Genomic DNA, 130,315 nt, shown 5'->3' with positions numbered 1-130,315 from the left:
ACCAGTCACACTGTGTGTGTGCTCCATGCATCCCCTCTGAAGAAGCACCAGCACGTGCGAAACGTTAGGGATCTCCCTTGGATCGCACCGGGATGCCTGTCGGGTTCTTAACCCTTTAATTTTTTCCTTTTTTTGAATCTCCGGAGTATTTTCTTTCCGTTTGGATTACTTTGCAATTTTCAAAGATTTTAACCTCAAAAACTTCAAATAAAAGAGACTTTTTAACTATTGAACACCACTAAGCCCTGTTTGCTGTGGGTGCTTTGCCCTGACACCACCCTCCGCACTCACCTGCCCGGTTGGAGGGAAAAAGCCTGCTCTAAACGTCTCTGCTACAGCAATCTGCTTCAAGCCACCCCATAGACTAGGCCTCGGCCACAACCACCTGGACTGACACCTGAGGAACACCGATCGCGTGCAGTATCCAGCGCCATCTTGGTCCGGGCCGTGGTCGTGGGGAATCCAGTCTGTTTGAGGAGCCATGGCATCGTCACGTCAGGTGGGCACACTGCATACACACAAACAGGGCGGGGTTGTTAAGCCGCGGGCATCTCGGCGTGGTCCAGGGGAAGGAGTAGGGTTAGACTCACAACCCAGATTAGCTTTAGGGACAGCTAGGGTTTTCTCTGCAGATCCGGCCGCCCATTTTGTTCACGGGAATCAGTCATTAGATGAGCCCACACGGGGACTAGCAAAATCTATGTTTAAGCTTATCCAAGCTGTACATCATCTTTCCGTGATTGAGAGGGCTATCCAAACTCAGAATCCGCCTAAGGGCATGTTAAAACAGGTCAAAAACGTACCCTTTTCATTCGTCCTTCCTCCCCCACAGAGGAAGTACGTCAAGCGGTGGACAAAAACACCAGGCACTGGCTGTCTGAAAACCTAAACATATTACAGAACCACTACAGTAGGGTTATTTCTACTTACCACACCTTGCCGTTTAACACAAAGCGCTACAAAGGCCGCCTTGACCCAAACACCGCCACTGTGGTTCAATCTCTGTTACAGAACCAGGACGAGCCGTCCCACATTTCAGACACGTTGCCATCGCTTGACCGAAACCTTTCTGTGGAGGATGCAGTACAGTTTCCCTCCCTCTCAGATAGCCGACAATCCGGTACTCGTAGTGACCGTGCTCCTGCCCGTGCGTCTCCAACCTACTCCAGATCTCTGAGTCTGGGGGCGCGGAGTCCCATGGTGGACACGGTCACTGCGCACATGGGCGGTTTACCGGGTCCTGCTGGAGATCCTAGACAAGTTAGGGATAGAACGCTTAGCATAGCTCCTTCTCCCCCACTACCCCCCTTTACCCCAGTCCCACTTACCTCCTCGACTCCTGAGTTGTGTCCTATCCCCTCTCCTTCTGTTCCGTCTCAAGCCGAGCCACTCCCTCCACAGCTTCCGCCACCTGTTCCGTTGTCTCCAGCGGTCCAGGTTGTGAAGCACGGGAACTGTGGCTCGCTACCTAAACATAACAGTAATGGTACAGCTAGTTTACACATCCCCTTCCTCCTCCCCCCTCCCCTACTTACCTTCTCGACTGCACTTCCGGTCGCGTCACAAGCCGTGGTCCAGGAGTTGGGGTCACGTGGTCTCTCTCCTATTCCGGAGCTCCAAGCCCCGCGGCCTCAGTCTGGAGCCGGTACCGTCATCCCCGGTAGCGTACCTGTAAATAGAGACACTTCTCCAAAATTGATTAACAGGTCTGGCCTATTCACCTCAAACTCTTTAATTAGGAATGATAGAGGTACTCACCTCTCTAATGTTGCCATTTTGCAAACGGTTACGGAAGTCCTCTCTGAACATAGCCAATCCTCTAACAATAACGTTCTTACCTCTGTACCTCCCGCAGATCCGGGGTCCCCTCCGCACCGGGCGCCGAGTTGCTTTGGCCTACGGGCTCACCCACTCATGGGAAGGTGGTGATGGGGGCTATGATGACAAGAGAGCCCATCAGGCATAACACTGCCGTACTCTCTAGGGCATCACAAAACCACCCTGAGCCCTCATCGCTTCCCCATGGGGGTGGGCCCTCTCACGACCGGGCACCGGCGCTCTGTGCGGACCTGACGGCTCATTCTGTGAGAGTACCCAGAGTCCACAAAGCTAGACCTACTAGGAAAATATGCGACTGGGAATTCCAGTGCTCCAGACCGATTTACATCCTCGGCGACTCCAATCTGTCCAGAATAGGGAGCTTTCAAAACGACGCAGTCAAAATAGATTGTTTCCCTGGGGCCGCTTTTTACCATTTCAAACAGGTGATGGCTAAGACCAGAATTCATCCGCATGTGAAGGTTGTGGTGCTGTCGGTCGGGCTAAACAACAGAGATCAAGATCCCCATAGAACATCCATAAAACAACTTCGTGTTGTTCACAATTTAGGTCGACAAAAATTCCCCAACGCTCAGATTTACGTAGCACTTATTAATTTTTCAACTCAATTGTCCTGGCCTCAAACCCGTGCGCTTAACACCATTAACGACTTTATTCGTCAACATTACTCCTATTTGACTACATTGCCAAATTCTTCCATTGTCACTACTAACGACCTCATTCATTGGACTCGATCTACTGCACACGCCGTTGTTAGACACTGGTGTGCTCAGCTTCAAATCGACATAAATTTACATTAGCCGTCCAGCCCAATCTGGGACCGGAGGTTGGCGACCCGCCGACGGGGGCTGTCTCTGGTCCGACGGTGGCTGTGATGCAGGAACGTGAGCGGGATTATTCCTTAACTTCTTCTTCAAATATCTTGAACCTATCTACTCTGTTTTGTCCGACCGGGGCCCAGGCGGATCTACTAAACAGGGGGCTTACATTTATTCCTAGGCCGATACGCTTTAACCGTGAAGAACTTAGAAGGGACCTGTATTCTTATCACAGGCGCATTAAATTGGCTGAATATTTCCAAGGCTCCGATAACGACATTGTGAACTTTGTGCGTCCCTCTACCTGGGAACCACAGTGGGAACAACTCGAGGGCGACACTAGGGAATTGATCCAGAGAGATGTGGAATGTTTGAATAACTTTGTTCCTGAATTTACAGCACCTAATGAGCAGGATAAACAATATGCGGTTATCATTAGAACACTTGGAAGTAATCCTAACATAATCATCAAACCAGCCGATAAAGGCTCTAAAATTGTGATTATGGATAAACAACAGTACCTTTTTGAGGCCAATCGGCAGCTGTCAAATCCAACCTATTATAAGCTGATACCGCAGAGCCTGCAGGCTGTAACCTCTCAGAGAGTGAAGTCCATTCTTCTACATCTACATAGTAAAAAATACATATCAGCCAAGCAGAGAGATTTTCTGTTCGGCCCAGCTGATCCGCGCCAAAGACAGTTCTATCTCCTACCTAAAATCCATAAAGATCCTGAGAGCTGGACCATTCCCTCCAGGGTTCCAAACGGTAGGCCGATTGTGTTCGACTGTAGTAGTGTAACCTATAATATTTCCCTGTTCGTGGACTCCTTCCTGGGCCCCATCTCGGTCAAACATGTCAGTTACATCAAAGACACGTATGACTTTTTAGCAAAGCTTCGTCCCCTGAGCCTGCCCGCGTACTCCAAACTCTTTACCATCGATGTCACTAGTTTGTATACCAACATAGAGATTTGTCTTCGTTACAATGACTTTGAATTTAACGGCAAAACTTACCTCCAGGTCCATGGCACCGCTATGGGCCATAGATATGCTCCGTCTTATGCCAACATATATATGAGCGAATGGGAAAGAGAAGCGCTTGACAAATGTCCTATCAAACCCCTGTTCTATTACAGGTTTTTGGATGACATCATCGGTGCGTGGGCGGGCTCAGTGGATGACTTTAAAACGTTTATAGACATTCTGAACAACCATCACGCAACTATCAAAGTACAATACGAATTACATGAGCAAATGGTTAACTTTCTAGACACTACCGTGTATTTTGAGACCGACACACGCGCTACAGAGACTAAAAAGTTCTCCACTAAAGTTTACTTTAAAAGCACTGATACTCATGCGCTTCTGCATAAAGGCAGTTATCACCCTAAACACACGTTTAAGGGTATTGTCAAGTCACAAATTATTAGATTCTATCGTATTTGTTCTAATCCCACTCACCTGCACGAAGCCATTGGGGTCCTTTTTTCCAGCCTCCGTCGGCGGGGCTACTCGCGTCGCTTCCTCCGTTCAATCAAAAGCAGCACCTTGCGCTCATTGGCTGCGCAGGGTGGGGCTTCCGGCCAATCAGCGAGAGCTCCTCACTCCAATCAATTAGACCTAGCACAAAGTACATTGCGTCCTGTGAGAGGGGAGAACAAAATTATTCCTTTTGTTTTCACTCACTCCGCCCCATATTTGCCACTGCAAAAACGCATTAAAAATAATTTCCAACAAAAGTTCGGCCCTGAAACCTACCTGGGTGGTTGCAGACAGATTGCAGCCTATAGAAAAAACAAAAACTTGCGTGACTTGCTGGTCAGGTCCAAATTCCCGGACGTGAATCCCACAGACCACTCTACCAAACATTGGGCTTACAGACAGGCGCAGTTTGTTTTTAACCCACTAGGTGCGGTAGGTGCACCAGTTTATTTCCATGCTTCACTCCAGTGTAGGAATGTGGTATATGCGGTCCAGTGTAGACGCTGCAGCATACTCTACGTGCGGGAAACGGGTCAAACTTTACTGACTAGGCTTAAACAGCATTTGTACAATATCAGCAATAGAAAAAATATCACTTTACTTGTTTCTCATTACCTTACACATCCGCTGGAGGGGTTCTCTATGTTTGGTCTGGAGTCCTGCGCTGCGTGGTCGGAGGCACAGAGAAGGAGACAGGAGAAACTGTGGATAGAGAAGTTGAAAACTAGAAAACCAACGGGTTTAAACTGGGTTTAATCTGGGTTCCTCGGGGACATGTGGGATCGTGGTTTGGGTCTTTGGGGATTCCAGGCTTTATGCCGACTCTTCCGCTGCTTCAGCCCACCCGAATGGTGTCATTTACTTTATTTTTATCTGTTTCAATAAAATTTGACATATATTTCCACTGTTTCCTCTTTTTTTTTTATATAAAATTTTATTTACATTGTTTACTCATATATGACTGGTTTACTTTAGCTTGTCTTATCTATTTTTAGCAACACCTAGTTTTTGTGCTAGCCTAACCCTGTCATTTATGCTAACCCTAATGATAGTGCTACTTTTGCCTAAACTTAATGATGATTCTGCTTTTGCCTAAACTTAAAGATAGTGATGGTGTTGCCTAATCTTCTCAACGAGGGTTTATTCACCTAAATTTAACAATAGTGGAGTTGCGCCTAACCTTAAGTTGGTGCAGAGTTGTTTTTCTTAATCAAAGGGTACGTGGTCGGGGCTTCATCTTGTGTCTTTCTACAAAAAACTTTTTTCAAATTCTATTTTTTCAACATTTTTTTCCAAATTCTTAAACTACAGTTGGCTTCCAGCCTCCTCTACAACATGGGCACTGATTTGGCTTGGTTCCAATTGCCCTAATACTTCATAACTTCTCCAAATTTATTGACATTACTTGATTGTAATTGGCCAAAGTAGTGTCACTCAGGACGCAGTTTGAGGCTGTCGACCCGTGCTCTGTTTGAAGGCCTCCAGCGTGTGTCTTGTTTGCACAGGAGACACGCTGGAGGCCTTACGGCCAGAGGAGCTCTCCAAGGTGCTAGTCTACGGGTCCTGGTTATTTGGGGGAGAGAATGATCGGCCTTATGTTTGGGTTTACGTTGCATGATTTGCACTTTAAAGTTACTCTTATTTGGATGGTGGTTTCCCAATCTAGTTTTCCTATTCCACAAGTATACAACTTTAGTAGGATTTAGATGGTTTTCTACTGCAAAGCTACTGGTGAGCGGATTCTCTCTCGCATTTCGCTGGACTCCCTGGACTGCTCTGAGGTTTTCTCCCTGGCACTTTAGGACCGAAATAGAGGTGAGCTTTGGGTCCGGGGCAAAAGGCATCATTATTGGAACATCTTTAAATTGGGGCTAAATACAATCAATACTATTTTCACACATTCGGGTGGGCTGGGGCAGTGGATTGGGCAACCTGGGATCTTCTGGGGATAAGTTTGCAGTGTAAAAACATTGCGCTTAAACCCTATGGAATTAATGAGTAGTAATGAAAACAAAATGTTTCTGCTGGTTCTGTGGGCCCTGAATGTCGGGTTATATGGACTGACCTGTTGCCAGTGCACTAAAAGCCTATTGGGCAATATTTTAATAACTTTCTAAAACCTAACCCTGCCAGTTGCCAGGTCAGATCCTGACCCGGGTGACGGTGTCCCAAACTTGTACCATGCAGATTTCTAAACCCAATTGGGGATAAAAATTAGTCTCTGCCTTTCCACGTGTCTCTGGGGAAATCCTTTCCGGTTTTGTTTTGCTTTTGGAGCCACCTAGTGGGCTGTGACCCTTATTTTCGGTCGAAATCATATTAAGATTTCTAGTAAGATCTATTCGATAAAAAAAGTGGGGGGAATTGCTATGTTCTCTTTTGTGATGGGTTTATGGACTGGTCTGTTGCCAGTGCAACCAAAGCCTATAGGGCCTATTTTAGTATTATTTCTCCAAACCTAACCCTAACCCCTAACCTTAAATTACCTGAATTACCTTTTAATACTAAAAAATATCAGAATCTTGAAAAGGCCTAGTTGATTACGCAAAAATAACAATACATTTAAAAGTTAGCATAGATTTAAAAACCACAAATCCATATGTTTATTTTTATTTTTCTCATCCAGCCTCTTCAAAGTGTTGCATTTGTCCAGTATTGTCCATCAACTCACACTTCTGTTTTCTATCAACTATTTAGCTATCGGAGGTGGTTTAAATCAACATCATGAACTGAATCTTGATATGTCACAACAAAATGCAAATGTAATCGACAATAACACAAGACATAGTTATATCCCGGGATCTATCATACGACGCTCTTGGCTGTGACCGGACTTTTAGGCGATGACAAAAGACTCGAGCTTGTAGTGACGACCTGCGGGCTGGACTTCCCCCCCAAGTCGCTCAGGACCTCCCACATCTTGATGCGAAAGAGTTCCCCCACGATCACGTACAGAATGGGGTTGAGATCGCTGTTGAAGAACCCAAGGTAGAGAAAAAAGTGCCCACAGACTGTGATAAATCTGGCCAATTCGCAAGTGTTTCCAATGAGTTCGAATCTGATCGCGAGTTCCATCACTTTCAGCACTCGAAATGGCAGCCAGCAGATCAGGAACGCCAGCAGCACTGCCAAAACTAGGACGGTCACTTTAGGCTCTGTTTTCTGATACCTCGTGCCATTCACAAGCCTCTTCCTCAGCACGTGGAGGATTCTGACGGTGCAAAAGGAAATAATCACAAGCGGGATGACGAACATAAGTACGGTTTGGACGATTTCGTTGGCCTGGTACACTTCTGACGAACAGGTTAATCGACACGTGTACGTGTTGTCTGGTTTATGCTCTACAACATCTCTGCACAGGAGAGTCGGGATGTTGATCAGCAAACCAAAGCACCACACAACCACGCAGCTCATCTTGGCGTATTTGCGTCTGCGCAGTTTGTATTGTGACAGTGGGTGTGCCAGCGCCAAAAAACGATCCACGCAGACCAGAATGAGGAAATATATACTGCTGTTGTAGTTGAGTACAATCAGAAGACCCACGATCTTACACATAGGTCCACCGAAAGTCCAACTGTATTCATTGGATACGTATTTGCCCCAAAAAGGCAAAAACAGGACGAGGAAGAGGTCGGCGGTGGCCATGTTGATCAGGTAGATCTCGGTGGAGGTGCAGGCTTTCTTGTGGAGGAGGAAGACCAGCAGCACCAGTAGGTTGAGGGGGATGCCCAGTGCGGAGATGGTGTATATGTAGACTGGGACTACTTTGTGGATCCAGTATGGGTTTAAGTAATCCTCCCCGCAGTCCAGAGGAGGCGTCAGGGTGGAGTTCACTAGCGAGCTGGAAGTACAAAGCAAAAGAACAAGTCAGGATCTAGTAGTGTACAGCTGTACACTGTTCAGTTGTTAAATTCATCATGATTTCAACGAGCTTCTAAACATGATGAATTGCTCTCTTCAGACGGTCTTCCCTGCTGCGTTTAAAGGGGCGTTGGTGAGGCCCCTGGTGAAGAAGAGCAATTTGGGCTGTAATGATTTTAACAATTTCAGACCAGTATCCAACTTGCCGTTTTTAAGCAAAATCTTTGAAAAACTTGTCTTTATCCAACTATGATTTCATTACTGCACATAATGTCCTTGAGAAATTCCAGTCTGGCTTTGGGGTAAACCACAGCACCGAGACCGCCCTCTTAAAGATTTATGACTCACAGAAGGTCACAGTGTTGGTTCTCCTAGTTCTGAGCGCCGCCTTTGATACAGTCGACCACACTATTCTTTTAACTTGTTTAAAACACATCGGCCTGTGGTGCTGGACACAAATGGTTTACTTCCTACCTCACAGACAGGACGTTCATGGTGAGTGTGGATACCTTCTCCTCTAAGGTCCATGAAATTACATGTGGTGTGCCCCAGGGTTCAATTTTAGGCCCAGTGCTTTATAACCTGTACATGCTCCCTCTTGGTGATGTCATCAGTGGTCGACTTTCACAGTTATGCTGATGATACACAGTTATACATCTCCATGTCTCCTGATGACACCAGGCCAATAGATGCACTTTTTAACTGCATTATAGAAAATGCAAAGTGGTCTCCGGAATCAGAGACCACTTCAGCCATGGGGTCTGGAGCGGTTTGCAAACTAGACCAGTTTGGGGGAGGGGGGCACGTCACCGCTCTGATTGGTCAGGCCTTTGAGAGTTAATCGTCGACTTGCACTTGCATATTCAAAGTTAGCTTTCTCTTCACAAATTTAAACCAGGCTCTATGACTTCGTCACATAAAATAAGGTTCAAATAAAATCCACAAACTATAGACAATTAACGCAAATTGTATATAGTTTAAAGCACAAAATTGATCAGGACGCACATCTTAAAGGTGCAGACAAATAGTATGAAAATACATTTTAGATCCAATTCTCGCTGTAAGTGTTTCCATGTCAAGGTAAAAGCTTATTCCCACAGTTAAAACATACTTAATGATCCAGTCATGAATGCAAAATTCTAATATCTTGCCGCTCCTGCATCTTTGGCCTGACCGTCTAAAAGTGAAAGTGCACATACTTTCACTTCTGTGTGGATTGAGCCTAGAGGCCGATCAGAGCTAGGCAGGTTCTATTAAAGTCTGTTATACATTAGTTTTGGAAAACATTTGCATATGATTTTTCCTATTGCTAATCGGTGTAAAAGACATATAGAATAATTGTATATGTATTTTTTGTGGATGAGCGCTCTGCCCCACCTAATGGTCAAAGTTTGCATTTACAAAGGTGTTTTGATGCAGGACTAAAGCTCAGTGATATCAGACTGTGGTTATTGCCACATGAATATTAATGTCCTTGGCCACTCCCATAACGACCCAGACCACTTTACCCTGAAGTCACTTCAAACACAAACTTTTGGGGGCTGCCCCTCCGTAAATGAACCGACCTCAAGTGAACTGAACTGGTCTGGTCCTGTCAAAATCACTCTATATTGTTGACAAAAAAACTGTCTCACTCAGTAGATTGCAGCTTTCCTATGTATAAGCTGACCTGTTAGGTTGGTCAGTAGTGTCTTTTCTGTTCACATTTTTAACTTTGCATAAATTGCATGTATACTGTTACACAGTAAAGGAAAATGTATTGATTTATCATTTATTTTGTTTTAATGTTGTTTAATGAAAGCACTGAATTCATGCACATGTTCTTCTGCTGCTGAACGTTAATAAAAGTACCTCTATGACATTTGTCACCTTTGGTTTAGACCAAGAACATATGACTTATTGGTATTAATTCACTGGAACAAATATCGAGATATATTGTATATCGCTATTCAGCCCGAAAATATTGAGAGATTACTTCATTTTTGATAAACACCATCGCAGCCCTGATATACCAAATATACACATGTGTACAAGCTCTGTATAATCATATAGAAATACAAACTGTCTATAGTCATATACTTAAGTTTGACGGGACAATACTACATATGCATTTGTACAATATATATACGTATATATGTACATTGGAAATATGTGTTTTTGTTTATCGTGATGAATAATGAGAATATATAAACTGACATGGTCATACAAACAGAATTCAAAACGCACTGATTTTACTCTATGACACATGGGTCAGAGTTGGCACAGATGTGTGCAGTTGTGCTTCTGTCAGTCTATCCAGGGTGAACTGTGGCTTCACACCACCATGTGAGGAGTAAATCAAGTACAAATCATCTAAAACTGTGTGAAGTGCTTTAGGAGACGCTGAGGTGTGAGTCACAAACCGGTCGCTAAAACTAATTTGGAAATGACAACTCATTCATGGAAACAACAACATATTTCTGGAGTTGCTGGAGGACACAGCTGGCAGATATTGGCCACAGCAGCGAGGGAATAATAACTATAGCGACTATGGCATGTCGTAATGTTGAAATGAAATGCAACACGGAAATGTCCCATGTAACTCTATAAGGCAAAGTCTGTAAAGAAAGGGATGAACGAGGCATTCAGCAGGCCAGCAGCAAAGTGAAGCCCTAAAATCCACATGTTTACAGCAGTTTACTATTTTAACCTGCTACCTGCCACCTTAAGGTTAGGGTTAGCAGTCATTTATATGAAAAATCAGTGTCCGGCTCGAGTCAGGCATTACGGCGCATCTGCTGTGGTGAGCAACAGCGTTAACATCTGTATCTGTACGGGCTAAGGGGAGAACTGAGAGTGGAACATCATTCCACCATGGGCATAGGAAGAGCAAACTTGTTTCATACATTATGAATACTACATCATTACTACAAGCACACTACATAACAATACAACCACACACTTCATACTTTTCACTTTCTAGCCTTTATAGAAGCATAGTGGAGTGGACAGTATTATATTGATCTTTCAAATGTAGTGGAGTGAAAATAAGTTCACAAACAAATGCACTTAATTACAGTACAGTAAATGTACTTTATTACAGACCACTTCAGTGTGAGACTGTGACATTACTGAAAACAGATGTCACCCTCTCTCTCTCTCTCCCCATTTTCTCTCTGAGAGTTGATGCCTCTCAGTCTTTGGAGTGCGCTCATTAAGTTATAAAAACCTGTATGCTGGAATTATAATTATTTTCAGATGCACACATCACAATGCCAAATGCGTATTATTTCTAAACTGTAGCTAAAGAACTAAACCAGGTCAGAACCAGCTCTAAATCAGGACTTAACATTCAAATTGGTTGCATCTCTAAGGAAGAAGCCAAAAGGTTGCAGACCCCAGCTCTAAAACCAATCATACATCAGCCTGTAGCGTCTTCCTTCCTTCTCGTAATCATTAAAAGCTATTCTCAGATGTGAACATACCTCACGTTCGGTTCCATGTTGTTCTGCTGAAGCTCGTGCGTCCCTGCCTTCCTGTCCGCCTGTTCTCCTCCTTTTATGCTCTTATCCATATATTCTCTGGAATTGTCAGAGAGTTCCCTGTAACTCCACACCCTGTCATACCTCTGGGCTCTGCTCCGACTCGCTCACTAATGCACAGCTCTTAGTGTTCCTACGGGGTTGGAAAAACTCTTGTTGGCAGTTCGCGTTGAGCGCCTTCCTGTTTTACCTGCCTAACAAGGCTGTCATCAGGCAGCCTACATTTTGCACTCTTGAAACCCTAATATTTGTGTAATACTTATTACATTAATCATTTCAGATCATATCTTTGCGGCTTTTCACTTTTCATGCAACTTTGAATTTCTGGTGTAAGTTGGCAGTGACGTGCAGAGACATTTTGAGGGGCAGATGCTCAAGCACGAACAAAGGACACGCCCCTCCTCCTCCTGTCGGAAAAAAATGTTTTTTTGTTTCTGTAACTGTAACACTGCCACTGACTTCGAAATGTAATATAACATCCACAATGTGATGTTCCATGATGTGGACCTAATACTATACTAGATTTTCCAACCTTGTCCTAGAAAGTCAATCACAAGGCTCTGCACTTACAATTAACAGAAATATTAATAAATAATGATACACTTGAAACACACATCTGGTTTGTCCAACATCATTGTTTTGTCTATATCAAAATGTGCGTACATAATAATAATGATCCACTGGGCTGTTCATGGTCCTTTGCCATCCAGGGTTACACGGCCTCATCAGTGAACAAGACTGTTTGAAAATTAGGCCTCATGTATTTCTGAGCCACTGCAGCCGTTTCTGTTCATCAGCTTCAATGAACAGTTCAGGGGAGGCCGGATAGAAGGTTTATGCACAAATGCAGCCTCTGGAGGGTCCGACACCTTGATGCTCGGGAGACTCCAGAGGCACCAGCAGCTTCAAATACCTGTATGCTGCTTTGTAGCATCTGTTCTCTTAATCTGATGTGTTTGTCTGGCAGAAACCGGCCTCATTTTGCCTTTCTCTGCACAAACCTGTGTGTGCTCTGAATCAGCCACAAATCTCTTATCAGTATGGTGATTATGCTTAATCTTTTATGAAATATTGAAGGTTTTCATACCTAGACCAAGGCATTGAACTATTTCACACTATTCATCAGCACAGATCCTTTCTCTTTCCTATATTGATTGAAAATGATGATCTGCTTAATAATGTTGAATGTCCTTTTTCTGTAGTTTTTTCGTTGACTGGGCTTAACCTGAAAATTAATCATCCCAGACATCTGAGATTAATGTCAGTGATTCAAAGAGCCCTGAGACACAAAACCATCCATGAGTTTCATTGAAAAACTTTTTTTTTTTTTTACCTTTTTGACACTGAAATACAATTTGCATGATAATTTGGAACGCAGTGTAGTCAATTACATTCTATACTGGGCCAGATTTCTCTGAGGTCATTGGCCACTGGGCCGGTCATTTGGCGAGCCTCCAACCACCACCAAACATACAGTATCTATATTTTTAGGATTTCACTATCATCATTGCTCAAAAAGAAAGAGGCGTATACTAGGCCTAAAAGCTTATTTCTTTTCCAGCATTTATTTCAAGTCAAACCACCAAAGCAGCAGCAGATTAACATAATATAAAAAACAATATTGGAATTTCAAAATAATAATTTTATCATTGAAAATAAGTTTGGAGTTTGGATTTCTTAAGGTTAAAGTGAATATGATGACACATTATGTAACAAGTCCAACAAATAACTAAAGCATCAAGACCAATGAAGGTATAATAAAGCGTCAAAAATCAACGTACGTTGTACGTACAGATGTGTACTTGTAATTGACTTTGTACGAGTTCATTCACAAGACAAGGCTGTATCACGTGAGTCTGATGAAGGACATGTCGTGTTTGCATGAACATGAAGGGAACGCCTCTAAAATGGAATCATCGTTTCAACTTGCTCCGTTTCTTCCCACTCCTGTTCAGACTTGATCATGAGGCAGGAAGTGTCTTTTGATTCTTTTGTGTGTGTGTAGCATAAACAAGACGCTGATTTACTGACATGGTTTTTTTTTTACTTTATCTGTAAAAGCAAAGCACAATTATTAAAAACCTCATTTTCTCCACTTCAGCTTTCCCCAAATCCATCAGGTCACAGCCAATAGGCCAGTTTCACGCCTCATTGAAAGCCAAGACCTACTAAATGAATCTAAATGCACTCTTGCGTCACATTGATGCTGTGTTGTCGTCACTTGTTTTCCATCTCTTTTTTTTGGGTTTCCGCTACATTTTAGTCACAAAAGCAATGAAAGCGTGACTAAAACATGACCAGAAAAAGGGTCAAAAATTGGACAAAAAATGCAACAAAATGAATGAATGAATTCTTATTTCAAACAATATGCTTTTTACATTTGCCAAACAAAGTGAAAACTGAAGTTATTTCTATGTTAAAATTCAGTCGATCCGAGTTTTTAACGACACATCCGGGTCTCTGTGATGCTGTTAGTCCGACTGGAAGGTTCTTTGTTGAAATATCACTAATGTTTCAGCGTGACAGTAGCAGTAGAAGTTACCTAGGGTTACCTTTTTAGGTTTGTTTTTAGCACTTGTGGCTAGTGCTAACTAGAGTGGCACAAAAGTCAGCCAGAGATATTTGAGATTAGTGGTTTCTGTATTGTGCTTTATCAGAGAAAGCATACACAAAGTCATTCTCTGAGTGTAGAGACAGTTGCTCATGACAAGAAAATCAGAAATACTGATTACATGTGGACGGGCTGGGCTCTAAGCTGCTGCCTGGAGGATTCGCTATCAGGACAGTGCATCTCGCTGCAAAAAATGGGCCTAAGCAGCAACTTCAACGCAGGGGCAGTCGTGAATGTGTTTGCAAAGCGGATAAAATAGTGCATCACTTCCTCTCCCACAGACTCAGTTTGAAGGGGAGTGCAGAGGTGTTTTCTGTGCGATATGAGAAGTTTACGAGGATAAGAAGTTTAATGGCCTAAATAATGATGCACACATGTGCACACTTCCCAGCGGAGTGTCACTGTCATTTACCACTCAGTTTTTAATTGTTTTTTTTGTTTTTTTTCATAAAGTCTGTACACTGTGTTCCAAATTATTATGCAAATTGGATTTTTGTGTCAAAAAGGTAAAAAAAAAAAAACAATAATAATGAAACTCATGGATGGTGTCGTGTCTTGGGGCTCTATGAATCACTGACATTAATCTCAGACACCTGGGATGATTAGTTTTCAGGTTGAGCCCAGTAAAGGGTAAAAACTACTGAAAAAGGGTGTTCCACTTTATTAAGCAGATTATCATTTTCAAGCAATATGGGAAAGAAAAAGGATCTCTCTGCTGATGAAAAGTGTGAAATAGTTGAATGCCTTGGTCATCTGTGGATGATTCAGACACACTCCGGTTTGTGCAGATAAAGGCACAATATGGACGGTTTCTGCCAGACAAACACATCAGATTAAGAGAACAGATGCTACAAAGCAGCACACAGGTATTTGAAGCTGCTGGTGCCTCTGGAGTCTCCCGAACATCAAGGTGTCGGACCCTCCAGAGGCTGCAGTTGTGCATAAACCTTCTATCCGGGCCTCCCCTAAACTGTTCATTGAAGCTCATGAACAGAAAAGGCTGCAGTGGCTCAGAAATACATGAGGACTCATTTTCAAGCAGTCTTGTTCACTGATGAGGCCGTGTGACCCTGGATGGTCAAATCAATGGAGTAGTGGATGGTTGGTGAATGGCCACAATGTCCCAACAAGGCTGTGACGTCAGTAAGGAGGTGGCAGAGTCATGTTTTGGGCCAGAGTCATGGTGAGAGAACTGGTCGGCCCCTTTAGGCCCTTTTAGTCTTCTATGCTACAAAAAGAAGAGCTGTGTTTTCTCTAACAAGATCATCTTCATCATGACAACGCACCATGTCCTGCAGTAAAGAAAACCTCTGCATCACTGGCTGCTATGGGCATAAAAGGAGAGAAACCCATGATGTGGACCCCCTCCTCCCCTGACCTCAGCCCTATTGAGAACCTTTGGAGCCTCAACATAAAAAACTTCTGTGAGGGTGGGAGGCAGTTTTCATCCAAACAGCAGCTCTGGGAGGTTATTCTAACATCCTGCAAAGAAATCCAAGCAGAAACTGTCCAAAAACTCACAAGTTTAATGGATTTAAGATTGTTTTAGCTGCTATCACAGAAGGGCTCCTATGTTAAAATCTAACTTGACCTATTGAGATGTTTTTGATTGAAATATCTTTTGATTTCAGTAAATATGACCTCCTAATGCTGCAAATTCAACAAATGACCATTTTCAGTTGATTACAAGCTTTAAAATGTGTTGAAACGATGAGTTGCATAATAATTTGGAACAGTGGATTTTGAGGTTTTTACTATATTTATTTTTGAAAAAAATACTGTTTTCACTGGGAGGTTTTTCCACCACATTTAAATGATCCTCGACCAGTTAAAGACTTGAAAATTATGCTGACTCTCATTTGAGTTGACAATTTAGAAAACCTTAGAAAAATGTAATTTGCATAATAATTTGTAACGCAGTGTAGTTCACCTGTGTGAAGTTAGCTCCCCATAGTGTCTGATTAACTCCCGAGTGGTGGTAACTCCATCAGACCTCTGGGCCCCAATCTTGAGGGTAAAGGCAAACGTGGTAGACTAGAGTAAAGGTGCAGACACAAGCGCTCTCTGCACTCTTGCCAGCGGTGTATGTGAGCTGGGCCAGCGGCATTTGAAGGGCCCATCGCGGGCAGGGATTTGGCACATTGTGTAGACTCAGTATGAAAATACTGTCAACATAGATGGCACATAGGCCTAAAATCCATCCATCCATCTTCTCCCACTTGTCCTTTGCCGGGTCGTGGGGGCAGCTGTACGAGTAGCCCAAATCACATTGCACCAGCCCCTATGGCTCCTCCTGCAGGTGGTGGGTCCACAGAAGGACGGCCTCATGGTTCTAACTGGGCCTGTTGGTCTCTCATTAGGGGCTTCTGAACCGCTCTTTGTCTGACCTGTTATCTATCTATCTATATATATATATTAGTCATAGTATAATAAAAAAAAAAATACACTATGACTCGCGTGTGTTTGAAGACTGGCATTACATGCATGTCACATTAATGGGGAAATGAGATGGCACTATGTGTCATGTGTTATTTTGTCACTTGTATATTTCCCATGTTGCCAACGTATCTGTAAATTGGTGCACAGGTAACCAGGGCTTGGCTCCACTTCGCTAATGTTTACAGCCTCAAAGTATTTTGGATAGTAAAATGGTCACTCAGTGCACTCACTTGTCTTTTAACATCCATACACAAAAACAGTGTGCACTCGCGGGAGTCGAACCACTGACCCTTTGCTCACTAGACCACCCACTCAACACTCTAGGCCACAATTACTGTTTTATACAACAGTGGCAGTTAAGTGAATAGCCATAGTTCTAGAGTTGACTAAGAGTTGTAAAGCTCCATTCAGACATGGCTACATGTTTTGGATCGGTGATAGTCTACCTATGTCGATGGGAATCAGTGTTCTACGTTTGACCTTTAACTAGGATAGTCCCACTAAGATTAAGAACATCTTCTGACATGGAGAACAAGCTAACTCCACACACAGAAAGCAGGCGGGACTCGAACTCGGACCTTCTAGCTGCAAGGTACGCGCGCTAAACGGTGCCACCGCACCTCCATAAGTGATATATGGATTCAAAATATTACTAGATTGATTTGACATTATCTCGCCATCAAAAATTAAGACGCTCAAATGTGGCAAAAGCTACATTATTTACATCCGTGTGTTGATACTTCACGACGTGAAGTCACGCCTACCTCCTGCGCAGCTGTCAGTGATTGCGTTTGACAATCAGGTGTCGAGGAGAAACAGCTGGCTGTCAAGCTAGCTGTCAGTAAGTTGATCTGCCAGTAAGATAAACTCGGACACCGGCCACCCCATAGACTAGACCTCGGCCACAACCATCTGGACTGACACCTGAGGAACACCGATCGCGTGCAGTATCCAGCGCCATGTGGGTCCGGGCCGTGGTCGTGGGGAATCCAGTCTGTTTGAGGAGCCATGGCATCGTCACGTCAGGTGGGCACACTGTATACACACAAACAGGGCGGGGTTGGTAGGCGTCTCGGCGTGGTCCAGGGAACGGAGTAGGGTTAGACTCACAACCCAGATTAGCTTTAGGGACAGATAAGGTTTTCTCTGCAGATCCAAATGCCCATTTTGTTCACGGGAATCAGTCATTAGATGAGCCCACACGGGGACTAGCAAAAGCTATGTTTAACCTTATCCAAGCTGTACATCATCTTTCCGTGATTGAGAGGGCTATCCAAACTCAGAATCCGCCTAAGGGCATGTTAAAACAGGTCAAAAACGTACCCTTTTCATTCGTCCTTCCTCCCCCACAGAGGAAGCGGTGGACAAAAACACCAGGCACTGGTTGTCTGAAAACCTAAACATATTACAGAACCATTACAGTAGGGTTATTTCTACTTACCACAATTTGCAGTTTAACACAACGGCCTTTGGGGTAGCCTTGGGCTGGGCCAAAAAGCGCTACAAAGGCCGCCTTGACCCAAACACCGCCACTGTGGTTCAATCACTGTTACAGAACCAGGACGAGTCGTCCCACATTGCCACATTCCCACATTCCCACATACTTTTGCCTAAACTTAAAGATAGTGATTGTGTTGCCTAATCTTTACATGGTTTATTCAACTAAATTTTAAAATAGTGGAGTTGCGCCTAACCTTAGGCTAGTGTAGGTTTATTTTTCCAAATTAAACATTGAATTGAACATTTTTTTCTAATTCTTAAATTACAGTTGGCTTCCAGCCTCCTCTACAACATGGGCACTGATTTGGCTTGGTTCCAAGTGCCCTAACACTTAATACATTCTCCAATTTTATTGACATTACTTGATTGTAATTGGCCAAAGTAGTGTCACTCAGGACACAGTTTGAGGCTCTGTCGACCCGTGCTCTGTTTGAAGGCCTCCAGCGTGTGTCTTGTTTGCACAGGAGACACGCTGGGGGCCTTACGGCCAGAGGAGCTCTCCAAGGTGCTAGTCTACGGGTCCTGGTTATTTGGGGGAGAGAATGATCGGTCTTGTGTTTGGGTTCACGTTGCATGATTTGCACTTTAAAGGTACTCCTATTTGGATGGTAGTTTTCCAATCTTGTTTTCCTATTCGATAAGTATACAACTTTAGTAGGATTTTGATGGTTTTCTACTGCAAAGCCACTGGTGAGCGGATATGTATTCTCTCTCGCATTTCGCTGGACTCCCTGGACTGCTCTGAGGTTATCTCCCTGGCACTTTCTTTAGGACCGAAATAGAGGTGAGCTTTGGGTTCGGGGCAAAAGGCATCATTATTTTTTAAATCATAATGAAAGAAGAAAGTCCCAAAAATGACCCTGATCAAAAAGGTAATGATCAAGAGGAACGAGGCCGCTTTACCATCAGATCATACACAGAACCTCCACCATACACAGCTTCTAACTTCACCTCGTTGGGAGCTGAGGAAAACACTGGAGAGGCCAAATGCAAAGACCAGACAGGTACACATCAAGCTCAGGTAAGAACATGTCTCAGTGAGGAGAAACTGTGGCCTGTTCCTTTAAGGGAGCTTTGACACAAACATGTGCTTGACACTTTAGAGAGCTATGACTCAAATGTTTATTGACTCTCCTCCTGTCATTGTCCGTCATGGCGACGGGTAAACCGGAAGCCCCTCCCCTTCTCGGCACAGACACTTTTGAACGTCTTTGCCGTGTTTTTGTGGAGGTTCAGTGGAATTTTTTAGTCCATAATGGTTTGTCGCCATCGTGTGGTGGAAGAGCAGCGGTACACCTTCATTTCCACAGTTCACTCACTGACTTCTCTAAACTCTCAGACTGGATTAAACTGGAATAGGAAGTTTGTTTCCATTCATTTAGGTTAAAGGATAACTTTAGTGTGACACTATTATTGTAACAAACTGTTGTTGATAGAAGTTTATGTTTCCGAACTCCACAGGAGGCCACAAAGCTGAGCTTCTGTATTTACTCATTTATTTAGTCATTTCTATATTTACTTTTAAAGTTGATCGTATTATCTTGGACTCGACCGATATGGATGTTTGGTCTGATACCGATATCAGATAGCCGATATTTTAAGTAATTTAATTTGATGTAATTTGTTTTAAAGCTCTCCAATAGCCTATAGTTAAACATGTGTTATTATGGGGTAGGCACCTATAAGCTTTCTTGCTTCAGCCGACTCCCTTTGACAATGTAATGTAAATAATGTAAAAATAATCACTCAAATCAATCAAATCAATCAATCATAGTAAAGGTTTCAATCATTGAAATATCTAGAAATATTAACAGAAGTCGACTGATGTGGGTTTCATATTTTTGGCCATTTTTTTTTATCACCCATTGACTCTCATTCACACACCAGTGTATGCAGACGCTGGAGGCGAGGAGGGTGAAGTGTCTTGCCCAAGGACACACCGGCAGCATGTCCATGGGAGCTTCCAATGAGACGACCCGCTCTACCAGTAACATGTGCAATCACCCCTTTGCAGAATAATATGTAATCCCTGTATTTAAATCACTTTATCTGCGTCACTTTATCAAACACTTGCTCTGTGATTAAACCTGCGCTGCTCACACAGACTATTATGGTCTGTTTACTTCATTATTTACTGCTCATACTTTTGTCCCCACAAAGTCGTCATTGTACATAAGAACCCATTATTTATATATTTCAACACTTTTTCACACCAGGCTAAAAAATGGCTTATTTTAAAACAAACTTGTTCCCATAAATGGAGTCAATATTTATTGACTAGGTTCGGGAGCAGGACTACACCTCAACCTATCACACTTTGCACACCAACCACTCTTGCTTTCACCTAACCACGCCTCTAATTACTCACGAGCCAATATATGCCAAGCAAAGCCTCGTCATCTCAGTTTGTTTGAAACTGTCGACCCCGCCCTCCCTCCCTTCATGTCTGATCCATTTCAGCAATGATTCTCCTGCTTAGAAGGGGGGTCCCGAATAGCTGGGTTCATCTGAGACGGAGCCCCCACCCACAGTCTCGCCCAGTTTCACTCCACACTATAACCTTGTGAATAAAATCTTGATTGCACTTTGTTGTGGCGTGGTCCTTGCTAGTGAATGTCCTATGATTGGTGTGTATGCAAGAGTGTGCGAATTAATGCTTTGGAATGAATGAAGAATGTGTTGATTTTAATGCTGTTTTGGGAAAATGTATTATTCTGTATTAATATTTCTATGACTTTGTCTGTTGACATCAGTCTGCCCAGGGACTGCAGGTGGGAATTAGCACAAGGGCTACAACCTGGTACAAAGCATCTCTCCCTTTTGAGGTTAATGTATGTACACTGTCCCTGTTCAAATAAAAAAAATAACTAAACTAAACTATTTACTATTTAAAGAGGGGGTGTTCTGCTTTTCTCAGTCCCATAGCACCAGTCTATATCACACTACAATGATGACAAACCTTCTGTTGGTCTGTAAATGCAGTAAATTAGAATAACTGCCTTGTATAAAATGTCTCTCTCAAAATGGCTGTAGTGAATGTCTTGAAATAGGCCTCTGTCTCTTTAAGAACCTCTGAGCCTTTAGACACGCCCCCTCCACACGCTGTCTGTGGCATCAGTGGGGAGGGGGTTCTGCTGAGGAGCAGCGGTTGGTTACTCGGCTGGTGACGAAAGCTCGGAGGCGTCTCCAGGAGGTGGGGGCGTTCCTAGGAGGACTCAGGCAAACCTATCCCTAAAATGGCCGCCATCAGAGTTTTTACAGATTACTCAAAAATATGTGAATGTGCCAAGGCAACACTTCAGGCATGTTTTTAATGAGGGAGTGACAGAATAACATGATGTAAAGCTAGAAAAAGTCCATTTTGCAGAATACCCCCCTTTAATTGATTTTGTTTCCTGCTTGTTTACACACCGAGTGTTTCTGAGGCTGAACGTAACAAGTACATGTCTCCATTGTGAGATCAATAAAGACTTATCTGCATCATTGTTATATAGCGCTTTTCTGGACACTCAAAGACGCTTTACATTGCACTATTCATTCACTCCATACTCTATTGTAGCCACAGCTGCCCTGGGACTGCCTGTTACGACCCGGCTCTGCTAGTAAAGGAAGTAACAAAAACCAAGATGTAAAAATGGATAAATAAAGTTGTAGTTTAATAAAAGGAGTGTACAAGATAAATTTAACAAAGGAGTGGCAAAAATAACCAAACAAAGGCTATTTTATGTACAGAAGGTTAACCAAACACAAGGTACTAAAATGAAAAAACAAAACCAATTTGACAAAAGCTAACGAGCGTCTCCAAAACTAGTCACCAAAGGCCTGATAACAAAACGAGTGACAAACAAAATGAGAAACAATCTAACGTAACTAAAACCGAGTGTTCCTAGAAAATACAAAATGGCGTCCTGGCCACACGGACCAGCAGCCTGGTATGAGCCACGGTGGAGTCCTTTTATAGGAGTGGCTGCACAGGTGGCTTTAACGAGCTCCCCAGGTGTTGAGCTGCTCCCCCAATCAGGCGGCAGCAAAGCCAGAGACCCAATCAGCAGCCAGGACCCCAATGCACTCCACCAATCGCAGCCCAGGACCACAGCAGCAAATTTACATGGGGGAAAAACCGGCTTAGGCCACACAAACAAAAATATACAAAAAGGAGGGAACCTGGAGGCCTGGGGCCGTAACACTGCCGGAAGCGAGGCAACCAGTCTGCGCCATCGGCCCCTCCAACCACTGACTCACTACATTCACGAGGCTTCCTGGTGTTTCCCAAACGGTCTCCTGCCAGGCCCTTCCTGCTGAGCTCCCCAGGTCTGACGGGGATCGGGGATCGGGCAGAGCAAAGGCGGGATCTTCCTCCTCAGACCTGACTCCACCCCACACTCGGTGAGAGAGAGGCTGCTTCCGAAACGGTCAGATTGCTAAGAGCTCTTACGCCAAACCGGATGTGCGTCAGCGTCCGCCATGGCAAGTTGCTTCCGAATTGGTTAGTCAGTTAGGAAGTGGTTAGGAAAAGGAGCCTTGATGCTAACTATCATGGCCACTTTAGCATAGGGACCTCTGATGCTAACTAACCGGTGATTAGGAGCTATGTGCCATCCCACAAGCCACTGCGCCAATCGCCCCACCCCCCTCGCCCCCTCCCTCGAGTGATTCATGCGCAACCACTGTTGATTGACAGGAGCACATTTAATAATGAAAATAATAATAATTAAAAAGTAAGATTCTGCACAAGCCAAACTTTATAAAAGTGATAAATCCATGTTGTCGTCCCCACAGCTCAGTCACATGTCAGTGTTAAAGAGGAAACTCAGGAAACGGATTAAATGCTTTTGTTTTCATTTAGTAGAAACTTAAGCCACATGGATCATTTACTGCTGTAGCTTTATGAAACAGCTGTTGAAATAAAATAACACTAAAGGGAAATGTTTGGATCATTTGGATTTATTTGTCTCCTTAAATGTCTTTGTTTGGACACTATGTTGTTGTTGGACACTGTACAGTAGGGGGCGACATGCACTTTTGTTTGGCCTGCACTCCACCAATAACTTTAAAGAAGAAGAAAAGCAGCTGTTGGTGATGTCACTTCCCTTTCCCCTGTTTAAGGATGGACGGATTGTGCAAATTCTGCCAAAGGTTTAGTTCCCTAACTGCATAGAGGTCTAACAGTCGACCCATGAAAGGTTAAGGAGTTAGTTGCTAGTGTTAGTGCTTAGAGGCTACAATTTGATGGTTTCGGATTGAGCCAGACTGACATCTGTTCCTCTGCAGAATCTGAGAGTGGTTCCTGTGCAGAGTGCGCCCCCTGGTGGTGATGCTCGGCTGTAATCCCTTAAACCTCATTATCTGTTTGGTAAACGGGATCACCGCCTCTGCTAATCAGCGGAAACCCTCCAGCGTAAGCTCATTATTACAGCAGCAGGACTTATTCTTTTATATCAAAACCAGAGCCGGACTGGGACTGAAGAACAGCCCCGGAATCTGAACAAACTGTCCCAAATTAGTGTAGGCTTCCACAAACACATGTTTTAACCTCTTACCCCCGGGAAAAGAGTGCATTATCTTCAGTTCGGCTTTACCCAAATCGATAAGCTTCTCGACTGGAGAGCAACAGTGGAACGCCTCATTTGAGCACTTACAAAAGTGATTCTAACTTTTTCTCATGTTGTTGCCGTGTTTTTGTCACATTTTTGTTGCTTTTTCAGTTCATGTTTTGTGGCTTGATGTGTTTTTTGTCACGTTTTTAACCTCTTAACTCCCGCCTGAACCGAGAGGATCTTTTTCCATCTTTTTTGGGGGTATTTAACTCATTTTTGTAACATTTTTGTATTTTTTTTTTTTTCATTTTTTTTTTGTCTATGTTTTCTCACTTTTTTGTCACATTTCCATCATTGTTTTCGTCTCAGTTTTGTTGCTATTTTCACAGCTTTTTTCCAGAAGCTTTTGGATTGGGGTAAAGCCAAACTGGAGAAAATGTGCTCGGTTCAGGTGGGAGTTAAGGGGTTAGGTCACTTTTTGTGTCTTTTTTGTTGCTTTTGTCATTGCTTTGTTGTTGTGTTTGACATGTTTTTTTGGGTCACTTTTTCGTTCTTTAATGTCATGTTTTTGTCATGTTTTTTGGTCACTTTTTGTTCCAGCACATTTTTTTTTTCCATTTGCCTCCACTGTTTTCATGCTTTTCATGTAAGCTTTTAGATTTGGGTAAAGCTTAGTTAAGGTGGAGGGTAAGAGGAGACTGGTGGCCCTAGAGCCAGTGGCCCTTCTGTGCTCTTCCAGAATGGACATATGGCCAGTCCGCCCCTGATCAAAACCTTTACGTTTCTACAGGAGGCAGCGTCAAATACTACTGTATCACATTTTATACTTTTAACCTCTCACCACCCGCCTAAACCGAATGCCTTCTGTCCTCTTTCGCTATAGGCCTGTGTTACACCTCATTTGAAAGCTAAGACCCACAAAACTGATCTTTTTCCTCGCGTTGTTGCTGTGTTGTGTCACCTTTTTTATGTTTTTTCTTTTCTTTTTTTCAATTTTTGTTGAGTTTTTGTCACATTTTTGTCTCTTTTTTGGTTGAATTTTTGTCACTTTTTGGTTGAATTTTTGTCTCATTTTTGTCACTTTTTGGTGAATTTTCGTCACTTTTTGGTTGAGTTTTTGTCACATTTTTGTTGCGTTTACATCCTTGTTTTCTTTCCTATTTTGTGTGGCTGTTTTGGTGCTTTTTCCCCAAAAGCTGTTTGATTAGGGTAGGAGAAAATGGGATCCGTTCAGGTGGGAGTTAAGAGGTTAAAGCTTGTTTTCTGTTTCTCAAAAAGAACAGTATAAAGACTTTGTTTTGCTGAAGTTTATCAAGGCCTGAGTTTCTTCACTGTACAAAGACCGACGGCCAAAGCAAAGCACGGCTCTGGAAACACGACCGTCTAAAATCTGACTGAAAATTGCTCGAATAAAAAGTGATTTATGTTAAATTTGAGTTGGTTTGAACTAATCTGATATAAAATATAAAATGCCGACTTCAAAGGAAGAAACAGAAATCAGACAAATGAACTTGAAATGATACAAAAGAAGCAGTTTTATCTGTTCAGGCCAAACCTCAAACTTCACATTTGATCTTTTCATTTGAGCAGATTTATGTCACTAATCCCCCTCAACTGAGCGCATTCTCTCCACGGCTTTACCCAAATCTAGAAACATAAAAGACGCGGGGTGAGACGTGCCTAAAAAGCAACAATAACACAACACACAAGTGGCATAAAAGTGACAGAAGAGCGACAAAAAAACTATGAAAACCAGTGTTCATTTTGACAACATATTTTAATGTAGTCTTTGTCTTTTGAAGAAAATGTAATTCAATTTTAGTTTAGTTTTAGTCGACTAAATTTAAGACAAATTTAGTCGACTTTGCATTAATAATATTCATTATAATCATATTTAATCTTGTTCCTCAGACGGTCAATAGAAGTTTGATGGTTTTAGTCTCTCCTTTTCATTTTTATTTAGTCTTATTTTAGTTGACTCAAATATCTGGACATTTGAGTCACAGTTTTAGTCTCATGAAAAGCTTTTAATTTAGTTTTAGTCACAGAAATATCACTTTGACTAAAATTAAGACTAAATATTTTAGTCGACGAAATGAACACTGATGAAAACACGTCAAAAACACAGAGGGGCCACTGGCTATAGGGCCACCAGTCCCTCCTCAACCAAGCTTTACCCAAATCTAAAAGCTAAAGACAAAAAAACACAACAAAAAATGATAGAATTTTTTTTTTTAAAAACAACAAAAATATGACAAAAATGTGGCGATGTGACGAAAAGTTTCCATCACTTTTGTAGGTCTTAGCTTTTAAATGAGGCGTTACATTGTTGATCTCCAGTCGAGAAGCTTTTAGATTTGGGTAAAGCCCCGTATAAAAAAACATGAATCTAAGAGGAATTCCGTGGAGTATGGTGCACCACAAGGTTCCATTTTGGGACCATTATTATTTATTATTTATATGAATGATTTTGCTTCTGTTTCTACGACCACCTTTCCCGCTCTTTTTGCTGATGATGCCGATCAAAAAAATAATAATAAAAAGCCGAACTGGGGAAAATGCACTGGTCGCACAAATTATATAATTACGGTGTCAGAGGTGTGGCACACCAATGGGTTACCAGCTACTTAAAAAACAGAAGTCAATTCGTGGAAATTAACAACATAAAGTCTAAAAATTGTAACATAACTTGCGGGGTACCACAAGGATTGGTCCTAGGACCTGTACTTTCTTCTATATGTAAATGATATTGGGCCAGATCTTGTGGCGGCGCACGGGGCGGCGCAGGCTCTTGGCGAATTATTTTCCGAGTGGCGGCGCTATATGTGCCATTGGCCTCCGCCACCTGCAGGGGGCGTCACAAGAGGAGGTGATGCACTGATGGAAACACGGCTGACATTCACTTCCTCGTTTACATTGCGCTGTCTTGCGTTCTTTCTTAAGCCTTAGGCTCTCACAGGTCGAACTAAAAACTTTATTTACCCCATCGTGAGCTAAACCATCGTGAGCTAAACCATCGTGAGCTAAACCATGGTGAGCTAAACCATCGTGAGCTAAACCATCGTGAGCTAAACCATGGTGAGCTAAACCATGTTCACATCTCGAGAGAAAAAGAGCTACAGCGTCCGCTGTGTTGCGGATCTGCCGCGCTTGGCGTGAACGCGAAGCAAAACAAAAGCACATGTTCACCTCCCACAACCACTCTCCTGGACGCGGAGTCGATCTGGTTGGAGGAAAATGTGTGTGTCTCCACCCACGTAAATGCGCTAAGTCTGGAGTGGCAAGATCACAAAGTGTCTCCTACTGAGCGCAAAATGTCACGCTATCGTCTCCGTTTTGATGCACAAGATCGGGCCCACAGTGTCTGTGTCTCCGTTACTTAGGTGCATTCTATTAGCTGATGACACCACTTTATTCTATTGCAAATCGTAGAGAATGAATTCCAGAAAATTATGCGGTGGTTCAAGATCAATAAATTGTCCCTAAATATTAGCAAAACCAAGATTATGATCTTTTGTAGTAAAAGGAAATATGTCGAAGCGTCATTGTTTATCAACGGATCAGAAATTGAAAGGGCTCATGAGATGAAGTTTCTCGGCATCATGATTGATGAACACGTGACATGGAAATCTCATATTGATAATGTCAAAGTAAAGGGATCCCAGATAACAGCTGTGCTGTATAAAGTCAAAGATTCTCTCAATAAGAATGCATTGTTTTTGTTGTATCACTCATTGATTGTTCCATATCTGACCTATTGCATTGAAGTGTGGGGAAGTGCCTGCAAAACATACATTAATCCAATTTTTCGGTTACAGAAAAGAGCGATTAGAGTCGCCAGTGGAAGTGGATACAGAGACCAGACCAATCCTTTATTCATACAACTAAAAACACTGACATTTTGTGAATTAGTAGAGTTTAGCCTTTTAAAAACATGTATAAAGCTCATCTGGAAAGTTTACCAAATCATTTACAAAGCAGATTCAATAAGAGAAAAAGCAGATATGAACTAAAAGGTACTGAGGTTTTTACAAAACCCAGGTTTCCATCGGCAGCAAAGGAAAGATGTTTCTCGCTCTGTGGAACAGTCTCGATTGTAAAGTTAAAACTTGTTACACCATTGATGTGTTTAAGAAATATGTAAAATTATCAATGTTACAAAAATATGACACTGCGGAGGAGCAGATCAACTTTATTTATGTATTTTGTATTTTGTGTTTTGATGTCTTGGACAAGAAAAAAAAGAAAGACGGCTGCATGAGACAGTTTAACATTTAAATGAACTGGAACTGTAAGTGATTTTGTGTTGATTAGGGGCAGACCTTATAAGTTCTTACTTCTTTCTGCTCCTTTTCATTCATGCTAAATGCTGTTGTTGCATTTTTAAATGAATGAAATAAATAAAAAAATGAAATGAAAAATGAAATGGTTAATGTTAAGGCGGGGGGTAAGAGGTTAACCTTTTAACTCCCACCTGAACGGATCCCATTTTCTCCAGTTTGGCTTTACCCTAATCTAAAAGATTCTTGGGAAAAAAGCACCAAAAATGTGACAAAAATTCAACAAAAATGTGACAAAAACAAAAATGGAAAGAAAGAAAAAAAGACATACAAAGGGTGACACAACACAGCAACAACGCGAGGAAAAAGGTCAGTTTTGTGGGTCTTAGCTTTCAAATTAGGTGTTACAAAGCCAAAAGAGGACAGAATGCATTTGGTTTAGGCGGGGGGTAAGAGGTTAAAATATGTATTTGTGGAAGTGTCACAATTACAGTAATTTGGTCCAGGCTGGTCAGAGTCCAGGGCTGTTTTTCATTCCCAGTCCGGCCCTGCCTCTAAGTGACAAAAAACTGGCAACAAAAAAGTTAGGATCAGTTTTGTAGGTCTACAGCGTAAATGAGCCTCTACTCTGAGCTTTTAGATTTGGATAAAGCCGAAACTTTTTCTAGAGCACTTTCTAAATGCCAGTGTTATAATAGTTGCCGTGTGTGTTCTGTTGGGAAATGTTCATAAACAGCATTTCTCCCATTTTAGTTTAACTCTGAACATGTTGAAGCACTTTCTGATTTGTGTAATAATGTTTCTGAAGAGGCCGATGTTCCCCTTGGAGACGATGGTCATCATTCTCTGCTGGTCAGGAGCTGGACGCCCACAGAGCGGCCCCCGCCTGGGACCTACTCGCTGTGAGGGGACACCTGCCCCCCCACATCGCCCCAGGTTCACAGCTTTTCCAGATCCAGCAGAGGCTCGTGCAGCAGCCTGCCGTTAATCCAGGCCGCTGACTTGTTTCTGGCTCCCCCTGGTGGACAGACGGAGAGGAGCAGAGTTCCCTCCGGCTAATCACGCACTCAGAGGGATTTACCTGAGGTCAGAGGAGCCTCTGACCCTCTCAGACCTCACCAGAGCATCCTGAGACCTGTGGAGCCTCTGACCCTCTCAGACCTCACCAGAGCATCCTGAGGTCAGAGGAGCCTCTGACCCTCTCAGACCTCACTGGAGCATCCTGAGGTCAGAGGAGCCTCTGACCCTCTCAGACTTCACTGGAGCATCCTGAGGTCAGAGGAGCCTCTGACCCTCTCAGACTTCACTGGAGCATCCTGAGGTCAGAGGAGCCTCTGACCCTCTCAGACTTCACCAGAGCATCCTGAGGTCAGAGGAGCCTCTGACCCTCTCAGACCTCACTGGAGCATCCTGAGGTCAGAGGAGCCTCTGACCCTCTCAGACTTCACTGGAGCATCCTGAGGTCAGAGGAGCCTCTGACCCTCTCAGACTTCACTGGAGCATCCTGAGGTCAGAGGAGCCTCTGACCCTCTCAGACTTCACCAGAGCATCCTGAGACCTGTGGAGCCTCTGACCCTCTCGGACTTCACCAGAGCATCCTGAGGTCAGAGGAGCCTCTGACCCTCTCAGACTTCACCAGAGCATCCTGAGGTCAGAGGAGCCTCTGACCCTCTCAGACTTCACCAGAGCATCCTGAGACCTGTGGAGCCTCTGACCCTCTCGGACTTCACCGGAGCATCCTGAGGTCAGAGGAGCCTCTGACCCTCTCAGACCTCACTGGATCATCCTGAGACCTGTGGAGCTTCTGACCACCAATAACCTGATAAAATAACCCTGTGCATGAATATGTCAAGAGGCGTTTTAGATTGTTTACATATATTTGTGTTTGTGTTTTATTCCTAAAACTGCTTCTTCATTTTGTTTTCTGTTGTTCAGCTGAGGCACTTTTGTTGGAAAAACAATGTTAGAAATAGGGATGAGCTACAATGGAAACATTTCATCACATTTCTACCGGTTTTGTTCTGTCGACCCAGAAAGTGGGTTGGATTTTTTTTCCCCCTAAAATCAAAAGTCGTGCAGTAAAGGGTTAAGTGGCATCAGGCACAAACTTTTGATCATGATGTCAATGCTTTTTATTTCATATAAATGATGATTATTCTGTGTGTGTGCACAGCCTACGTATCTATTTATATATAGAATATTGATAATTTATGTAATTTATCCGTAAATGATTTGTTCTATTGTGCAGACGCTGAAGGATTTAGAGACATTAACCATAAAAGACTAAATAAAATTAAAACTAAACTTAAAACTTTTATCGAATCTTGTGCCGTCACGTCGTCGTCCTCGAAGAAAAATGACACAATAATCTGTGTTTAACATTAAACATTAGAACCTCCTGAAGGACGAGGCCTGTGCAGTAAATAAAAACACACATGAGGCTTTTTGTTTTATTATATTTTGTTTTATTGAAGCAAAGAAAACAAGACAATGGCATGAAAAATAAAGTCATATTAAACTGATTAATAAATTGATAAATAATAGTCTTTTATGTGCTGACCATCACACAATATATGTATAGAAATAAGTGCAGTCTGTTTTATAAGTTTCAAATATTGTATTTTGCTGATATATTAAAGGGAAATGAATCGAGTATAAACATTAGATGAAACTATGGGTCGAACTGATTGACATATTTTATATAATTTTTCAAATAAAGTCAAAATACTTCTGTCAAATATCAACATCTTTAAAACATATTTAATATTCTCTCTTTTTAAATGTGTCCACATGGTCATCTTCACCGAGCACAGTGTCTCAGTTTCTTAAAGCTTCTGTGTAAAGAGTGTAACGCCTCATTTGAAAGCTAAGAACTACAAAACTGATGGTAACTTATGTGTCGCGTTGTGGTGTTTTCCTTTATATTTTCCATCTCCTTTTGATTGTGTTGTTGTTGTGTTTTCCCCACTCTGTTGTTTCTTTATTGCCTTCATGTTTTTGTCACTTATTGTTATTGTCTTAATGTTTTGTCTATATTTTAACTCTATTTTCTTCTTCGTCTGTGTCGTTCTTTTGCTGCATTTCCATCCTCGTTTTGTCTATTTATTTTGCTATTTTGACGCTTTTTTAGATTTGGGTAAAGCCAAAGTGGAGAAAACGTGCCTGGTTCAGATGGTGAATAAACTGCTCTTCAATAGAAACTCTTCATCTGCTCTTACGTAACACTGACTTTATTGCGCAAACGAGCGGTGAGCGCGAAACGTCTCCAAAACTCCCTGAAACGCTCGCCACGCGCCGGAATGACAATATCGATGTAAACTTAAGGCAACAAGCAAAACCAAACTTCATCTGAAAACCCCACCCAGTTGTATAATGTTCTCCATTGGCCTGAGCGCGAGCGGCTCTCCCATTGGGCGGCGGTGACGACAATCCCGAGCCTTGCGCCCGCCCACCGAGCGGATCAAGTTTGAATGAACAACAGCAGAGTCTGATCCGAGCTGCTGCTGGTGCTTTTTGTGTGTGTGTGCAGGAATATACAAGTCAAAGTGTGTGTTTCGCATCGGGGCACGACCTCCAGGATGGACATGAAGAAGAGAATCCACCTCGAGTTACGGAACCGCACTCCGTCAGACGTAAGTTCACCCCCAAACGCCTGGTTCTCCTTCTTCTGCTGCTCCCCGTTACTCTCTCCCCGCTAATGGAGATCCCTCCGTCCGTGCGTCCGTCCGTGCGGTGCCTCGGCGTGTGGACAAAGTTTCCTCAGAGTGAAAAGGTGATGGAGACGTGTGTTCGCGGTGTGTGCGGGTAGTACAGGTGGTGTGAACGGAACTTTAGTGCGACCCTCACCCGCGTCTTTTATCGGCACTTTGCAGCATACGAGCTTTTTTTTTTTTTTCTCTCACGCCAGCGATATAAACACGGCCATATTTGCAACTTTTCCCCCCCACGAACGTGCCCTTCATCGTGCACGCTTCACCCCCGCTGCCCCCGCTGCATTTCGGGCTCCGTGAATGCGTGTGCGCCTGGAGAGGATGCGCTCTCAAAGTCATGAAATCACCATACGCTGATTCTGGAGCCTAAGTCTGACTCCTGAGGCAGACAGAGACCCCCCCGCCGTGTGCCCCGGTGGTGTGGCTCGTTTGTGCGCGAGGCGGGTTTTGGAGGAGAAAGGGGGGGTAGAGCCTGCGCCGGAGTCCCGGAGAACACGGTGCCCTACGCCCGCAGAGGCCCGGAGGAAGCACCGCTAACGGGAGCCCCGGCCCTGGCTGGGACTCGGCTCCGTTAGGCTCCCGCGTGTGTGCGCCCCCGTATTCACCCGCCGCGCGGTTATTACAACCTAATAACCCACGTCCCAGGTTTTCCGTGGTGTTTTATCGGCTCGTGCGCTGCGCCGTTCGTAGCGATAAACAACCCGCCGCCGCCGCTGTTGTTGTTCTAGTTTTCCATAACTAGGACACGCCGCCATTTTACTGAGAAACAAAGGCAGCCGCGGAAACGCATCGAAACCCGCCGTTTATTCGACACAAGTGACGAAGGATTCCTCATACCTTTGGTACAAAGAGAAGTCTATACGCGCCATCAATCCATTCGTCAAGTGTTTAGCGCGAGCAACAATGAAAGGTTTGCCTGGCAGCTATATCTAATCGGCTTTACCGCCCCTCCTACTCCAAGTGACCCTGTGCACGACGCGTAGCTCTGTTTGGCTCGCACTTGTTTTCACTAATGTGCATCTGCGCCGTGGAGCCGTCCGTCCTCACCGCGGGCTCCTGCCGCGCGCGGGGGAGGACCGGCCGTTCTCTGGGCAATACGCGTAACAAGGACACCTTTATGAAGTGTGGCGTAACCTCTTCCCCCCCGCCGTAACCGAGCGCGTTTTCTACCGATGCATAAGATCCTAAAGGCCAGAGTGAAGGCTCATTTGAAAGCTAAGACCGACACAAGTCATTTCAATGGAGCTTTTTCCTCGCGCCAGTGAAATATGACTTTTTTGTCATATTTTTTTTTGCTTTTTCATTGTGTTTTCGTCACATTTTTCTCACTTTTTTTTTTTGGTCACATTTTATTTTATTTTTGTCACATTTTTGTAGTTGTTTCGTCACATTCATTCTCGCGGTTTACTGTGTGTCGTCTTCCCAAATGTTATGCCTGTATTTAATAGTTCTGTTTCTGGCTCCTGATTGGCCAGAACGAGCTCACGCCGACTTCCACAACATAATGCAAAGTAATAAAACAAGTGTGACTCTGTAGGATAAAAGGATAAAATAACCAGGTGAAACGAGTGTTCTGATTTGTTCTTAAAGGAATAGGCCACCGTTTTTACATACTGAGATATGCTCTTACCTAACCTTAGTGGAGTTAATATATCCCCGTCTGGTCTTTGTCCGTGCGCTCACACATACGCAGCCTCTCCCACATGTCACATAGCTCCAAAAAAGCTCACGATAGAAGCTACCAAGCTCTTCCACGTGTTCCCTATTTAAATAAAGTTACGTGAAGTGTTTTCATGCGAAGTATATTTACACAGAAATGTAACATGTGGATTTTATAAGCAGATAAAAAGGGGGACTATATTGTGAGGCGTAATGATACGAGGAGCAAAACGTCCGCGCAGTAACTCCTAAAGACTTCCCCGCTCACTTCCGTCAATAACCTTTAGGAGTTACTGCGCGGACGCTGTGCTCCTCGTATCATTACGCCTCACAATATAGTCCCCCTTTTTATCTGCTTATAAAATCCACATGTTACATTTCTGTGTAAATATACTTTGCATGAAAACACTTCACGTAACTTTATTTAAATAGGGAACACGTGGAAGAGCTTGGTAGCTTCTATCGTGAGCTTTTTTGGAGCTATGTGACATGTGGGAGAGGCTGCGTATGTGTGAGCGCACGGACAAAGACCAGACGGGGATATATTAACACGACTAAAGTGAGGTAAGAGCATATCTCAGTATGTAAAAACGGTGGCCTATTCCTTTAACGCAAAACACGCAGGAAATATTTCACTATTATTCATGAAAACACAAAACACTCTTCTATATTTACATTTCTATATTTACAAAAGCTTTTATCTTAAGGGGCTGATATATTTCAAATCTCTAAGTAGCTCCTTCAAATATATGCATTTTAGAAAGTATAAATATTGTAAAACACTACAGAAATAAACTTTGCGATACACGATATTACTCAAGGCCTTTTAATGCCACAGGAAGTAACTTTAAAGCTTCAAAGTGACAGTAAAGCTTTGTCCGAAAAGGACTTAGTCTTAAAATATCCCACAATAATAAAACACATCTTACTTTGGGTAAAACATAAAGTATTACGTTTGAAAAATGGGGAAAAATGCAATGGGAAATGGGAGAAAGTTTAGTTTTTTCTCTTTGTTTTCCCTCTGACTGCTTCGAACATGACCATAAACGGGCATCCTCCCCTTTTTCATTGTTTGTAATCATTTTTTTTAAGTTATTCTGACTCTTGTGTGTGTCCCGTCCACAGGTCAAAGAACTGGTCCTGGACAACTGTCGCTCAAACGAAGGGAAGATCGAGGGTCTGACGGACGAGTTCGAGGAGCTGGAGTTTCTAAGCACAATCAACGTCGGGCTGACGACGGTCGCCCACCTGCCCAAGTTAAACAAACTCAAAAAGGTTTGTCTTCGGTCTGATGGTTCAGCCAAAACAAAGGCACTAATATGATCAAATACATGTTAAATCTGTATTCATCTTTTCTTCAGTGTTGTTTTTTATGTTAGTGTTTAGAACATCCTGCTCTCTCACAGATGTTTTCCTGGTGAATAACCGCCTGATGTTCTGGTTTTCCAGCTTGAACTCAGTGATAACCGGATCTCAGGAGGGTTGGAAGTCCTGGCAGACAAATGCCCCAACCTCACGCACCTCAACCTCAGCGGCAACAAGATCAAAGACCTCAGCACAATAGAGCCATTGGTGAGTCTGCAGCGGACTGGGCCGGGACTGGACCAGGACTGGACCAGGACTGACACGTGACTGGACCTGGACTGAACTGGGACTGAACCAGGACTGGGCCGAGACTGGACCGGGACTGGACCTGGACTGAACCGAGACTGGACCGGGACTGAACCGAGACTGAACCAGGACTGGGCCGGGACTGGACCAGGACTGAACCGAGGCTGAACCTTATAGTTTAGTTTATGAAATGCTGTGAAAGGGACTAGATGCAAGTTTGCCATTTTATACTCACTACTGCCACCTCAGGTCATACGTGTAACTGCAGCTTCTATATTAAGCTCGTGCATGACGACTTCATGAGGCAGCTGTGGTGAACAGGTCTGAGCTCATTCTACGGGAGGAAAGTATTTTTACGTGTTAACATTTTTAAGCTCCGTATATTCCCTTTAAAGAATAATAGCTATAAAATATTTGTTATGCACAAGTTCTAATGATCAGATCAGTTTACGAGAGTTGTTTACATTAATACAACCTAAAAGCTTGTCATAAACTCAAGGATGCTTTGTGAAAAAAGTCATTGTTTCATATTTACATTTGTTTATTAATCGATATAATTGATCTGTTACAAGAGAAAAGATACGACTTTGTTGATCTCACACTGGAGAACTGAACTCTAACTATGCTACAGTGTGGTCCTAAACTGTGGTCCTAAACTTGGTCCTATACTGTGGTCCTATACTGTGGTCCTATACTGTGGTCCTAAACTGTGGTCCTATACTGTGGTCCTAAACTGTGGTCCTAACCTTGGTCCTATACTGTGGTCCTATACTGTGGTCCTAAACGTGGTCCTATACTCCTATACTGTGGTCCTAAACGTGGTCCTATACTGTGGTCCTAAACTTGGTCCTATACTGTGGTCCTATACTGTGGTCCTAAACGTGGTCCTATACTGTGGTCCTATACTGTGGTCCTAAACTTGGTCCTATACTCTTATACTGTGGTCCTAAACTTGGTCCTATACTGTGGTCCTATACTGTGGTCCTAAACGTGGTCCTATACTCCTATACTGTGGTCCTAAACGTGGTCCTATACTGTGGTCCTAAACTTGGTCCTATACTGTGGTCCTATACTGTGGTCCTATACTGTGGTCCTATACTGTGGTCCTAAACGTGGTCCTATACTGTGGTCCTAAACTTGGTCCTAAACTGTGGTCCTAAACGTGGTCCTATACTGTGGTCCTATACTGTGGTCCTATACTGTGGTCCTAAACTTGGTCCTATACTCCTATACTGTGGTCCTAAACATGGTCCTATACTGTGGTCCTATACTGTGGTCCTATACTGTGGTCCTATACTGTGGTCCTATACTGTGGTCCTATACTGTGGTCCTATACTGTGGTCCTAAACTTGGTCCTATACTCCTATACTGTGGTCCTAAACATGGTCCTATACTGTGGTCCTATACTGTGGTCCTATACTGTGGTCCTATACTGTGGTCCTATACTGTGGTCCTATACTGTGGTCCTATACTGTGGTCCTAAACTTGGTCCTATACTCCTATACTGTGGTCCTAAACTGTGGTCCTAAACTTGGTCCTATACTGTGGTCCTATACTGTGGTCCTATACTGTGGTCCTATACTGTGGTCCTATACTGTGGTCCTAAACGTGGTCCTATACTGTGGTCCTAAACTTGGTCCTATACTGTGGTCCTAAACTTGGTCCTAAACTGTGGTCCTATACTGTGGTCCTATACTGTGGTCCTAAACTTGGTCCTATACTGTGGTCCTAAACTTGGTCCTAAACTGTGGTCCTAAACGTGGTCCTATACTCCTATACTGTGGTCCTATACTGTGGTCCTATACTGTGGTCCTAAACTTGGTCCTATACTCCTATACTGTGGTCCTATACTGTGGTCCTATACTGTGGTCCTATACTGTGGTCCTAAACGTGGTCCTATACTGTGGTCCTATACTGTGGTCCTATACTGTGGTCCTATACTGTGGTCCTAAACGTGGTCCTATACTGTGGTCCTATACTGTGGTCCTATACTGTGGTCCTAAACGTGGTCCTATACTGTGGTCCTATACTGTGGTCCTATACTGTGGTCCTATACTGTGGTCCTATACTGTGGTCCTAAACGTGGTCCTATACTGTGGTCCTATACTGTGGTCCTATACTGTGGTCCTATACTGTGGTCCTAAACTGTGGTCCTATACTGTGGTCCTAAACTGTGGTCCTAAACTGTGGTCCTATACTGTGGTCCTATACTGTGGTCCTAAACGTGGTCCTATACTGTGGTCCTATACTGTGGTCCTAAACTGTGGTCCTATACTGTGGTCCTAAACTGTGGTCCTATACTGTGGTCCTATACTGTGGTCCTAAACTGTGGTCCTATACTGTGGTCCTAAACGTGGTCCTATACTGTGGTCCTAAACGTGGTCCTATACTGTGGTCCTATACTGTGGTCCTAAACTCCTATACTGTGGTCCTATACTGTGGTCCTAAACTGTGGTCCTAAACTGTGGTCCTAAACGTGGTCCTATACTGTGGTCCTATACTGTGGTCCTATACTGTGGTCCTAAACGTGGTCCTATACTGTGGTCCTATACTGTGGTCCTATACTGTGGTCCTAAACGTGGTCCTATACTGTGGTCCTATACTGTGGTCCTAAACGTGGTCCTATACTGTGGTCCTATACTGTGGTCCTAAACGTGGTCCTATACTGTGGTCCTATACTGTGGTCCTATACTGTGGTCCTATACTGTGGTCCTATACTGTGGTCCTATACTGTGGTCCTATACTGTGGTCCTATACTGTGGTCCTAAACGTGGTCCTATACTGTGGTCCTATACTGTGGTCCTATACTGTGGTCCTATACTGTGGTCCTATACTGTGGTCCTATACTGTGGTCCTATACTGTGGTCCTATACTGTGGTCCTATACTGTGGTCCTATACTGTGGTCCTAAACGTGGTCCTATACTGTGGTCCTAAACGCGGTCCTATACTGTGGTCCTATACTGTGGTCCTAAACGTGGTCCTATACTGTGGTCCTATACTGTGGTCCTAAACGTGGTCCTATACTGTGGTCCTATACGTGGTCCTAAACCTGCTGACTGACTCACTGCCTTCACAGAAAGAGCTGAAGACCCTGAAGAGCTTAGATCTGTTCAACTGTGAAGTGACCAACCTGAACGAGTACAAGGACAACGTGTTCAAGCTGCTGCCTCAGCTCACCTACCTGGACGGCTACGACAAGGACGACAAGGAGGCGCCCGACTCGGACGCAGAGGTTTACGCCGAGGGGCTGGACGACGACGAGGACGACGAGGACGGTACGAAAACCAGGGCCGGATTCAAAACGAGGGTTAGGTGCAAGGGATCGAAAGCTGGAACCCAAAAGAAATGTAAAATCTTTATATTCAAGTTTTGATAGATACAGACGGCATCGCGTCATAGAAGGGGGCGTGGCTTCGCCGAGGGGGAAAACAGAATCTTTTGGGAAACACATTTTTCACTCTTTTTAGCCATTTTCTGCTGAAATATGAACTTATTTATCACATATAAATAAAGTCAAGTCTAAATCAGGTCTATATGGATGTTTAATCACAGCAGATTGTTCAGTAGGAGTGTAAAAACAGCAGTCGTAGGTAGCGCTAGCTAGCGTTAGCATTAGCACGATGCTAACATGAAGCAGCATTCTTCGTTATTTTTGGATTCATGGGCTGTTGAGCCACTTTGCTCCTCTCCATGTCTTTGTATATTTATTTAGTAGAATAATTATTCAGCATTTACATTTTTCTCCAAATTGTTTTCCCCCTTAACTGTTTTCAAACATGACCATATATGGACGATTAGGGGGGAAACAATTTGGAGAAAAATGTAAACTTTCTCTAATTATTCAAAAAACAGTTTAACAAATGCTGAATTATGAATATAGTTTCTACTAAATTAAGATACAAAGACATGGGGAGGAGCAAAGTGGTTCAACAGCCCATAAATACATAAATAACAGAAAATGCTAACTTGATGCTTCATGTTAGCATCGTGCTAATGCTAATGCTAGCTACGACCGCCTTGTTCGCTTCTACTGAACAATCCACTGAGAATAAACATCCATTTGGACCCGATTTACACTTGACTTTATTTGTGTGTGAAAAATAAGTTCAGTCTAAAAAGAAGGAAATATTGTTTTTCCCAAAAGATTCTATATTCCCCCTTCTATGACGCGATGCCGTCTGTGTCTATGGGTTGGTCATCAAAATAAAAAAAAGTGAAACACAAAAATAATTAGGAAAATTTGGGGCAAAATGGGGAAAATTGTGATTAAAAAAAATATGTACAATTTTGTTGTTTAACCTCAAACAAATGATGCAATGATGCTGGTTCTATATGACACATATTTTAGTATCGGTATCAAAAACCAAAAATCGTTGAAGTACCGGTAACGGTGTCCAGGCACAAAGAGGTTTCAGCCGTCTCTGATTTATATCAAACATGTGCCTGTGTTTATCTGTAAAGCGTCTTTGTGTCTCCTGAAAAGCGCTATATAAGACCTATGTATTATTATTATTATTATTATTATTATTATTATTATTATTATTATTATTATTATTATTATTATTATTATTATTATTATTATTATTAATTAAAGGTCTCATGTGAATACTGTATTTGCTGTAGTTATGCTGTGATTTTCTGACTGACTCTCGGACGTGGGTTTGAGTGATTGTTGAGTCTTTCTCCTGTTGCTGTGCAGATGTAGACGAGGAGGAGTATGATGAAGACGCGGCTCCGGGAGATGAAGAAGAGGAGGAGGGAGAGGAGGACGAGGAGGAGAACGAGGAGGAAGACGACGATGACCTCAGTGGAGAGGTCAGTGCGTCCTACACACACACAGCGTAACCGCGGGGCCTTCAGGGCCGGGCACGAGGGTGGGCACGAGGGCGGGCAGGACGCCTGCGGGCATCACCTGGAAACCACTACACCATGGGCGCCATGGCGACCAGTGCCACGATGATGTCACACTCTGAGACTTACATCCCACTGAATGATGAGGGTCTGATATGACACAGATCACTGAGTTGTCTTTAAAGCGGTGAGAGCCTAAACTGGTATCGGTTCAGTATCGGATGTTTGTAGCCGATATCGTATTTTTTCTGGCATCGGCTCCGATATCGGATAGATACATCTAGGGCTGGGAATCAATTCAGTTAATTCATGCTCTTGAAAACAGACGATTTGGAAAATTGCTAAATGATAAAATGGATTTAGCCATTCGATAGTAATAGGATAGGATTACATTAACAGAATGTTCAGATGAAAAGCTGTCGAGCCACACAAACCTTTTGTATAGAGACCTAATCTAAAGGGTCCATGTCCCCCCAACGACGACTGATTTCTAGAAGTGCTGACGTCATCATATTAACAGCGGAGAAATAACGCCTAATTAACAACAAGTACAATATGTTCACGTCCAAATCCGTCATGTAATAATGTAGGCTCAGGTGTATTTTCTGAGTTAATATATAACAAAGTATTACCATTTCTTAGGTTTTAACTTATTTTTAGCTAAAGCTCAGTGTTTCCCTGCGCCTCCAGAATAGATCCGCGTCCTCTCCCCTCTCGTTTGTCTCGCTCTCCTCCTGGCCTCATCTGGCCTCATCTGGCCTCTCATCTGGCCTCTCATCTGGCCTCATCTGGCCTCTCATCTGGCCTCTCATCTGGCCTCATCTGGCCTCATCTGGCCTCATCTGGCCTCATCTGGCCTCATCTTGCCTCATCTGGCCTCATCTGGCCTCATCTGGCCTCATCTGGCCTCATCTGGCCTCATCTGGCCTCTCATCTTCCTTGTAAATCTAAGGTCTGAAGTAAACAAGCTTTTGGGTGAAACTCTATGTAGACACTAAAACGTGACCACTAACCATAATGACGCTAACCGGTGAAAACAACTAACCACTGGTCTGCTTTGGTGTAACGTTGTTCATTGTCCCACTGAAACATGGAACTAAAACACTCTCTAAAACGAGGGCGACTCTGGCTGCAGAAGTCGTTCATGCCCTGCTCTGTAGTGAAATGACACAAAGGAGAAGCAGAGACTTCCTGACCATCTGCTGCTTCACAAAGGTCAAAGTGTTTTAAGAGTTTCTGCTCCTGTGTCTTTCTCTCACTCTGCTCTGAGCCGACCATTTAACTCCGCCCCTTTCCCTCGAGTGTCCATGGAGACGGTCGTCAATAGATACAGACATAGATACACTTTGCACTAGCACTTTGAGGTTTCGCTGAAATGTAAAGTGCAATATAAATAAAATTATTATTATTATTATTATATACAGACAACTCGTCATAGAAGAGGGCGTGGCTTTACCGAGGGGGAAAATAGAATCTTTAGAGAAACACATTCTTTTTTTTTGTGCCATTTTCTGGTGTAATATAAACTTATTTATCATATAAATAAAGTCAAGTGTAAATCAGGCCCATGTGGATATTTTCTCACAGCAGATTGTTCAGTAGAAGTGAAAAAAGGGCAGTTGTAGCTAGTGCTAGCTAACTGTTTGCATTAGCCCGATGCTAACATCAGGTTAGCATTCTCTGTTATTTCTGTATTTATGGGCTGTTGAACCACTTTGCTCTTCTCCATGTCTTTGTATCTTTATTTAGATACAAAGACTATATTCATAATTCTGCATTTGCTAAAGTAGTTTTTGAATAATTAGAGAAAGTTTAGATTTTTATCCATGTTGTTTTCCCCCTTAACTGTTTTCAAACATGACCATATATGGGCGATTTCAGAGATGCCTCTGTATCTATCACAGCAGAGGCATGAAGACGATAAAACTAAAACACTTTTGAAAACTCCATAACTTATTAAGAAGTTTTAGTTTTGAGCAGACGAGGAATATTTAAAACAGAAATAACTATTTTAAATAAAGGTTATGTTTTCTTTATCTGCCTAACTGTATGAATATTAATGAGCAGGACTCTGGGAAGTTTTCTTCGTATGAAAGGATCAGGAGACTCTTTAATGTTTATATCAAATAAAAACGATTTTCCAAACTGAGCAAAAAAAATGTAGATTTTATTTTTTGGCTGCATCGCCAGCCCTAAGGTACATCCCTAATTAAATCTACGTTTCTTGAAAAATGTACATCGCTCGACAATGTTTGCTGTTCAAGTTCGTTTATTTAGGGCTGGGCTTTCAGTGCGAATGCCAGACACAATAATAAAAACTATTCATTCATTTATTCATTCATATAAAACCAAAATGATCCAGAACATCATTTCTAGATAATTTTGGTCTAGAAATAAGACCAAAATGAACAGGGGTTCCCAGAGCTCCTCCGAGTTACTCCGTGTAACCCCCTCCCTCAAGGTTATTGATTATTTAGAACTCTAACATGACTCAGTAAAAAGGTAAAAAGACACTGTTGGGTGTTCAAAATAAAGCTACAATCCTAAGATTCCTCGCACCCCTGGTTGGGAAACACTGGTTTAGAACATATTCCGATGCAAAGCTTTACATTTGTATAAACCCTGAGTCTCACTGAATATTTGAGCAAAGTTATGAAGCTACTTCTGCGCCATCTTGTGGTTAAAGTGCAGATTACCGTCGTCACCAACTCTTACCTTTCGGCCACATAATAATATCCTCATTAATGATCTTTTCTTGAGGAGAAACATAAACAGTTCATCAGCTTGTTTTCGTTGCTTCTCAGGAGGAGGAAGAGGAGGACCTGAACGACAAAGAGGTTGACGACGAGGACGAGGACGGTAAGTGTGGTCACATCTGGCCGTGAGGAGGCGGGGCTTCAGTCTAACGCTGTGGTTTGTCTCAGAAGAAGAGCGAGGCCAGAAGAGGAAACGGGACCTGGACGAGGAGGGCGAGGAGGGCGAGGACGACGACGACGACTGAGCTGTTTGTGTTTCCTTTTGAACTGTTTTCTTCTTCTCCCCGTCACGCCCCAGCAGCCCCCCTGTAACCCCCCCATATCGCAGTAGGAGCGCGGGTCCACCTCTTGTTACTATTATTATATTATTATCATTATTATTATTGGCCAGTCCGGGTGGGTGGGGTTGCCTGCACTGCAAACCGGATCTACATGCGGTAAAATGACGGCTCTATTGTCATTGTTACGATTGGATTTGTGGTTTTAATATCTTATGTTTAGCCTTTGTTTTATTTTTGAAGCATCGAGCAACATTTCAGCTTAATCGGCAACAAGACACAAATCTGTAAAAGGCAAAGCGGCGTTTATGGAGTCGTCAGAAAAACATCCTTAGTTTTGATCTTCTCTAATTAACGCGACGCTCTTTCACTCTTTCTCTGGAGAGGATCCAGCTTTTCTGCTTCCGATACCGATACTGGGGTAGGAGTATCTGCCGATATCCGATATTTACCGATACCAAGAGACTTTTTTGAGAGTCAGAGCCCCATGGCATCATGAACGACGCCAAAGGTAAAGTTTTAATAACCTGCTGAAATCTTCTGATCCATAAACGATAGAAACAAGCTCTTCTTTGATGATTTCCGGGATATCCCTGTACGTCAGCGCGATGACCTCAGTTCTCCAATAGTAGCGCCCCCTTCTGTCACATGGTGGGGTGGCGTGTTCCGCAAAGATGGCTTCTCTCCGTTTGTGCGTGGAGGCATCTGGAAAAAGCCGTCAGATACAACTTCCGGTGCTGTGGAAATGAAATGATTGATCTCAAGGAGCTAAAGCATTTGTTTGGTTTATTCTTTTTAGCAATCAGAATTTGTGAAAAAAAACAAAAAAAAGGTTCAGGTCGTCCCGAACACTTGAAGGGTACATCGAAAGGGGATGTTTTTAATGGCATTAAAGTTTGACAAACTACTCCAGGTAAAAATCACCTAAAATACCTTTCTGGGCTCTGAGGGTTAAAAGAGGCTTTCTCTACGTTAATTAGATTTTCTCCATTTTAAGATCAATAAAGTCAGATTTCCTGGTCATGAAGATACAGATCAATTGAACTTTCTGCTCTAAATATCCTCGGGTATAAGACAGGCTTTAGGTCACATTAACATGCAGCTAATGTTATTGTCTTGCTTTCATCATCATTTCAGTCCCAGCTTTGATGAGTTGACGTTAGCATAATGTTGCCATGCTCCAACATACATTTGTGGAGGTTAAAGGTTAAAACTAAGTCAGCGACTGAATTCTTCAGGTTCTTCAAAATGACAAACAGCAGGTCCATATTCACCGAGTTTGTCTTTTTAAAGCGGTTGGATCCAAAGCTGGTATCGGTTCATTATCCGATGTTTGTAGCCGATACCCAATATTGTATTGTTTTCAGTATCGGCTCCGATATCCAATACCAGTATCAGGTCGGTGCATCCCGAGTTAAAACCGATGTAAAATGTAAATCTCTCTCCTCTGTGCTGTGATCAGACGTTCCCACACTGACTCCGCCCTGACCCCTGACCCCTCTGGGACGATGGTTCATTTACCGCGTGCAGATCCTCCGTCAGTGCAGAGTTTAAATTCACGTTCTCTCCCGTCTCTCCACCGTTCGACGCTTTCGTGCGACGCCAGTTTTGTAACGTCAAACACTAGCGAGACTTTTTAAAGATTTGGATTTTGTTTTGTTTCTCACATATTGTTGTGTAAGAGCAGTTTCCGATGTATTTTAAAGCTTCCCTTCGAAAAAGAGAAAACTGAAAAAAAAGGGTGCATGTCTATTACATTTCAAAGTCAAAAACTGGATTCATGTGCGGCTGTCTCCTCGTCTTAAGGTTATTTTTGAGTTGAATGTGTTTCTTTTTAAAATGTAACTTATGTGTGTAGTGTCACCAGTATGCCGACGCCGCGGGGACGGGGAGCCACGCCGGGCGAAGCGGCCGAGGAAGGTTCTAGATCTGAGGACTTGCTTTATTATAACTAAAAACATTTCACTTATTCTGAGGTGTTTCTGACATGTACAAGGTGAACTGAACCAACAAAAGCCGAACCAGGGATCAGTTACGTCCATAAATCTGAAAGAAACCTGGGGTGGTTTCTTCTTCTACTTCCTGGATTATGTTGTGGAACCGAAATCGAAAGTCCCCTCCACATTTTTTAGCTCTAATGACGATAAGCACGCTGCCGTTAATTTGTTAGTGTGCCGTCGGGTGAAAAAAAGTGGAGGCTCGCATGCTGGTTTTTGTTTAATCCCCCTTGCTGCCAGTGGAGGGCGCTCCGACCTAGGGCTCTGTACTGTTACTTCTGTCCGATAATCAACAGTACTTTTATTGATACATATACTGAAATAAGGGCCCGACAATGTATGTTCGGAGAAACTCTTAGATTGTAGATACTTATTCAGAGCCATCTGCTCATCAGTATTAAAGGTGCATTATGGAACTTTTGTGTGGACCAATGGGTGAGGAACGCGCTTCTGTATGGTCCTTATGGTGGGGAGCTGACATTGCTGTAATACCACCCCCTGGTGGCCAGGGGCGACCCCAAGAGACACTTGGAAGCATTGATTCTAATGGGACTTCAAACGTCCCGAGAGCGGCTTTAAAGCCTGGCCCCAAAGAGTTTTTGTTTTTCTAAAAATCGCTCTGACCCATGTGACCCATGTGACCCATGTGACCACGTGACCACGCTGGGGGAGGTGAAATATTTTTAACCACAGTGGTTTTTGTTTAAAAGCCTGAAATTTGGAAGCATTTCCAGTGCATTGACTGGCTCCAGAACCTGTCAATCAAGCTCTGGAGCTCTGTGGAGGCTCCGCCCACTTGAGTGCAGGGCTTCCCGCTTTTTTTCCCTTTTAAGGAACAGGCTTCGTAGGAGGAGACAGAGCGGCCATTACGGTTCATACAGGACTCGGGACCTGGGCTGAATGACCCGCTCATCCTTATTATATTATATCTGTGACGTGGACAAAAGCCTTGATATTTGTGCGTGTTTGACCCAGGGGGTGTATGAGTGGTCAGCACTTTACTTTCCATCATGGTGGTCTCTACAACGCTCCAGGAACCAATTGATTTGTAGGTTTTCTGGGGAGAAGCTTTATTTGCTTAAAAAGTTCCATAATGTATCTTTAAAGCTCACATTTCACTGTTACAAATGCAACGAGGAGCTTAATACTTGCATTTCCTCAATTTTAACTTAAAGGGGCCAGATGCAAGTTGGTCATTTTTATACTCACTACTGCCACCTCAGGTCAAACGTATAACTGCAGGTTCTATATTAAGCTCGTGCATGACCTTTCTGAGTGACTGCAGGATTTTAGAGGCAGTTGTGGTGAACAGGTCTGAGCTTCACATGAGGACATGGCTGGAACATGTAGGAAGAAAATACTCAATTTTAACATGTTTAAACTCTGTAGAGTCCCTTTAATGTTTAAGAAACTCGTCTGGCTTGAAATAAGTAAAACAAGACCAATGTTTTTACCAAAGAGAATCAATGTGTCAGAAACATCTCAGAACAAGTGAAATCCTCTGGGGTCTCGTCCTCTCAGAAGTATCTCGTGAAAAGCTCTTCAAATGTGGAGCCTGGTTTCCTCTGAGCGCCGGCGTCCGTCCCCCGTGTCCGCGGCGCCCGCCCTCTGCTGTCCTGGTGTCGATCTTGTACTCAACCCTCACAGGGCGTATTTTTAGAATCCTTTACAGTATAGCTCCACAAAATGTCTGCCCTTATCAAAGCTCCGCCTCGCTCCTTTAAAGACCCTCAGCTTTGATAGTTCGGAAACTACGTGTCCTTGTAAATAAAGACCAAATCTATTTTTTTGTATTCACTTTGATGGCGGCAGACATTCCTTTAAACGCGACAAAACTGAGGTTCAAACTTTTTGGGACAAATTGTAATTATGCTGTTAAATAATGTAAGCTGCTTTATTATCTACAAAACCGCAGTGTGTGGACGTTTCTGGGAATTTGAAGAATAACTTTGTATGCACCGTCGTTCCATGGAAAAGACATGTTCAGCGTTAGGATCAGGTTTTGGTTTTGTTTTGCTTTGTTTGTCGTTTTGTTGTGGTTTTCCCCTGACATACACGCAGAGGTGGGCGGAGCTTCGGCCCGAGCGTTTACTCAGATGAAGGAGCGACGTTACTTTAAAGTGTAAAGTGATTCGGATCATGAGGGAAGAGCTGTGTTTCTGCGAGGCTTTAAGTCTTTGTTCTTAACCCCTCCTGAAACGAGCACATTTTCTCCAGTCTGGCTTTACCCAAATCTAAAAAGCTTCCAAGCGTCAAAGCTGCAACTAAAACGAGATGAAAAGGGCGACGCGGTGGCACAGCGGTTAGCGCTCGTGCTTCACAGCGAGAAGGTCCTGGGTTCGATTCCCTGAAATGAAGGGGCCTTTCTGTGGAGTCTCCCCGTGTCTGTAGGTTTCCCCTACCACTAAAAACATGTACAATAGGTCAGGATGAATGAGAGTGTGTTGGAGAGTTCGCACGGATGGAAATGAGCTCATGGCTACAATCCGGTGTGGCTTGTTTACATGCATGAGACCCATGTATGTTCATTAATATGCACTGTCCCGACCAAATAAACCAGTAAATAAATAAAACAAGGATGAAAAGTCACAAAAGAGCAACAAAAATGCGACAAAACGTGATGAAAAAGTAACAACTCACCATTTAGACGAGTATTGCAGGTCTTAGCTTTCAAATGAGGTGTTACATTGGCCTAGGCTGTAAGCTTGTAGATTTGGGTAAAGCTGAACTGGAGAAAATGCACTTGGTTAAGACGTCATTAAAAAGCATTAAATTGGACTCAAACTGGCATTAAATATAATGTAAAATAAAGCTATTGTTAAACTGTTTTTCCTGCAGAACTTTGTTAGAAAATACTAAAATCCAGGTGTAACTTATTATCAAGTGTCACCAAGTTTCACATTGTGTCCAATTTGCTTCTGGGTGAAAGATTTCCCCTCATTCCTCTTTTTGGAAAATACATGTTTTTTTGTGACATTAAAGCAGCACCAAGTAACTAGTTTACCTTTAATAAACCCTTTAGTCCCTCTGGGGGTAATACAAGTGTTAATGGGATGACTGGGGGGGTCTTTCATCGCCCCCTGGTGTCTCTGGTCAGAAAACGGCACCAATTCACACTAATGAAATCACAAAGAAGAAGCTAACAGGCTAACAGGCAAAGCTAGCTGTGGGCTAGCACCATTTAAACAGTATTTACAGCCAAGTCTGAGTGAAAAAAATGATCTCCATTGTGTAATTGGATGAACAATATCTGTCCCTTTGTCTTTTCTGGCAATGTAGTATTTACTCTCACGGACAATTAATGAGTAAAAAACACAACATGTACGACACCTGCAGTGCCGCTCATGGCCTCTAGGGGCAGGAGTTACTTAGTACTGCTTTAAATGTCATTAAAAGGCACTAAACTGAATTCAAACTGGCATTAAATCTACATTTCTTGGATAATAATGACATAGCTCAATTATTAATTATTAATATGTTAGATTATATTAGATTGTTTTCCCATCCCTAATATCAGTACTTTGGTATCGATCTCTTTTATTGCTCTAAAGTTTCCCGTTTTGTCCAACTCTCTTTCCTCAGTTTGATGAAATGTTTGCAAATGAAATATGCGCCAATTCTTCCTCCGTTTGTAGCATTAAAATAAAGTCTTTGTGCATTAAAGTGGCATTAAAAAGCGAGGTACAGGAAATACAAACTTATTACAGAAATCAGGTCATTGATACTTTGAAGCTGTTACTGCAAAGTGAGTAAAGTTACTGGAGTAAAAGTACCCGAGCCCCGCCCGCCTCTGCGAACACCGTGGCATTGTTGGAGTTTGTGGTAGCGTAGAAGAGACGGAGAAATCACAAAGGCAGCGTTTTAAAAAGTTTATTGTTTTGAAAGTGTAAAATCGTCAGTTATCGGGACATGTTTTCACCGTTCTATGTGAAGGCCAGACAAACATGGCCGACCTCAGTGACTCTTCACTCTGTTCAGTCCACTGTCATCAGCCAAACCATGGTTCTTTTTTCCTCCCATTCACTTCAATAAATCCCTTTTATATATGACCTCCGGTGTCCAGTGCTTTTATCTCGACCTCTGAAGTCCGGTCCAGTCGGGTCCAGTCGGGTCCAGTCGGGTCCAGTCCGGTCCGGTCCAGTCCGGTCCAGTCGGGTCCAGTGCTTCAGAGTCGGGGACGTTTTCAGGGACGCAGAGCGGCGGAAAGATGGAGCTGAAAACGAGTCCAGGTTTACAGAGCGGATTCTTCTTATTCTGCAGCTCTGACCACAGTCTGTGCGAGGGCCGGGCACCGACCACAAAACACAATGTGAGGAAGATTCCCCTCCAGTGACAAGAAATGTGTGAAAAGTGGGGAATAATAAGGGTGAAAATAGGGGAAAAATTTGAGAGAAAAAAAAAGGAGAAAAACTGGGGGAAAACAGGAAAAACAAATTAAATAGAAAAGAAAAAGGAAAAGAAAAAAATGGGAGAAAAATAATGAGGAAAAAACAGGCAAATATTGGGCAAAGAAATAAGGGAAAACATAAAATAAACTGGGCAAAAATGAGAGGAAAATATTGGGAAAATATTAACCTATTTGTGTTACGGGGGTTCATTGTAATCGGGGATGAAAAAAACTATGGCTGAACCAAGATAAAAAAATACAATGTATATTCTAAAAGATCATTCAACAATATTAAACAAACATCGTTCGCCACATGGCATAATTGCCAAACTCATATTTCCACTGTTTTTGGAAAACATGAAAAAAGACGTTTTTTTAGGCAACACATCGGAGTTATTCTTATTGCCATTGTAACAAAAAAAACAATAAAAAATAAATAAATAAATAAAAAAACATGTGCATTAGGGTGACTGCAGTCCGGCGTGGCGTGTTTGCATGCATGGGTCCCTCCCAAATAAACCAATATAATACTGAGTGCACTGAGTGTTGTAATTGACATGAAGGCAATTTATATCATTTATGTCCTTTTTAAAACAGAAAATGTAAACATTTGTAAACAAGACAAACTAAACCTCTTTCCTCATAGTTAGGGGGAAAATGGGTAAAATAAACTGTAAATAATGGGGGAAATGTGGCAAACGTTGGGCAATTTCTTCTTTTTTTTAAATAAATGTAAAAAAAAATCATATTTGAGCTGAAAAAAACAAAGTCTCTTCCTTTAAAGGACCTATACCTGATCTGTTTCTTCTTTTTGTAAAGGTTAAAATATTTTTGCCCTATTAAAGTATGTTGTAAAAAAAAATCAGCTGATGCGTGACCTTCGTGCCATATTATGGTTGGTTGATGTTGTGTACAGTCGACCCAAATAATCAGTATTACTGATTATTTGTGACGAAAAGGGGTTTTACCTTTTTCATCACATATTGACTAAAAAGGTTCAAAATTAGGTCCCTTTAATGCCCTCCCTGGACCAACAGCATCAAAACTTGGAAATAAAGATGAGCATAACCTTTTTCCGGTTCCTGCTTTTGACACTTTCATTGCTTCGATACCGGCAGAACCTAAACAGTTTCATCAACATCATAATGGTGTTGTTTATCGGTGCCCAGCCCTGATCTTCACACACAAAGTCAGTTCATAAACAGAAGGACAGAAGATTGTGTGTGGAATTTAGGTAAGATTTATATTTATTAAAGAAAGTCAAAGCTTTTCTCCTCATTGGGCTGATTCATGACACGCTCTTACTCACCGGTGAGTTCTTAACGCCTGAGGAAGGTTTTAGACTTCCACTAAAGAACTCATTGTTTTTAAGAGTCCTCCTCTATTTTCATAAAGTAAAGCATTTGTGCTTTTGGAGCCGGATTGTTCCACACACAACCTTCGTCCCAACACCAACGTCTCATTTCACATTTCATCCACTTCTCTTGTAAATTCTTCCAAAAAAACATTTCTGCTAAACATGCTCGAGGTGGAGTTCGATCTCAGACTAAATAACGACTTGGCTTTAAGGATAACTGGAAAAACAAAATCCAAAGAACTGCAAAGCACGTTCCATCTTCAACGATCTGTGGGCGACATTCAGCCGGGTGTAAAAGCATCAAAATAGACAAGCTTATATTTCATACAAAAACATCAGGATTAACAAATGTACAAGGTTATCGGCTAAAAAACATGAACGTGAAGAAGAAGAAGAATAAATAAGAAACCAATATTTTACACATCCTGCGTCTTCAGAAGTTTAGCCCTCGGTAAAAGCGGTGACGTCTTCTCTGCATCCACGAGTGAAACTGCACGGTCAGTCGGTCACTGCCTGGTCAAGAGGAGATAAACCTGTTTATTCAGTAATGACAGAGAGGGAGGACTCGTTCTTCCCAGAGACGCCCATGACAAGGCCAGGTTCATCAGACTTTTGTGACGTCGAGGCCACAAACCTGCTGCATATTTAGTCCCATTTACCAGTGTCCCAATAATCAGGGAAATGTCACACACTCGCTCAAGTTCTCCTTTAAAGTCGTCCTAATGAGTTCATGCTCCATCTCTGTCCTGTAAGACATAAGTGGCTCAGAACACAGTAAACTGGGTTCCAATGAAGACTTTGGACCTCGTTTTAACGGCTCAACGGCTCCAAAGGGTTTCTTTTTGTCTAACAATGGTTATGACCCACTGACAACGCTGGGGTAGGTGTACATCAGAAATCAAAAGCTGAATCCTAAAATCTATGATTGACCCTGGATTGGCTCTGGAGCTCTGGAGGCTCGTAGCTGGTCCACCCCCCGCCTTTATGCCCTTTTAAAAGGAACAGGTCACCGTTTCTCCAGACTGAGCTATGTTCTTACCTGAGCTTAGACGAGTTGATGTGTTCCTGTCTGGTCTTTGTGTGTGCGCTCAGTCACGCAAAAAGACCAAAGCTGTTTTTAGCATTTGGCCTCTCCCAGTGTATTCCTATGGCTCCAAACGAGGGTGAGGTTAGAAGCGACCGAGCTCTTCCACGGGCACAAAGACCAGACAGGTACGGATCAACTCGTCTAATCTCAGGTAAGAACATATCTCAGTCTGGAAGAACGGTGGCCTGTTCTTTTAGGCCGATGTCCAGCCCATACACTTGAATAGAGGGACATTACTTGCAGTGTTAATTTCGTCGACTAAAATATTTAGTCTTAATTTTAGTCAAAGTGATATTTTTGACGACTAAAATTGGACTAAAACTAAATTAAAAGTTTTTCATGAGACTGAAAAGGAGAGACTAAAATCATCCAAAATTCTATTGACAGTGTGAAAGACTCTCATATCATGTAAATTCACGGCCAAAGGAACAGCTCTGAGCTTTGTTCATGTAGGAGAAGCTCCATGAAGCAGAGGACCATGGTTATAATAAATATTATAAATGCAAATTTTGTCAACTAAATTTACTTGCAATTTTAGTCGACTATAACTAGACTAAAATTGAAGATATTTTTTTGACTAAAATAAAACATTTTCATACAAAGACTAAAACTAAATTAAAATATGTTGTCAGAAATGAACACTGATTACTTGTGTTAACGCTTGTGGCTAGGTTAGCATGCTGCGGCTCATTGTTGATGAACAGTTTGGAATTAGCTACAAAGCCAACCAGCCGGGCTCAGTGTGTGATCATCTTTAAAGGTCGTTTTATGTAGATGATTTTATTGACATTATTAGTGCATATTTCTGGTCTTCACACAATCGATCAGAGCTAGCAGCTTTAGCTTTCTCCGATGGGAATACTCTGTGCATATTCCAATGGCAAAATCCATCCACTAAAATAAATTGGTTTATGGTATTTGCGTGGTTGAACCTGATGAATCCTGGCACTGTCGTCTTGGAATATCCCTGTGTCATCTCAGAAGAACAAATCCACTGATGGAGTAATTCGGGTACATTCAGTAAAAGTCCCTTCTATCTCCCGATGGCGTCCCTTTGACCAGGCAGTGCGGATAAAGAAGTGAACAACAATGGACCTGATAACGCGGGATATTAGCAGCTAATCCAAAGAAAGTGATCCTAAGTCCGTAAATACGTTCGGTGCAAGCTAATATAGTCAGCCATTTTGCGTAGATACTGCAGCAGAGACTAAGGCAATGGGGCGAGGAAGAACAGGAGCCCGAGTCTCTCTCCTTCAGCGAGGAGGACATTGGTACAGTTCGTTCATGGCTATCGGTATCGCCACATAAACAATAGGAGAAAGGCATGGTGGCGTTTTACAATATCTGGCAAAAAAGTTACAGTAAAATTATGTTCGAAGAAAAGAAAAAATCTCTAAAACATTGCATTAATACGAGAAAATGAATCCACATACAGTGTTCGCCTTTGCCAGCGTTACATGAGGGAGTGGGTTTGGAGTTCTTAAGTGGTTTCATTACTTTTCTGTCAAGTACTTTGGTACTTTCAACTTTGACTGAGCATCTATTACTTTTGTCAGAGGAATATTTGACTCAGAGGATCAGCCCTTTTCATGTTAAGTCTGATTATGTTCTTTGATTGGTACTTCCACTCCTCTTTAAGACGAGTTTTTCAGATAAACTCGCTTGTGCAGCTGATAGTCGAGTGCAGAAGTTCTCAAACTGTGGCACGTGTCCCACTGGTGGTACTTGGGCCACTCCAAGTGCTACTCAGGGTCATCTGCAATTTTAGACATTGGAGGGAAAGATCTCTTGAGGTCGGTGGAAAGTCCTTGCCTCCAGTGGTAGAGTTGGAGCGTGAGATTGACAGACGGATGATGCGGTCGCTTGGAGCCGAGTCTGGGGCAAAGCTCTTTACTGGTTGATCTACATTCCTACTCTCACTTAAGGAGATCTGGGTAATGACTGAAAGGACAAGATCGCGGATAGTGTGAGGAGCTCAGTCACCCGGGAGGAGCTCGGAGTAGAGCTGCTGCTCCTTCACCTCGAAAGGAGCAGCTGAGGTGGTCCCCTCGGGAGATGTTCCAGACATGTCCTATTGGGAGGAGACTGTAAGCGCAGCCCGTCCACGAGGAATGGACCTGCTGTTTACACAAAATCTCTACAAACTTACACTAGTCCATAAATGTAGTCAGCACATCCCGAGCTTTCAGACACTTCTTATTTATTTATTTATATTTTTGGTTTTATGGTTAGATAAAGTTAAGCTGGGTTTGTGGAGGGAAAACAATCACAGAGTCCTGGCTTAAGTTATAACTTCAGTAATGTCTGGAGTCTGTATCCCTTTCTCAGCGCGAGACTCCAGCGCCTCCTGGAGGCGGAGCTGACACAGGCAGCAGAGCATTATTCAGTTGTTTGCTTGCATTGTTGTGTCCTTGTGCAAGACACTTCACCCAATGCCTGTGTGTGAGTGATTGGTGGTGGTCGGAGGGACCGTTGGCGCAGTTGTGAGCAGCCTCGCTTCTGTCAGTCTGCCCCAGGGGAAACTGTGGCTACTAATGCAGCTCACCACCATCAGCATGGAGTGAATGAACCTCCCTTACATGTGTGAAGCGCTTTGGGTGTGACTTGTTGTGAAAATGGATGTTTGTTTGCGCAACAATTCAGAGATGGGGAGCCCGAATATCGACGGGTATTTCGCACACTGCTCATAGTAATATTCTGTGCCTAAATGTGCCTAGTCTTTGTTTATAACTGTAGACCGTTGATTAATTTACTAATTACAGCCCCATTCTTTTGGAGAACAAAAAAAAGAACTAGCGGCTGGCTCCAGAAGTCCCGTGCTGTAATGAGCTACAGGTCATTAGAGCAAGGGACTTCTGGAAAGTCCTTGAGGGCCTTCGGTCATTTTGACCCCAAAGCCACTGGAGATGTTTGTAAAAAGAAGCAGAAAAAAACATGAATGTATGGTTATTTTAAGGCTCTTTTTTGGAGTGTACATTTTTTGACACTAGGGTCTTCAAAGGGAGCAAAATTTAGGGCTTAAAGCGGCAACATTTTTGCCTCTTTAAGTCATTATTGAACTCATTCTGTTGTCCACGTGTTTGACTTAACATGTGCAACATCTTTTTATTTTAACTGGCTCCAAAACCCCGACAAACGAGCTTCGTCAGCCCGCCCCCTCAGTCCAGTCACCTGTCCCGCCCTCCACTCCTGATCTGTGCATCTGTTAAATCAGGACCGTCAGGAACAGCCAATCAAATCTCTAAAAGTTTAATATCGATCCAATCACAGATTATTTAAATGGACTTAACAAGCATGAATTTGCTTCATCTCTCAGTTCCTTCTTGTTCCCGCCCATCGTCCAAACGCACATTGATTGAAACAGCAGTTGCACATTCGTGTTGCTAATGACTCCTCGTTCCTTAAGTTTTTGTGGCAAAAACGACACAGATCGTTCACATTTGTCTCCGCTCTTTGGTCGACGCTTCGTAAAACCACAAACCTCCTCGTTTACGAAATACATCATGTCCGTCTTTTCTCTGATTGGTTCATACGCTTGTCAATCAGACCCACAGTTTAACTCTGCAGGTCGAGTCTGGTGGTGCTTTGTGTGAAAAGTTTGAGAATCACATGATGTATAATTCCTTTTAACATGACCACTTAAGAACTCCATACAGGTTCCAGGGCGGGGGGGTCAGGGGCGTCAGTGCCCATTTTGAACCCTTCAGAGGATTGTGTCATTAACTGGTTCATACCTATAACAGCAGATGTAAACAATGTGCCGAATGTGGGGTTAGAGTTCGCAGATGTCTCTCCGGATTGTGCGGATCTAAAGTGGGCACTGACGGGGCAAAGGGAGGAGTGGGCTCAGAGGGTCACAGGGTCAGGAGGTCACAGGGTCAGACCCCGTTAGGGCTGAGGTTCTTGAGGTTGTTGAGCTCCAGTTCCAGTTGTCGTATCCGCACGTCTTTGGAGGAAAGCTCCTCCTTCAGCCGCCGGAGCTCCTCCTGCTGCCGGAAGAACATACGCAGCATCTGCAAAGGGAAACCACACCATTGGATCAACTGACCGCCAGAGGACTAAGGAAGCCCAACACAAATGATGGCACAAGCATCTGCTGTTCTTAAAGCGACATTTTGAAGGACTTTCTGTGGGAAATCCAGTTGTTTGGTCTGACCTCATTCTCTGTCCGGGGCGGGACGTTCTCCAGCAGGTCGATGCCGTTCACCACCATGCTCTTCTTCTCCTTCTTCACCGGCGCCTTGAACACCAGCTGGTTCGGTCGACTGTAACCTTCTTTGAGGGACATGAGCACGGGGTCTGGGTGAAAACAAACAAAACACTTATATATCATTCATTCCATATAAATAATGAATACAGTTTTACTGCATGTCCGTGATGAGGGAAAGACCCTGTGTTTACTGGGACGTAGTTGTTTCATTTGTGCTAAAGTGTAAAGTCCTGGTTAGTCCGTGTGGTTTCCTGTGGTACCTCAGTTTGGAAACCCCTGTGCTAAAGTGTAAAGTCCTGGTTAGTCCGTGTGGTTTCCTGTGGTACCTCTGTCGATGCCGCTGAGCCACTCCGTCGCGGACAGGGCCGGTTCAGTGCCTGCTGTCATGGGGTAGATGTCCTCCTGGTACGTGTCCGACTGCAACACAACAGGGATGCACTTCTGTTACTGCTCTAATACTTCACATACTCTGGTATTTATGGCCCATCAACCTGCTTTTGGGCACATCAGTGATGGTATTTTATCGATCTTTTACTTTTCTAACTTTAAAACTGTGTGTTTGCAATGGTAGAAGTGGATATTGTCTGTCTTTAATGAAGAATACAAGTTTTAATGTCTAGCCAACAGCAGGCTAAGACATGCAAGGAGCCGTGAACTGAGAACTTAAACAGAAGGAATAATCTTCAACTGGACCTTTTTTTATACATAGTTGCCGACGTTTCGAGAATCATCCACAGCCAATCTCACATCTGATGGGAAGTAACAGCTTTGGCCCTTGAAGAAGCGAAATGTCGGCAACTATTCAAAAAACAAAGGTCCAGTTGAAGATTATCCTTCTGTTTTGTATCTGCCTGGATGTTATCTGTACATAACACATTGAGTGCCAACAATCCAGACCATTTTTCATGATATTTGTAGCACCCCAGTGTATTCTATGTTATAGTTATGGACACACGTTATGGCTCGTTTGAAAGATGAGACTCTAAACTCTCCGCAGGTGAAAACAGTTTAAATCTACGTGTCTCAGTTCCTGAGAAATCTAAGCTAAACAGAGGCGAGTTTGGATCTAAATCACAGATTTCTTTCTAGATTTGGAGATAACGGGGATTTTATGAAAGTCTCTCCTTCCTGATTAACTCCTCTCTCCTCTGACACTAACGTTATGTGAAGAGGCAAATGCCTAAATATCTCAGTTTCAAGGAAATTTTCAACGACAACATTGTTGACATGTTTTGAAACACGCGTGTTTTCGATCTCTTTTTATGGTGTGTGCTTTTAAACAGCCTGGTTCTGGATTGAAGACTTTAACAGGATGTTTCTCAGTCGTCCTTGGACCGATTTGAACCATTTAAAAACTCAGGGAAATGTTAAAATCTTAACTGTTCCTGTTTCTACACAACACCGCGCCCCCTCAGACTAACACCACGCCCCCTCAGACTAACACCACGCCCCCTCAGACTAACACCACGCCCCTCAGACTAACACCACGCCCCTCAGACTAACACCACGCCCCTCAGACTAACACCACGCCCCTCAGACTAACACCACGCCCCTCAGACTAACACCACGCCCCTCAGACTAACACCACGCCCCTCAGACTAACACCACGCCCCTCAGACTAACACCACGCCCCCTCAGACTAACACCGCGCCCCCTCAGACTAACACCGCGCCCCCTCAGACTAACACCACGCCCCCTCAGACTAACACCACGCCCCCTCAGACTAACACCACGCCCCCTCAGACTAACACCACGCCCCCTCAGACTAACACCACGCCCCCTCAGACTAACACCACGCCCCCTCAGACTAACACCACGCCCCCTCAGACTAACACCACGCCCCCTCAGACTAACACCACGCCCCTCAGACTAACACCACGCCCCTCAGACTAACACCACGCCCCCTCAGACTAACACCGCGCCCCCTCAGACTAACACCACGCCCCTCAGACTAACACCACGCCCCTCAGACTAACACCACGCCCCCTCAGACTAACACCACGCCCCCTCAGACTAACACCACGCCCCCTCAGACTAACACCACGCCCCCTCAGACTAACACCACGCCCCCTCAGACTAACACCACGCCCCCTCAGACTAACACCACGCCCCCTCAGACTAACACCACGCCCCCTCAGACTAACACCACGCCCCCTCAGACTAACACCACGCCCCCTCAGACTAACACCACGCCCCCTCAGACTAACACCACGCCCCCTCAGACTAACACCACGCCCCTCAGACTAACACCACGCCCCCTCAGACTAACACCACGCCCCCTCAGACTAACACCACGCCCCCTCAGACTAACACCACGCCCCCTCAGACTAACACCACGCCCCCTCAGACTAACACCACGCCCCCTCAGACTAACACCACGCCCCCTCAGACTAACACCACGCCCCCTCAGACTAACACCACGCCCCCTCAGACTAACACCACGCCCCCTCAGACTAACACCACGCCCCTCAGACTAACACCACGCCCCTCAGACTAACACCACGCCCCCTCAGACTAACACCGCGCCCCCTCAGACTAACACCACGCCCCTCAGACTAACACCACGCCCCTCAGACTAACACCACGCCCCCTCAGACTAACACCACGCCCCTCAGACTAACACCACGCCCCCTCAGACTAACACCACGCCCCCTCAGACTAACACCACGCCCCCTCAGACTAACACCACGCCCCCTCAGACTAACACCACGCCCCCTCAGACTAACACCACGCCCCCTCAGACTAACACCACGCCCCCTCAGACTAACACCACGCCCCCTCAGACTAACACCACGCCCCCTCAGACTAACACCACGCCCCCTCAGACTAACACCACGCCCCTCAGACTAACACCACGCCCCCTCAGACTAACACCACGCCCCCTCAGACTAACACCACGCCCCCTCAGACTAACACCACGCCCCCTCAGACTAACACCACGCCCCCTCAGACTAACACCACGCCCCCTCAGACTAACACCACGCCCCCTCTACTAAAAAAAAAGACAAAAAAAAAAAAGAAAAACTCAATAATATATATAAAATGTCCAGATCTGGACTTTTCATAAGTTTTTAGTCATTTATTTCAGTTCTGTTCATCACAGAGCTGCCAAAACCACACATAAGGATTAGAGTGTCTAGTTTTGTAATAAAAACACAATGGCACTCAATATGTTAACTTTTTGAAGTAACCGGTCTGCATCGGCTGAATCAGGTCTAAAATCGAACTACAGTAAGATTTAACACTAGGACCAGCCCAAAGAGACAAAACCATAAACCAGATGGTCTCTGATACACAAAGGCTGGTCCTACTGAGGAGCTGACCCCTGAAGCCCAGTTTGAGCGCCCCCTGCTGGCTGTAGTGTGCACTGCAGTGTTGGTGCGGGGCCTCACCCTCCGGGGCACGATCATAGAGATGGGCTCGATCAGGCCCTTCAGGGGGATGAGTTTGTAGAAGCGGAAAACCTCACAGGCTCCGACGTCCAGGCCGTGCTTGGGCATCACACCTGCATCCACAGCACACGGGGAACAGGTCAGATCATCACGAGCACTTTACCGTCTGCTGAAACTGCTCCAGTCTCAGAGAGCGCTCATCCTGAAATACTGCTGAAGCCTCGGTCCTCTGTGGAAGTGCAGCGTAAACCAGACTTCAGCCACATGTCAGCCGTACTTCCACACTCACCCAGTCCCTTCTGCGGCGCCGGGGACCGGAACTCCATCAGGTACTGCAGGTACGGCTTCTCCGTGGTCACCTCGAAGTAGCGGATGTTCCCGTCTCCCTGACAGAAGCAGAGCGGAACACAAGTTCAGGCTGAAGCTTCACTAAAGGCATTTTTTCCGGTTGGTTTTGTCCTCCTTGAGAGTGTTGTAAACTCAGACATTTGTGGGGAAAAACACGGTTCAACTAATTAGAAAACATTTGTATCAATTTCACGAAGTCTCAGGCGAGTTTTCTGGCATTTCTGTGACAGTGATCCTGAAAAGTGACCCTGCAAGTTGTGATAAACTCGATAATCTCGTCCCTGTGAAGAACTGGGATATTACAAATGTGTTAGAAAGTTAGGAATGAGTTTGGAGACAAAAACATGTTCATTTAGTGGCTTCCTCTGTCATTGTTTTCTTGTATTAAGTATTGTCAGAGGGTAATACTACAGGCAAATGGGACTTTTATTTAATATTTATTTCCCATGTGGCAGATCCTTATGGTGCATTCACATTGAACGTGACAGAACTGCAAAAATCGCATCAAACGCCGGCTGTTTATGGCTTGAATATGTGGAAAGGGCTGGGTGGAGTTAAAAGATACCAGTCTGGTATCAAAAAAGAAATAAAGATCTTTATATTCAAGTTTTGATGCTGTTGGTCGTCAAAATGTAAAAGACAAAAAGTGAAAGACAAGTTGAATAAAAGGGGAAAATCTGAGAGAAAAAAAAGGGAAAAGAATTGGGGCAAAATTGGGGAAAACACTGAAAAAAAAAAGTGAAAATTTAGGGAATAAATTTGGAAATAATATGAAAAATCTGGGGGGGAAAAGTGAGAAAGAAAAAACATTGTTAAGAATGGGAGGATATTTAAAGTTAGTTTTTGGGTCATTTCATCTCAAACGAATGATACAAAAAATTGGGGAAAACAGATAAATATTAGCAATAAAAATAAGGGAAACTAAGAAAAAGAATTGGGAGAAATGGGGCAAACATTGGGTAAAAAAATGTAACAAAATAAAATTAAATAAATATTGTGGGAAGAAATTGGAGATAAAAAGCTGAAACAACCAAGTAACTTCCTTTAGTGCTTTCCCTGGACCAACAACATCTAAACGTTCGGTTCCTGCTTTCGATACTTTCATTTATCCGATACTGATAGTACTTCCTGATAGTATTTCCTGATAGTATTTCCCGATAACATAACGGTCACAGCCCTAGACATGAACCCAACACATTGTTTGCAGATTGACCCTCCACGTTCTCTGAGAAAGTTCCTTCAAAGCTGTGCAGGCGTGAACATTTCCCATCTCCTGTAGCAGTGGCTGAGATGGTTTCAGAGGAGACGTTCTTTGTATTCAGTTCAAATGAAGTTCCCTGTGGGGGTTGTTGAGGAGAAGAGTGTTCCCTGTGGAAGTTGAGGAGAAGAGTGTTCCCTGTGGGGGTTGAGGAGAAGAGTGTTCCCTGTGGAAGTTGAGGAGAAGAGTGTTCCCTGTGGGGGTTGAGGAGAAGAGTGTTCCCTGTGGAAGTTGAGGAGAAGAGTGTTCCCTGTGGGGGTTGAGGAGAAGAGTGTTCCCTGTGGGGGTTGCTGATGAGAAGAGTGTTCCCTGTGGAGGCTGAGGAGAAGAGTGTTCCCTGTGGGGGTTGAGGAGAAGAGTGTTCCCTGTGGGGGTTGAGGAGAAGAGTGTTCCCTGTGGGGGTTGTTGAGGAGAAGAGTGTTCCCTGTGGGGGTTGAGGAGAAGAGTGTTCCCTGTGGAAGTTGAGGAGAAGAGTGTTCCTTGTGGAGGCTGAGGAGAAGAGTGTTCCCTGTGGGAGATGAGGAGAAGAGTGTTCCCTGTGGAAGTTGAGGAGAAGAGTGTTCCCTGTGGGGGTTGAGGAGAAGAGTGTTCCCTGTGGAAGTTGAGGAGAAGAGTGTTCCCTGTGGGGGTTGAGGAGAAGAGTATTCCCTGTGGGTGTTGAGGAGAAGAGTGTTCCCTGTGGGGGTTGAGGAGAAGAGTGTTTCCTGTGGGGGCTGAGGAGAAGAGTGTTCCCTGTGGGGTTGCTGAGGAGAAGGTAAAACGACTGTGGCTGAGCTCACCTTCCCGGCCAGGTACAGCATGTGCGTGTCTGCGTCGTAGAAGGGGAAGAGCATTCCTGACAGGCCGTCGATGTCCTCCTCCACCATGGGCATGGACAGGTCCTCCTGCAGGCCGGACACAGGGTCACACACAGACTATAAGAACCTATGACGTGAGGGTGAGGGCCGGTGTCTGACCTGGTCCCACAGCGCGATCTGCCTCGTGTTCCAGCGGGAGAAGCCGGTCGTCAGCAGGCGCTTCATGTTGCCCAGGAAGACCACGCGGATCACCCGGTGGTTCTTACAGCTGGCCTGCTGGAACGGGACGAAAACACACACGTGAACGTCAGCTTAGACATGATGCGACTGTCCGACCCTGTCCTGTGGTGAAGCCTGACCTGCAGCACTCGCCCGGACCGCGGCTCGATGACCCGCAGACTCCGGTCCTTGCAGCTCGTGGCCATCAGGCTCCCGTCCGTGTTGAAGGACATGCTGAGGATGACGTCCGTGTGGCAGTCGATCATCTTCACCGGCTCCCCCAGCTCCAGGTTCCAGATCAGGACCTGCACACACAGCCTTTAGTTCCACACGGAGGCCCAGAACAGCCCAGTGTGCTGTGAATGTGACCCGATGGTGCCCAGTATACTGTGAGTGTGACCCGATGGTGCCCAGTGTATTGGGAGTGTGACCCGATGGTGCCCAGTGTATTGTGAGCGTGACCCGATGGTGCCCAGGGTCCTGACCTTGTAGTCGTAGCCGGCGCTGAACAGGATGCCGCTGCTGGTCGGGTGCCACTCGATGAGCCCCACTCGCCTGCTGTGCCCGTACAGCTCCAGCAGGGCGGCGCTCATGTTCCGTCTCAGCCCGCCCTCCGGGATCTCCCACACCCGCACCTGCCGATCACCACACAGTCACGAGACAAACCCGTGCACAGCTACGCTCCAGTTACTCCTGGTCAAAAGTTTAGCTCCAGTTACTCCTGGTCAAAGGTTTAGCTCCAGTTACTCCTGGTCAAGAGTTTAGCTCCAGTTACTCCTGGTCAAGAGTTTAGCTCCAGTTAAAAGATGTGTAATTTTCCGTCAGGTTTTCTCTGTCGTGACTTTGTCCTGATGCAAAGGCAATAAGACATTCTCAGTCAGAACGTGGGGGGTTGTGAGGCAGATGCAGTAACACAGTCAGATCCTGAGGGTTATGGAACAAAAGAGTTAAGAGGACCCAAAAAAACTGTCTCCAGCTCTGAGCCTGATTGGCTGGAGGATCCTGGACCCAAATGTTCCTGGAGCGACTGCAGCCCAATGACCATCAGAGGCTTCATCTGAAGGCCTCGTCTCCTGGAGCCTCAGAACAAACATGAGACACTAAAAGGAGAAGAAAGTTTGATTCTCTGATGATAAAAATGTAACCTTGATGGTCCTGATGGTTTCCGTGGTTACTGATCCACCTGAGATTTTTTTTATGTTTTCTGCTTCAGGTGGAGCAGATGTGCAGATGTTTCTGACTGAGGCCTCGCCTGTGGGAACCTGTGGTTATTGAGCTGCAGTCGCACCAGGAACAGAGGATCCTCCAGCCAATCAGCTCCTCCGGCTCAGAGCTGGGACATTCATTTGGCTCTTGGAACTTTTTTGTTCCATAACCTTCAGGATCTGACTGTGTTACTGCACCTCACCTCAGCAGTGATGGAGAGAGGTTCTGCTCAAGCAACTCAACAACCCAAACACGGTCTAGATGAGAACGTTCATCAGGACGTCATGACAGAGTGAAAACTTGACAGATTTTTGTACAGATTTGGCTTTTTAAAGACATGTGGTCCTAAACCTTTGATCAGCTGCAAAACAAACTATTTTAGTTTCATTGTTTTCAACAAAAGCTTTACTCAGTTTGTTTTTGTCTCTCTCCCATTTCTACTTGTTGCAGATTCATGTACTTTGAACCTTGTTAAGATCCAACTGTGAGAAATGTGTGTTTTTTTGTGCCATTTTTCACTGGTCTTAAGCTTTTGATCGGGGCTGTATCCTTCACTTGTTACTAATCAGGTCCTACTTGGTGCTAGTGCAGCCTCCAGTGGTTAAAGCTCACTGACTGAACTCTGGAGGTTCTCAAAGGCAGGTTGGTACGTTGTGAATCCTCATCTGCAGCTTCAATAGTGATGCCTTTTTAAAGCACTCAGAGCATCTGCAGACATTACCTTTAACATTACCTTTAACTACACCAGCCCAGTATAAGCCTGTGATGTCCATAATAACAGTCAGAGCCAAAATGGCGGCGGCTGCTCTGCGTGACGAGTCCGTGGACGATAATCGTGACGTGCCGAGTCCGACCTAAACGCGGTTATGTAAGAGTTCATGGTAAAGCCCGGCAGAGCGCACGGTCAGAAATACCGCCTCGCCACAGCCCTCTGCCGGGGGATTACCCTGGATTACAGCCCCGCCCAGGCTCGTGCGGGGCAGAGATTATCCTCCACAAGTGAAAGGAGCAAACGACAGCAGCAACAAATGCATATCCTTTCAGATCTGTGTCACTGTTAGAGCAGCGCATGTCTATTCAGGTGCTCTATTATGGACAAAAGGAATTATTTCAGCCATGATTGAGTTAAAAAGGGTGATTTTCACATTGTCACCGATGTTAAAGGTGCACTGTGGAACGCGGTGGCCTCTATGACGCTCCAGGATCAGTTTGTCGGTTTCCTGGTGAGAAGGTCCGTCTGCAGAGAAAACCCACCAGAAACTCTAAAAGATCCTGGAGCGTCATACAGGCCACTGTGATGGAAAGTATAAGTGTCCTGCTGACCACTGGGTCACTAAGGGGCTTTTCCACTGGCAGAAAACATGAAGTCACTTTTGCCTTGTAACCATGGAAACGTCTTGTCCAAGGTTACAAGGAAATAATGCTTATAATATTTTTTTTTTTAAATGTCACAGTTTGTGCAGGACAATCAGGTTCCCCAGAACTTTGTTCTTACACCAAAGTAACTCGACACATGTGCTGCATTTCATTATCATATCATTATATTTTCCTTAATAACAGTATTGTTATTATTGTTATTATCTTTTTGCATTAGCGCCACAGCTCTGTGTGGATATCCCTTGTTTGTTTGTTTGTTTGTTTGTTTGTTTACTTTATTGTCCCCGTAGGGACATTTGTCCTCTGCATTTAACCCAGCCTTCGCTGCCGCTGGGGCGACCCGTCAGGAGCAGTGGTCGACGGCAGTGCCGCGCCCGGGGACCCGTCTCCATGATGTGGAGCCAGGCTGACGGTCAGAATCACCAGGCTGGAGGATTCACCTATTGCACATGTTTTTAGTGGTAGGGGAAACCCGAGTACCCGGAGGAAACCTACGCAGACACGGGGAGAACATGCAAACTCCACCCTTGTGTTTGTGTGTAGCATCTTAGCCAGTCGCCGGCAGCATTTTCATTATTTTTTCTGCAGATAAACTTCGCTCAATAAGGACGTCCTGTATCTCTTTATTTTGCATTTTCTGAGTACTTCTTAGTTGCTGGATTAGTTTTGCAGGTGCAGTAAGTCGTTAGCCAATCGTTAGCTACATTAGCTGCTCGTCTTGAAAACACTGCAGACCCAGGAGGCACAATCAAGACATTTAGCTCTGGTTTAATCCAACACAGGCTCTGATTTAGGGAGTGCAGTCTGTAATGAAGTCAGCTCTATGTGGTTTTCACTCTTAGGAATTCTCCAGTTTGTTGGTCTGCGGGACCACATTACCGACTACATGTGGCATCAGACACTGTGCATCATCATCATCACCATCATCATCATCATCAGCATCATCAGCATCATCATCATCATCATCATCATCAGTAACTCACTGAGGTGTCCTCGGAGCATGACGCGATGATGTTGTTAAAGAAGGGGTTCCACTTGATGTCCAACACGTTCCCCTGGTGTCCACACACTTTGGGGTAGTGCGAGTCCAGACGCCCCGACTGTGAAGGAAAGAGTCACACTTTAGATCAGACACACAGGCAGATGTTACAGTGGAACAATGTCTCTTTAAGGAGAATAAAGTCACGTCCACCACAAATATCAGTGACAAAGTGGAACCAGATAAAACCTAAAATCATGACATCATTTATTGTTCTGTGTTTAGACCATTTGATCATTGACAAACAGTGACACAGAAACACTGAGTGTCCAGGTGCTCTGGGCCATGTGCTCGGGCTGTTGTTGTAGTAGCTCAGACGGTCCACAGGGGGGCAGTGTCTCCTCACTCAGGCCCAGGAGCAGTGAGTGAGTTTAGTTTAATACAGAACATCCTCTCAGACACACAAACAGGAAACGTTTGCGGAAATCACAGTTACAATTTCAGCCAGAGCTGCAGCTGAGAGTTGTGGAACATTTCTGTATTTCTGATGAACTTCTGCAGCAAAATGAGTCGAGCAATGTCGTTATTTTCCAATGAATTTCGATCTGACGCTTGTGTGATTTTTTTAAGGCCTTCATTTCAACAGAAAACCTGGATAAATGTAATGAAATCCTGTTAAAATGCAGTGTTTACAGAAACAGCCCGTCCTCACCTTGTTGAAATGTGAACTGAGCTGCTAATGAAATGCATCAGCACAAAATGTGCGACAAACGGAGCTCTCACACGTGTAGTAACGCTCCAGAATCTACAACCCATTGAGGAGTGGGATTGTTTCTGATGCTGAGTGATTATTAACTTATACGATATCTCCTTCAGCTTTGGTTCTGATGAATAAATAAGTGTCTGAAGTCAAGGTACAGGATCACTCTCTCCTGTTCTCACCAGTGCCTGAGCTCAGCTGCTTCAGAGCTGCCGAGCTGTGAAATGTAATAATAATAATAATGAAAAGTGCCCAGTGAGTCACACATTGATATTCAGTCTCTGCCTCTCACCTCCAACATCAGTCTGACGGCTTTGTAGTTCCTTTGGCAGGTTTTAAACGGGAACTTGTGAATGTTTTCAGATCTGTGAGAGTTTCCGAGCGTCAAAATAAACACTTGACAAGTTTGCAGCAGATTTTAGACACATTTGTTTTCAGAAATGACTGCAGTCTGTGGCCAGTCTGTGGTCAGTCTGTGGTCAGTCTGTGGCCAGTCTGTGGTCAGTCTGTGGTCAGTCTGTGGCCAGTCTGTGGTCAGTCTGTGGTCAGTCTGTGGTCAGTCTGTGGTCAGTCTGTGGTCAGTCTGTGGTCAGTCTGTGGTCAGTCTGTGGTCAGCTTTCAGCCATGCTGTTGTGCTATTTCCTTCAAAAACACCCCCCAGACTGTTTTTTGCTTCATTCACACAGTTCGAACAATCCTCCTGAATCCTCCTCTCTGAGCAGCTCTTCGCCCTCTAAACCACTGAGTTGTGACACTCAGACACACAGAACAGGAAGAGCCCGACGTCTGTGATGTAAATGTTTGGGTGGTGTTAGTTTAAGCTGAGACTGTTTAATCATTCCTGTGCTTTTGATGAAGATCAGACCACATTTAGTGACCAATTTAGACAGAAATGTGAGAAGTTCCAGACTGTACGTTTTCTCTGCACTGTGGAGACGTGTCAGGCCCGTGTGTGCAGCCGCCCATGTGAAAAGACAAAGTGGAACCAATGATTATCAAAGCCAACACCTCACAAGGTGATCCACACCTCAGGGGGAGTTTCCTCGACTGCTCTCAGAAACTCTGATGGGCCTTTAAACATCGGCAGAATTCTTCCTGTTGTCGTGTATTGGATGTGGTTTGTGGAGCAGGTCTGAGTCAGCTGAGCTCACAGAGAGCTCGGGGCGATCAGGAGCACAGAGGAACTTTGTTCAGAAACAGCTTTCAGCTTCTGATCAACAACAATTACCAGCAAACATTCAGAGTCAGTCCATCGAGAAGGAAGCACAACATATAACGGACGTACAGTGATGTTCTGTGCTTCAGTGTGACCTTCAGAGTGACCTTCAGTGTGACCTTCTTCAGTGTGCTCTCCAGAGTGACCTTCATGTGCTCTGCAGGTCAGGGGCAGTAGCAGGTGGTGAACAGCAGGCCTCACTCACAGCTGATATTGTCCACAGTGGAACATGTGGCCGATATCAGCAGTCACTCACTGCTGATATCGGCCTGCTGTTCACCACCTGCCCCTGTCTGCAGCGCCATCGGGCGTCAGACACATATAGAAGCGTTACTGGACTAAGAGCTCTGCACAAAAGCAGAGACACTGCAGAGGAAAGGCCAGTTTCAGATATAGCTTTACAGGATCTCTGTCATTACTGGGACAATCCACATGCAACAAAACACAATGTTCAGTATCTTCTCTGTCTGTCTGTGTGTATAAACTAATGTCCAATTATTATCTGGTAAAGGCATGTGGAGACGATATTCAAAAACATTGTCGTGACATGGTGAGATTTCATATTTTGTGTGGAAAATAGGGGCCATATCGTGAAAGAACAAACAAAGAAGACTTCAAATAGCTGCTGCAGGAGATTCAAAGATTACTCAAACATGCGAGAATGGCATAAGTATTTGATGGAAACCCTCCCCACTCTACAGGTTCAGTATCGTCCTGACGAGGCAGCGGTCGCTCACTGGAGCGACAGCGTTTGACGAACTGACGGCTCTAAATAACCAAAGTGTTGACTCAGCAGAACCGAGGAAACGCTGAGGGGCAGGTTTCAGCGCGAGGCCAAGGCTTCACAACAGATCAGTATGTCAGGTTTGATCACATGGTCCAAAGTTAGTCCTGTTACGGCTCACATGGCACCAGGCCTAAGCAGAACATGGACTCATGTAAAGATCTCGTATCCATATTTTCCTGGTTGGACATGGTTCTCCTTGCTTGACTTCCTCCCTCGGCGAGCGCTGTGTTAAAGTCATGTTCATGTGTAATTGTCGATGTTTGCGAGTGTTTTTCCCATGAGTTTATGAGCTACTGGCTCTGACGTTACGACTCTGGCGTTAGACACAAAGCTGCAGTTTCAGAAGCGGGACGGCTCCAACCAAACGGCAACAAACATCGTTATTAGATTATGGGAGAACAACAAGAGGCTAACTGCAAACACATGGAGACGAAAACACAGAGAGCAAAGGCAGAACTGGAGTCTCTTTTTCAAGAACATTTCTACATCGATGACCTGAGTCTGTTATATTGGCAGTTTTTCTGTTTTTTAATCATTATTTCCACTTTCTAAACGCAGGCTCGAGACTTTGGCGCTGACGAAGGCGCTCAGTGAATCTTCAGCTGTACGGGGATGTTATTGTGTGTCGTCTGCATTTGACCCGTCCTTCTGCCTCTGGGGCGACCCGTAAGGAGCAGTGGGCGGCGGCAGTACTGTGCCCGGGGACCCGTGTCCAGAGTCAGCCTGAAAACACCTGGCTGGAGGATTCACCTATTGTAATAATAATAATAATAATGCATTGGTTTTATATAGCGTTTTCTGGACACTCAAAGACGCTTTACATTGCACTATTCATTCACCCCATGCTTGGTGGTGGTAAGCTACTATTGTAGCCACAGCTGCCCCAGGTTAGGCTGACGGAAGCGAGGCAACCAGTCTGCGCCATCGGCCCCTCCGACCACCCCCACCCACCCTGTAGCACTTGAAAGAAACCTGGCTGCCATCAGTCTCCCATGATCCTCTGAAACGGTGCAGCACCTCCCTGTTTCAGAGCGTGGTGTCCTGCACTGGTCAGCTCCTCCTTCCTCTTCCTCCTGCAGCTCCTCCGCTCCACAATCTTTCATGTCCACATTTGTCCCTTTTTGTTTCCTGTAGCTCCTCTTGTGCTGCCTTCTCTGTCCTGCAGGGGGGGCTCTCGGTGCCTCTTCAGTGTCTCAGAAGAAGAAATGTGAAGGTCTCAAATGGGTTTAGCTGATAGGCTAACATTTTGTTTATCTTTATAAAAAGCTGCTTCTTCAGGGCCGTTTTGGACTCTCAAAATAAACAAATCCACCAAACCTCCACAAAAACACAGATACAAAAGTATCCAGAAAAACAATGTGAAACAGAAACCACAAATGCAGCTCGCAGAAAAAGGTACAAAATTCAGTTGTACCAGGAGAGAGGGAGGTCGCTTCCTGTTTTCACGTCGCCATGACAACATTCTTTAATTAACAATAATTAGTGAGGGAATACTGTCCTTTCCACTTTGTAAAGTGTTGATATGTGGGAACAACACTGACCTGCTCCCCGTCGGCCAAGACCACTTTGAAGACGTTGAGCCTTTTTAACGTTTGTATCTGTTTGATTTAAACTGACTTAGGGCCAAACATAACGTCTGCAGCAGATCTAACTCCTCCCCACAGAAATGCTCAAACCAGTTTTTAGAGCAGATCGGTGGCGGTGCAGGGTTAGGGTTAGAGTGTGCGTTCAGTACCTGGCTGACGGGGATGACGATGAAGGAGCCCCCGCCCGCGCTCTCCGTCACCACGGCCAGGTACTCGGAGTTGACGGCGCAGAAGTGACTGTCGTGGACGTTCTTGGTGATGGGGACGCCGTCGAAGCAGTGCTCTCGGTTGGCCACTTTCCCGTAGACGTTTCGAAACTTGGAGCTTCGGTAGGTCGGCCGCCATGACATCTGACGGGACAAACAAACAACCTCAGATTAAGTCCCCGCAGGTCAGAATGTCCACGATAATACGAAACATTTCAGTTTGAGAGTCACACATTCAGTCCACACTTTACCACAAACTCTCGGTCGAAGATGTCGCGCCGCGTTACAGCAGAGAAACGACTTAGGAGATTCATTTCACTTTACAGACAAAAAACAAAACAAAAAAGGTAAAACTGGAGAAAATGTGCTCGGTTAAGGAGAGGGTTAAGAGGTTAAATAATCCCTGTGACAAAAAACATCTAAATGTAGTTGAATCGGAGCCTGTAAAGTGTGGAGTCTGTGGGAGCGACTAAAGAGATGTGCGAATGAATGAGAGCGGCAAACCGGCCGATGCACCGCGATATTCTCCGGCTCACTGGCGACAAAACTTCAGAAAAAAAACATCTTACTTGTCCTTTTATTAGTCTGACATCAAAACTAAAACGCTAAAGAGACAAAACTAGCAAAAAATCACTGTTTCCGCCTGGCATGTCTCGCCTTAAGTCACGTATGAATGATTGCCCTAAATATACTGTGATACTTTGAGGCTAAACATCATGATAAAAACACACTTAAAGGGATATTTCAGGATGTTTGACATAGGTCCTCATTTCCTAGTTTTCCAGAGTGTTGCTGATTTATGGAGATATTTTTTTTGTAATTCAAGCCGTTTTTATATTTGAAGAGTTTCGTGGCGCTAGGCTATCAGCTAGCCTGCATTATAAACAGTGTGACCCGCTCCACAGAGCACCTGAGGCAAATCACTTATAACACCAGACTAACCATGTAAACGTCTGTGTCCATAGAAATCATTTTGCATTTAAAAGACCTTATATTTGAGCAGTATCAGCTTCGTGGTTGTAAAATGGTGCATTCCAGGCAACTGGTAACTGGTAAATTTACCACTTCCCACTTGGAAAAATGCCTTGGAGCCGCTCGAACTGGTAATTACAACTTGTAAACTCGGAAACCTGAAGACTGCTACGAGTTCGTGTGCGAGATGGAGACAGTAATGGCGCCCCCCAGTGGTGCAGCGCTGCGAATGTTAAACCTGTAACACAGTGACGTGAATGTTCCTTTTGGTCACAGCTTCAGCATAACGTGATGTCGCATGTTTGTAATTAGATCTGGTTTGAAGAAATGTTCACATAACGTTAGCATCGTATGAGCTAACTGTTGTAGCATTAGTGGTTTAATCACCTGGAACGCACTGAAGTCGTAACTGGTAACTTTCAAGTGGGAAAAATACCAGTTACCATTTGCACGGAACGCACCATTAGTTACGCAGCGGTGGAGTGATCTGCGAGAAAATAGTCCCTCAAAATGCGATCATTCATGTGATGCAGGTCAGTTATATTCCAAACATGACTCTATGGACACAGACATTTATATGGTTAGTCTGGTGTTATCAGTGATTTGCCTCAGGTGCTCTGTGGAGCGGGTCACACTGTTTTTAATGCAGGCTAGCTGATACCATAGACATGCACTAGCCTTGCATTAGCCTAGCGCCACGAAACTCTTCAAATATAAGAACTGCATGAATTACAAAGAAAATCCAGAAATCAGCAACACTCTGGATAACGAGGAAATGAGGCCCTATGTTAAAAATCCTGAAATATCCCTTTAACACTCGCACACTGTTTCCTCCCTGAGCTTAGGTTCGTTAACGCCACATGATCCATGTACTCGTCCCGCACTATCATCGGCCGCCTCTCTGACCCCTTTAACTCATCCAAATCAATGCATGTCAATGACTTTACTCAGCTAATCACACAGTCAACGCTTTAGCCAAACCAACATCTCTCTCTTGAACTTGTTCAAACAGACCCAGACCTTCCTCCCGTTGCTCCCCATCAAAAATGAGCTTCCTCTGCTAACTCGATCCTATTTACTGTGTATAATGTTGATTAACGTGCCCAGGCCTTTTTCAAATAAATACACATTTAAAAAAAAAAGGCTGTGCGGTGGAAGAAGAAGCAAATGGAGTTTGAGCAGCAGATTGAAAGTGGACACTGCCAGTCTGTCAGTATTACATATCACATGCACATGACGTTAGCCACTGCAGACACTATTTCCTGTCAGGAAACACTCGGCATTCCTTAAAAATCAATACAAGCAGAGGTTTTCAGGCTATCTCTGACATTTCCTCATCCCGCTCTCTGACAGGAACAACTTTGAGCTGCAAACGTCTAGTCACGTTCACACCAGTTCTTAAATCTCCAAAATCACAAACTACTCTCTCCGTGAAATCACACCGGATCGTTTTCCACTTTCAGCCCTCGTTGATGTTCACATAATCATTTCTTGATCCAAACAAACGTCTCCTCAAACAGAAGCAGGAAGCAGCAGAGCATGACTTCACTCGGACACAGATAGAAGCCATTGTTGTTCAGACGAGCCCGGCTTGTGCTGCTGGAGCTGCCATTGTCTGTGCAGGTCAAAACAAGTGTCCACAGATCAGGCCAGGAAGTGACTCCCCTACAGCCCCCCCTACAGCCCCCCCTGCAGCCCCCCAGTGGAGAGGAAGGGCCGTGGAGCAGAGGAGAGCTCATAACCGAGATGTCACAGTGCATAAGAGTGGAAGTATTGTGCGATGTATCTCTATTGCACTTTACAACAAGGGAGACCAAAGAGCTTCACAGGAAGATGAAACCATTTAAAAACACAGAATGATCACATCCTACAGAGAAGTCAGGTTCTCTGTGTAACCGAGTGGTTATCAGTGTTGCAAATTCCTACCAACGCTGTGTTAGTGAACGCCCCTTGGTTTCTGTCAGTTCCACTGCTGTGATTAGGGGATTCAATAAAGGTGTGAGTGTTTGCATTTGGGGCTCGTGGCTGTTCAGGTGGTCGGCGCTAGTGAGTAAGTTACTTGTTCTCTTGCGTACACTGTTTATGTTTTACATATCTTTGAACTCACTAAGTTGTATTGTTCTCGGCCGAGGTGTTGTTGGGGGCGGAGCTGTTTGTGTTCCCCTCGAGCCGAGGTCTGGAGCTATGTGTTTTCAAAGCTAAGGGAACTTAATCTGTTTGTTAAACTAACCAGCATGTATTTCTGATCTGTGCCCTGACTGCCATGTTTTTATCTATTCAACAGTACCTGTTGCTCCTTATGCTCACTTTTATGATCTAAATTCACCTGTAGGCCCTGTTTATGTCGGGGTGTAGCTCTCCCATCTCAACTTTAGGGGTGGTTTCTAAATATTTTGGGTTATGTACAGGTAAAATTGTAATGTATCCTAACAGTGCAGCTCTTAACTGAACTTTTAAATCCACAGCTCTACTTTTATACCTGTGGAAGCATGAATAAATAAATACATATATTTTATCTACCTCTGCCTTGGTGTTTTAAGAACAGCTTTAAGAACAAACATTAAAATCAATGTGAAAAAGGACCAGGAGCCAGTGCAGGAGTGCATGAGAGTGACGGGCTGCTGCTCCTGCACTAACTGAAACCTCTGGAGGGACGACTGTGGGAGAGGACAGAGCGAGGCAATAGTCCAACCGAGGAACGCATGAATCGCTTCTGCAGGTCTGCAGCTGGAAACATCTGGCTTTGACCACAGCAAAAAGCTGTAGCATCTGCACAACGCGATATTACACTACGTTATTTGGTACGTTGTGTAACACGTGTGACTTTGGCCCATGTCTCTGACGGTCAGTAGACGTGAATATAGCGGTGCTGCGTCCTGTGCTTTTCTTTACTTCTCAGTCAAGTTAAAGTGCGCGGTAGATGCTGGACGTACAGTGGGCGGGACATTTACTCGTTTAAATTTGTTGAAGTGCTCCAGAAACAGATCCCATTTATATTAACCTTTTTACATCTTGTTTTGTAGCCCGGCTGAGGCGGGTTCATAAGGCCTGTTTCCCACACTCAAAGCACATTTTTAATAGTTTTACTCAAGTCAACTCAAAATTAGCAGTACAAGTAATGCAAACTAACTCCTTTCCTTCATTCACATATTCTTGTGTTGAAAGTGGATCTGCTGTATTCACTGATGGAGGAAATGTGCACATGTTGTACACAAAACAAATGAAAACACATTTCGGATACGTTTTCACAGTGATTTTCCGTATAGAAAGTGGCTGTTTAAACCCCCAAAGGCAAAGCCAACAATGAACCTGCCATTGGAGATGGAAACGTTTGTGAAGAGGCAGAAGAAGAAGAAGAACAGCTGAATCTGAGAGTATGTGAAGGTTTCCTGCCTCAGGTCAGTCTCTAAACTCAGTCACTGAGACGTTTCTTTCACTGTCAGTGAACTCGTTACCACACGGTTAAAGGCCGACTGCTGTTTGGAAAGACAAGCACAAAACTAAAGGCTGGTTACACCAGGTCACAGAAAAATAGTGTTTTTGAACTGATTAGGAACAGTTTGGCAACACAGAATCTGAAAATGACTTCCATTTCTGCTCAGGTTTCTGTGCTCAGTGGATTTTTACCAAAGTCCGCGGGGTCAGCCCTATGCTAGAGACCAGCACATAACCTTAAAGGAACAGGCCACCGTTTTTCCACACTGAGATATGTTCTTACCTGAGTTTAGAGGAGTTGATGTGTACCTGTACCATGTTGTTAGCATTCGGCCTCTCCCAATGTATTCCTATGGCTCCAAACGGGGTGAAGTTAGAAGCGACCAAGCTCTTCAACGGACACAAAGACGAATCACGAATCAACTCGTCTAATCTCAGGTAAAGATCTCAGTGTGGAAAAACGGTGGCCTGTTCCTTTAAGGTCAGTGGCTGAGGCAGGGTCAGGGTTAAGCTGATGGATACATGTATGACTTGTTGATCTACCAACTCACCGACGGGGAACATAGGTAACAACCATACACGTATACATACTCACTATAATATGACCAAACGAAAAGAAGAGACTAAACCATCCAAACTTCCAATGACAGTTTGAAAGAGCCTCAGATCATTCAAATCCATGGATAAAAGAACTGCTCTGAGCTTTGTTCATGAGGAGAACCAGAACCAGAACCAGTGATTTTTGGATTCAGCATCAGAACTCACTAAACCAGTATTACAGCGGCACAATCATGACAAATATTGTTACTAACTGTAGCCAAAAAATCACCTCGTGCTGAATGTGACCTGCAAATTCCCCTGGGACTCAGGCAAAACAAGCTCTTCTTACAACACAGAAGTATGTGTATGATGTGTATGATCGTAAATAATACTCACTGCCTCAAACTGTAAACAAGTCCCACAGATCTGGAGCCTGTCCTCTGCAGAAGAATGGAGCTTTTTGTTCGAATAAATCGGAGGAGCCTGAGGGACAGAGAGTGTCCTCACAACACAGCACTCATTCATCCATCAGAGACGAGAGGGACGTCCACGACTCCACCCAAACATGAGGGCTCAAGGTGGAGGGTTCCAGACCAGAGCCAGCAGATCTCAGGAGGTCACATGGGTCAGGAGGTCACATGTCTCCAACACCACCAATCCATCAGGCCACTTTCTGACATGAAAGAGATTTGAGACTGGCACATTTCTTCTTCTGAGACACTGAAGAGGCACCAAGAGCCCCCCCTGCAGGACAGAGGAGGCGTCACGGGAGGAGCTACAGGAAACAAGGAAGGGACAAACGAGGAGGAGCACCATCATTGAGTGTTCCCCAGGGTGACTGTATGAAGACCAGCCTGTGGCCCGACATCTAGGGACATGAAGCTGGAGAGACCGATGGCTCCACACGTGAGGGACGGCGTGGACATCAGGCCCTCGTGGACCAGGGAACATGGAGAATCAGTGCAGACCGTTTGGAGAAGCAGAATGCACACACGCAAAGAAACTGGAACCCAATGCAAAGACCTCAGGCCTGGGGTGATGAGCTGACGTCTGGGAGGGGGGGACTCGACTCCTAAACAAAGGCCGTCACAGTGATTTATTCATGAACTGATCAAAGTTTTCTGTCTTTACTTTAGTTAAAGAAGCAACTGAAAAAAAAAACTAATGCCTGATTAGAATGTGTTCCATCATCTGACCATTTGAGGACAAGTCAAATAAGGACAAGCAAAGACTCTTTTAAAAATGATAAATCAATACATGATTTGAGCAGAAATGTCCAGCTGATGAGCAGATTGAGTCGTATGAGCTGCAGGACCGGACATGAAGTCTCCAGCTCCACGTTAGCCAGGGAGGCAGTGAGGACGAGGTTAAAGACAATAGCTTTGAGCCGTGTTCTGAAACGACCGGATGGATTTTAAAACACACAGACATGCACTTCCTGGAGAATGAGGGCACCACCTCAGCTGCTACTGTTAAAGAAACTCCGACTCCATTTATTCTGTATAATCACCCGGAATATAGCAAAGCAAAGCTGTTCTCCAGACATGCGACAGTGAAACACAAACATTCAGGCTGATGTTTGAATGAGTCGTCATAATTAATAAACAAAACAAAGGAACCTGGAGACATCAGCAGGTGGAACCACTGACGAGGCAAAACAAATCAACCCCTTAACCCCCACCATAACCGTTTTCTCCATTTCAGCTTTACTCAAATCTTAAAGCCTCTTGACCTACAGCCTGCAGGCCCGTGTGACGCCTCATTTGAAAGCTAAGGCCTGAGCTCTTTCCTAGTTTTTGTTGGATTCGTTTGCTTTTTGTAAGTTTTGTCGTCACATTTTTGTCACAATTTAACCTCTTAACTCCGACCTGAACCGAGCACATTTTGTCCAGTTTGGCTTTACCCAAATCTAAAAAGAAAAAAAGCATCAACAGCGACGAAACTGAGGATGAAAATGAAAGGAAAATGTAACAACAAAAGAGCGACGAAACACAACTAAAAAGTGATGAAAAAGCAACAAAAAGGGGCCGGAAAAGCAACAAAAACACAATGAAAAAAGGAATAAAAACACGACTAAAAAGTGACGAAACACGACAAAAACATGACACAAAAAAAACCCCGAAAACCAGATAATACAGAGACAACGCAACAAAAAAGTTACAATCAGTTTTGTGGGTCTTAGCTTTCAAATGAACTGGAGGAAATGCGCTCGGTTAAGGCGGGGGTTAAGAGGTTAATAGCTTTTGACTATAAAGAGCCTCATTTGAATACTGATGCTGTGAGCTCCAGTCGAGAAGCTTTTAGATTTGGGCAAAGCTGAAGTGGAGCTGACGTGCTCGGTTATTAATGTCCTTACCGTAACAGCGGAGCCACAGACGTGACTCCCTCCTCTCCTCACTCCTCCCTCAGCCCAGACTGTCCCGTGTCTGTCTGCTCCTCTCCCCTCTCTCCCTTCAGCCTGTCCCTGCTCTGCCTCCCTCTGACCCCCCCCCCCCCCTTTAAGCTCCTCCCCCCCATTTAAGCTCCTCCCACCAACTCCAGGAAGGAGGATTGAAATGGGAGGTCACTTGGACGGGATAAGACGTGGGCTCAATCCGAAACCATCAAATTGTAGCCTCTAAGCACTAACACTAGCAACTAACTCCTTAACCTTTCATGGGGTCAACTGTTAGACCTCTATGCAGTTTGGGAACTAGACCTTCAGCAGCATTTGAACAATCCGTCCGTCCTTAAACAGGGGAAGGGGAAGTGACATCACCAACAGCTGCTTTTCTTCTTCTTTAAAATTATTGGTGGAGTGCAGGCCAAACAAAAGTGCATGTCGCCCCCTAGTGTACAGTGTCCAACAACAACATAGTGTCCAAACAAAGACATTTAAGGAAAAAAATAAATCCAAATGATCCAAACATTTCCCTTTAGTGTTATTTTATTTCAACAGCTGTTTCTTAAAGGTTTCATAAAGCGACAGCAGCAAATGATCCATGTGGCTTAAGTTTCTACTAAATGAAAACAAAAGCATTTAATCCGTTTCCTGAGTTTACTCTTTAACACTGACATGTGACTGAGCTGTGGGGACGACAACATGGATTTATCACTTTTATAAAGTTTGGCTTGTGCAGAATCTTAATTTTTAATTATTATTATTTTTATTATTAAATGTGCTCCTGTCAATCAACAGTGGTTGCGCATGAATCACTCGAGGGAGGGGGCGAGGGGGGTGGGGTTTTTTGGCGCAGTGGCTTGTGGGATGGCACATAGCTCCTAATCACTGGTTAGTTAGCATCAGAGGTCCCTATGCTAAAGTGGCCATGATAGTTAGCATCAAGGCTCCTTTTCCTAACCACTTCCTAACTGACTTACCAATTCGGAAGCAACTTGCCATGGCGGACGCTGACGCACATCCGGTTTGGCGTAAGAGCTCTTAGCAATCTGACCGTTTCGGAACCAGCCGTGAACTTGTTTAAAGTGAAATGGAAATAAAAGTGGGCGACACGAGGAAGCAGGACGCATTTTCTCCAGTTCAGCTCGACTGGAGAGTTTACAGCTTAAAGGCCTAATTTGAAAGCTAAGAACTGATCAGAACTTTTTTGTTGCACAGAGCACCTGAGGCAAATCACAATAACACCAGACTGCCCATACAAACATCTGTGTCGACTGAATAATATTTGAAATATAACCGTTTTGCATTTAAAATAAGTTATATCTGAGCAGCATCAGCTTCCTGGTTGTAGGTACGCAGCGGCGGAGTGATCTGCTCGGTGACCGGATCTACAGTAGTTGTTTACCTGCGGCCGCATTACTACACGTGGAATTCACAAAGGAGCTTCTACAAATCAGATCTGGCAACGTTTGGAGGACGAGCCCATGATTTAAAAGAGGTTTTTAATGCAGGCTACTAGTTACCATAGACATGCACTAGCACTAGCACTAGCACTAGCCTAGCACCACTGACCTCTTCACGTATCAGGACTGCATGAATTAAAAAAAATGTGCTTTTGTGGTTTCATAAAAGTGAAACCACAAAAGCACAAAATCATATTAATGGAAAGTAACTTGGCAGAGGGAAACTGAAGGAATTTGTTTTCGCGGCGCTTGTGTTCTGACGCGGAGTCACTTTTTGGCAGCAGGTGCTCGTCCGCGGCTCGTCCACGGCTCGTCCGCGGCGCTGCAGCTGTTACGAGCTCACTGATTGGCTCTCGTGTGTGTCGTTTAAGCGAGGAGTTGATTAACTGCACCTCTGCCCACCTTTCACACTGACACTACACAGTAATGACCCAGACCTGCTTTACACATGAGCCTGAGTAAAGGGTATCATCACCCTCTCCAGCCCGGCCCACCCTCAGAAACCACACCAGCATCAAAAACAATAAAAAAAACATTTATTTGAGCTGAGACGACCAGCGGTATCTGCTTTTGATACCGGCAGTAACTAAACTATTTTTAATATTCGCCATACTGGTGTCATAGGTGCCCAGCCCTACAAGGAACAGGTGAAACAGATCAGGGCGGGGCAGGTCATCAGCACAAGGGAGATAAAGCAAAACCACAAGGACAGAACCGACGCTAGAAGAACACTAAGCAAAACAAAGAGGGAACAGAACCATGACAGTGGAACTCGTCTGCTTTCACACAGAGCCAAATACAACACAGACAAACTACAGCAAAGAAAACAAATCCTCTAATCATCCTCGTTCACAATCCTTCATCCGTCCTCAATGGAAATGCCAAAGAAACACCCGACAAAGGCCTGAAGGAGCTTTCAGAAAACATCAGCACTGGGAATATTGAAGTGATTGTGCAGCCAAAAGATGCTAATGTATTAAAGGAATCTGGATGTTCAATGACAATGCTAAACAAAGCTCACATAAACATTTGCAGTGTTAGAAACAAGCTGTGTGAAGTTAAACATGGTTAAACTACACTCTGCAAGTGCTAGAAAATCTGTGGAAAGACCTGAAAACTGCTGTTCACAAACGCTCTCCTAATGTGACAGAGCTTGAGTCGCTTTGTAAAGAGGAATGGGCTAAAATGTCCGTCTCTAGATCTTGTAGAGATCAAAGTACGGAGTTCTTCCGGGTCATACACGACCACCAGGTGAAGGTCTGCAGGGGCTGATGGTTTTTGGTGTTTGGTTGTTTTGTGATTTCGACTGGTCTGTTTTCCGTCTGTGTCTTCCCTCCCTGTTGTGTTGTGGTGTTTTGCGATCATGTGCTTTTGTATATAGTGTATATACTGTGTTTTATGTTGTAAACGTCTGCTTTTTGATAATAATCTGGGGAAGACACCAATTGCCACATAGAAACCTGAGTAAAACACAGTATCCTGCTCATGAGGAAGATATAGTGCCGTCTCCAGAGTATAGGTACAAGGGACACATTATTGTTCACAACCTGCCCCATAAACTCCGAACATGGGAGAGAAATATGAGGAAAGACGAGGACGGCTCATCCAAATGGGGTGGGGAGGCAGTTTTCATCCAAACAGCAGCTCTGGGAGGCTATTCTGACATCCTGCAAAAACTCACAAGATCAGTGGATGCAAACTGCTATCAATCTATCTCCAAACATCTCCAACGAGGACCCCCAAATCTACCAGTTCCCAGGTATCACCCAAAAACACCCTGAACAGTGTCTTTGCTGCATCCACCAGGACACACCAACACAAAAGGAACAACAACAACAACCCCCAACTCCAGCCCTGCCGTTTTCATTTGACTTGTGTGAGTTATGACTTTTCCAGGAGATTAAGCTTTTCAGGTAGTTAAACACCAGATTTTTAGACCGATTCAAGTGGGGGTTAAGAGATTAAAGAAAGCTGGGAAATGTCATTACTTTTTTTAAATGCACAAAAGCCACATTTCGACAGCACGCTTTTCCAAACAGAGTAAACATTAACCAGCGAGTGTCATCATCAGCCTCTAACCGGCCTCTCTGCTCCCTGTGCACCTCAGGGGCTCAGTAAAGTTTGGGTTGGTGCATCGAGGTGATCGAGCGCACCTGCAGTGGAGGAGGCGACGGCAAAACGAAGATTCAGCTCAATAATGTAACCGAGCAGAACACTTTTTGGTGCCAAACGTTTCCACTGCAGACGTCTCTCCCCCTGCCCTCGCTCTGCCTGGTATCAGAGTCTATCAGGGTTCTGCATCCGTTTCCCCAACAATCAACGTGTTAGTATCACTGCACTGGCTGGAATAAAAGTATACTCTTTATTGTACCACAAGTAGGATTTGTTTTGTTTGAAGAAGAAACCCGCAGTAGAAGCTCTCCTCTCTCTGACTGTCCTCCTGATTCCTACTCTTTATATGGAGAGGGAGGGGGCTGGAGCTGGGGGGCAACCAGGTGCAGCCAATCACTGTTCAACTAGACACTCAACACGCCCCTCCTTTGTGGCTCTGGCTTCTGACTGAGCCAATCAGAGCCTGCATTTTCCATAATGAGCCCAAACTGTGCCTCAGGGGGGGCACAAGGAAAGTTTGGAAGAAAAAAATGTTCATCACAATCTGATGGAAACCGTCCCGTTCAAACCACTGCAGTTAATGTACTTGATACGCATGTGCGCGGTGAGGAGAGGATGTTTTATTCTAGACGGAGGGTGGATTTTATAAACGCCCTGCTACCTGTGGACAAGGCCTACATGTCTGAACTCTATTGAAAAGTCCCTTTGAGCAGCAAAGCGTTATATATTTCTGTCATAGTCTTTTGTTACGGACATGTCACGTATCACTTGCACCCTCCCATCTCTCTCTCTCTCTCCCCCTCCTCCCGTTCTCTTTCTTTTCAGTTCGGGATCTTCTCGTTCGTATTTCCTCTGGCTGTTTCCCGACTCCTCCTCCTCCTCCTCTTCCTCCTGCCCCCGCGGTCACAGAGTCTACACACCTACAACTGTCTCTAGGGTCTCACATATCCACAGCCTCCGGGCCACGCGGAAAACTATATGGTCTTTAGAAAACGAGAAAGAGAAGGATCACGGCTCTGAAGCTCATTTATCTTTATCAAAAGCGACGGTTGATTCACAGGTTTGTGTTTGTTTAGAAGAAAGAGTGAGAAAACTGTGCTGAAACTGTGTTAATTTACACGAGAGGCTGACATCCTTCGTAACACTGAAAACAGGTGTCCCACAGGGATCAATACCACTCCTTTTTACACTTTAGATTAATGATTTACCAAACAGCTGTCCAGGCGCTGGTTTCTACGTGTATGCAGATGATGCAGTCGTCTATGTGAGTGTCAGTATTACAGACCCACGTGCGCACAGGCCCGGAGCAAAACTACTGGAAAACTGTATTATACGAGCACCGCCACATGATTGACACGCCTTTGTTTTTGTATAAAAACAACACAGTGTCATTGTGTCACGTTGTTGATTTCACAAATAGAAGTACCAGATCAAGAATGCACCCGAGCCACGATTATGATCTGCTGAATCAATGAGAAAACTCTGCAGTGACGCAGGTCTGCGACGCCTGAAGGAAACTGTCGCCAACACACTATTAACACGAAGAAAATGAGATACATTTTTGTGTCTTATTTTATTTTAGATTAATGGATAAATCAGAAAAGAACACTCCAGTGTGTTGACACGGCACATGGACGCATTGGCCTTCAGAGTTATCTTATAAACTAGTGGTGCAGGTCCTTCCAAACTCACGTTAATTTCAGTATTTAAGTACATTTTCATCACTAACGCTCGTCTGTGTGATTGTAGACTTAAAATAACCCCAAATAACCCCCCGCGTCCTCAGGGGACAAACTTTCTACTTTGAACTATTTTCAAGCCTTTTTTCTTTTCTTTTATATTGAAAAGTTTACATCTAAAACTGTATTAATGAAACACACAATGAACTGATATACAGATATGCAGTACGACTGCTCATCCAGGAATAGCAAAGTGGGCCACAAACTCCCGGAAATGGTGGCTCATCATATATTCCCTCAATAATCCCCCTCTTCCCTTTTGCAAAGCACCTCCAGGGAAAGACTTGTGCACCTGGTGGCAAGTTTTACACACTTTTATTGTGTACGCTTGCTTCAAGAATTCCCTGTACCTTTTTAAAGAATCATAACAGTCTCGAGCCATTTGTAGAGATGAAATGCTTCAGCTGAAACAATGGCTCGTATGTCTTCACAGACTAGAGTAAGATCCAGTGTTTCGTGGTCTCCCTCCATAAGCACTGCTCTGAAAATATGTTCTCCAGGATCTCTCTGGGAAGATCTGCTGGGGTCAGTGTTGTCTCCTGGGTCTCGGAGTGTACTGTCCTACACCCTCCTGGTACCAGAGGAGGCATGTAGCCACATCTGGAATGAAGGGACGACCGGCCGGATCAGACAGACCCCAGAGTCGAGCCGAGAGAGTGCGACAACACAGGACACACAGGAAGTTTGCAGAAAAAAATAGTATTTGCTCTTCCAAGGTTTCAGTAACTGTGAGCACAAACATGGTGCGCTACACGATGTAAAAACATTCCCCAGTAGTTTGTAAAGTCCTTTCAATGTCCGTGAAGTCTTTGAAAGTTCGTTTAAGCAAAGATCCATTTAGATGAGTTTTGCAGATCTTAGCTTTCAAATGAGGCATTACTCTGGCCTATAGGCTTAGATTGGAGTAAAGCTGAGCTGGAGAAAATGCGCACCATTAAAGCGGTTCTAAGTAACTTGTTTACCTTAATAAATCCTTCCCGTCGTCCCTCTGGAGGTAATGCAAGTGTTAATGGGATGATGGGGGGTCTTTCATCTCTCCCTGGTGTCTCTGGCCAGAAAACCACAATTGCAGCTTGACTGCCACCGGGTCAGAGTCACCAATACACACTAATGGAATCACGAAGAAGAAGCTCACAGGCTAACGGGCAAAGCTAACTGTGGGCTAGCGCCATTTAAACAGTATTTACAGCCAAGTTTGAGTGAAAAAAAAGATCTCCATTGTGTAACTGGATGAACAATATCCCTCTGTCCCTTTGTCTTTTCTGTCAGCGTAATATTTACTCTCACAGACAATGAGTTAAAAATTTGCACCTGCAGTGGCACTTATGAGTTACTTCGTACTGTTTTAAGGTGGTTAGGAGGTTAACCCTAGATGAGCCACATGTAAATAGCACTGACAGTGTTGTTGTTTTAAATTGTAAAAGGAGGAACAAAAGGGCTCGGTTGGTTTACTCTGGTGGTTTTCTCCGAGCGCTGTGGCATTGGAGTCATTAGAGGAACTTGTTCACTGTTTCCTATCTGTGTTCATCGTCTAAACAAATTAAAATGACATTTACAATTGCATAAATAAAAGGCTTCAGTGGCAGAAAGGAAATACTGGCTTTCCTGCCTTTGTCTTAAAGATGTGAGTGTTTTAGCAGCTCCTTCCCTCTGGATCTCTCCCCCCCCCCCTCTCTCCCCCTCTGGTCGATACAAACCCAGGTGCTAAAACCCCCTCCCCTGATAACTGTGAGACGCTGTGAACCTGGAGGTGTAAAGAAGCTGGTTTGAACTGCCGTCTTTTGTCTTTGGTCCGTCCTGATAAATCCATGTTTGTCTGTGAGCGGCTGCAGGCGTTTCCACCGAGCTCTGCCGGAGAACAAACATATGTCCAGCCATGTCCTCTGTCCAAGGAGGAGATTCAAGGCCTTTTCATACCTTTAAAGGCGAGACGCTGCAGGTGACCAGGGCAAAAAGGCATCATTTAGTCATATCTAGGGCAATAAAAAACAGAAAACAGGACAATAATGTGTGGAACAGCTGCAAGTTTACACTACTGGATCTCCAATGTCAAGAGATGTGTGAAAAATGGGAAATAATTCAGGTGAAAATGGGAGGAAATGGGGAAAATATTAGTAATAAAAAATGAGCAAAAATGAAAATGGGGAAAACAAGAAAAAAAAAATTTGTGTAAAAAAAATTGGGAAAAATTGGGCAAACTATGAGAAAACCAATGTGGAAAAAATCGGTAGAAAAATTAGGTAAAAAAGTTAATTTGAGCTGAAACGAGGGTCTAAAGAGATATTTTTGCTGCTGAGTTGCAGCCCTGGATGATCTATCCTGGGCTGCTGTTGACCTCTCATCGTCCCATTGAACTGAGCACATTTTCTCTGGTTTGGCTTTACCCAAATCTAAAAGCTTCTTGAACAAAGGGTCAAAACAAAACAAGGATGAGTCTTTTCATGTTTCCTCCTGCAGCGCCTCGCCTGAAACGACGGGAGCGTCAGGTGATCTTCATCTGTGCGTTTTTCTCCCTACAGAGTTTCCATCTGGTGTCGGACACGAACCGACCTCTTGTTCTGAAGCAACATTTGGATAAAAGTCTCCGCTTTATCCAAACACGTCTATAATCACATAACTGAGACATAAACCTGTCGCTGCCCACGAAACAACACGCGGTAAAAACAAACAACATGCTCTTCATTTATGTTCTACTGTCAATAAATCTGTTCTGAGCCTCATCCATAAGACACCACAGCAAATACAGAAAACAGATAAACGTCTTCTATTAAAGGGCACACACTCCTGAAAACTGGGGTTTGAGGTTTTGTCATTAGATGTGTTTTGTTTTTATGAAGAAATAAGCTGAAAACAACTGTTTGTTTGTTTGTTTGTTAACTTTATTGTCCCCGTAGGGAAATTTGTTCTCTGCATTTAACCCATCCTTCGATGCCGCTGGGGCAACTCGTAAGGAGCAGTGGTCGACGGCAGTGCCGCGCCCGGGGACCCGTCTCCATGATGTGGAGCCAGGCTGATGCTAAGAATCACCTGGCTGGAGGATTCACCTATTGCACATGTTTTTAGTGGTAGGGGAAACCGGAGTACCCGGAGGAAACCTACGCAGACACGGGGAGAACATGCAAACTCCACACAGAAAGGCCCCGTCCTTGGTGGGAGTCGAACCCGGGACCTTCTAGCTGTGAAGCGGAGGCGCTAACCGCTGCGCTACCGTGCTGACTGTACATTGAAAACAGCATGGATAAAAAAGCAATTAAACCATGGACCTGGCAACCCTGGCTTCATGCTACATATGCTACATGCTACATTTGTTACTGAACAATTTGCTGTGAAAAAACATATTGATCAGATTTTTACTTGACTTTATTGGTGTGTGATGAATATGTTCATGGTTTTCCAGTAAACAGCTGAAGGCTGGTTTAAACTCCAGCGACAGCTCCACGTTTGCTGATCAGGGATTTCGCCACAGCTGCATCTGCCGCTGAAGTGCATCTTTCACAAAACAAGGAAACACACAGCAAACTGCTCCAGTCTCACTCTTCCAAGTTATTTTATATTAATATATTGTTCCTATGATTTAGTGCTTTAGTGTTTTCATTTTCGATGTTATTAAAAAAATGGTTTCAAATATACATCACAACGTGAACGCCCATGAGCTACGCGGAAGTTCGAACGTTTCTGGTTTCAGGGCTGCGGTGGCGAAACCGGCCGCTCGACTATAAAAGACTAAAAACTGACAAACGAGTCCGCTGGAGTCGCCACTTGGCTGCGTGTCATACACACCCGTCAAAACGAGCGATCGCTGTTATTATTTACTTCCGCAATTTTGGCCGGATGTTTTGGTGAATGGTCGGCAGCAGCTGATGCCTACAGGTCTAACTCGGTTTTATAAAATGATAGATCTGTTACAGCGCAAGAGAAGCAATGCCCTGTTTATGGACATTGTTTTTGCCGAACATGGGATTTTTACCACATTTTTATCAAATATGAAAATGAAAAATGCCGACCACGGCTAACGGATGTGACGACATCGCGATCGCTCGTATGGTTGGTTTGCAGCACAGAGAGAAGGACATCATTGCGGCCACAGCTGGGATCCAGGCTCTGTTAAGTTGCTCAGCCTCTTTTCTGAAGAAAACCTATAGAGTTTGGGAATGTGATGTCATATTGCTAAGCATTATGGGATTAGCAGCAATTGTAAACTAATGGAGATTTTTAAAGTTTAAAGTTAAGTTAAGTATCTCCACTTTTTATTCTGTTTTTAGCCAGTGGTTAGTCTATGGAAATGTATGCTAACAGCTGCAAAGATGGCGGATCTCCATGGTAGAATTTCCTGAACTCTATAGAATCGTAGGTTTCAGTGTATTTTTGGTCTGAATTGCTACAGCAACCTTTCACGCAACAACTGTTCCCCGTTTTCTTACTGCAAACTCTTTAGTTTAGCAGTAGCTCACATAATCACCCACCAAGAAAAACACGGGCAATGATGAGAGTGAATGTGTGACTGGATCCTTACTGTAAAGCGCTTTGGGCCTGATAAAGGTGGAAAAGCGCTGTATAAGTGGAGACCATTTCCCATCACCTCTTTCAGCTGGACTCTGCCTCCACTACCATGAAAAGAAAAGATTGAAAATAACACAAACACAAAGTCCTGTATTGGCATTGATGGGCAAACATGTACATTTTGCTGTTTGTTTCTGCACGGATGTGAAATATCAGACTGAAATCCAATTACATGTTTATCAAATCACGTATATCAGATTATAACGTTTCTATGACACTCCAGCAGAAACCAGATGAAGACCAGATCTTTGTTGTGAACTTGGCCGCTGATACATCTCGTTTTCAGCTGCAAATGAGCAAATGTCTCGTATCAGCCATCTGGGCTCAAAACTCTGATCATTCTAATCACGACTTCCTTTACGCTGCAGCCAAAGGAAGTGCAGACGTCCAGCCGAGTGTCTGAGAACAGAACGGACAGATCCTCTGAGGCTCTGAGCCCAGCCGGTCCTTCCTCTGCTGCTGTGAGGAGCGACCGGCTCTCCGACACATCCGGACCTCCCCCGGACCTCCCCGGACCTCCCCGGACCTCCCCCTCTCAGCGTGGAGTCTCTCTGTGCCAGGCTCTCACATCAGCTTCTCTCCATGACTGTCACTTTTTAACGAAGCAGCTGCAGACGTCTTCATCTTCACGCGGTTTGCTCGGCCGCCTCCGTTTTTCCAGAAGGGATTTTTTTATGTAATTTCCAGCAGCAGAGAGGGAAGGCCACGAGCGCCTCTGCAGCTCCGGACCATCAGTGACTATTATTGGACGTCTGGGGAAACAATTACCGCCTCGCGATCACATCTGCGCGAGATAAAGGCCAGAGTTCCCCCATTATTCACGTGAAGACGGGCCATATTCACAACCAGCAGCCTGGGCCGTTACTGAGAAAGAACCAAAGGAGCCGATTTATCGCTAGGATTTAGTGCAATGATTCTGTCACAGACACAAAAGGCACAAACGGAGTCAGCAAGCTTTGTAGCCACAGATGCCAGGGGGGTTTAGTGATGAAGACGTGGTTGGACAATTCAAGTCCAGGGCTCCGTGGGACAATTGATGATTTAGATGACAAATCCAAATCGGGCTTAATGATGAAAAACCCTTCAAGTTAATTCACATGTAGCCCAGTAACATACTAGTTTAAGTAAGTAGAGCCGACACTTCTCTCTCGCTCTGTGGAGCACGTTTGACAAAGCGAGTCCCCATGAAAAGACAAAGTTGAGCTCTTAAAGGAACAGGCCACCGTTTTCCATACTGAGATATGTTCTTACCTGAGCTTAGGAGAGTTGAGTCTCAAGGCAAGTTTATTTGTAGAGCACAATTCATACACAGGGCAATTCAAAGTGCTTCACAGTTGCATAAAATTACAAGAAAACTCAATAAAACATCAACATAAACTTCATCAGCTACAGTAAAAGGCGAGAGTGCAGATAAAACACTTTCAGTTTTCATATTCGTGGGCAAAAAGAACTGTTTTCAGCCTGGATTTGAACATTGTCAGAGTTGAGGCCTGTCTCACATCCTCATGAAACTGAAACGCAGCCTCACCGTGTTTAGTCCTGACTCTGGGAACCACCAGGAGGCCCCTCCGTGATTCGTACCTGTCGGGGCTTTGTGTGTGCCTTCAGTCATGCATAAAGACCAAAGATGTTGTTAGCATTTAGCCTCTCCCAGTATATTCCTATGGCTCCAACTCGTCTAAGCTCAGGTGAGAACTTATCTCAGTGTGGAAAAACGGTGGCCTGTTCCTTTAACATTTCTCTGAGTTTATATTGGGCTAAAATCGGGAGAGAAGCGACCTGCTAAAGTCTTGCGCACATGTTAATTAGTGATAGCGATTGTTCAGAGAGAGGAGAGGGAGGAGCTCAGGCTGACAGGACACAATAAGAACTTTCTATGATCTCTCACTGGACATTCATGAAGCTTAGTAATACAAGTGTTTATGGGATGATTAGAGGGTCTTTCATCGCCCCCTGGTGTCTCTGACCAGAAAACCATGTTTGAAACTTGACTGCCACCGGACCGGAGCAACAAATACACACTAATGGAATCACGAAAAAGAAGCTAACATGCTAACGGGCAAAGCTAACTGCAGGCTAGCGTCACTTTAAACAGTATTTACAGCCAAGTTTGAGTGAAAAAAATGATTTCCATTGTGTAATTAGATGAACAATATCCCTCTGTCCCTTTGTCTTTTCTGTCAGCGTAGGATTTACTCTCCAAGACAATTAATACGTTAAAAAATCGCAACTTGCTACGACACCTGCAGTGGAGCTTATGGCCTCTAGGGGCAAGAGTTACTTAGTACTGCTTTAAATGTCGTTAAAAGGCATTAAACTGAAATCAAACTGGCATTAAAACTACATTTCACACCAATATTTAACAACCAAACTCAAGACGTGGAGAAGTCACTACAGAGTCCTGACATGTTTAACATCCACCACACTGAGGGCCAGTGGTTAAAGGTTCTTATCTGTGCATCACATTAACATCTGGATTGGACCTGGGACACCAACAACAGGGCAGGAATTAGCAGAAACGTTAACAACTTCCCATGTATATTCAAATTAAAATGACTAATTATGTAACTAAAACTGTGTATATAATGTCTACAAGCAAAGCACATTGAAACAGATGAGAAATAAACGATGTCGACGCTGCATCAGGCCGACAGTCAGAAACACGATGTGCAAACGCCGTCCTGACCCGACATCGGAGAGACGTCAGAGCTGCAGAATCATCACGTCTCACACGGACGGAGAAGCTAAAGCTGAAGCAGCTGCAGCCAGAAAACAAACCCATTATGTGCATCTGAAGAGACCACTCAGCCGTCCAGGAAACACTTCACCGAGACTGAAGAGGACAATCCTAAAGCTGAAACTTAACCCAGTGCCCCTAACCCTAACCCAGCGCCCCTAACCCTAACCGAGACTGAAGAGGCCAATCCTGCTCTGAAGCTGAAACTTAACCCAGCACTCAGCTTTACCCAAATCTAAAAGCTTCTTGAAACAGTGTCAAAATAGCAACAAAAATGAGAAGAAAAGTGATGAAGACGTCACAAAAGAACGTCAAAAAAGTGACGACAACAATTGAAGAAAAGATCCATTTGTATCAGTGTGTAGGTCTTAGCTTTCAAATGAGGCATTGCACTGGCCTGTAGGCTGTAAACACTCCTGTCAAGAAGCTTTTAGATTTGGGTAAAACTGGAGGAAAGAGTCTGTTTGCTCTCCCCGTGTGACTGAGAGCTGCTACAGCTGCTTTGTCCAGTGGGAGGCGCTGTAAGTGTTGACGTTACCGTAGCCCTGAAACCCCCGGCCATTTGCAGGGGCATCGCTTGCCATTTTAAGGCAGGCAGCTGCCTGGGCCCCCCAGGCCAGCAGGGCCCCCCAGAGGGCCAACAGATTTGACAGAAACGACCAAGAAAATACAGTCACTGAGGCAGCCGTGCCAAGGTGCAACGACAGAATGTGGAGAAGTTCTGCTTCTGCAGCAAAGAGGAAGGAAAAGGAGGATAAAGAGGAGGAAGGAGAGCAGGACGAGGCGAGTGTAATAAGTTACTGTAGTTTGTCTCTGAAGGGCTTTCTTTTTGCAGTCTTCCTTGTTTGGAATGCAAATATCAACAAGCTAGCGTTCGTCCCCCCTTCCTTCTCACACAGCACAAAACGGCCCCCAGAGGGCCCCCTACCGACATCCCTGCTTCCTGGACTAAAGCACCTGCCCACTCAGCTCCTGCCCCGACCAGCTCATATATGAGCTTTAACAGGGTATATCTAACAGTAACAGGGTATACCTGTTAAAGGTCATATATGACCTTTAACAGGGTACATGTACCCTGTTAAAGGTCATATATGAGCTTTAACAGGGTATATCTAACAGTAACAGGGTATACCTGTTAAAGGTCATATATGAGCTTTAATATCAGCTGCAGATTCTGTCACAGTCATGAGATTTACAAATCGATACGTTTCATATTGTGACAAATATCATTTACACATAATCTCAGATCCGGCTTTAGGACCTGATGCTTGAATGAATGTGTGTGTTTCCAAACTCAAAGTGAACCTCATTAAGAGGACAGAGGCGTCTAAATTAGTCATGTCCCTGAGCCCCCGATCCTCATGGGGCTGTGCTTTCTGGGGCACAATCAGAATCATCCCAGGGAAAGAGGAGGAAGATTCAGAAGAGTCTTTTCTTTACACAGACATGTGGAACCAAAAGCATGTTTTTAAACCCGGTTATGCAGGATTTCAGGCCCTTTGAGGCGTTTGGAGTGTCTGGCAGATAACGGGGCGCAGGGCAGAGGAGGAGGTGCTGAGAGCCTAACACATGAAATATTAAAGAGGACTAAAGCACCTGCCCACTCTGCTCCTGCCCCGACCACTGAGGATCATCAAGTATTCATGTGTCTGTGTTTGAATCCTATAGAAATACTGACACACACAGGGCTTCATTACTGCACAGGCCACGCTGACGGTCCGACCACCACAATCGCTTTGATTCTGGTTTGGATTTATATGATTTGGTTTTCTCATAAAGTATTTTTCTCACACTCTCACACACCAGGTACTTTTCTTTGTTTAAGCTGTTGCCCTTCACATCTGGGGCTGAAACGAGGAAGCTTATGTGCACCTACCCCTTATTCAATACTTCCAATACTCGTGCATTTCACTGTTGCACACGTACTCCCCAAAGGGATCATAGATAATAAAAACATTACATTAATATAGTCATATATATATATTCTCTGAGGGGCCACAGCATCGTGCAGGGGTGATTATATATTAGATTCTGCTCTGTCCTTTCTTGTTTTCTGCATTTGCATCCACAGATCAGTCCAGTTTCTAGTCCAAGTCCACCATCATCAACGTCTCCTTACATTTTTTACCCAGCTGTCTTTAGTCTGACCATTTCTGTGATTTTTATAGCTTCACTTCCTCATTTGAAATGACATAGCTAGAGGCAAACCCTTTAGGCTGCATCTGAAACCATCAAATTCTAGCCTCTATGTCCTAACCCGAGCTCCTGACCCTTGACCTTTCATGGGGTCGTCTGTTTGCTGTTGAGCGATTTGCCCAATTGGACCGTCCTTACCCAGGGGAAGGGGAAGTGACATCACCAACAGCTGATGTTCTTCTTCTTAAAGGTTATTGGCAGACTGCAGGCAAACAAAAGCGCATGTCGCCCCCTACTGTACTGCATATGCAACAACATGGTGTGAAAATAAAGACATTTGAGGAGGAAAAAAAAGAAAAATCCAAATAATCCTTCACATTTCCCCTTAGTGTTATTTTATCCCAACAGCTGTTTCATAAAACTACAGTAGCAAATGATCCATGTGGCTTAAGTTTCTACTAAAAGAAAACATTCTGTCTTTAACACACTGACATGTGACTGAGCTGTGGTGACGACCATGTGTTTTGTCACTTTTATAAAGTTTGGCTTGTGCATAATCTTTTTTTTAATTGTTATTAAATGTGCTCCTGTCAATCAACAGTGGTTGCGCATGAATCACTCGAGGGTGGGGGCGATGGGGGTGGGGGGATTGGTGCAGTGGCTTATGGGATGGCACATAGCTCCTAATCACTGGTGAGTTAGTACCAGAGGTCCCTATGCTAAAGTGGCTATGAGAGTTAGCTTAACTCCTTCCAAACTGACAGCCCAATTCGGAGGCTTCTTATCATCATAAGACCTCTCACCGCTCTGATGGTTTCAGACACAGCCTTCAACTGTTGCCGTACAGAATGCACTTTAAACAGCACCTATGGAGGCACCAAACGGCGTCTCGTCTGCGTCAGTTTTGTCGTTTTACTAAGAAGCAAAGCGGACTTTTGTTGCAGCGTCTGAGGCCGTACGTCAGATCTGCACTTCACAAATATGACAGAATGAATCATGACGTTTGAGCCCCGTAAACATTTGTAGAAGTCATTTACTAAGTGGTTCTTATGGCACGAAGCCACAGATCAGATTATAGACCCGTCGCTGGATCACAGGCTTCATCTGTCGGACGGGACCTGACGCTTACTCAGGAGCTCAAGGTGACTTTACTCATTTATTCTGCGGCCGATTGGGACTCGGCATCAGCCAGAAATACAAATGTAAAACCGCTCCCACGAGGACATTTTAAAGCTGCATATTCCACTAAACTGATTATCGAGGGCTTTTAACGCTTCACACATTTAATTATGCTTTAAAAGTCATGTGACACATTAGACACAATTACAGCTAAAACACAATTCACACAATTATATTCTAGATTTAGCTAAAAGTTTACCCAGCTTTCTTTAGTTTGACCATTTTGTGATGTTTATAGTTTCAGCTCCTAATTGGACACTGACAGGAAGTGACTTAGATAGAGGCAAACCATTTTAAACGACCATGTTATGTCAATACCTTTGTTAAGTGTGACATCATGACTTCCGCTTCCTGGTCCTAGCATACCGGCAAATACGTAAGAAAAAAACATAAAAACCTCTTAAAAACAACCATCAATATTTCTGAAATTCAACAGAGTTACTGAACCTACTTATTTCTCAGACTCAGTCGCCAAAAATGCACAGTTAAAAAGTAATATTTACTAAAGTCGCCACTTCCCGGGGTTAGCGTAGCTGCTGCGCCGTTAGCATTTATCTCTTCTAAACCCGGATGTAGCAATTTTGGTAAATATTACTTTTATAGCAGTAGGTTCAGCATGTTTGGCTCATGAGTCTGATACATAAGTAAGTTCAGTAACTCTCTGTTGAGTTTCAGAAATATTGATTGTTGTTTTAAAGTTTTTTTTGTAGTTTCTCGCACATCCGCGAACCCGGAAGTCGAGCTGTGACATCACACTTAACAAACGAATAGGAAATTAGTCACACTTCTCTGGAACTTTGCCTCTACCCAACATTTCTTCATTAAAATTGCTTCTTCTCTGAAATTAAATGATAATTATTACTTACAACAGATTCCATCTAAATAAGTCCTATTTTCAAAAGCAATAAAACCTTATGCATATTATACCATATGCACTTTAAAGCTTTACTCTGTACTTTATCTTTGTGCCAAGGGAAATCCCTTTTGCCTCATTTGTGTATAAGGCTAATTTAACTCTATTTGTTTCAAAAGCACAATTTCTTTAACTCTTTGTAGGCATGTAGACACTTTATTGAGAGCTATTTAGCTTGCTTGAATAAAGACGTGAAAAAGCCACACTCAGAGTAGCATGTATCTAATGTTAGCATTATGGTTAGCATTCTGTTAGTTATAACTTTTCTCATGTTTTGACAAATTATATATCAGTTTAAATTATATATACATCTATAGTTCATCTTTAATTGTTCAAAGTAGTTGTAGAGCAATGGTGCTATTGATTGTTTTCCCACACAAAGGGTTTGTTTAGTTTAAATCTGCTTTATAGATAAACTAGACCTTGACCTTGATCTCTCAGTGGTCCCGTTGTGAATCAGGCCCGTGGTGTGGATTCACCAAAAAACAATATTCACAAAAAACGTGAACGCTTGGGTCTCGCCAGGGCTGCCCTTTGTCACCAGTTTTGTTCGTAACATTTACGAACGAGGCAAAAACTAATTTCTCATCACGAGGGTCAGAGAGATGTGGGTTATGGAGCTCAGAGCCCGTCTCTGCTGGTTCTGATCGATGTTGGCTTCATCTGCACACAAGATCAGCAGATCAGTGCTTCTGCCCCCAAAAGTGAACACATTTGGAGAAGAGGCAGCCGAGAGTAAGTAATGAGTGCTCAAACTGACCCGCCATCTCCACAGAGGACACTTGAAGGAGATCTGTGCAGATGTAAAGGCTTTTGTACAACACAGTCTGATCTATATAACAGTACATAACAGTTTTCCAAAGGGAGATCTCATTTGTTAAATTAGGTCAAATTTCCGGCACATTAACCTTCATGCATAAGGTAATGGGTAATGTCTCTTTGAATATTAATGAGCTCACCACAGATGCACTCGCGAGGCCGGCCAGATGCAGACTTCACATAAACAAAATTAAATTGTTTGATAGACCAATTAAAAACAAATTAACAACAAACACAGCTATCAAACCTCATACAACGGATTATGTCTCTTTATTGTGTATGACTATATGAAATGTTTGGGTAATAGTTTAGAACAATAGACCTAATTTCCTGAAAACTACTGCAATTTATCTTTTGCAAAAGCCCCGCCCCCTTCACAACTCTTCGCTCGCTACGTCAAGAAGTCGACTTTTAAGACATGTCCTAACGAGGAAGAAGTGCAAGTAGAGATTATTTTTGGTGCAATATTTATTTATTTGAATTAGGACAGTGCACAATAATCAACACGTCGGCAGCAAAGCCTCGATGTAAATGTTCCAGAGTTAGCATAAAAGCTAAATCTGTTGTCCTAAGGCAGAAGCGTTACAAACACGCCAGTGTGATATTCTCCAGATCGAGGCAGTTACGTCGTGCAGTGGAGGGAACCGGCACAGGCGTGTGGACGAGTCATTAATGAACCACGTGACAATCCGGAACAAGGGGTTAGTGAGGCAGTTCCCCGTTAAAGAGGCAGCTCTGAGGCTTCGCAGCTTTTACATTTTACACTTTATAAACTAAACATAGAAAGGACAGACGGCGTAACGACCTCTGGAAACAGTTATTAAGCATCTGGGAAACATTGCAAATTATGAACAATCCAGATGTTTTCAGCTGTTGTCGACCTCATGTAGATGAAGTCAAAGCCTCGTTTGAAGTCATTAATGAAATGGTTAATAAAATTAAATAAAAGTGGCTTCTGATCGAAATGTTGAAACATATTAATTTATTTCTGCTAATTGTGGATCGGATTCACTTCCAACGGTCACTAAACATCATGTAATAATCTGTTTATTATGAAGGAACATCAGAAATGATATGAATGCCATGGACTGGACATTCTTACCTCGCCAGAGTCGGCACTACAAGACTTAAAATAGTTCTCAAGACAGAGCGAACCCAAACAAGACTTCAAATGCATATAACTGAAAGTATTTTATCTACACTCTTGCCTCTTACTGTAATTGATTAATTCTATGTTGATGTTTTTATTGATTGTATTTGTTTTCTTATATTTATGCAACTGTGAAGCACTTTGAATTGCCTTGTGTATGAATTGTGCTCTGCAAATAAACTTGCCTTGCCACTGGCCTCATCGTTCCAGACCATACGGTGAGAAAAAGCTCTATTTACAGGCCCGTGAAGCCGTTTACATGAGAGATGCATCTGTAGGAACAGGCTTCGAAACGACCACAGTTTCTGTGAGTTTCTTTGGTGAAACCTGCCTCTAAACACCAGTTTGTGCGTTTGCTGCACAGACGCCCAGAGGAATTAAAGGAACAGCTTCTACGACGCCAATGTGGTGGACGTCGTAACTAGGGGATATGTCATGAAAATACCCGGATTGCCGTCTTCATCAACTCTTACCGAGAAAGTTCTCTTCTTATTGATAAAATATGAAGTCAGCTGCTCGGGACAGTATACGAGTCTTACCTCAGCTTTAAAAGGGGAAAAACACGCCCCCGTACACTATATATCTAATAACGGTTGCTCTGTGTGATTAGTTAATGACCGTTTTGGGGCGGGGTTTCAGGAAAGGTCAGCTGTGATAAGATCAGATTTAACTGTGCGTGTTTAAAGAATATTTGAGAGAAAACTGAAGTAATACAAGAACCCCCTGCCTTTGTGTTCATGTTGATAGAGTTCTCGAAGGTTAGCAGTCTTTGTTGCGTTTGCTTCCCTGGCTGTTCCTCCTCCCCTGTATTTGCTGAGCGGACACCTCGGAGCCCTGGGACTTTGGTCCAAAACCCATTAGGAGCCTTTTCTTGTGCTGTTACAGGCTGCACATCTGGAGAGCCCTCCCCCTCTAAGCAGCTGCTGAGCTGTCACTTTGGGTTTATTTAATAGAATTACTTCATGGCCTCTCTATGTTGATAACGGTGAGCACTGTCGCCTCAGCAGTTTGGAGCGTCATATTTCATTTTGAATCTTGGGACATCACAGGTTTGTTTGTTAACTGTAATAAAACAACTACCATAAGAAAGACTCTGTCTAAAAGGAGCTGTTGACCAGCAGTGTTCTTTATCTATAGGGTGTGCAGAAATCTGTTTATCAGAGGTCATTATAGCAATGGATTTACACTTTATGTAAATAACTTGCCCAATGTGTGCAAAAATGTGGACACAATTATGTATGCCGACGATACGGTAATTTTTACACAAGCCAAAAGTGCTGATGATGCAGCCCATCAGCTTTCATTAGCCTTAAATGACCTACAAAAATGGCTGAATGATTCATGCCTATGCCTTAATGTGAAAAAGACTGTATCAATGTTTTTTAGTAAACCTAAAACAACTGTGGCCGCAGTAAAAGTTTGCCTGGATGGACAAGAGTTAACTAATGTTGAGGAATTTAAGTATCTGGGAGTGCTAATAGACTCAAAACTATCCTTCAAAAAACACGTTAAAAAAGTAGTGAAAACTGTAAATGTTAATATACGGAACTTTAGACATATTCGCACATCATTAACAGATACAGCAGCGATTACATTCCTGCACTCTGTGATACTGGCTCATATTGAGTACTGCATAACAAGTTGGTCATATACAAGTCATGCTGCTATTGGGCCAATCGAAGTATGCTACAAAAGAGCATTGAAAATATTAGACAAGAAACCTTCGTCATACCACCATTGTCAAATTTTAGATAAATATAAATTTTTAAACTTTGCTAATTTCAAATTATTTAAATCAGCCGGTTTAATCTATAAGGTTATACATGGTCTGGCGCCTCCACCATTGAGTGATTTTATTAAACAAAAGTCTAGCAGTGCTGCGGGGTCTCGAGTGACTCGAGCCACTGTGAGAGGTGATTGTGAATTGGCATTTAAGCGGACTGCCTTCTCACAGAACGTCCTGTCATATCAGGGAGTGAGCTTCTGGAATAGTATTCCACTGTCAGTGAGGGAAAGCACGAGTCTCCCTACATTCAGGAGTCATTTAAAAGTGTGGCTGAGGGGCACACAAACATGTGATCACGTTTAGTTAATCATGATAGTGCATTATTAAAAAAAAGAGATACAATTATCAGTGTAATACGAGTTGTGCAATAAGAGTCCCATAACATGGGTTGGCAATAGGGGTCAGTGTAATGCGGGTCAGTGCAATACAGAATGGTGCAATATGGGTCAGTGCAATACAGAATGGTGCAATATGGGTCAGTGCAATATCAGGTCTGTCAGGGCATGTGCATTATTGAGGTTTGTGCAATACAGTCGATGCATTTACTATTTTCTATTTTCTCCTCTGTCCACTCTTGTTATTGTTATTTGTTTTAACATGATGTGATCACTGTTCTCATTCCTGTCTGTACATAGTCTGTATATAGTCTGTATATAGTCTGTATATAGTCTGTATATCGTGTCTCTGTATGTTTTTACTAACTCGTGTGTAACATTAACCTGCCAGAGCGTCTGCAGATGGAAATTAGCCTAAGGCTATAATCTGGCATATTTACATTTGTAAAAATGTTCATTAATATGTATTGTCCCTCCTTTTCAAATAAATAAATAAATAAAATAAATGGAAACTTTATTTATAATGCACTTTAAAACAACTGAGTTGACCAAAGTGCTACAAAGGTCAAACATAACATAAAATACAATACAAAAGGTGCATCAAATACAAATGAATCTGATAAAATGTCAAAATCTCAGGCTGTGTCAAAAGTCAAAGTGAACAAGTGTGTTTTAAGAACAGATTTAAGAACAGGCACAGAAGAAGCCTGTCTAATGTGCCAGGGCAGCTCATTGCAGACACCGCATTAGCAGTTCAGTGCATTGTGCCCCTTTTTTAAATGATTATTGTTTTACGTTTTCACTTACACACACGTGTTTACATCTCTATTCTCTCCAGTGTAGTGTGTGAAATGCGCGGGGGGGGGTTTAACCCATCAGACCCAGGGGGCCCGTGGTCGGCTAAAGCAAAGGTTCAGACACAGGCGCACTCTGCACTCGTGCACGAGTCGGTACAAAGGGAAACGATGGTCTCACCCATGAGACGCTTTTATTCCTTTTTCTTTTTTTTTTCTAAGGCTGCATGTTTATCAAGCTCCTCATGATCGCTCTTTGCTACATTCGAGAACAATACAGAAGCAAAGACTAAATGAGTAAGAGAATAGGATCGGAGAGAGACGGAGAAAGGAGAACTGAAGGAATGAACCTGCTTTTTACACAAAATCAAGATCTCTACAAACTTAAACTAATCCATACATGTAGTCAGTGCATCCCGAGCTTTCAGCCACTTCTTATTTGAGAGAAATCCGCTTCATATTTTCGGTTTTATGGTTAGATAAAGTTACACTGGGTTTGTGGTGGGAAAACAATGCGATCACACGCGGCGATACGTCACAATGTCGGCCTTTTCCTCTCATGTGTATGAGCTCATTACACACATAGTACAGGACTCCTGTCTAAAGTTATAACATCAGTAATGTCTGGAGTCTGTAGCTGTCTCTCAGCGCGAGGCTCCAGCAGCTCACGGAGGCGGAGCCAACACAGGCAGCAGAGGGACAGGGGAGACGCACGCAGGATTTTGACTGTATAGAAAAGAGGAGCCCCCTCCCGCAAAGCTGTGTGTGTGGCTACAAGTTGTTTTTCACATGGAAATTTGAGTCGAAAAGTTCCCTAACACCGCTTTAAAGGTGCAGTATTTACCTTTTTGTGACTCACTGGCTGTATGTGTGGTCAGCATGGCGTCTCAACTTTCATCATGGCAGCTTCTACAAAGCTCCAGGATCATTTGTGTTTTAGGTTTTTCCGTCAGCAGAGAAAACCTGCCAGAAACCCCCCCACAAAATGTCCAGAATGCTGACCACTCGTTCAGCTGCTGGGTCCCTGAAACAGGGGTGCCCCAAATGTGTCCCACAGAGCGAGGTCTGGGGCCCTTATGGCTCCGCGCCTAAATAAAGGTTTGGGGAATGATTTAATCCTCTCTTCAATGCACTCAGTTGAATGCTCGACTGCACTGACCACCGATCTGTGGCCCCCATGCTGTACATGCGTTGATTATATTGTCCTCAATATGGTTTGCTTCATTAATATTCATGTCTTCCTCTGAAATCCGACGTGGGTACTGAGTGTAGAGCAGTGTGTTGTTGTGGCGGAGGTGCAGCCGGTCACTGTCTGTAGCGGAGGAGTCCTCGGCAGATGGGCTGGCACTTCCCTTTGGCTGCTACCTCCGTCTAGATTAGCTCGCTCTATATCACAACACGGAGCGCGAGGGGGGAGGGGCCGAGCGAGGACGCAGACGGGCTGATCAAACATGTTCTATAGGCTCTGTCTGTGAGTCACGCCGGATGTTTACAAGAGACTCATTCTCAGACATTTAGATGTAAAAGGTCACTCATACAGCACTGTGGACCAGATACTTATAGTGCATCGGGAACATCAGAAATATAAGGCCTGAGAGTTAAAGTCTTGTACCAGATTTCTCTCATTCTCAAACAAAGACAAAGGGCCTGATCTTCTGTCGGTGCAAGGACAATCATGGTCCAGCCAATAGGTGGCGTTCAAGTTATAGAATTCAACCGGGCGCAGGTGTCAGTAAGACTCAATGTGAGATAAACTTCAGAAAAGAAAAATATTTTCTCTGATCATTGTTTGATAGTGATATGTAGAATCATGTTTGGAATATAACTGACCTGCATCACATGAACGATCGCATTTTGAGGGACTATTTTCTAGCAGATCACTCCGCCACCGCATAGCTTATACAACCACGAAGCTGATGCTGCTCAAATATAAGTTCTTTTAAATGCAAAATGGTTAAAATGACTCTATGGACACAGACATGTATATGGTTAGTCTGGTGTTATCAGTGACTTGCCTCAGGTGCTCTGTGGAGCGGGTCACACTGTTTTTAATGCAGGCTAGCTGATACCATAGACATGTGCTAGCTTCACACTAGCCTAGCGCCACGAAACTCAAACATAAGAAGTGCATGAATTACAAAAAAAATCTCCAGAAATCAGCAAATGAGGAAATGAGGCCCTATGTCAAACATCCTGAAATATCCCTTTAAAGCGATTGCAAAAGTTCAGTTTTAGTCGAGCTCTTTCCCCTCTGATGTCGTCATGTGTTGCTCCTGATTTAAGTCTTTGTATTGACAGTTGCTTCAGTTTGTGTTTAAAGTGAATAGAAAGTCCGGTGTTTAAATAGTTTAGTAAAAGATCACAGTATTCCAGATGGTTCTCAGATACTGCAGTTTCCTGTAGTACCTCGGGTGGATTCCTGGACAGTCGGTGGTTGATTGGCAGTGGTTCTCTGCAGTCGAGTCTATATTTACTGGTCCTGTGACGCCTCAGGCTGAGCACAGCTGAGAGCAGAGCTGACCCTGAGAGCGGAGCGTGGGCGGAGGCTCCCCCTTCACAGATGTGCTCCACACTCCGAGCACAGCGAGGCATTCTGCTGCTGGAACCACAATGGTACAAGAATAGCACTGCAAACACTTTCCACAAAGAAACGGATTATTTTACCAACAACATATCCACAACCCCCTCTGAAAAAGTCTAGCTTACTAATATGTCACAAAATAAAACCATATATTTAATCCTGGCTGGATCCATTATTCCGATTTTGTTGCTGAAAATATGGGACATTTTGGGCATTTTTAGAAAAGGCCTTGTGATGACGTCATAATGTCAGGTGGAGGGCGGGGCCAATACAGCTCTATATCATTAATATCCATGGTCCATAATCTCTGTAAAGACCAAAATGTCCTCAAAAACAAAATATGTTTTCCTCTATATAATATCGGCCTTTAGAACGCTGTGATGTCACTGAAACCCAGCAGAACATGTGGTTCTCATGTTTGTGTCAGTGATCTACAGCAGACCATACCCTGTTCACCTGCAGCGTCTAAACCTCTTAACCCCGGCCTTAACCAAGTGCATTATCTCTCATTCAGCTTTACCCAAATCTGTACAAAACTCTAAACTGATCAATTTTCACACGTCATGTCCCTTTTTTTATTGCTTCTTTTAAATGTGTTTTCATCTCATTTTCATCTCATTTTCGTCATTTTTTCATCAAATTTTCGTCATTTTTTCATCACATTTTTGTCATTTTTTTATCACATTTTTGTCATTTTTCTTCACATTTTTGTATTTTTTTCTTGAAGCTTTTAGATTTGGGTAAAGCTGGAGAGAATGTGCTGGGTTCAGGCGGGGGTCATTTGTCTCTCGCTCTCTCTCTGACCGTGAACACCATATAACATAATATGTTATATGGTGTTAGTGTCCAGGTGAGGGAGGACAATATATGTGTTATATATTATATAACACATATATTGTCCTAAGCCCCTCCCCCAGACACAGAATTGCATCAGGTCTATAAATAGCGCCGAGGGGAGATGACACGGCACAATCCGGTGTGAAAGTAGGACAGTTTAGTCTTTTGAGCGCTCGCCGACGTGACGTGGAGGAGTTATGTAATGGGATTCAGACGCAGCCAGATGTTTCCCGGAAACAGGCCGCCCAGATGAGCGCGGTCCAGGGATCGATCCGGCCTGACCGCTGCAGAGGTTACACAACACGCCCGGAGAGAGGAACAGCCAAACAGACGCCGCGGCGGCTCCCAGGGCAGGACACAACCGTCCATCACACCAGGACCTCTACAGCCCAGGAGGTCAGATATCACAGGCTTTCACATGGTCGGCACGGCAACAGTAAAAACAACGTTATCCTTCATCTACGTCACTTCCTGTCGGCGTCCAATGAAGCAGTGAAACTATATTCTAGACTAGATTCTCGCTCATATAACGACACAAGAGCAAGTGAAGAGGGGAAAGTAACTGAAGCTCAGCTGGAGGTCACGGTCAATATGCAGGTTTCTGAACCGTTTGGAAAAACCTGATTACATTTGGGAAATCCCGATCCAGAACACGACACACGGAGAACATCCTGATGCAAATACTCCCCGAGCTTTGGAACGTCAATATTCAGGCCTTTCACCACAGCTAATAAAGTGGTTTATTCCAAAAGTGCAGAGCTGCCACGCCTTTTTCTTTAGTGCACACTTTATACCCATATATAGCCTAATGCTATGTGTAGCTTACTTTATTTTTATCAATTGAACAGATATGTAAATACACATTGATTGAACATGGGTTGAACATGTGCATTTGTTTTGTTTCGCGTTCACGTAAGTTGATCCGCGCCACAGCGGACGCTGTAGATCTTTCTCTCCAGACGTGAACGTTGTTTAGCTCACGATGGGGAAAGAAAGTGTTTAGTTTGACCTGAGAGCCTCAGGCTTAAGGAAGAACACAAGGCAGCGCCGTGGAAACCAGGAAATGAATGTCCTCCTCTCACACGCCCCCTCACAGAGCACATAAGCTCCGCCCCTTTGTGCGGCAGCACAAGATCTGGCCCTAATAGAAAAAATACTGACTAATGCTTTCTGATTTTTCAAAGCTTTACAGTAAAATTGTGCCCCCTGGACTCACAATATAAAATAAATAAAAAGTCAGTGCTCTGTAGTAAAAGAAACAGCACAGTGAGACAAAGCACTCAGACCTGAGGCTCGTGTTTTGGCTGTTCTTGGACAACATTATGTTTGTACTTTGTTGGAAACAAAGCTTTTTAGGCCAGATTAGGACCAAGATGCACTGGATCTACTCTTTACTCTGATCATCAGCAGGAGGAACCTTTACAAAGCCACAGACTTCATGTGTTTTTGGATGTGACTCTGCAGGAAGTGATTGACTCATGTGCTCTGTTTATGTGAACGTACAAACGCCTGACACTTAGTTTAAATAATCAGAAATATAAAACTGCTCCAGACAGCACATAGAACATACTGAACACATATGTTCCTTTAGACGAGGAGATTCTGACACACGTTGACCAGACATTGGGGTTAGAAAAGGCGTGACCCTCCCGGTGTTTCCATGGCCTGACCGGGTTATTGCTAATATTCTGGATTCGGCTACTCGTAAACGCAGTCTGTCTTTACTGTGAGGCTGAACAATCGTCACAGAGTCTCGGGGACGTCAGATCTGAATGTGGCCGCTGTCCCGTGTCTACAGTGTATGATGGAGTCTCGGGGACGTCAGATCTGAATGTGGCCGCTGTCCCGTGTCTACAGTGTGTGATGGAGTCTCGGGGACGTCCCGTGTCTACAGTGTGTGATGGAGTCTCGGGGACGTCCCGTGTCTACAGTGTATGATGGAGTCTCGGGGACGTCCGATCTGAATGTGGCCGCTGTCCCGTGTCTACAGTGTATGATGGAGTCTCGGGGACGTCCCGTGTCTACAGTGTATGATGGAGTCTCGGGGACGTCCCGTGTCTACAGTGTATGATGGAGTCTCGGGGACGTCCCATGTCTACAGTGTATGATGGAGTCTCGGGGACGTCCCGTGTCTACAGTGTATGATGGAGTCTCGGGGACGTCCGATCTGAATGTGTCCCGTGTCTACAGTGTGTGATGGAGTCTCGGGGACGTCCCGTGTCTACAGTGTATGATGGAGTCTCGGGGACGTCAGATCTGAATGTGGCCGCTGTCCCGTGTCTACAGTGTGTGATGGAGTCTCGGGGACGTCAGATCTGAATGTGGCCGCTGTCCCGTGTCTACAGTGTGTGATGGAGTCTCGGGGACGTCAGATCTGAATTTTGCCGCTGTCCCGTGTCTACAGTGTGTGATGGAGTCTCGGGGACGTCAGATCTGAATGTGGCCGCTGTCCCGTGTCTACAGTGTATGATGGAGTCTCGGGGACGTCAGATCTGAATGTGGCCGCTGTCCCGTGTCTACAGTGTATGATGGAGTCTCGGGGACGTCAGATCTGAATGTGGCCGCTGTCCCGTGTCTACAGTGTGTGATGGAGTCTCAGGGACGTCCGATCTGAATGTGGTCGCTGTCCCGTGTCTACAGTGCATGATGGAGTCTCGGGGACGTCCGATCTGAATGTGGTCGCTGTCCCGTGTCTACAGTGCATGATGGAGTCTCGGGGACGTCCGATCTGAATGTGGTCGCTGTCCCGTGTCTACAGTGTATGATGGAGTCTCGGGGACGTCCCGTGTCTACAGTGTATGATGGAGTCTTGAAAAAGGGGGATCCCGCACAGTCCTCTTGAATAACAGCTTCTTTGTGCTTTTGAGGGGCGTCTCCTTCCCCCAGACTGCAGAACACACTGACTTTATGAATGATTTATGCCAGTCCCTGTGAAAAGTTCTCTCTGTCTCGGCTTGTGACCCGCACGTCGGAGGGAACGCTTCCTGACAGACACTGAGCTCATGGCGTCTCGATGCTCCGCCTTCTCCACCAGAGCTCCGCCTCTTCCTGCTAATGCCTTCATCTGTCCCAGAGAGAAACGCCAAAAACTAAAGCCGGATTTGATGTTCATCAGCAGCGAAGCCAACGTTTCACTAAAGCCAAGATTATCAAATGTGGAGATCAAGATGATGCACGACTGCCAGCAGAGGGCGCTCCAGGACGAATCCAACTCCTGACCAGCCCAGGCTCTCACGTCTCACTGGCTATGATCGAAACAAGTACTTTAACGAGACTTTCATCTGGATCCAGAAAACAGAACAGTAATGTGGAAGATCTGCAGGTTTACAGTATCAGGTTCTTCTCCAACGTCAAGAAATGTGTGAACATTGGGGGAAATTGTGGCAAAAATAAGGACAAATTGTGTAAAGAAATTGGGGGGAACAATGGGAATAGATAGCGGAAAATAGGAGAGGCCTTTTTTTTCATAGGATGGGAAAGGCCAGCCGCTCCCTGATTGGCCAGTTGGCGACATCAGCAACAGAAATAATAAAAGGGTTATGTTTTCTTAATGGGCCTAAATGTAGCTACATTATGAATATTAATGAGCAGGACTCTGAGATCAGGAGACTTTATCAAATCGTGAGTAAAAAAAAAAAATCTGGATTTTATTCTTTGGCCGTGTCGTCCAGCCTCAGCTCCAACCACAACGTCACCGCAACAAAACAACACTAGTTTAGACTAATCAGGTGGGGGTTAAGAGGTTAATACAGGTGTATTTATAAAGAACCAGACATCGTACGCATGCCTTTATAAGCTTGTATTTGAAAAAAAAGAAAAACGTACAAATTCTGTATAAAACACTAAAAATATGAGTAAGAAATATATAAAAACTAATCTAAACTAACTGTATACCTGACCCTAATCCTAACCTTAACGGGGCTAGATGCAAGTTAGTCATGTTATACTCACGGCTGCCACCTCAGGTCTTATGTGTAACTGCAGCTTCTATATTAAGCTCGTGCATGACGGCACTTCAGACCCGAATTAAAACTTTCTGAGTGACAGTGCAGGATTTTAGAGGCAGTTGTGGTGAACAGGTCTGAGCTCATTCTACACATTAGGACATGGCTGGAAAATACTCAGTTTTAACATTTTTAAACTCCATATAGTCCCTTTAAGGATAGTGGAGTTTACAGAAGGTGTCTTTCAGACGTTAGTACGAATCTGACCAATCACAGAGTCGATAGTCCCGTGCATTTCCCGTCCTGACAGTGGAGAGCTGCAGGCAGGACCTCATGGAACATAGAAGAAATATTAGTAATAAAAATGGAGGGCAAAATAGAGAGAGGGAGAAAAATTAGGGCAAAAATAAATTAAAAAAAAGGTAAAAAAATGTTTTTATAAAACATTGTGCAAAACAAAAAAAGGCATGAAATAAGTAAAAAAAAGTCTTAAAAGTCTTAACTTATAAAAAAGTTTATTTGAGCGGAATAAAGCGAGTTACTTCCTGGTCCTAACGTGTCCCAGCTCTGATCACACTCATGTTTAAGGCGAGACGCTGCAGGTGAACGTTTACTGCAGAGAGATCAGTTTGAAACTGTTGCTGTAGATTTACTGACACACTGACCAGTTTGCCTTTACCCAAATCTAAAAGCCTCTCGAAAAACAGTGTGAAAAGAGAAACAAAAATGAAACAAAACGAGGATGAAAACGCGACAAACGTGTGACGAAAAGTCGAAGAAAAGGTGACAAAAATGTGACAAAAACCCTTTAAAAGACATTAGATTTGAGTAAAGCCAAACTGGGCGTGACCGGCTGAAAAACACCAACATAAACCCCTGTGACTGCGCCCCCCCCCCCTCAGCCACTCAGTCCACTTCAGCTCGACCCCTCCCTTCCGTCCTGCCTCCCCTCGGCCTGGCACAACCTCCTCATTTTTGCGGTTGCCGTGCCGATGCCAGCGTTCCCCCCCCGCGCCTCCCCCCCCCCACGCCTCCCCCCCCCCCCCCCCGCCTCCCCCTCCCCCCCCCCCCCCGCCTCCCCCAGCCACAGCCGTTATGTTTTATGACGAGCATGTGGCTGCATTGACTCTGTTTCTTCTTCTTCTTGAAGGTCAGTTGGCAGGACGTCCCGCTCACAAAGAGGTCCCACTGCGGCCGCTGAACAGTCCCATGAGAAACGGCGAAGGCGGCTCAAAAGTGCGAGGAAGGAGCGATCAATGCCTCCCCCAGGCCTCGAGGGGGGGGGGGGGGGGGGAGACGCCTCACGGAGAGCACAGTCCGGTCTGAGGAGTCTCTTTGTGCGCTGGTTTCATAATCTGTGAGCGGCGGACGGTCTCATGGGGGGGGCGGACGGTCTCATGGGGGGGGCGGACGGTCTCATGGGGGGGGCGGACGGTCTCATGGGGGGGGGCGGACGGTCTCATGGGGGACGGACGGTCTCATGGGGGGCGGACGGTCTCATGGGGGGGGCGGACGGTCTCATGGGGGGGGGCGGACGGTCTCATGGGGGACGGACGGTCTCATGGGGGGGGCGGACGGGCTCATGGGGGGGGCGGACGGTCTCATGGGGGGGGGCGGACGGTCTCATGGGGGACGGACGGTCTCATGGGGGGCGGACGGTCTCATGGGGGGGCGGACGGTCTCATGGGGGGGGGCGGACGGTCTCATGGGGGGCGGACGGTCTCATGGGGGGGGGCGGACGGTCTCATGGGGGGGGGCGGACGGTCTCATGGGGGACGGACGGTCTCATGGGGGGCGGACGGTCTCATGGGGGGGCGGACGGTCTCATGGGGGGGGGCGGACGGTCTCATGGGGGGCGGACGGTCTCATGGGGGGGGCGGACGGGCTCATGGGGGGGGCGGACGGTCTCATGGGGGGGGCGGACGGTCTCATGGGGGGGGGGCGGACGGTCTCATGGGGGACGGACGGTCTCATGGGGGGGGCGGACGGGCTCATGGGGGGGGCGGACGGTCTCATGGGGGGGGGCGGACGGTCTCATGGGGGACGGACGGTCTCATGGGGGGCGGACGGTCTCATGGGGGGGCGGACGGTCTCATGGGGGGGGGGCGGACGGTCTCATGGGGGGCGGACGGTCTCATGGGGGGGGGCGGACGGTCTCATGGGGGGGGGCGGACGGTCTCATGGGGGACGGACGGTCTCATGGGGGACGGACGGTCTCATGGGGGGCGGACGGTCTCATGGGGGGGCGGACGGTCTCATGGGGGGCGGACGGTCTCATGGGGGGGCGGACGGGCTCATGGGGGGGGCGGACGGGCTCATGGGGGGGGCGGACGGTCTCATGGGGGGGCGGACGGGCTCATGGGGGGGCGGACGGGCTCATGGGGGGGCGGACGGGCTCATGGGGGGGGCGGACGGGCTCATGGGGGGGCGGACGGGCTCATGGGGGGGCGGACGGGCTCATGGGGGGGGCGGACGGTCTCATGGGGGGGCGGACGGGCTCATGGGGGGGCGGACGGGCTCATGGGGGGGGCGGACGGGCTCATGGGGGGGCGGACGGGCTCATGGGGGGGCGGACGGTCTCATGGGGGGCGGACGGTCTCATGGGGGGGCGGACGGGCTCATGGGGGGGGCGGACGGGCTCATGGGGGGGGCGGACGGTCTCATGGGGGGGGCGGACGGGCTCATGGGGGGGCGGACATTCAAATGCACTTCAGCAACTCAGACTAACAAGACGGGACGACAGAAGGAATCAGTCATTCTCATCTGCATTATGTTTATCCAATAAAGTAACTTAACCTAACCTAACCTAACCTAACCTAACCTAACCTAACCTAACCTAACCTAACCTAACCTAACCTAACCCTAACCTAAACTAACCCTAACCTAACCTAACCTAACCTAACCTAACCTAACCTAACCTAGCCTAACCTAACCTAACCTAACCTAACCCTAACCCTAACCCTAACCCTAACCCTAACCTAACCCTAACCCTAACCCTAACCCTAACCCTAACCTAACCTAACCTAACCTAACCTAAGCTAACCTAACCTAACCTAAAGCCGACAGAGCAGGAGTCTCGGACCTTTTGCACCTAAAGGCCTCTCAGGTTTATTGATCCATTTGCAGCGAAACCTCAGAACAAACGGTCACTGTGTCCAAAGTAGAGGCTCAAGATCAACAATAGTTCGATAAATTTCAAATCGTCTGCCAAGAGTCCAGTGACAGAGACAAAAGAGTTGGAGACGCCATCAGAGTCTGACCCGAGACACATTCATCCTTCTTTAACACATTGAAGCTGCGCTGTCTTGGGGGTTTTCCTGGAGAGCCGACAATCCAGATACTTGTAGCATCACAGTGTTTTCTGTGTTTTAGCTACAGAGGCTCTTCTCTCTGGACAGACACGAACGTTATGTGAAGAAATGCCTAAATATCTCCCTTTCAAGGACAACATTGTTGACATGTTTTGAAACACGCGTGTTCTCGATCTCTTTTTATGGCGTGTGCATTTAAACAGCCTGGTTCTGGATTGAAGACTTTAACAGGATGTTTCTCAGTCGTCCTTGGGCCGATTTTAACCACGCCCCCTCAGACTAACACCACGCCCCCTTAGACTAACACCACGCCCTCTCAGACTAACACCACGCCCCCTCAGACTAACACCACGCCCCCTCCGACTAACACCACGCCCCCTTAGACTAACACCACGCCCCCTCAGACTAACACCACGCCCCCTCAGACTAACACCACGCCCCCTCAGACTAACACCACGCCCCCTCAGACTAACACCACGCCCCTCAGACTAACATCCGCCCCCTCAGACTAACACCACGCCCCCTCAGACTAACACCACGCCCCCTCAGACTAACACACGCCCCCTCAGACTAACACCACACCCCCTCAGATTAACACCACGCCCCCTCAGACTAACACCACGCCCCTCAGACTAACACCACGCCCCCTCAGACTAACACCACGCCCCTCAGACTAACACCACGCCCCCTCAGACTAACACCACGCCCCCTCAGACTAACACCACGCCCCCTCAGACTAACACCACGCCCCCTCAGTATGTTCAGGGCCTATTTCACCAGAGACGTTGCAGAGACTCATACAAAGGGCTGAGGGAGACTAGTCAGAGACTAGAGTTGCCAGAAGAAATTCCAGGAAGCCTCGGTGAAAACGAACAGGTTTGATTTCCACGGAGCCTCCGCACGGTTCAAGCAGCTGTGGCAACGTTGTGGTCGGAAACCACAGACGCCCATATAGGGTCATGTTTGAACTCCAAAACTACTTTAACAAATACTGAATTATGATGTAGTTTTCTACCCAATATAGATACAAAGACATGGAGAGGAGCAATGTGGTTCAACAGCCCATAAATACATAAAGGAGAATGCTAATGCTACATGCTAACACTAAATATGACTTCTATTATTGACCTTTATTTAACCAGGAAAGTCCCACTGAGATTAAGAATCTCTTTTTCAGGGGAGTCCTGGCCCCAGAGGGGAATCTATTTTACATGTTTTTAGTGGTAGGGGAAACCGGAGTACCCGGAGGAAACCTACGCAGACACGGGGAGAACATGCAAACTCCACACACAAAGGCCCCGTCCAGGTGGGAATCGAAACCGGGACCTTCTAGCTGTGAAGCGAGAGCGCTAACCACTGCGCTACCGTGCCGCTCCGACTTCTACTGAACAATCTGCTGTGAAAAAATCATCCATATGTGCTGGATTTAGACTCTACTTTGTGTGTGATGTATACGTTTATATTCCAGAGAGATTAGATACAGTCGGCATCACCGTGTCAGAGGACCTGAAGGCAGTTCCTCCAAAAACATGCTGCTCAGGACTAGCCCAACACTTACACGCAATTTCATCAAGCAATTGCACAGAGACAAATAAAGCAGTTAACTCAAAATCAAAATCTAGAAATGATTCTTTATTCGCCCAATGCACCTGGGTAAGAAAACAGTGCGTGTGTCATGTATGTCACATGTCGTGGCTGAAGTCGTAACAGCATCAGTTCTTGTGGTGTCAGAAACAGAAGCAGCAGCAGTAGTAGTACTGGAGGTAGTCATATTGGTAGTATTATTGGTATTGGCGGTAGTGGAAGCTTCTCCTCCTCCGCTCCATGTGTTTGCCAAGTCCTGTTTATCGTCTCCCACTCACTTACACTCTCACACACAGTCATACAGAACATGAGTGCAGCTTTAGAGGCATCACTCCCGCCGGGCAATGACGGGCTCACAGTTTCCACTATAATGCAACAGAAACACTTCAATCTAATATTTAAAAAGTACAGCCTCGAAATGGAAGTGCAACATCTGATATTGTTATATGTTTGCAGCTCGACAGTCACTGCTGAACCCTGTTAGAGGATTGTTTTGTTCCAGCTGATCTCTGTGGGCAGATGAGGAGCAGATACTGTAAGTCACTACATTTACTGTGTGGGGATCTGACCCTCCCTGAGCCAGACCAGAAGACCTGGTTCTCACTACATTTACTGTGTGTGGATCTGACCCTCCCTGAGCCAGACCAGAAGACCTGGTTCTCACTACATTTACTGTGTGGGGACCTGACCCTCCCTGAGCCAGACCAGAAGACCTGGTTCTCACTCACTACATTTACTGTGTGGGGATCTGACCCTCCCTGAGCCGGACCAGAAGACCTGGTTCTCACTCACTACATTTACTGTGTGGGGATCTGACCCTCCCTGAGCCGGACCAGAAGACCTGGTTCTCACTCACTACATTTACTGTGTGGGGATCTGACCCTCCCTGAGCCGGACCAGAAGACCTGGTTTCTCACTCACTACATTTACTGTGTGGGGACCTGACCCTCCCTGAGCCGGACCAGAAGACCTGGTTTCTCACTCACTACATTTACTGTGTGGGGACCTGACCCTCCCTGAGCCGGACCAGAAGACCTGGTTCTCACTCACTACATTTACTGTGTGGGGATCTGACCCTCCCTGAGCCGGACCAGAAGACCTGGTTCTCACTCACTACATTTACTGTGTGGGGATCTGACCCTCCCTGAGCCGGACCAGAAGACCTGGTTCTCACTCACTACATTTACTGTGTGGGGACCTGACCCTCCCTGAGCCGGACCAGAAGACCTGGTTCTCACTCACTACATTTACTGTGTGGGGATCTGACCCTCCCTGAGCCGGACCAGAAGACCTGGTTCTCACTCACTACATTTACTGTGTGGGGATCTGACCCTCCCTGAGCCGGACCAGAAGACCTGGTTCTCACTCACTACATTTACTGTGTGGGGACCTGACCCTCCCTGAGCCAGACCAGAAGACCTGGTTCTCACTCACTACATTTACTGTGTGGGGACCTGACCCTCCCTGAGCCGGACCAGAAGACCTGGTTCTCACTCACTACATTTACTGTGTGGGGACCTGACCCTCCCTGAGCCAGACCAGAAGACCTGGTTCTCACTCACTACATTTACTGTGTGGGGACCTGACCCTCCCTGAGCCAGACCAGAAGACCTGGTTTCTCACTCACTACATTTACTGTGTGGGGACCTGACCCTCCCTGAGCCGGACCAGAAGACCTGGTTCTCACTCACTACATTTACTGTGTGGGGACCTGACCCTCTCTGAGCCAGACCAGAAGACCTGGTCCTCACTACATTTACTGTGTGGGGATCTGACCCTCCCTGAGCCAGACCAGAAGACCTGGTTCTCACTCACTACATTTACTGTGTGGGGATCTGACCCTCCCTGAGCCGGACCAGAAGACCTGGTTCTCACTCACTACATTTCAGCTTCATTTGGCAGCAAAGATCATTGTTTTCACTCAAACTTGGCTGTAAATACTGTTTAAAGTGACGTTAGCCTGCAGTTAGCTTTGCCCGTTAGCCTGTTAGCTTCTTCTTCGTGATTCAATTAGTGTGTATTTGTGACTCCGGTCCGGTGGCAGTCAAGTTGCAATTGTGGTTTTCTGGGAGATGAAAGACCCCCCAATCATCCCATTAACACTTGTATTACCCCCACAGGGACAACGGGAAGGATTTATTAAGCTAAACAAGTTACTTAATGCTGCTTTAAAGGAACAGGCCATCATTTTTCCACTGAGATCTGTTCATACCAGAGCTTAGACGAGTTGATGTGTACCTGTCTGGTCTTTGTGTGTGCCCTCAGTCACGCAAAATGAGCCAAGATGTTGTTAGCGTTTGGCCTCTCGCAGTATATCCTATAGCTCCAAACGGGATGATGAAGACCAGACATGTATGTATAGGGTTGGTATACAGAGGGACATCAGTCTGGGACCTCCGCCCTCGTCAAACGAGTCCATGTAATCAGATTAGTTTATTTGCTGTCACATGTTGAAGCAGCGTCACTCATGGGACACGGAAGTCCCTCAGAAACAATCTACAGGCGACGCACGGGAGAGACAGCCGGGTTTCTTGATTCATAAACATATAAACTTCGTAACGTTCATTGTGTCTACTTGTGTAATGGCACAGCGGCAGATGATCACTGACTGGTTTACTCCACTTCCTGTTTGCTTACGTAGGTTCCACTGACTCAATCACTGGTTCAGCGGAGAGTCTGGTTTCCAGGCAGTAATTGACTCCTGTTTCGATCCAGCACGCCAAAATAAAAGCACACAGCTCGTCTCATTGATTAGTTCAGCAGGTACTTGCAACATTACAAGAATATAATCAAATACACACATTTGAAGTGTTTTGTCTGTTAATAGTCAGGCAGAAAGAACAAATGAACTAATGAACTGTATGAATGAATAAGATGGTGCTTTTATTTTGGTGTGCTGGATCGAAACAGGAAGTCACTTTTTGGGCGGCGTTGTTATGATTTGAAGTTATGCACAGAGTCGATTGTGCACCGGGGTCAGGAGCTCGGTTTGGAGCCACTGCCCCTTCACGTCGAGAGGAGCCAGGATCCTGTTACGACTGGATAAGGAAGTCTGAGCATCTCTGCGACTAAATGACGCCTTTATTGACAGAGCCCACACTTGTCAGAGCTCCTCTGTCAGAATAATATTGTTTTTGTTCCCCAGATATTACAGTAGTTCTCGTCCTAAGTGCAAAGCTTTTCTATAATGAGTAAAATGGGATTAGTATCAAGTCATGTTTATGGAACAGAGAGAACAGTTCTCCATCTGAGGCCATACAGTTACTCAAGTATCTCCACAACATAAAGAGGCTTCATGTTTTCACTCCATGAATATAAACAGAGGTTGTTGAATGTGAATATCCTCCTCTCTCAAGGTGACTCCCGTCGTCGCCGAGCTGCTGCCAGTCCACCATTACCTCAGAATCCATGAGCTCACTCTTTTCTCTAATAACACACTTTTTCCAGGGCTGTCAGAACAAATGTAGGTCACACCTTTTCCTACCTGCCCCAGAGAAAGAGCGAGGCCTCCATGAGGACTGGAGGGAGGAGTTTGCCCTTGTCTGGAGAGCAGCTGCAGACGGAGAAGCATCTCTGCGGGAAAACGCTCTTCCTCAGCCGCGGTTTCACTCTGATCCGTGTTAGAATGTGTGTGGAGGCTTGTGTTTGAAGCAGCGCTCGTTTCACAGACTATAAAGTACTGTCGTAGTAAGAGAAGGCGCCAACACAAAGAAAACCGTCTTTTACAGAAGCTAAAAATAGATCGTAAAGCAAGTCAAACAAGCGCTCAAGCTAAAGTCGCTTCCAAGGTTTTCTGCAACAAAACATGTTCAGACGCCAAAGAACTACGATCCAGTAGGTGGCGACATGTGCCTCACTTTGACTGTGGTAGAAGAAGAAGAAGGAACTAATCTGTACGATGATGACACAATCCTCTATCGTCCAGCTCCAGCCTTGGCACCGCTTTGTCCCAAATTCAGCACAGCTTTGATTTACCTCAGCAATCTCTGATCTCAAAACGTACGGTTTTCTATCAAAATCTCCCACAAACTGATGATCTGGTTAAAATGGTTTCCTTTATTGTTAGGGAGGCACCGATACCACTTTTTCTAAAACCGATACCAGTACTTTGATTTAAGTACTCGCCGATACTGAAAACCGATACGAGTACAAGGCATTTTCTTCAACAGACTGACTTTTTCACATCAGATTGGTTAGACATGTGTTAATTTACTAATTTACATTTCCTTAAGTAAAGTCGGCGACGCTTTAAGTTACATCAGAAATGAACAGATTATCATTCAATATTATTTGTATGTCTCTGTCCATCACAGACAGAACAGCTCATGTCCTAAAGCTCCTCAGTGCTTGTGCTTTATTCACTTATGTATTTGTATTTAACAATAGTATTGAGATGTTACTTATTACTGCAGATAAATGCTCTCTTTTCTCCTTTACTTCAGCTCCGTGTGGATTTTCTCCTGTGTTTATCGAAACTTATCCAGGAGCTTCAGCATTTTGATTGTTTTGCTGCAGCTCATTTTGGCTCAATATAAACATGCTGTATCTCTTGATTTGGGATTTTCTGAGGACTTTTTAGTCGCTGGGTTAGTTTTTCAGATTAATTAGCCCCTGGGCATAAAACGAACTGTTAGCCGCGGCTAGTTAGCAACATTAGCATCATTAGCCTGTATGTTGTAAACACTGCAGACATTTAGCTCTGGTTAAATCCAGCTCAGACTCTGGTTTAGGGAGTGTCGTCTGTAATAAAGTCAGCTCTATGTGGAATATTGTGTTTACACTAAACTATTCTCCAGTTTGTTGATATTTTCTCTCCTCAGTGGAGCTGATACACGGCAGGAGGTATCGGGACCTGATTAATGAGTACAAGCGTGTGGTATCGGCCCGATACTGGTATTGGTTCATCCTTGACTAAAACTAAAGATTTTTGTCAAAAGTCCAAGTCTAAAATGAAAGTAAACTGTTTTAAAGGAAAGGTCAGATCTTTATCATGATAAATCCATCCTCAGTCTCAGAATGTTCTGTTCCACCTGCTGCTTCATGAGCAGACGTCCTGATCGTTTTTCCTTAGGCAGCAGCGTTGTGTCACACAGAGAGGACAGTCTGAGGGTGAATAAATCAGACTTTTAAATGAGAAAAGCTTTTAGAGTTGACAGATTCTGAGCTTGTCCTTCACAAACACAAGTGCAGTGACTCAGCTGCCATGTGTTTCAGAAAGTCTGCAGGAGTGAAACCAGACCGAGCTTCACTGTGAGCTCCCTCACACCCACAGGGGGCGGGGACCACAGCTTGAGGACCTCTGGTGTCACACTCTGTCTGCCTGAGGGAGGTGTCTGGAGGTGCTAATGGACTAAGAGGATTGGACCGGCTGCGACACTAAGCCTCGCTCTGCTCCCTGGTAAACAAACAGCAGGAGGAGGACACGCCCTGAGCTGCATCAGAGGGAAACATTCAGATCTTTATTGCCCCGTGAGCCGATGGGCTCCTCTGCAGCCCGACTCCACAGTGCAGAGGGAAACATTCAGATCTTTACTGCCCCGTGAGCCGATGGGTTCCTCTGCAGCCCGACTCCACAGTGCAGAGGGAAACATTCAGATCTTTATTGCCCCGTGAGCCGATGGGCTCCTCTGCAGCCCGAGTCCACAGTGCAGAGGGAAACATTCAGATCTTTATTGCCCCGTGAGCCGATGGGCTCCTCTGCAGCCCGAGTCCACAGACCGCGCTCCGCCTAATCTGTTTCCACGTCCCAAACCCACACGGCCTCCACCCTGACCCCCACGCACCGCCGTCCCGGGCCTGTGTTTAGTGGCTTTCTGGTCCCTTCTCATCAGAACTGCAGCACTTCCCCTGCAGGCACTTCGGGACGGTTTGGGAACAGCCAGTGCAGCAACATTAATACAGAACTGTCTTTATGCTTTCTGTTATTTTTCTTTATGTTTTCTGTTATTTTACTTTGTAGATTCTCACTGAAGCCATTTATTTATGAATGAACTCATATGGAATTATGTTTAAATGATCTGCTCCGATATCTGATACAGGTATCGGATGACTGAGCCGATACTGAGAAAAATACGATACTTGACATCGGCTACAAATATCCAATACTTGTTTTAGCTGAAAAACACACATTTCACCAACTAAATCTCAGTGAATATGAATTTATGGATTTATATGGACGTGTTGAAGCTCTGAATCTGAGGTAGATTTATCTCCACAAACATTGTCGCTGCCAATGGCCGAGATTCACCACGACTTGAGGGCCGACGTTGCTGCAGTACCTCCATGTAGTGGCGGCAGAACAAGCTCATTTTTGCATTGCATAGCATTGACTTAAAGGAACAGGCCACCATGTGTATACTGAGATATGAGCATTGGCCTCCTCCAGTGTATTCCTATGGCTCCAAACGGGGGTGAAGTTAGAAGCGGCCAGACAGGTACGGATCAACTCGTCTAAGCTCAGGTAAGAACATATCTCAGTCTGGAAAAACGGTGGCCTGTTCCTTTAAGACACGTCCTAAACAACTGTAAATCTGGTGCCTATTTGTAAAACTTTCTACAGCTGGATCTTCCTCCTGAGAAAACGCTGGGTTAGTCACAATTAAAGGCACCAGCTTGGTTTTCGTAAGAAACATTATCAGAATCTCGTACTAATGAGGTCCTGTTTGCATCGGAGCCGCGCGGCTCAGACCGAACTACACGTCACGCGAGGGCGGAGTCTACAGTGAAGGTCCCGCCCTTAAGCCCTTTTTAGGAACAGGCTCCGTCAGGGCTAAGGAGGAGGAGTCTGTGAATCCGCCATGATGGAGGAGAGAGTGATGACGGTCTGTTGATAATATGGTCGCTGCTAGCAACAGATGCTAATGCTAACGTAACGATGGTAGAAATACCTGAAGTAGCCTAATAAATAAAGTGCTTGTATTGTAGTTTATGAAATGATGTAAAGAATAACTAGAATTGAGTGAATGATTACTGCAATGGAAAGTCTGAGTGTCCAGAAAAGCGCTGCAGTACTATTGTTATTATTAAAGCCACACTGCGTAACTTTTTGGACTTTACTGTGGCCATCAGTACAAAACATGCTCCTATGACCAGCTCGACACAGAAAGTGCTGCTACTGCAGTGGGATGATCACATAATGTATTTGATGAGAACTTAACCTGTTTGAATCTGAAACTCTGCTGCCTTTACTCCACATCTCCATGGAGACGAGCCGGAGACGTCCCGACTCCCGGTGACGTCACAGTCACGTCTGAGGAGCTGAGCCGCTCACAGCAAACACTCATGTTTGTTTATACATTAATTATCATGAACATATCGGTCGTATAAAAACACTTGTATTTCAGTTTTAATTTTGGGGTAAAATCCTACACGATGTGGCTTTAATAATGACTGAACACATTTGTGATGGACCAGCTGTAATGGTCTGATCACTTCATGTGAGTTGTTTATGTTAATGTAGCTTAAAGTCTGTCAGAAACACCAGGATATTTAGTGCAGAAAAGTCCAGGAATTCTCTTGTTTTTATATTAACCTGTTTGAACCGAGAGGATCTTTTTCCTCACGTCATCAGATTTTTTTTCCATCATTTTTTTGTTGGGTATTCAACTCATTTTTGTCACTTTATTTGTCATTTTTTTGTCAATTTTTTATCTTTTTTTTATTTTTATTTTTTGTCACATTTTTGTAATTTTTTTCATCAATTTTTCATCAAAATTTTGACATTTTTTTGTAATTTTTTTTGTCACATTTTGTAACATTTTTGTCATTTTTTTTGTCATTTTTGGTCAATTTCTTGTGACATTTTTGTGACATTTTTGACTCTTTTTCATCAATTTTTCGTCACTTTTTTGTCCCATTTCCATCATTGTTTTCGTCTCAGCTTTTCTCCAGAAGCTTTTGGATTGGGGTAAAGCCAAACTGGAGAAAATGTGCTCGTTTCAGGTGGGAGTTAAGGGAGGTAAATAGATATAATTGATCTGTATTGGGGCTCGACCAGTAAACTGTATTATGTTTTTGACCTGATGTTTGGATTGATCTCATGACAAAGGAACATTGACTCATAATGACTTCCTGAACAGCTCCGTCTCTTAAAGACTCGTGTGTGTTTGATCCACCTGCTGATGTCACGAGGTGCTGCGGCGCTCAAACTGCCTCCACTACACAGCAGCGAAAGAGCAGCTCTGGTCCGGACGAGAAACGATGTCAGAAACTAACAGAAACTAAAGAGAAACCAAACCAGCAATAACACAACAATCAGCGAGTAAAGACAACAATCAGCGAGTAAAGACAACAATCAGCGAGTAAAGACAACAATCAGCGAGTAAAGACAACAATCAGAGAGTAAAGACAACAATCAGCGAGTAAAGACAACAATCAGAGAGTAAAGACAACAATCAGCGAGTAAAGACAACAATCAGCGAGTAAAGACAACAATCAGCGAGTAAAGACAACAATCAGCGAGTAAAGACAACAATCAGCGAGTAAAGACAACAATCAGCGAGTAAAGACAACAATCAGCGAGTAAAGACAACAATCAGCGAGTAAAGACAACAATCAACTCACATAACAGCCTCAATACAAAGCAAATGAGTGATCCCTCTGTGGCCAAAGCTGCCCTGGGACTGACTAGTTAAAACGGATCTACCAGTTCAATCTCGGTCAAATCTTAGTCCCGGTTTAGTCCTGGTTTAGTCCTGGTTTAGTCCTGGTTTAGTCCTGGTTTAGTCCTGGTTTAGTCCTGGTTTAGTCCTGGTTTAGTCCTGGTTTAGTCCTGGTTTAGTCTTGGTTTAGTCCTGGTTTAGTCCTGGTTTAGTCCTTGTTTCGTCTTGGTTTAGTCCTGGTTTAGTCCTGGTTTAGTCCCGGTTTAGTCCTTGTTTCGTCTTGGTTTAGTCCTGGTTTAGTCCTGGTTTAGTCCTGGTTTAGTCCTGCTTTAGTCCTGGTTTAGTCTTTGTTTAGTCCTGGTTTAGTCTTTGTTTAGTCCTGGTTTAGTCCTGGTTTAGTCCTGGTTTAGTCCTGGTTTAGTCCTGGTTTAGTCCTGGTTTAGTCTTGGTTTAGCCCTGGTTTAGTCCTGGTTTAGTCCTGGTTTAGTCCTGGTTTAGTCCTGCTTTAGTCCTGCTTTAGTCCTGGTTTAGTCTTTGTTTAGTCCTGGTTTAGTCCTGGTTTAGTCCTGGTTTAGTCCTGGTTTAGTCCTGGTTTAGTCCTGGTTTAGTCCTGGTTTAGTCCTGGTTTAGTCTTGGTTTAGCCCTGGTTTAGTCCTGGTTTAGTCCTGGTTTAGTCCTGGTTTAGTCCTGCTTTAGTCCTGCTTTAGTCCTGGTTTAGTCTTTGTTTAGTCCTGGTTTAGTCCTGGTTTAGTCCTGGTTTAGTCCTGGTTTAGTCCTGGTTTAGTCCTGGTTTAGTCCTGCTTTAGTCCTGCTTTAGTCCTGGTTTAGTCTTTGTTTAGTCCTGGTTTAATCCTGGTTTAGTCCTGGTTTAGTCCTGGTTTAGTCCTGGTTTAGTCCTGGTTTAGTCCTGGTTTAGTCTTGGTTTAGCCCTGGTTTAGCCCTGGTTTAGTCCTGGTTTCGTCTTGGTTTAGTCCTGGTTTAGTCCTGGTTTAGTCCTGGTTTAGTCCTGGTTTAGCCCTGGTTTAGTCCTGGTTTAGTCCTGGTTTAGTCCTGGTTTCGTCCTGGTTTAGTCTTGGTTTAGTCCCGGTTTAGTCCTGCTTTAGTCCTGGTTTAGTCCTGGTTTAGTCCTGGTTTAGTCCTTGTTTCGTCTTGGTTTAGTCCTGGTTTAGCCCTGGTTTAGTCCTGGTTTAGTCCTTGTTTCGTCTTGGTTTAGTCCTGGTTTAGCCCTGGTTTAGTCCTGGTTTAGACCTGGTTTAGTCCTGGTTTCGTCCTGGTTTAGTCTTGGTTTAGTCCCGGTTTAGTCCTGCTTTAGTCCTGGTTTAGTCCTGGTTTAGTCCTGGTTTAGTCCTTGTTTCGTCCTGGTTTAGTCCTGGTTTAGTCCTGGTTTAGTCCCGGTTTAGTCCTTGTTTCGTCTTGGTTTAGTCCTGGTTTAGTCCTGGTTTAGTCCTGGTTTAGTCCCGGTTTAGTCCTTGTTTCGTCTTGGTTTAGTCCTGGTTTAGTCCTGGTTTAGTCCTGGTTTAGTCCTGGTTTCGTCCTGGTTTAGTCCTGGTTTAGTCCTGGTTTAGTCCTGGTTTAGACCTGGTTTAGTCCTGGTTTCGTCCTGGTTTAGTCCTTGTTTCGTCTTGGTTTAGTCCTGGTTTAGTCCTGGTTTAGTCCTGGTTTAGTCCTGGTTTCGTCCTGGTTTAGTCCTTGTTTCGTCTTGGTTTAGTCCTGGTTTAGTCCTGGTTTAGTCCTGGTTTAGTCCTGGTTTCGTCCTGGTTTAGTCCTGGTTTAGTCCTGGTTTAGCCCTGGTTTAGACCTGGTTTAGTCCTGGTTTAGTCCTGGTTTAGTCTTGGTTTAGTCTTGGTTTAGTCCTGGTTTAGTCCTGGTTTAGTCCTGGTTTCGTCCTTGTTTAGTCCTGGTTTAGTCCTGGTTTAGTCCTGGTTTAGCCCTGGTTTAGACCTGGTTTAGTCCTGGTTTAGCCCTGGTTTAGTCCTGGTTTAGTCCTGGTTTAGTCCTGGTTTAGTCTTGGTTTAGTCCTGGTTTAGTCCTGGTTTAGTCCTGGTTTAGTCCTGGTTTAGTCCTGGTTTAGTCCTGGTTTCGTCCTTGTTTAGACCTGGTTTAGTCCTGGTTTAGTCCTGGTTTAGTCCTGGTTTAGTCCTGGTTTAGTCCTGGTTTAGTCCTGGTTTAGCCCTGGTTTAGTCCTGGTTTAGTCCTGGTTTAGCCCTGGTTTAGTCCTGGTTTAGCCCTGGTTTAGCCCTGGTTTAGTCCTGGTTTAGTCCTGGTTTCGTCCTTGTTTAGACCTGGTTTAGTCCTGGTTTAGTCCTGGTTTAGTCCTTGTTTAGTCCTGGTTTAGTCCTGGTTTAGTCCTGGTTTAGCCCTGGTTTAGTCCTGGTTTAGTCCTGGTTTAGCCCTGGTTTAGCCCTGGTTTAGTCCTGGTTTAGTCCTTGTTTAGTCCTGGTTTAGACCTGGTTTAGTCCTGGTTTAGTCCTGGTTTAGTCCTGGTTTAGTCCTGGTTTAGTCCTGGTTTAGACCTGGTTTAGTCCTGGTTTAGTCCTTGTTTAGTCCTGGTTTAGTCCTGGTTCAGTCCTGGTTTAGTCCTGGTTTAGTCCTGGTTTAGTCCTTGTTTAGTCCTGGTTTAGTCCTGGTTTAGTCCTGGTTTAGTCCTGGTTTAGTCCTGGTTTAGTCCTGGTTTAGTCCTGGTTTAGTCCTTGTTTAGTCCTGGTTTAGTCCTGGTTTAGTCCTTGTTTAGTCCTGGTTTAGTCCTGGTTCAGTCCTGGTTTAGTCCTGGTTTAGCCCTGGTTTAGTCCTGGTTTAGTCCTGGTTTAGTCCTGGTTTAGTCCTTGTTTAGTCCTGGTTTAGTCCTGGTTTAGTCCTTGTTTAGTCCTGGTTTAGTCCTGGTTCAGTCCTGGTTTAGTCCTGGTTTAGCCCTGGTTTAGTCCTGGTTTAGTCCTGGTTTAGTCCTGGTTTAGTCCTGGGTTTAGTCCTGGTTTAGTCCTGGTTTAGTCTTGGTTTAGTCCTGGTTTCGTCCTTGTTTAGTCCTGGTTCAGTTCTGGTTCAGTTCTGGTTCAGTTCTGGTTCAGTCCTGGGTTTAGTCCTGGTTTAGTCCTGGTTTAGTCCTGGTTTAGTCCTGGTTTAGTCCTGGTTCAGTTTCTGGTTCAGTCCTGGTTTAGTCCTGGTTTAGTCCTGGTTTAGTCCTGGTTTAGTCCTGGTTTAGTCTTGGTTTAGTCCTGGTTTAGTCCTGGTTTAGTCCTGGTTCAGTTCTGGTTCAGTTCTGGTTCAGTCCTGGTTTAGTCCTGGTTTAGTCCTGGTTTAGTCCTGGTTTAGTCCTGGTTTAGTCCTGCTTTAGTCCTGGTTTAGTCCTGGTTTAGTCCTGGTTTAGTCCTGGTTTAGTCTTGGTTTAGTCCTGGTTTAGTCCTGGTTTAGTCCTGGTTCAGTTCTGGTTCAGTTCTGGTTCAGTCCTGGTTTAGTCCTGGTTTAGTCCTGGTTTAGTCCTGGTTTAGTCCTGGTTTAGTCCTGCTTTAGTCCTGGTTTAGTCCTGGTTTAGTCTTGGTTTAGTCTTGGTTTAGTCCTGGTTTAGTCCTGGTTTAGTCCTGGTTTCGTCCTGGTTTAGTCCTGGTTTAGTCCTGGTTTAGTCCTGGTTTAGTCCTTGTTTAGTCCTGGTTTAGTCCTGGTTTAGTCCTTGTTTAGTCCTGGTTTAGTCCTGGTTCAGTCCTGGTTCAGTCCTGGTTTAGCCCTGGTTTAGTCCTGGTTTAGTCCTGGTTTAGTCCTGGTTTAGTCCTGGTTTAGTCCTGGTTTAGTCTTGGTTTAGTCCTGGTTTAGTCCTGGTTTAGTCCTGGTTTAGTCCTGGTTAAGTCCTGGTTTAGTCCTGGTTTAGTCCTGGTTTAGTCCTGGTTAAGTCCTGGTTTAGTCCTGGTTTAGTCCTGGTTTAGTCTTGGTTTAGTCCTGGTTTTGTCCTGGTTTAGTCCTGGTTTAGTCCTGGTTTAGTCTTGGTTTAGTCCTGGTTTTGTCCTGGTTTAGTCTTGGTTTAGTCCTGGTTTAGTCCTGGTTTAGTCCTGGTTTAGTCCTGGTTTAGACCTGGTTTAGTCCTGGTTTAGTCTTGGTTTAGTCCTGGTTTAGTCCTGGTTTAGTCTTGGTTTAGTCTTGGTTTAGTCCTGGTTTAGTCCTGGTTTAGTCCTGGTTTAGTCCTGGTTTAGTCTTGGTTTAGTCTTGGTTTAGTCTTGGTTTAGTCCTGGTTTAGACCTGGTTTAGTCCTGGTTTAGTCCTGGTTTAGTCCTGGTTTAGTCCTGGTTTAGTCCTGGTTTAGTCCTGGTTTAGTCCTGGTTTAGTCTTGGTTTAGTCTTGGTTTAGTCTTGGTTTAGTCCTGGTTTAGTCCTGGTTTAGTCTTGGTTTAGTCCTGGTTTAGTCCTGGTTTAGTCCTGGTTTTGTCCTGGTTTAGTCTTGGTTTAGTCCTGGTTTAGTCCTGGTTTAGTCCTGGTTTAGTCCTGGTTTAGTCCTGGTTTAGTCCAGCTTTAGTCCTGGTTTAGTCCTTGTTTAGTCCTGGTTTAGTCCTGGTTTAGTCCTGGTTTAGTCCTGGTTTAGTCCTGGTTTAGTCCTGGTTTAGTCCAGCTTTAGTCCTGGTTTAGTCCTTGTTTAGTCCTGGTTTAGTCCTGGTTTAGTCCTGGTTTAGTCCTGGTTTAGTCCTGGTTTAGTCTTGGTTTAGTCCTGGTTTAGTCCTTGTTTAGTCCTGGTTTAGTCCTGGTTCTTCTGTCCCACTGCCGTCAAAAACAGCGGAACTTTTAGTGCAAAAGCCGCAGCAGATCCAGATCCAGATCCAGATCTATGTCCGGGTCCGGGTCCGGGTCCAGCAGCAGCACAGACTGAGACTCCAGAGCCCCCCAGGTCCCGCAGGTCCCGCCGCACCGTCCCGTTAGCATCACTCACACTCACGCGCTCACTCATCCCGCAGACAAAGTTCAGGAGATGGTCCTACCTTGGTGACAGTCATGCAGAATCCCGGCGTGTCGGTCTGCGTCTCTGTCCACGAGCGGCCGCGCAGTGATGAGACACCGGAGAGAAGAGGAGAGGAAGAGGAGAGGAAGAGGAGGGAGGAAGAGAGGGGAGGAGAGGACGGACCGCTGAACGTGCACCGGAGAGAGAGAGAGAGAGAGAGAGGGAGGGAGAGGGAGGAGAGAGAGAGGGAGAGGGGTGGAGAGAGAGAGAGGGAGGGGTGGAGGGGAGAGAGAGAGAGAGAGAGGGAGAGGGGTGGAGAGGGAGAGGGGTGGAGAGGGGGAGGAGGGAGAGGAGGGAGAGGGGTGGAGAGAGAGGGGGAGGAGGGAGAGGAGGGGACGGGCAGGCTGGTGCTCGTGCTGCTGCAGTGCGAGTGTCTCTGTGATGAAGCTGCAGAAGGGAGCGGCAGCGGATCTAAGACCTGCAGATTCACGACCGCGGATTCAGGACCAACGCTTTTCAGACTGTTTTCTCCAGTTTGGCTTTACCCAATTCTAAAAGCTTATTAAAAGCATCAAACCGGTTATAAAAGACGAGACATGAAAACGAGGTGATGAAAATGCAACACAAAAGTGGCAAAACAGTGACGTCATCAGAGTGAAGGAAACGATCCCTTGAGATCATTTTTAGTTTTCAAATGAGGTGTTACTCGGTGACGTCATATCGCTAAGCATTAGCTAAGGATTAGCAGCAATTATAAACTAATGGAGATTTTAAAATATATATAAAATGTTAAAAAGATAGATGTATTTACCAGCAGTAACGGAGCTCCTCTCCACTTTTTTCACTGTTTTTAGCTAATGGTCAATGGGAATGTATGCTAACAGCTACAAAGATGGCGGATCTCCATGGTAACTGTGGAATTTCCTGAACTCTACAGGCTGTAAGCTCCAGTCACGAAGCCGGATAAAATGTGCTCGGTTAAGGTGAGGGTCAAGAGGTTAAAAATGTATGAAAATGTACAAATAAAATGTGGGTTCGATCCTCATGCGTAACGTGCACCTGAGGTTTATGACAGTTATGACTCATTCTGATCTTTAAAGGGACTATACAGAGTTTAAAAATGTTAAAACTAAGCATTTCCCTCCTCCCACATGTTCCTCCATGTCCTCATGTGTAGCATGAGCTCAGACCTGTTCACCACAACCGTTCATGCACGAGCTTAATATAGAAGCTGCAGTTACACGTATGACCTGAGGGGGCAGTAGTGAGTATAAAACGACCAACTTGCATCTAGTCCTTTTAACACCAGCCAATTAGCTCCATTTTTTTTTAAAGAAAAGAAAAGTTTTTAATTTTTACGTTCTAGATTGGGTTTGTGGGTCCTGGTTTAGTCCTGGTTTAGTCCTGGTTTAGCCCTGGTTTAGTCCTGGTTTAGTCCTGGTTTAGTCCTGGTTTAGTCCTGGTTTAGCCCTGGTTTAGTCCTGGTTTAGTCCTGGTTTAGCCCTGGTTTAGCCCTGGTTTAGTCCTGGTTTAGTCCTGGTTTAGTCCTGGTTTAGTCCTGGTTTAATCCTGGTTTAGTCCTGGTTTAGTCCTGGTTTAGCCCTGGTTTAGTCCTGGTTTAGACCTGGTTTAGTCCTGGTTTAGCCCTGGTTTAGCCCTGGTTTAGTCCTGGTTTAGCCCTGGTTTAGTCCTGGTTTAGCCCTGGTTTAGTCCTGGTTTAGCCCTGGTTTAGTCCTGGTTTAGTCCTGGTTTAGACCTGGTTTAGTCCTGGTTTAGCCCTGGTTTAGCCCTGGTTTAGTCCTGGTTTAGCCCTGGTTTAGCCCTGGTTTAGCCCTGGTTTAGTCCTGGTTTAGCCCTGGTTTAGTCCTGGTTTAGTCCTGGTTTAGTCCTGGTTTAGTCCTGGTTTAGTCCTGGTTTAGCCCTGGTTTAGTCCAGGTTTAGTCCTGGTTTAGTCCTGGTTTAGCCCTGGTTTAGTCCTGGTTTAGCCCTGGTTTAGTCCTGGTTTAGTCCTGGTTTAGTCCTGGTTTAGTCCTGGTTTAGTCCTGGTTTAGACCTGGTTTAGTCCTGGTTTAGTCCTGGTTTAGTCCTGGTTTAGTCCTGGTTTAGTCCTGGTTTAGCCCTGGTTTAGCCCTGGTTTAGTCCTGGTTTAGTCCTGGTTTAGTCCTGGTTTAGCCCTGGTTTAGTCCTGGTTTAGTCCTGGTTTAGACCTGGTTTAGTCCTGGTTTAGTCCTGGTTTAGTCCTGGTTTAGTCCTGGTTTAGCCCTGGTTTAGTCCTGGTTTAGCCCTGGTTTAGTCCTGGTTTAGTCCTGGTTTAGTCCTGGTTTAGTCCTGGTTTAGTCCTGGTTTAGACCTGGTTTAGTCCTGGTTTAGTCCTGGTTTAGTCCTGGTTTAGTCCTGGTTTAGCCCTGGTTTAGTCCTGGTTTAGCCCTGGTTTAGCCCTGGTTTAGTCCTGGTTTAGCCCTGGTTTAGTCCTGGTTTAGTCCTGGTTTAGTCCTGGTTTAGTCCTGGTTTAGCCCTGGTTTAGCCCTGGTTTAGCCCTGGTTTAGTCCTGGTTTAGTCCTGGTTTAGTCCTGGTTTAGTCCTGGTTTAGTCCTGGTTTAGTCCTGGTTTAGTCCTGGTTTAGTCCTGGTTTAGCCCTGGTTTAGTCCTGGTTTAGTCCTGGTTTAGTCCTGGTTTAGCCCTGGTTTAGTCCTGGTTTAGTCCTGGTTTAGCCCTGGTTTAGCCCTGGTTTAGCCCTGGTTTAGTCCTGGTTTAGTCCTGGTTTAGTCCTGGTTTAGCCCTGGTTTAGCCCTGGTTTAGCCCTGGTTTAGTCCTGGTTTAGTCCTGGTTTAGTCCTGGTTTAGTCCTGGTTTAGTCCTGGTTTAGCCCTGGTTTAGCCCTGGTTTAGTCCTGGTTTAGCCCTGGTTTAGTCCTGGTTTAGTCCTGGTTTAGTCCTGGTTTAGTCCTGGTTTAGCCCTGGTTTAGTCCTGGTTTAGTCCTGGTTTAGCCCTGGTTTAGCCCTGGTTTAGTCCTGGTTTAGTCCTGGTTTAGTCCTGGTTTAGTCCTGGTTTAGTCCTGGTTTAGTCCTGGTTTAGTCCTGGTTTAGCCCTGGTTTAGTCCTGGTTTAGACCTGGTTTAGTCCTGGTTTAGCCCTGGTTTAGCCCTGGTTTAGTCCTGGTTTAGCCCTGGTTTAGTCCTGGTTTAGCCCTGGTTTAGTCCTGGTTTAGCCCTGGTTTAGTCCTGGTTTAGTCCTGGTTTAGACCTGGTTTAGTCCTGGTTTAGCCCTGGTTTAGCCCTGGTTTAGTCCTGGTTTAGCCCTGGTTTAGCCCTGGTTTAGCCCTGGTTTAGTCCTGGTTTAGCCCTGGTTTAGTCCTGGTTTAGTCCTGGTTTAGTCCTGGTTTAGTCCTGGTTTAGTCCTGGTTTAGCCCTGGTTTAGTCCAGGTTTAGTCCTGGTTTAGTCCTGGTTTAGCCCTGGTTTAGTCCTGGTTTAGCCCTGGTTTAGTCCTGGTTTAGTCCTGGTTTAGTCCTGGTTTAGCCCTGGTTTAGTCCTGGTTTAGTCCTGGTTTAGTCCTGGTTTAGTCCTGGTTTAGTCCTGGTTTAGCCCTGGTTTAGCCCTGGTTTAGTCCTGGTTTAGTCCTGGTTTAGTCCTGGTTTAGTCCTGGTTTAGCCCTGGTTTAGTCCTGGTTTAGTCCTGGTTTAGACCTGGTTTAGTCCTGGTTTAGTCCTGGTTTAGTCCTGGTTTAGTCCTGGTTTAGCCCTGGTTTAGTCCTGGTTTAGCCCTGGTTTAGTCCTGGTTTAGTCCTGGTTTAGTCCTGGTTTAGTCCTGGTTTAGTCCTGGTTTAGACCTGGTTTAGTCCTGGTTTAGTCCTGGTTTAGTCCTGGTTTAGTCCTGGTTTAGCCCTGGTTTAGTCCTGGTTTAGCCCTGGTTTAGCCCTGGTTTAGTCCTGGTTTAGCCCTGGTTTAGTCCTGGTTTAGCCCTGGTTTAGCCCTGGTTTAGCCCTGGTTTAGTCCTGGTTTAGTCCTGGTTTAGTCCTGGTTTAGCCCTGGTTTAGTCCTGGTTTAGCCCTGGTTTAGTCCTGGTTTAGTCCTGGTTTAGTCCTGGTTTAGCCCTGGTTTAGTCCTGGTTTAGCCCTGGTTTAGCCCTGGTTTAGTCCTGGTTTAGCCCTGGTTTAGTCCTGGTTTAGTCCTGGTTTAGCCCTGGTTTAGCCCTGGTTTAGCCCTGGTTTAGTCCTGGTTTAGTCCTGGTTTAGTCCTGGTTTAGCCCTGGTTTAGTCCTGGTTTAGCCCTGGTTTAGTCCTGGTTTAGTCCTGGTTTAGTCCTGGTTTAGTCCTGGTTTAGTCCTGGTTTAGCCCTGGTTTAGTCCTGGTTTAATCCTGGTTTAGTCCTGGTTTAGTCCTGGTTTAGCCCTGGTTTAGTCCTGGTTTAGACCTGGTTTAGTCCTGGTTTAGCCCTGGTTTAGCCCTGGTTTAGTCCTGGTTTAGCCCTGGTTTAGTCCTGGTTTAGCCCTGGTTTAGTCCTGGTTTAGCCCTGGTTTAGTCCTGGTTTAGTCCTGGTTTAGACCTGGTTTAGTCCTGGTTTAGCCCTGGTTTAGCCCTGGTTTAGTCCTGGTTTAGCCCTGGTTTAGCCCTGGTTTAGCCCTGGTTTAGTCCTGGTTTAGCCCTGGTTTAGTCCTGGTTTAGTCCTGGTTTAGCCCTGGTTTAGTCCTGGTTTAGTCCTGGTTTAGCCCTGGTTTAGCCCTGGTTTAGTCCTGGTTTAGTCCTGGTTTAGTCCTGGTTTAGTCCTGGTTTAGTCCTGGTTTAGTCCTGGTTTAGTCCTGGTTTAGTCCTGGTTTAGCCCTGGTTTAGTCCTGGTTTAGTCCTGGTTTAGTCCTGGTTTAGCCCTGGTTTAGTCCTGGTTTAGTCCTGGTTTAGCCCTGGTTTAGCCCTGGTTTAGCCCTGGTTTAGTCCTGGTTTAGTCCTGGTTTAGTCCTGGTTTAGCCCTGGTTTAGTCCTGGTTTAGCCCTGGTTTAGTCCTGGTTTAGTCCTGGTTTAGTCCTGGTTTAGTCCTGGTTTAGCCCTGGTTTAGTCCTGGTTTAGCCCTGGTTTAGTCCTGGTTTAGCCCTGGTTTAGTCCTGGTTTAGCCCTGGTTTAGTCCTGGTTTAGTCCTGGTTTAGACCTGGTTTAGTCCTGGTTTAGCCCTGGTTTAGCCCTGGTTTAGTCCTGGTTTAGCCCTGGTTTAGCCCTGGTTTAGCCCTGGTTTAGTCCTGGTTTAGCCCTGGTTTAGCCCTGGTTTAGTCCTGGTTTAGTCCTGGTTTAGCCCTGGTTTAGTCCTGGTTTAGCCCTGGTTTAGTCCTGGTTTAGTCCTGGTTTAGCCCTGGTTTAGTCCTGGTTTAGTCCTGGTTTAGCCCTGGTTTAGTCCTGGTTTAGTCCTGGTTTAGTCCTGGTTTAGTCCTGGTTTAGTCCTGGTTTAGTCCTGGTTTAGCCCTGGTTTAGCCCTGGTTTAGTCCTGGTTTAGTCCTGGTTTAGTCCTGGTTTAGTCCTGGTTTAGTCCTGGTTTAGCCCTGGTTTAGTCCTGGTTTAGCCCTGGTTTAGTCCTGGTTTAGCCCTGGTTTAGT

At 44.8% G+C, this 130,315-nt stretch overlaps 3 protein-coding genes across 11 annotated transcripts; 1 reads left to right on the top strand and 2 right to left on the bottom strand.

The window, feature by feature from the left end:
- Positions 1 to 6,946: 6,946 nt before the first annotated feature.
- On the bottom strand, positions 6,947 to 11,555 carry LOC306961695 (B2 bradykinin receptor-like; the record flags this gene model as incomplete). The annotated part of the gene is made up of 2 exons (XM_079554540.1): positions 6,947 to 7,982; positions 11,467 to 11,555. The coding sequence occupies 2 exons, from the start codon at positions 11,553 to 11,555 to the stop codon at positions 6,947 to 6,949; spliced, it is 1,125 nt and encodes a 374-aa protein (XP_079410666.1).
- Positions 11,556 to 31,211: 19,656 nt separating this feature from the next.
- LOC306961838 (acidic leucine-rich nuclear phosphoprotein 32 family member D-like) lies at positions 31,212 to 42,757 on the top strand. 7 transcript variants are annotated; one of them, XM_079554764.1, is made up of 7 exons: positions 31,212 to 31,522; positions 34,385 to 34,534; positions 34,709 to 34,831; positions 37,948 to 38,146; positions 39,571 to 39,686; positions 42,527 to 42,581; positions 42,650 to 42,757. In XM_079554764.1, exons 1-7 carry the CDS (start codon positions 31,469 to 31,471, stop codon positions 42,721 to 42,723), a joined length of 771 nt encoding a protein of 256 aa, XP_079410890.1. In that variant the 5' UTR covers positions 31,212 to 31,468; the 3' UTR covers positions 42,724 to 42,757. The 7 variants fall into 7 exon arrangements, with proteins under 7 accessions (XP_079410890.1, XP_079410889.1, XP_079410891.1 ...); XM_079554763.1 differs by having other exon boundaries at positions 42,647 to 42,756; XM_079554765.1 differs by having other exon boundaries at positions 42,530 to 42,581; positions 42,647 to 42,749.
- Positions 42,758 to 55,449: 12,692 nt separating this feature from the next.
- On the bottom strand, positions 55,450 to 124,868 carry coro2ba (coronin, actin binding protein, 2Ba). 3 transcript variants are annotated; one of them, XM_079554722.1, is made up of 12 exons: positions 124,784 to 124,868; positions 69,869 to 70,069; positions 65,375 to 65,491; positions 62,294 to 62,443; positions 61,949 to 62,113; positions 61,749 to 61,865; positions 61,572 to 61,676; positions 59,476 to 59,572; positions 59,187 to 59,299; positions 56,121 to 56,211; positions 55,741 to 55,883; positions 55,450 to 55,597 (listed from the first exon to the last, which is right to left on the bottom strand). In XM_079554722.1, exons 1-12 carry the CDS (start codon positions 124,796 to 124,798, stop codon positions 55,463 to 55,465), a joined length of 1,449 nt encoding a protein of 482 aa, XP_079410848.1. In that variant the 5' UTR covers positions 124,799 to 124,868; the 3' UTR covers positions 55,450 to 55,462. The 3 variants fall into 3 exon arrangements, with proteins under 3 accessions (XP_079410848.1, XP_079410849.1, XP_079410850.1); XM_079554723.1 differs by having other exon boundaries at positions 61,749 to 61,862; XM_079554724.1 differs by lacking the exon at positions 124,784 to 124,868 and adding an exon at positions 77,229 to 77,287.
- Positions 124,869 to 130,315: the final 5,447 nt, after the last annotated feature.

This window comes from Gobius niger (assembly GCF_951799975.1).
Source record: "Gobius niger genome assembly, chromosome: 4".
NCBI lineage: Eukaryota > Metazoa > Chordata > Actinopteri > Gobiiformes > Gobiidae > Gobius > Gobius niger.
The sequence above is the reverse complement of the archived record's forward strand: the minus strand, read 5'-3'. Positions and strand labels throughout refer to the sequence as shown.

Coding starts and splice junctions, on each gene's coding strand:
- LOC306961838 (XM_079554759.1), top strand. CDS start 31,588: ATGGAGATCCCTCCGTCCGTGCGTCCGTCCGTGCGGTGCCTCGGCGTG. Junction 38,147..39,570: donor CGACGAGGACGACGAGGACG/GTACGAAAACCA, acceptor GTTGCTGTGCAG/ATGTAGACGAGGAGGAGTAT. Junction 39,687..42,526: donor ACGATGACCTCAGTGGAGAG/GTCAGTGCGTCC, acceptor GTTGCTTCTCAG/GAGGAGGAAGAGGAGGACCT.
- coro2ba (XM_079554722.1), bottom strand. Junction 65,492..69,868: donor TCGTCATCCCCGTCAGCCAG/GTACTGAACGCA, acceptor TTTCCTTCACAG/TCGGGGCGTCTGGACTCGCA. Junction 55,884..56,120: donor GCTCAGCGGCATCGACAGAG/GTACCACAGGAA, acceptor GTTTTCACCCAG/ACCCCGTGCTCATGTCCCTC.